Raw genomic sequence first — 126,981 nt, 5'->3', positions numbered from 1 at the left:
CAGCTCAGTGGAGTTAGTAAAATCGACTGACGAGATTGGCAAAACACTTCGTGTTGTGTATTAAATAATGAACATAATATTTCGAGAAATATTCTTGGTTAGGCATATTTTACCGATGTTTTTCTGCCGTTGTATCGAGTGATTACTATATCTTTCTGCCCTAAACTAAACGTTAAAAACAAACAAAACAAAAGGTCTGCACCAATGTGGGAATAACATAAAGTAAAAATGATGCAAAATCAGACCCTTTGGCCCGAAAAGTCATGAACAAGTATGAATTCTATGGCACCGTCTTTTGAAAGTGTGGCCACGGCGATGTTTTTTTAGGATTTCGAGGTAATCATGCTTTTCGTACCAACCTTGAAATGACCGTGAATTAGTGAAGACACAAACTTTTATATGACAAATTGTAAAGTTTGAAGCTGATACTATTATAATGAGCTCCAGCGACACATAGGTGGCTTTGAGGGAAGCCATAGTGGGTAGCTCCGAATTGATTTTGACCTCCTGGGGTGTTGCTTGACGGGGCAATGAGGGCTAATTGAAGCCTGTTTTAACTGATAGGGTACCCGCCTTCTGATCCCCATGGACCATTCTCTTTAAGAGCGGCGGTTCTGGGAGGTAGAAAACAAAAACAAAATACGAAATAGAAGTGTCGCCCTCACTGGCTGATATCTGGAGTAAATTGCATGCCTCGTGCATCATCAACGAATATGTCACAGATCCCGGAGGCTGTATGTTCCTCTGCCTTTCACTTCACAATGTGGCAATTACTCCTTCCCAGTGTGAACGTCACGTGTTTCAATCGAATGGGGCGAACAGTTATAGATTCAATTTTAGCAGCTTTAAATAATTTTCTGCTGTCCTACAAAGGCTAGCCTGAGAAGCACTCTGAATAGTCAGTGTTGTCATAGCATTAGCTTCTTAACCACTGTGTAAGCACCATTTATTCTTGCACCTTGCTTCTAAAGCTGAATCAACAAGGCCAAGGTGCTTTTCAAGCCCCGTTAAGACAACATGCAAAACGCAACATTGCTCATATGTCGCGGCATTCTCTTTCGGCGTTACAGTATGTCGCCATCTTTGTATAACATTTTCTACAGCGGAAGCTTTACTGGCCTCATGCGTAGCGTGTGCAGAAAATGTGACAACAAAACGTGATTTCTTACTAAATGTATGCTCCAATCATTTGCTGCGCCGCATTTAGGGTGGTGTCGTACCACGTTTCTTCCCATTTAGCGTTCGCATCCTAGTCAAGTCAGTCAAGTTAGTGGTTAGCTTGCGATAGAGATTTCTATCGACTGCACATGTAGAGTCAGTTCAGTTCAGTCGTTAAGTCGTGTCCGACTCTTCGTGATCCTATGGACCATGTCACGCCACGCTTTCCGGTCTCTCACTATCTTTCTAACATCACATAACTTCATCTGCAGTGCCTCGAGGATGCCATCTAACCATCGCGTTCGCTGCCTACCCCTTCTCCGGCGACCCTCAACCTTTCCCAACATCAAATTTTTTTCCAGCGACTCCTCTCTTCTCATCAGATGACCAAAGTAGCTGAGCTTTAACTTTAGAATTTGACCCTCCAATGAGCAGTCAGGGTTTATGGTCGACAATATCAACTGATTTGATCTTCTGGCAGTCCAAGGAACTCTCAAGAGTCTTTGCCAGCGCCACAATTCAAACGCGTCAATTCTTCGGCGGTCAGCCTTTTTCACAGTCCAACTCTCGCAACCATACATCACAACTGGAAAGACCATAGCACGAGTTATACGGATCGTAGTTGGCAGACTAATGTCTCTGCTCTTTACTAGGCGGTCAAGGCTAACCATTGCTCTCTTTCCCAGAAGCAGGCGTCTCCTAATTCCATGGCTGCAGTCTCCTTCCGAGGTAATCTTGGAGCCCAAGAAGAGAAAATCTGTCACCGCTTCCACTTCTTGTCCCTTGATGCTCCAGGACTTGATAAGGCAAGACGCCATGATCTTTGTCTTTTTAATGTTCAGTTTAAGCCCAAACTTCTCACTCTCTTCTTTTACGCGCATCAGAAGTCTCTTGAGTTCCACTTCACTTTCTGCCATTAAAGTGGTATCATCCGCATATCTAAGGTTGTTGATACGTTTTCCAGAAATTTTCACTCCAGCTGAAGACTCGTCCAGACCGGTCTTCGTCATGATGCACTCTGCATATAGGTTGAATAGGCAGGACGACAGTATGCAGCCTTGCCTCACTCCTTTCTCAATCGGAAACCAATCAGTAAAACCATGCCCAGTTCTGACTGTGGCCTCTTGCCCTTCATACAGGTTCCTGAGGAGACAGATGAGGTGAATTGGAACTCCCATCTCTTGGAGAGCTTGCCACAATCTGCTGTGATCTACGCAGTCAAACGCTTTCGCATAATCAATAAAGCAGAAGTAGATGGGTTTCTGGAGCTCTCTTGCTTTTTCCATGATCCAGCGAAGGTTGGCAATTTGGTCTCTAGTTCCTCTGCCCTTGCGAAACCCAGCTTGCACGTCCGGAAGTTCTCGATCCACATACTGCTGCAGCCTAACTTGGAGGATTTTCCACATCACCTTGCTAGCGTGCGAAATAAGCGCGATCGTGCGGTAGTTGGAACAATCTTTGGCACTGCCTTTCTTTGGAATGGGGATGTAAACTGACCTCCTCCAATCCTGTGGCCACTGCAGGGTTGTCCAAATCTTCTGACATAATGTATGCAGAATGTTAACAGCCTCATGGTTGACGTTTTGAAGCAACTCAGCTGGAATGCCATCAATTCCGCTAGCTTTGTTCTTAGCAAGGTTAGCTAAGGCCCATTCAACTTCACTCTTCAGGATGCCCGGCTCGAGATCAGTAATCACAACCGTTTTATGTTGGGTTTGCACATTCGGGTCCTTCTTGTACAGTTCTGTGTATTCCTGCCACCTCTTCTTTATCTCTGAGGCTTCAGTGAGGTCCTTGCCTTGTTTGTCCTTTATCACGCCCAGCTTAGCACAGAAGCTTCCTTTGATATCTTTGATTGTCTTATACAGAGCTATTGTGTTCCTTAATTGGCTGTTGTCCTCAACTGCTTGGCACTGTATGTTTAGGAAGGCATTCTTATCTCTCCTTGCTATTTTCTGAAAATCCGCATTGAGAACCTTGTATCTTTCTCTTTCCCCCATAACTTTTGCCATCCTCCTTTCCTCAGCTATTTGCAAAGCCTCTTCAGATAACCAGTTTGCTTTCTTGCATTTCTTTTGCTTTGGAACTACCTTAGTAGCAACTTCTTGTATTATATCGCGAACATCAGTCCACATGTCTTCGGGCTATTTGTCTTCTAGATCTAATTCTTGAAATCGATTCTTCACTTCCACAGCATATTCTAATGGAATTTGATCCAGATCATACCTGGAAGGCCTTGTAGTTTTCTGTGTTTTCCTCAATCGAAGCTTAATTTTGGCAACAAGAAGCTGATGATCGGTGCCACAATCGGCCCCAGGCCTTGTTTTTACTGCTTGTATAGCGCTTCTCCATCTCTGCCGGCTAACAATATAATCGATCTGATTCCTGTACAGACCATCGGGTGAAGTCCATGTGTACAGGCGCCTCTTGTGCTGTTGAAAATGAGTATTCGCTATGGTCAGGTTGTTTTCTTGACAAAACTCTACTAGCCTCTGCCCAGCTTCATTTGGCTCACCAAGACCGAACTTGCCTGTAATTCCGGATATTTCTTCACTCCCGACCTTAGCATTCCAGTCTCCTATGAGAAAAACGACGTCTGATGATGGGGTGCGGTCTAAAAGGCATTGTAGATCCGCATAAAATCTCTCAACGTCAGCTTCTTCAGCAGTAGTGGTCGGTGCATAGACTTGGATAACTGTTATGTTGAAAGGGTGACCTTGGATCCGAAGTGAAATCATTCGGTCGTTTTTGGGGTTGTACCCTGGCACTGCTTTGCCCATTCTTCTGTTTACTACGAGAGCGACCCCATTCCTTCTCTTGGATTCGTGCCCACAATAAAAGACATAACGGTCGCTGGAGTTAAATTCTCCCATTCCGGTCCACTTGAGCTCGCTGATACCCAAGATATCAATGTTCAATCTGTCCATTTCTCGCTTGACGACATCCAGTTTACCTTGCGTCATAGATCTTACATTCCATGCTGCTATGTGATATATCTCTTTGCACCATCGGACTTTCCGGTCGCTTCCCATCACATCCACAACTGAGCGTCCTTTTTAGCTTTAGCCCAGCCGCTTCATTCGTCCTGTAGCTACTAGGAATCGCCCTTTGTTCATCCCCAGTAACATGTGGGACGCCTTCCAACATGTACAGTCAGGGACAAAACTTTGCGGGAAGCGTGTTCGGGGGATAATATTTATTTCTGTGTGGTCGGGCAAATATATTGAATGAAATGTGCTGAATCACGGGGAGAAATCTAGCGCATAATGTAACACACGAGATGATACTCACCCACCTAAGCCAGACCGACTGTGGTCTCAACACATTCCAATACATCAAGCAATTTCTCACGGATCGTCAATCGTATACATTCGCATCCAAGATAATGGGCATGGTCCTTACCTACTCGGCACGCGGGGAACCCCCCAAGGCGCAGTACTTTCCCCGCTGCTCTTCAATTTGGCTATGATGCACCTGCCTGCCCAGCTCGACGGTGTCACTGGTGTGCAGCACGGCCTCTATGCCGATGACATCACCCTGTGGGCCACGCATGGCAGTGTCGGGGACATTGAAACCAGCCTGCAAACCGCGGCGACGATTGTAGACCGCTACGCCCGCCGCTGTGGTCTTCAGTGTTCCCCACAAAAATCAGAATTTGTGCATCTCCGCCCCTCGCGAAAGTGCACAACTCAAATCACTCTTTCTTTAGACAGTGGTCCCATACACGAAGCTGACGAGATACGGGTACTCGAACTCTACATACACAAACACAGACGGTCAGACACTACATTGGCCAAACTCCGTAAGGTGGGGGACCAAGTGGGCCGCATGGTCCGCCGGGTTTCAAACAAACGGGGGGGTTGCGAAGTAAGGATGCCTTGCGGCTGGCAAACGCCTTCGTGACTAGTCGGATTCTATATTCGACACCTTATCTCCACCTACGGAAACAAGAGGAGGATGGCCTTGAGGTTATCCTTCGCAAAATTGTCAAGCGTGCCCTGGACCTCCCCATCACTACTTCAAACAGCCGTCTTATGGCCCTTGGGGTGGTGAATACTTTCCGCGAGCTCCGGGAGGCGCACCTCACAAATCAGTACACGAGTTTGCCGCAAACGGAGTCGGGTCGCCGCCTTCTTGCTCCACTCCATATCCAACACACCACACTCATGGAAGGCAGGTTTCGCATCCCAGAATTGTGGAGACGCGCCCTCTGCGTGCGACCTCTGCCAGCGAATATGTCACACGGAGGTCATAATGGTCGGCGCCTGGCACGAGCGGAAGCCCTAGCCCGACATTATGGCAACAAAACAGGTGTATACTACGTGGACGCCTCCGGCCCTCACCACGGGGGATGGTACACAGCCGCTGTAGTTCACAACAGCAAAACGGTTAACGGTCTCACCTTCAGAGCCCACAGTACAACACACGCAGAAGAGGTGGCGATTGCTCTCGCGGCCTCTCATTCCGACTCAAAATACATAATTACCGACTCGCGAGGAGCCTGTCGGAACGTCAGACAAGGCTGGTCTCCCTTACTAGCCTATAAAACTTACTTAAATTGCATACGGGAAACGGACCCCGCACACCGCTACCAGGGTTTGGCAGGAAACGAGGCAGCAGACGCAGCCGCCCGCGCGCTCTCTCACCGGGCTGTTTTCTCCTCCCTACCCGATCAGGAACCCGATTTTAATCCGGCCTACACCTTCAAAGATATCACGACGTACTATCAAAATTGTCATCGCCTTTACCCCAGCCCATGTAAAGGTCTCGAAAAGGCGGATGAGCGGCTCCTTCTCCGCCTTTTCACCAATACATTGCTGTGCCCGGCAGCACTAAAACATTTTGACCCCTCCTTTAATGGCAGCTGCCCACACTGTGGAGCGGTGTCTTCTGACATCTATCACATGGTGTGGGCCTGCCCCTCCAACCCGGCTATGCCCCCCATCCCCAACCCAACCCGGGAGAACTGGGAGGCAGTCCTGCTCAGCTGCCACGACTTACAGGCCCAACAAGCCTTAGTCGGACGCGCCCGAGCGGCGGCAACCGCCACTGGGGTCCCCAACTAGGGACCTCCACCTAGTGCTTGTAAGGACCGGTCCCTTATGGGCCGATCCAAACATACCTCCTGGCCCTTGTGTAAATAAATGTTCTTACCACCACCACCGCCCCATTGAGATAAAAATTGCCTCGTTGAAAAACTAGCGAAGCAACGAAGAAACAAATGTTTTGCTGTTTTCTTCACAAATCCGCTTCCTACAAACTTTAGTCCCTGTATGTGTGTTCAATTGTATGCTTTTAGTTGTAAATGTAGGGGTCCACCAAGGAGAGAGATAACTGTAGCGAACTCTGCGCCAGTCCTTCAATGCTGAATCGCCAAGCGAAAGCATGGCAAACTATTCTTAAGGTCTTAACGGAACGCCTTAGCGCGTCTTAATTTACGGTTCAAGCACGGCTGGACCCCTGCTATTTTTTTTTTCGAATTCGAGTTTAACTTTTCGGTGTTTTAGCAATCTTCGGAAGTTGGTAAATCTTTTTCAGAAAATAATTACGTCTCTATCGCGTTGCGCCCCGCCGGGGTGGCGCAGTGGTTAGGGCGCTCGACTACTGTGCCCAAGGATGTGGGATCGAATCCTGGCCTCGGCGGCCACTTTTCGATGGAGGCGAAAAGCAATGCGTCCGCCTGCTGTGCGATGTCAGTGCACGTTGAAGAACTCCAAGTGGTCTAAATGTCTGGAACCTTCCACTACGACGTTTCTCATTGCCAGAGTCGCTTTGGGACGTTAAACCCTATACACCAATAAACCATCGATCGTGTTCCGCTCAAACGTTAACAAGTATTTTCAACCGCCTTTACTGCTAATTATTCAACAAAAAACTAGATATGGTCTGTTCCTACCCGGTCCTGAAGGTTGGTGTGGGAATGCCATTCACTGACATCATCAAAGAAGTATGCTGTATGCCACTTCAGTTATGGAAACAGTTATCTTAAAGCAGGTTGCAGTTGAACCCAGCAAAGTTTTCAGATGGTATATATAAAGCATGGCCTTTGATTGGCTTGGTTTAAAAAATTTGGTATTATTGCGTTCTATTGCCCTTTTGTAACACGTTTTAAAAGCTATTTCAGCACCCGCCTCAAATATTTAAAATAGCAGTGATGTATAACAGCGTTGAAGTTATGCTAAATTCTGGAATTTCTGTTCACTCGGTGTTATCCCCGCTCCTGCTTATTATTTAGGTGAATAATTTATCCGACAATGCTTCAAGATTCACACTGTTTAAATGCATTGTCCTTGTTTCTACTCGCTCATCCTTTAAAACAGCTGTAACCTACCTCCGATCTTAAGCTTCTTTCGTTATAAACGTACTGGTGCCCGAAAAATTTGGTCTCCATTACTAAAAAACGTTACTATCTTTCTACAACCCCCACGAAGAGATCGCTCGCTCATCATCCCTTTTCCGTAATTCTCATTACCACAATTTTTCCTCTGCCGTTCTCGGCTAATGTGAGTTATATGGGAGTAAGCTTTGACAATGGTATGGCATGGAGTAGCCGTCTAAGCTTCCTTTGTGAGTGTTAGTGAAAAACTTTATATAGCTCTAGATTGGCTTGTCTTCTGCGGTTTTCAGATGGCTTCGTCCATCTTCTAAGACAAAGGTCGGTTGCCCTTAGTCCAGGGCTCCGCTGGATGCTGCTGCCAGTTGTGCTCGCCGAATCAGACCTTTTTGGTCAACTCGGCGATCGCTGGAGAGCACTCCCTGCCATTGCTCCGCACTCGGGTTTGTTATAACGGGTACCACGCTTATTCTCTGGCATGCCCACATTATGTGGTACAGCGTGGGTGGTTCTTGGCACCAAGGACATTTGTCAGTGTACTGTGTGGGATACATTTGGTCGAGTACGTGTAGGTTCGGGTGCGAGCCCGTTTGTAGCTGCCTCCACGCGACTGAGTCTTCTCTGCTAAGGAAGTTGTGTGGTGGTGGGTACCGCTTTCTGCAGCCCTTGTAATGGTTTAGTATCGCCAAATAATATTGGGGCACAGGTTCGTTCCCCTTGAGGTCGCCTACGTTGGATGCTCGGTAATAAGTGTACCCTCGAGCTATCCTGTCCGCCTCTTGGTTCCCTGTTACTTACGCGTGTACCGGCGTCCATACTATCGTATGCTTGATTGGTTTTTCGTTTGGTTGTCGTTGTGTTATGCGGCTTCCACAGCGAAGTATGCGGAGCGCTCTGTGCCATATTCTGCCGCGAAGATAGTTGTGGCATGCTGTTTGTGAGTCTGTAAGGATTGTTAGAGACAGTTTAGATCAATAGCCCTGCGCTGCCGCTAGAGCGACGGCCGCTTCCTCAGCCTCGACTATCCTACAGTCTTGTAGTGATGCGCTGGTGATTTCGCGTAGCGTCGAGTCAATCACCGTTGTTACCACATTGCTGTTGTGCTGTCCCACTGTTCTGGTGTATGTGGCTGCGTCCACGTATACCGTTGTTTCTCTGGGTGCTAATGTCTTTTGTAGATATTCAGCCCTTGCCTCTCTGCGTGCTTTGTGTAGGTTGGGATCCATGTTCCTGGGTATGGGCGTTACTTTTAGTGTGTGGCGATATTCGTCCGGGATTGTTTGTGTCCTCTATATCTCTTGAATTTGATCGGTGCGGCCCAGTTTATTAAGCAGCTCCCTGCCAGGTGGGGTCTGCTGTAGTCTGCGCACTTGGGAGACTAGTTGTGCCTCTCTCAATTCATCTAAAGTGTTGTGTAGTCCTAGGGCTAGGAGCTTTTCGGTTGAAGTGCTGTGAGGAAGGTGGAGTGCGGTTTTGTAGGCTTTGCGTAGAATCACGTCCGCCTGTTGTACCTCACTCTTGATGGGGTTGTAGTAGGGGAGGCTGTATATCACTCGGCTGACTACCAGGATTCTAACCAGCTTGAGTGTGTCCTCCTCTCGCATGACATGACGTCTCCGTGAGATGCGCGTGATTATGCGGGTCACTTGTAGAGTGGATGCCTTGAGTAGGGCGAGGGTGTGGGTACAGCGTTGGTTTGACTGTATCCACATCCCCAAAATTCTGATGAGTGTTTTTTCTGGTATCGACTTCCCCTCGAGGTAGACGTTTAGCTTTAAGTCGTCGCTAGTCGGGACTGTGCGATTGTGTCTTCCTCTCCAAACTCTTAAGAGCTCGGATTTCTCGGTGGAGCATGCTAGCCCTCTTTCTCTGGCGTAGTTCTCTACGCAGGTGGCTGCCTTTTGCAATTTCTCTTCTTTCTCTCCGAGCGAGCCTGTGTTGACCCGGACAAACTCCGTGCTATCTCTTGTGCGCTGTTTATGCGCTCCTATTTTCTAGCCGTAAGACAATCGCTAATATTCTTGCTTACGATGTTCTTCCGTGTGACATTACCTTCTATTTACATTTTTTTTTCTTAGCATGGTGTTCCGGGGTAGATTCTATTTTAAAGTGAACCCTTCTATTTCTGTTCTGCAGTGGAAAAACTCCACAAGGTTTAGCCTCCTTCAGTTTCCTACGTTCGATGCCGTTTATCTTCTAATCAGTTGTCAGTACCTACTTCCGGTATTCGAAATTTATCGCTCCTCATATTCCATTCCTTTCATTTAGGTATAGGTTAAAACAGTCATTGATACAATAAGTAGTTAAAACCTCCGACACGCTTTAACTATCTGCCAAATGGTACCTTTTGAACTGTATTGTCAAAACGTGCCCTGAAAAAATATTTGAGGCCGAGATTTTTAATTTATGAATTATTTTGTGCATTATCGGCTGAAGAAGTCCAGCTGGTAAAACTGATGGCTTTTTCCGGCGTTGGCAGCAGTCACAAGCAGCCACGTAGCGGCGGATTGCGCGCTAGAGGCCTGGCCAAAAGAACCGACGGCGCACACTGTCGTATGTGCGAGAGACGCCTAGATGACCCGCTGTGGGAACGTCGTGAAGCTGTTCAAGGACGGCTGTGCGTAGGTGTTGAGGGACTACTAGTAGAAGGTCAGGGCCATCAGGTCGCATATTGTGCTGGTATAAGGTGCCGTCGTGGAGCACAAACAAACGAAGGGAAGGATCTTGGCGATCGGCGCTGAAGCGATTGATCATTTCGCGAAGCTGAGGGTCCTGGCGTTGCTCACGGCAAATGTTGGAAAAGTCAGAAATAGAAAGCACGCAAGCGTCATTGTCACATTCAGGTTGGCTTGGTGGATCGACTGGATGACGGGACAGGCAATTGGCGTCTCGATTAAACTGGCCAGACTTATAAACTACTGAAAAATTGCACTCCTGAAGGCGGAAGGCCCAACGTCCAAGGCGACCAGCAGGATCTTTGAGTGTAGAAAGCCAAAACAATGCGTGGTGGTCAGTGACTACTGTGAATGGCCACCCAAACAAGTAACGGCGGAACTTCGTAATGGCTCAGACTTGGGCTAAGCACTCACGTTCTTTACTGGAATAATTCTGTTCGGCCGCAGAGAGGAGTCGGCTGGCATGGGTGACTGCTTCTGCTCCATTTTATTTATTTTAATTGGTTTTTAGCCTGGAAAAGCTTTTGCTGGTCCGGGCTCCCTCTTCTTTTTTTATGTTCTTTTTTTCTCAGTTTGGGAGGACGAATAAAAAGGCATAGGCGATGACGCAAGGGGAACCGAGCTGACTTTGTACGAGAACGTCACCAATTCCATGACCACTTGCGTCGGTGCGTAGTTCTGTGGGCGCTGACGGATTGAAGTGAGCCAACACTGGCGGAGCGGTGAGGTGGGCAATAAGAGCGACGAAGGCGGCCGATTGTTCATGGCCCCAGAAAAGGAGACCTCTTTTTCAGAAGCTGCGTGCGTGGACGGGTGATTTCCGCGAAGTTTGGTACAAATCGCCGGAAATACATGGGAGCAAAGTCCAAGGAAGCTACGCATGCCGCTGCTAAATTTCGGTATAGGAAAACCACTTAAAGCGCGAATTTTGTCGTGGTCCAGCATGAATGCCATGGATGTTGACCAAATGTACCTTAAGTTCCCGGCGGCCAAAGCTACACTTCTTGGAGTTCAACTGAAGGCCAGCTCGTGGAAAGACGCCAAGAATAGCTGAAACACGATGTAGGTGACCCTCAAAGATTAAAATACGATGACGTCGTCGAGGTAGAACAGACATGTGGTCCATTTGAACCCGCGTAGTAAGGAGTCCATTATGCGCTCGAAGGTCGCAGTGGCATTACATAAACCGAAAGGCATCACCTTCAATCAGTAGAGGCCATCCGGAGTGACAAAAGCCGTCTTTTCACGATCACTTTCGTCAACAAAAATCTTGCAATATCCAGAACGGAGATCGATGAAGGAGAAGTAGTTGGTACCATGTAGGCAGTCGAGGGCGTCATCGATCCTAGGAAGAGGGTACACGTCTTTCCTTTTTATCTTGTTTAGGTGTCGATATTCTGCGCGAAACCTCCAGCTGTTGTCTTTTTTTTTTTTTTTGACGAGTACCACACGAGACGCCCAAGTGCTGCTCGATGGCTCAATAATGTTGCTGGCCAACATTTTCTCCACTTCTTCATGAATGAGCCGGCGTTCGGAAAGAGCAACTCTGTAAGGCCGCCGAAGAAAAGGGCGGGCATCTCCAATATCGATGCGATGTATGACGACGGACGTTTGGCCCAGGGATCAGCGACCGAAATCAAAAATGTCGCTGTATGACCGCAAAAGAGCGGCAAGGGCATTGGCATATTCGGGACGCAGGTCAGAGGCAACCATGGTCAAGATGCGGTCCTCCGGACTATGTGACGGGACAGGTTGGGCAGGTACCTCGGCGTGACGGTCGGACAGCATTGCATAAATAGTAAATCTGGACAAAGGTGACAGCTCGGCAAGGAAAATGCCCTCCGGGAGCACTTGCGAAGACACGCTGAAGTTGAGGACGGGAATATAGGTGAGGTTATTCTCGACATTCACAGTGTTATGAGGTAGGATGATGTTGCGCTGTAGAGTGATATCGGTGATGGGGTTGACAACGTAGTCGCCGTCAAGAAGGGAGGGAAAAAGTGACAATAGCACGTATACTTCCACCTCTGGATATAGGCGAGTAAATGTACTGGAGCGGAGGTGAGGCTGGGAATGGTCAGCACTAGGGTCGTGAACACAATGTGGCAAGGCTAGACGCAGAACAATAATAGAGTCTAATGCTGAGCTAGTTGGTCACACATCTCTTGGAAGAAGGCAGCAGAGCAGGTAACAACACAAAGCGTAAGAGGCACACACACGCACACAAGGACAACGCTGCACTGACAGCTATATTAACTAGAAACCGCGCATCTTCTTCCTTCACTTCACGTCTGCAGCCAACTTCTTTCTTGTCTTTATAATCCTGCCGGTTTGTGCAAAAATTCTACTTCCTTCTTCAACAAAACCACTGATGGCATACTGACACATTGGTCTCCACAGTCACAGATTGCATATGCTTCATATATCTCCCTTGCTAACTTGTGCTTCATCCTTTTCATAACCTTGGCATTGTGAAGGTCAGCCGGACATTTTTGTTCTCTACAACTAACGCAGTCTTTGCAGTGCACAGCGACATTAGTGCCAGACTTGTCCGACATTGCCATAGCGTGCTCTCTAATGTCAACGAGACATATATTTATTTCCACAATGCAAGGGAATCTCATAAACAACCCCCTGAATACACTTAGAGTACCTAGTCCGGTGCGAAGTTTTGCATCCAGAGTTGAAGTCCTGGTTGTTATCCTGCACACACAACCATTTAGCTCTGTTTGGTGCCGTTGGGATAATCCGAATACCATGTCTTTGTGAAATCTTCATTAGATTATGGGTGAAGCCATGCATATATGGTACCACTGACCACTTGTTTCCTTGAGTAAGATTTTCTTTTTGGAACCTCCGCTTGATCGGCAGGACAATGCTTTCTCTTATGCCACACTGCCACACAGCAAATGTTCAGGATACCCTGCCTCCAAAAGCCTCTCAGTCTGGCTTAGAAAATGTTTTTTAACACGGTGGTGGCATGATTTGTTGAGAGCCGACGTCAATGCAGCCTTCTTTTTATTGTCTTTGAATGTTGGGACGTATACGGAAGAAACTGCTTGTTCGTTCTTGGCTGCTAAGTCCAACATACGTGTTCTGGTAAGAATTCGAGACTCAAATCCAGGAAGCGCAAAACACCTTCCTTTGAAAGTTCCCAGGTGAATCTTAGATCAGGGCAACTTTCTTCAAACACATCAAGGGCTATGTCTTTTAGTTGATCAGTCGACTTTCCTTTCTCTAAATCACACAATACCAAAAAGTCGTCAAGTAACGAACGATCTTTACAATGCTTTTATCTTTAATAGCCGTCAGAATCCTTCTGTCACATGCGGATAGATACACATCGCTCAAAGCAGGTGCAATTATCGAACCTATGCATACACCGCTCCTTTGTACATACAATATTCCATCATGGGATGCAACAGTTGACTTGAGATAGGCTGCAATCAACTCCAAGAATGTATCCACAAACACCCTGGCTGAATTCTGCAAAACAATAGCCTGCTTCTCAATTGCTTCTCGTAGTTCTTTCAACAAGCCTTCTTGTTGGATAGAATAGTACATGTCTTCAATATCGAGCGAAAATCCAGAAAGTCTCTTCTTATCATATCCCTTGATCTCAGATATTATTTCCTCAGAATGTTTTATTCTAAACAGATCATCCACATGTACTTGGCCGAGATGCTTGACCAAGTATTCCGAGACTAGCATCGGCCACGTGTGTGCCTCTGACAATATTGTGTGTGCCTTTGACAACCCTGGTGAACACTTTCAAGGTTCGTATATATACAACATAAATACCCAAGCAAGTAGCAGGGGGGACAGCGGCCGATGTAGCTCAGTTGGAAGAGCACCGGACGCGATATTCGGAGGTCGTGGGTTCGGTTCCCACCATCGGCACGTTGTTTTTTCATCTACTTTGTGTTTAATTATATTTCCCCTAAACAGATTACATTACTAATTTCTGTGATTATCTAAGCAAACAATAAAAAAAGACAAAAGTATCATCCCCAACGCTTTCCTTGGCCTCGCCGACTGTTGGCTTCTTTCCTTCATGTATTATAACGAGCACCCTCATTTCCCCCTATATATATATATATATATATATATATATATATATATATATATATATATATATATATATATATATATACAAACGTAAAGGAGATTACGCACGGTAGAAAAACAGTAAGCTCTAATCCGACGTTTCGGTCGGGGTCCGGCCTTTGTCAAGGAATGTGGACAAAGACCGTGAAGAACAACAGACCGAAGCATACATAGCCAGCGGGCCAAGCTGTTTATTGGGAGTGCCCACCTCTCATCCTCGGTGTCCTAGCAGCATCCGCGCGCTCCGGCGACGTGGCGTCGTTTCTCTGGATGCAGATGCTTTCCGCCGATATGAGAGGGGAGGGGGAAGGAGGGGCCGCCCGGCGCGCTACACCAGTTCTCTCATCCCCCGCCCCCTCCGCCACAGCTCCGGAGGAAGGATGCCAGGAGAGGAAACATAAGGGCTGCAAAGCCGTTATTCGCAAAGGAGTAAGCGCCGAGATGAAAATATAGAGATGGGAGATCGGATAACTGCAGGAATGTGCACTGACAGGCCATTTCCTTAGGCTGTGCGCATGAACACAAAGGTCCCGGCAGATGTCGATGACTAGACTAAGCGATTGCGCGAGATTATGGCCAATGCCAATGGGAAGACGAACCGGAGCCGAGGTAAGAACATTGGAAGTACGATGGGTAGCTATGGTTACGCACTGAGCGACGTGAGCGGGAGATCGCGATGAGTAGTGGGCCCAGATTGGTGGGACCGTTAGAGGTTGCTGAGATTGTTTCGCGGCTGCAAATGGAAAGGACCGAGGTCGAGCGGAATCGGTGGACCCATGCCAACAGTACCTTCCAGTGAAAGTAAGTGTAGAAGAGGACGCTGCAGGTGCTGAACAGAGCTTAGGCAAGCTATCCCGAGAGCGGTCTGTGCGGGGACCGGTGCAAAACCCAAGCCAGCGCAGTCGATATAACAACGGGAAAAATGCCGCGCATGTGCAATTACGCAAGCAGGGGCTCTGTAGCACCCACAGCCAGCGAAATCACTGAAGGATTGTCAAATGCTGCGCATGTGAGAAGGTGGGCCCTGAAACTACAACCCTTCGAGTTCGAAGTGCGCTACCGAAAAGGGACGAAGCCAGCCGGGTGTGAGAAGGCATACATCACCGGCTCTCTGTGGCACTTCCCCTCCTGCCTACGCCGCGGCGGCTAGCTCCAGATCACGTGGCAGCCTCCTTCCTTCTCTCTCTTGACTGCTGTGGCGAGAGGGCGCCCGCTGTGTGTGTTGGCTGGGTGTGGTTTCGGGCAGACGGGACTGAGTGAGTGAGTGCGCGTGTTGTGTGTGCACCGAAACCAGCGCGGACCAGATGGGCGAGCAGAGCCGGAGCCCCGTGAGAACCCCCACAAAATGGCGCCCCATGTTGGGCGCCGTTTTGGGGGCGCCATTTTGTGGGGGTTCTCACGGGACTCGGGCTCCTCTCTAAGAGCCAAACGTCTCGCCGCTAGCTCTGGCCATAGCCGTGGCCGTGAAGAACGACACATCGAGGCATCATAGCCAGCGGTCCAAGTTGATTATTGGGAGGACCCAATTCTCATTATCGGTGTCGTAGCAGCATCCGCGCGCACCGGCGACGCGGCGTAGTCTCTCTCTGAATGCAAAAGTTGCTAACTTTTGCAGGCAGCGAGCTCAGGTGTCCGCCGGAAGTCTCGTCGGTTTACGTGGTCCGTGATCGTCTTTCACTGCGTTCTTCGTTCCGTGGGATTGGCTTCACGTTTGTGCCTTCGCTTTTCATCGAAATCGTGCGCCTGTCTAATTATCGGGCGTAGTTGATGAATTCAGACACTTCCTTTTCGTGGGTCATGAAATGCCGCTAACATGGGTCTCGCGTTTTCCGATCCTTGAATTACCCATCCACGATGTCGTCGTACTTGCCGCGTTTTATGCGTTGCAGTCAGCTGTACATGTAGTTGATAAGGGGTTCTTTAGGTTGTCGGGGGTTAACGTTATCGACCCACTCGCAGAACAGTGGCTGTATGACAAATTATTTTCGTAATGTCGTTATCCAGCTGGGTCCAGTCTTTGAGACCTACGCCATCCGTTCGGTTCCAAGCTGATGCTCGTCCGCGAAGTCTGGAAATTGCCGCGTTGAGCATAGCCATTTCACTCCATGAACATATTTCGCGCATGTTCTTTACAGAAGTAACCCATTCGTCTAGACGTTCGTTGTCTGTCCAGGATAACGTTGGGAGACTTGCCGCGAGATCAGGCATTGTCGTGATTTGGCTTGCAGCACTGACAGCCTATCGCGTGGCGTCGGTGCTGCTGTCTGCCGCGTTGAATGGGTTTTCAGGCGATCCCATTTGTCTTTCTAGGGAGTCGTGCCATCATATACATCGTTGTCAGGAGCATCGTGAGCTTTGTTGTGCAGTTCGAAGTTCGTGAGTTGTGGGAGTTTCGCAGAAAAACACGTTTGGTTGTGGGCCTTGATGTAGGTCCTCTTCGCTTCCGTACTCCTCGTTGATCGTAGAGTGAGGCTTCGTCGTTCTTAGCCATGCCGCTTGCTTGCTCGGTTCGTACGTTCTTAATGTTGGTAACCTGGATGTCGTTCGCTGACACCGTGGAGGCCGGGGACTTTCCAATACGTTTTCTTCCCGCGTCGTTGACCTCGTTCAGCTCTGCCCTCCAATCACCGCTGTTCGTTGCATTTTCGTGGCGCTACTGCACGTGGCATGCTTGCCGTTGACGAATAGTAGTTTCTGATTGTCCGCGTTGGTTTCCTTCATGAATGTCCTCTTCGCCATGTCAGCCTTTGCAGCTCATGATGACACGATCGATGTTCTCAAAGAGACTAAATTTAATAAAGATTGAACTGGATTACAATGGGTTAGATAATGGAGCTTCCGACGTTACGTCCGTTCGTCCCGAACGCCTCCTTTCCATTCCCCTTCTTCCCCTCTCCTGCTGATACACTACTACTACTACTAAGTACATTGGGGTATTCTTGGAGGAGGGGATACTGGACGCCGGTTATGCCGGCCTAAGTCGTGCGGCACTCCAAGGGAAGGGGAGACGGGATGTGGGGAGGGGATGGGGGGTGCTCATCTTGATGCCGCTCTTGCCGTCATCTGCTTCTTCGCCAGCGCCATGGTCCGCAGGTCCGGTGGAAGCTAGAGATGAGCAGCCAGGCCAGTCTCCTCCAGGAAGGCCAGCAAACGCCTCTGGGCTGTCAGGGGGTTCGTGGTCGGGAAGAGCACCTGGTCCTCTGTGGCAGCAGGGAGATCAAGAGTCCGGTAGCCTGCCTCCATCCGTTGACGGTGGTGGGCATGTGTTGGACACACACACAGGAGGTGTCCCAGCGTTCCCGCGTCGCCACAAAACAACAACACCTACAGGAGGGGCATGCAGGGAAGGGGGCCCGGCCACTGACATACCGCTCCATGGGTGTCCAGGAGCCTCTGGTGGTGGTGGTGGTGACTATGGTTTATTTTTTGGGGAGGGGATACTGGTCACGTCTTATGTTAGCCATCTTTGTGGCATCACTCTTGGTGACCAGGGGGGAGGGGATATTGGAATTAGGGAGAGGTAGGGGAGGGGGAAGGTTACTGACACCGCAGATGACGCCGCCGTTGCCGCACGAAGCACTATATAGGCCCATGCAGGCCTACCTAATAGAGCTGAGGCCGGTCTCCTCCAGATAAATCAGGAGGAGCCAGTGAGCAGAAAGTTGATTCCGAGCCGGGAAGGGCAAATGCCTTTCCGTATCAGCAGGGAGACCAAGAATCCGGTAGCCAGTCAGAAGGTTCTGGCGATGGCCAGTGGAGGCTGGACAGACAAGGAGCAAGTGCCCCTGTGTGCTCACCAGCGGCAATACGACGGTCAGGATGGAACGACCTTATTGACCTTCTCAAGAGGGGTCTTGAAAAGTCGAAAGGTGTGACATCCTCAGTGACTGGGGCGCCGTTGTCGTGCGCCTCTTTGGTCAGGGCATCCGCCTCCTCATTGCCCGGACTCCAGTATGTCCTGGAACCCAATGAAGGACCAGTTGATACCCCGAGTCCTGAAGGGCTAGGAGTCGGGCTCGGAGAATGTTCACCGAGGGGTTGATGCCGTGGTGGATAGTCAGCAGCTGCAGAGCGGACCTGGAGTCACACAGAACATTCACAGGTCCAGGAGGGACACTGGAAGCGATGAACTGTGCGGCTAGGTGAAGACCGGCAAACTCAGCAGCTGTTGAACTGGCCGGTAATGACAGGCGGCAGGACCTAGGCTGGTCTAGCTGCGGTGCTGTCATGGCAGCCGCTGCTTGGAAGGTAGCGGGACGAACCGAGCCATCAGTAAAGAGGAGTGTAGATCATCTACACTCCTCTAGGAGAGCTGCAGTTGTCTGCTGGAAGGCAGCTGCAGGGGTGTGACGCTTGGTGTGGCCATCCATACCCAAAAAGACTGGAATTGGGGGTCGATTGGGTGTAGGGGGTAGGGCTGAAAAACCTGGGACGGGACCAATGATTTCCCTGTATACAGTAGACAGCTTACCCATACGAGAATGGGAATTGCTGTGCAGCCGTGCTAGGAGTGAGGCACCATCTGGAGCATTGCTGAGACGATCAAAGTGGGTCAGTCCCCTCTTGGCGAGGAGAAGGTCTAGAGGGTAGATACCAGCTTCCGCGAGGGTAGCAGGAATCTGTGAAGACTGAGGGACTCCAAGGAATCTTCTAATCCATCACCTTCGAATCATGTCGAGACGGATGACTTGAGTCGACCGAAGGGAGACGAAGGGAAGAGCGTCCAGGATGACCGATGTCGCCGCTGCCTCAATGAGCTTGATTGCCCAAGTGGATGAGCGACCATTGCCATTTGCGAGGAGACGCTGGACTGCTCTTCCTACACGGTCAAGATGGGGATGAGGGCTTTGTCCGCAGGGATCCAGGTGAGACGGTCATCAATTGTGAGACCTAGGTATCTCACCTGGCATCTCCATGGAAGGGGGGGGGGTTCCTCCGATATGCTAAGTTGCAAGTCGGCGGGAACTCCTTGCTCCTCTGGGATGGTAGACAAGGGCCTCAGACTTGGTAGCCGAGAGGGTCAATCCCTTGGATGCTAGGAAGTACTGGACGCCGCCCAGTGCCCGTTGCATGGCCTCCCTAGCTGAGAGAATACGTCTCTTTGGAACTCGGATCCAAAGGGCTAAGTCATCTGCATAGATGGAGCAGGAGACCTTGCGGATTCTGATCTGCTGAACGAAGTTCGGCAGGCCAGCTAAGACGGGGTTGAACAGCCACGGGCTGAGGAATTATCCTTGGGGAACCCTAAATGTAACAGGACGAGGAGAGCTAAGTGTTTGCCCAACTTGAACTTGGAAGGAGCGATTTGAGAGGAATGCCGAGACAAAGCGACGCAGTTTCCCAGTCACTCCAAGGGAATCCAGAGCCTGCTTAGTGATGGTATGGGGCAGGTTGTCAAAAGCGGACTGGACATCGAGGAGGACCAGGAAGACGACGTCGCCCGCGTATTTGGCTTCCTCAAGGCTGGAGACCACGTCTGCTATAGTCTGCAGTACAGCGGTGCTTCCGAAATCCTGTCTGCATCTCCGGAAGGAAGTTGGTTGCTCTGGCGATCCATGTGAGTCGCTCCAGGGCAATGATCTCCATGGTCTTGCAGGCTGCAGAGGTGAGAGATACACGACGGTGGGGCGATAGTTGTTTAGCCGGCTTACGGGGCTTAAGGATGGGGACAACGATGACATTCCTCCAGTTGTCCGGTAGTATGCCGCTCTCCCATGTGTCGTTAAGACGGTGAGGAGGCGTGTCTTCTCTAGGGCATCCAGATTACGGAGCATCTGGAGTGTAAGTCCGTCAGCGCCAGGAGTTGATTTCTTCTTCGAGCGGTTGAGGGCACGGTGAAGCTAATGAGGGGCAATTGGATCATTGCAGAGGGCAGAGATGGTCTGTGCCAAAGCTGCTGGTGGTGAAGGGGTAGCCCGGAGAGGTGAAGGGGGATTTGCCACTGGAAGTCCAGCTGACGGAGAGGGCGTGACTGATTTCGCAAGGAAGTCGGCAAGTTGCTCTGCCAAGTCTTGAAAGGAAATGCCTCTTGCGATGGCTGCTCCCAGGACAGGTTGACGACTGGAGGCAACCTGCAAAAGGGATTTGAGGATGCGCCAGGCAGCAGAGGACTGTCTGGCTGACTGTATGGACCGGCAAATGCTGGCCCAGCTCTCCCGGGAACGGCGATTGGCCTGACGACGGCAGCAAGCATCGATCCTACGGTAGGCCTTCCACCTCTGGTGCGGAAGCGTAGGCGGCGACGATACACGAGGGGGAGCCACGGGCGGTTTCGAGGGAAAGAGCGCGCGCTCTCCCTCGAGACAGGCCGTTGGGGAGCGTGTATCGTCTCCTCTTGTGCGGAGGCGTAGGTGGAGACGCTCCCCAACGTCTTGTCTCGAGGAAGAGCGCACACTCTTTCCCTCGAAACCGCCCGTGGCTCCCCCTTGTCATTTCGTCCGCTCGTCGATAGATGGCGCTAGTCACTCCGATGGAAAAGAAACAGTGTAGAATTATACCGAAAGTGGAAAGGGCAGATCAGGAAGGAAGCTTTCTTCGATAACTCAAAAGGCAGTGCCCTACTTTTTGAAGCTAGATCAGGGTGTCTTAGAACACGCAGCTACAAAAAGAAATTTAACAATGAAGGTGACGTATGTGCTGTATGTGGTAATTGACCATATTATACTCGAATGTAATGGTATCCATCCGGAAGTTGATGCAGGCGCAGTCACTGTTCCTAAAGCTCTGGGGTTTAGAGATGCCACTGGCTGGATGAATAAACCGGCGGTGGAAGCTAGCAAAAAGCGACTGGAAGATTGGTGGCTTAAAAGCAGAGAAGTGAAATAATGTTAGCAATGTAGAAACAAAAATTTAATAAATAGAATGATGGTATAGTTAACCAACCTAAAACAATAATTAAGATATAGTGAGAAAAATGAGCATGATAGCTACTGCTACCACCCCGTTTCAAAGGGGACGCTCCTATATTCCATCCATCCATCCATCCATCCATCCATCCATCCATCCATCCATCCATCCATACATACATACATACATACATACATACATACATACATACATACATACATACATACATACATACATACATACATACATACATACATACATACATACATACATACATACATACATACATACATACATACATACATACATACATACATACATACATACATACATACATACATACATACATACATACATACATACATACATACATACATACATACATACATCAATTCAGTCATTCAGTCATGTCCGACTCTTCGTGACCCTATGAACCATATCACGCCGCACTTTCCGGTCTCTCATTATCTTCCTAACATCACATAACTTCATCTGCAGCGCCTCGAGAATGCCATCTAACCACCGCGTTCGCTGCCTACCCCTTCTCCGATGACCCTCAACCTTTCCTAACATCAAATCTTTCTCCCGCGACTCCTCTCTTCTCATCAGATGACCAAAGTAGCTGAGCTTTAACTTTAGAATTTGACCCTCCAATGAGCAGTCAGGGTTTATGGTCGACAATATCGACTGATTTTATCTTCTGGCAGTCCAAGGAACTCTCAAGTCTCCGCCAGCACCACAATTCATACATACATACATACATACATACATACATACATACATACATACATACATACATACATACATACATACATACATACATACATACATACATACATACATACATACATACATACATACATACATACATACATACATACATACATACATACATACATCCCTTCGTCCGTCCCACAAGCTAAAAGAGAAGTAACATAATGTTAGTAATGTAGAAACAAAAATTAAATAAATAGAATGATGGAATAGTTAACCAACAGTTAAAAATAATTAAGATATAGGGAAAACGAGCATATGATAGCAAATGCTACCACCCCGTTTCAAAGAGGACGCTCCTATATTCTATCCATCCACCCACAACACAACGTTTACTAAGAGGCTACCAACCACCTATCAACCGTTTTCCTCGCCAGTCAAGGACAATTGGAGCCAAGCACGTCGGACCTTTGAAGCTTGCAATGTTGTTCAGCGTCGCCAACAATGGTAGAATTAGATCACCCAGCAGATATAGGTGGTAGAGAAAACAAATTAGCGAAGCAATGACAACGAAAGCAAGCCAATAAAATAAAAAAGCTCCAGAAACGAGGGCATGACTCGCATTTGCTGCTAACCGGAAACGATCATGTGAACAAAGGCGTGCGAGGTGGGCTGCGGAAGCCGTCGCTCAAGCGCTCAAGCTACCGCCAAGCACCTGATGAACTAACGAACAGAAAACGTGCACAGTGCGTTGTGCAACTTTACGTGCGCCAATGCTTCTCCCACCTAAACCGCCGAATCCTTAGAGCAGATTTCGCACATAAATGGCATATCTGGTTACCAGTATTTTGTTTGGCGCACTTTCCTGACTCGATCGAAAGAAGCCAAATGTTCACATATTGCATGCGAGAATGACGAAGAGAAACAAGCCACTGCCCAACGTTGCTGCTACCTTGTTTCGAACTCAAAAATATTTATTGCGATGAAAGAAAACTTCAGTTTCAGTGCACTTTTGGTCAAAGTATAGTTCTGCGGATTATTATTATTATTGGTTTGTTTTGCTCCCCGCCACAGATGATGGCACGATGCGAATTATTCATCTTCTGATCGAATGAGGCATACGAGGAACAAGTTTGGTATAAAATGTAGTGACTGTCAAATTCTATTTCTGAGCGAAATTCAAGTTGTATAAGGGTGCAGTTGAAGAAGCTAGAATATGTTTACGGCGCCCGTAAAATCACGCAATAACCACGCAATCGCTAGACGCTTCGACTGGTCACTTACATGAAACCATTTCCTTCTGATGCGTTAGAAACACCGGTTAAATCGAAGACACCCGTGGCGTCCACGATGAGAAGCGCGCTGCCGGAGCTGATCGCAGCGGCCACTGTGCATCCCGGCAGGTCTTGAGGGAGAGCGCGCGCGTGCTTCTGCTTGTTCCGTGGGATGGCGCGCATGTTCAAAACGCTCAAAAGTTCTCAGAATTTAGTTACAGTTATGCAACTGATAATACAATGCAAAAAAAAAAAACGAATAATTTTAAGCTAGTGCATCTTTTGCAAGCACCAGTCGTGCACTGAAAGATTTTTTTTTATTTCACGTTCGTCTGTTCGCTATTGAAGTGCAGCAAAAGTAGCAGAAGGCAGGTCCTACGCGCATCTATTCGCATCAGTTCGCGCTGCTCACGAACATCGGGATTAGAAAAAAAAAAAGCGATAATAGCATTTTATGTCGTTCTAACATGGCTTTTAAGCTCCCCAGAGCTCCAGAAAGGCCTGCGACGGCAAGGGGATCGAATACTACGACTTCATCGTCCTCCCTGAACTTCAACGGCATATTCGACAGCAGCAGCGGCAGCGGGTAAGAGTTTGGCCCTTGGCGCTTTTTCTGTCGCAGTTGGATCCTACGCTTAATTAGCCTGAAGTAGTTTTACCTTTTCCTAACATAACATTGCCCCCCCCCCCCCCCCCTTCTTTTTATAGACCCCGCAGAGCCTCAAATAGGTCTGTGACAACACGGAAATCGAACCCTGTGACTTCATCATCGTCCATCAACTTCAATGGGTTATTCGACACGAGCAGCGGTAGCGGGTGAGAGTTAAAAGCCTGAGTCCATTTCGGCTTAGCTTTCCCGTCTGCGAGAATTTCACTTTACTGTGCACACACTGTAAACAGGTTTTCCTTAAAAACTGTTTTAGTGACTTGTGTTTTGCGACATTTTGTGTACAAAGTTTGAATAATCCGCTTTTGGGAACGATTCCACCTGTCTCGAAGAAAGATTAGCTAGAGCGTCATCACTTGCTCGAAAATTGTTTGTTCGCACGATATTCACTTTATTTTGTTTTTGTTTTAACTTTGAGTCTCTGTTAGCTAAATAAAAGCGAGAACGCGATATTATGAGAGGGCGCTATGCACGCACCTACTTCACTGATTAATCTGGGATCGGCTGAGCTGTGACGTATCTAGTAGTGTTGTAATGCCTCTCTCGTGTGGTGACAGTTGCATTTTAGTTTTGCGTCCCTTGTTTCGTGCTGTAAATATAGGTAAAGTTGCGAAGGGGAACATCACGAACTGGTAAACGTACCACCGTCGTCTCTGTCGGCTACCGAGTAAGGTTTTAAGCCAAACGTTATTTCAGCGAATGAGAAAGCATCGTTTGGCTGTAGGCACCATAGACGGCTTCGAACTTGCCGCGCACACCGGAGGTGAGCGCCCTTTTTCGGATTGCCACTGTGAGCAGGTTTTTTATTTCCATGCACAGCCTGAAAATGTACCGCATATCAAGTTCGTATCATCACATGCCCTGCTCCATGTTACCTCAAGTGCCTCAAGTGCGCGTGCCCAGTTACGTGCACGACTCAGCTAGGCAGGCTGTACAAATAAGCTATTAAACAATGCGACAAGCAATCACTGTATTTTTTCTTTCTTTTTTTTTTATTCATTATTCATTGCCTCGTAGTGTGCGCTTGTTCTCCCGCGCATCTGCTTTTGCGTCGGTTTATCCTATGCTATTGTGGACGTTACTTGCGGATTTGCGTTCTGATCACCACCGCTGTGTTCGCACGTTTGACTTGTTCGCCTGGTCAGGGAAGGGTGTCTGGGGAGGTGGTGAAGAGTCTGATCCTGGCCCTGATGGGGCTGGGACAGGTAGGTCACCGCCGCTTGCGGCGGGGGCTAGCCTGTCACCGAATTTTATGTTGTAGGCCGTTACATTGCACCCGCCACTGCTTCGGTGGTGGACGACGGCTGTTGTTGCGGCGCGCGTCTTTCTCTCCCTCTTCTTTTTCTTTCTTCTCTATTTTCTCTTCTGTCCGCACAAGGCAGTGGAGGTGGCTCAGCTACAGAGCCAGTAGCAGGCCCGTGCATTTTCGTTTCCTTCTTCCTGCAGCCACAACAACAAGGGTGGCTGCTCCTGGCCCTACGGGGCTGGGACATGGTAGGTCACCGCCGCTTAATTGCGGCGGGGGCTAGTCTGCCACCGGATTTTTATCTGTTGTAGGCCGTCATTGCACCCGCCACCGCTTCGGTGGTGGACGACGGCTGTTGCAACGCGCGTCTTTCTCTCCCTCTTCTTTTTCTTTCTGCTCTATTTTCCGTTCTGTCCGCACGAGACAGCGGGGGTGGCTCAACTACAGAAACAGTAGCAGGCCCTTGCATTTTCTTTTTCTTCTTCCTACAGTCGCAACAACTACTGCGTGCTGTCACTTTTTCGCCGGTTCTGCCAAGAATTAATAAGTGCGGAAAAAAAAATTAACATTAAGCTTATTGATCGAGTTTTGCCAGGGACAAGCTGCATGGTCTCTTCGATGTAATTTACCACTCCCAGAAGGTCGTCCCATTCGTTCTGCGTGTGCACCAAATGCTTTAAGGAAAGGTTACAGTTTTCAGAAAAACGTGCATATGCAGGGTGGTGACCTTGGTCTATATACTGCACTTTTCAAAATGTTCTGTTTTATTTAACATTTGTTATGTAATTCTTGAATTGTGCCTGGATTGAGGTCATTGCTTGAATGTTTCGGGAGAGGCTAAGAATTAAATTCGACCTCTGCCATTAAAAAAACAGCTACATTCATTGTCATCTTGTGCAGACACAAGTTGTGATGCATTCAAATGCTATTAATGCACCTATTTGTTCCAACTGCCTAGACTTCTACATTATTTTTAATTTTCTAACTTTTACTAGCTTTTTGTTAGAACATTAGCTGCCACATCACTGTGCACACAACAAATGCTGGTTAGTATTGGAATTTCACTCATGTGTCACCAACTGTGACAGGAATGCTACACTTACTACAAACACTAATATGCTTACTCTGTACTAAGAAATTAGAGTCCTATATATTCTTCTCTTTTTGACTGAGATGAGCTTCTGCTATGTGTATATGTGTGCTGTTGCATCATTACTTTGTAGCTTTGTTACCCTGAGCATCAGTGGCACTTGGCAGCAATTCCTATTGTTTTTTTCAATACAACGTATCCAGTATTTTATGCATCTAATGGGTGTCTTTTTGGAGTGAGTGCTTTTGATCATAATCCCAGGGAGCACAAACATTTTTTGTTTTGCTCTGTAAATGTATGTGTTGTGGCCTTGCCTCAGCAATGTTATGTAAACAACCTAATTGGCTTTTTAAAGCTGTACATTCAACATTTAGTACATGTGACACTCAAGCAAACTTCCTAGCAATTAAATTAAATCGAAATTTTATTTTCCAACAACAGCTGTCATAGCCAACTCCACCCCTGCTTTTGAGATCTCATGATGATCATGATTATGAAATGACGCAAGACATTTAAGTAATAGCCATGTGAATTGACCAAGTAGCCTATTTCACTTCCACCATTATTAGCCATATATATGAATTGACCTAGTGACCTAGGGCTTAGCCAGCCTTGCTAAGAATAAAGCTAGCGGAATTGATAGCATTTCAGCTGAGTTGCTTCAAAACCTTAACGATGACACTGTTAACGTTTTGTGTACCCTATGTCAGCAAATTTGGACAACCCTGCAGTGGCCCCAGGATTGGAGGAGGTCAATTACATCCCCATTCCAAAGAAAGGCAGTGCCAAAGATTGTTCCAACTACCGCACGATCGCACTTATTTCGCATGCTAGCAAGGTGATGTTGAAAATCCTCCAAGGTAGGCTGCAGCAGTATGTGGATCGGGAGCTTCCGGACGTGCACGCTGGGTTTCGCAAGGGAAGAGGAACTAGAGACCAGACTGCCAACCTTCGCTGGATCATGGAAAAAGCAAAAGAATTCCAGAAACCAATCTACTTCTGCTTTATTGATTATGCAAAAGCATTTGACTGCGTAGATCACAACAGATTGTGGCAAGCTCTCCAAGAGATGAGAGTTTCAATTCACCTCATCTGTCTCCTCAGGAACCTGTATGAAGGACAAGAGGCCACAATCAGAACTGAGCATGGTTTCCGATTGAGAAAGGAGTGAGACAAGGCTGCATACTGTTGCCCTGCCTATTTAACCTATATGCTGAGTGCATCATGAGGAAGGCCGGTCTGGACGAGTCTTCAGCTGGAGTGAAGATTGCTGGAAAACGTATCAACAACCTTAGATATGCGGATGATACCACTTTAATGGCAGAAAGTGAAGTGGAACTCAAGAGACTTCTGATGCGTGTACAAGAAGAAAGTGAGGAACTTGGGCTTAAACTGAACATTAAAAAGACGAAGATCATGGCGTCTTGCCCTATCAAGTCCTGGAACATCAAGGGACAAGAAGTGGAAGCCGTGACAGATTTTCTCTTCTTGGGCTCCAAGATTACCCCGGAAGGTGACTGCAGCCATAAAATGAGGAGACGCCTGCTTCTGGGAAAGAGATCCATGGCTAGCCTTGACCGCCCAGTTAAAAGCAGAGACATCAGACTGCCAACCAAGATCCATATTACTTGTGCTATGGTCTTTCCAGTTGGGATGTATGGATGCGAGAGTTTTACTGTGAAGAAGGCTGACCGCCGAAGAATTGACGTGTTTGAATTGTGGGGCTGGCGGAGACTCTTGAGAGTTCCTTGGACTGCCAGAAGATCAAGTCAGTCGATATTGTCAACCATAAACCTTGACTGATCATTGGAGGGTCAAATTCTAAAGTTAAAGCTCAGCTACTTTGGTCATCTGATGAGAAGAGAGGAGTTGCAGGAGAAAGCTTTGATGTTGGGAAAGGTTGAGAGTTACCAGAGAAGGGGTAGGCAGCAAACAGATGGTTAGATGGCATTCTCGAGGCGCTGCAGATGAAGTTATGTGATGTTAGGACGATAATGAGAGACCGGAAAGCGTGGCGTGATATGGTCCATAGGGCCACGAAGAGTTGGACACGACTGAATTGAACTGAACTGAGTGACCTATTAATTGTGACATGACTCATTTCGCTTTCGTCATTATGCTATACAGACATGAAACTGAACTCCCAAACATATTTGCATAATTGCCACGTTCATGTTTGAACAACTCCTTTACACCTTAGCATTCTGCTCACGCTGAAATTCATGGCTTATTACTCGGCACCTTTCACTTTTTCAACTATACGACCAGTGTCTATTTTGATGCGGATGAGTCTGCATGGGAATTTAGCTGCGTGCTCTTCTCCTGCGGTGTCTTTCATTTCAGCGGTTCTGGAGCAAGTCTGGTGACTCCTGCACCACCAGCCAGGAATCCACTTTACCATGGCAGGACTGCCAGCTCTTCTTCAGGGCCAAGACGCAGGACGACACCAGGCACAGGCAGTACTGATGTGCTTTCCAAATCGGTGGTTGTCGGTGAGCTCTGATGGCCATTCTTGTGTCTATCTTTGGCCACTAGTAGTGCCTCAAGAACAGTGCACAAAAGTCTTATTTTTAATGCAAAAACATTGTAGTATGTCCCTTTAGTACAAAAACTGGAAACTGCATCTGTAGCACGAAAATCACAAGCACGCCTCATGGCAGGTAGTAGTCATCAGGCGACAGGGCCGGACAACTGATTGCTTAGCCTAACTTCATGTCGATTCTTCTCCATGCGTGCAATGCATGTCATGGTCAGAGCATGTTTCTGAAGAGGATCAGACGGACAGACAGACAACAGCTTTTAGCAGAGTGTAAGCCCCAGTGGTAGTGCACTATACTTGACGTCATGTAACCACATTGACGTGTGGACATGGACATGGGCAGGACATGTAGTGCGAAGAGAGGATAACCGATGGTCGCTGAGGGTAACAAACTGGATTCCAAGGGAAGGAAAGCGTAGCAGGGGGCGGCAGAAAGTTAGGTGGGCGGATGAGATTAAGAAGTTCGCAGGGGTCAAGTGGATGCAGCTTGCACAGAACCGGGTTAAGTGGAGAAATATGGGAGAGGCCTTTGCCCTGCAGTGGGTATAATCAGGCTGATGATGATGATGATGATGATGATGATGATGAACCACATGCCAATGACCATCACAATTTAATTTAATTTAGTAGCAATTTAATCACTGTAATGTGGAAGCATTAGAGGTCCAAATATGAGGTAAGCCTGTCGTCAGTCAGAGTGCCATCATAAAACTACCTGGCAACCGTCACCTGTCACGGTCAATCGAATCAGCTAATGCAAAATCAGATTAGAGCCCCATTTGGAGAGCCTTTATTGCCACAAACTTTGGCAACATCCATGGCATGAAATTCAGATGATGTCATCATGCCAGTGTATGTGTTGGCACAATATATGTAAGAGGGTATGTATAGTCATTAATGATGAAGTCTAATATTCTATATTGTCATTACTCATATGCATTGTGCAGTGTAGCATTATTCAGCACCTTAGAAGTAACATATACTTAAGGTTCATGCTTCAGACATGCATAGTCGTAACTCATATTGGTGACTCATCACTCAGTCATCATAATTCTCATACATAAGCAGCCAAGTAGCCTTAAGTGCCTCTGCAAAACATTTTACACTCAGTGGCAGCAACAGAAGCAAGTATGGCATATAAAACAAGTTTTTGATCGTATAATTGCTTTCAAGATTCGGAAGGGCATTGAATAAAGGAGGTACAAAAAATATATACCACTAAAACTAATTATCATTCAATTCAAAGATGAATATAAAACAACTATAAGTGCTTGTTATTAGCTATATTTATTGTATTTGAAGCCTTGGTACTGATTTGACATATAGTATACCTAAATTTTAATTTACTCAAAATAATAATGTTATCACATTTTTAATAATTTTTAGAAGTAGTGTTTTATGTTAGGCACTGTGATTGTCCTTGAGGCTTGTGAAGGTTGCAGAAAGCTTTGCTTGTTAATAACATTATGAATCTCATCAGTTGTCTTGTACTGATAGTTGAACCTAGCTAGGCACTGAAATATTGTTAAACTAATCACCTTAAAGTGTTCAATATATGAGGTCGTTGTGGTTGCAAATGTTGTATTGTTCCACAGCAAGGAATGAAATTGTTTCTAAATTTTTCCACAGCTGTGGTACCCCATTATGTTTTGTATGTCATTCAGGTCAACCAATGGTTAGGTTCCTAATGGCTGGCAGCACTAATTGGTAAGGCCAGGGTAGCCGTCATGACTTAGTTTTGTTTACAATGCCTCTCCCCCACTCCCCCTGTTTTTGCAAGAGTGTTATTAAAATTACAACTCTTATGCCTTGGTTTGATCATTTTGTTTCCCCTCTCAGCCTATCCATTTTCTTGTCACTTGCAGCATGCACAGTGTGGTCTCTTTTCTCTGATAGCTGTCACCTTTGTTTATCGGCTTTGTTTAACCGACATTTCATTCTTTTTTCCCCTCTCTTGCCGCCTTATTAGGTGTAATATTTAAAGAGCTATCTCAACCACAAAGGTGTGCACAGGGTTGTGCATTAGGGGAGCCAAGTTTCACTGCAGCGCCTCCCCACCCCCTGTCCTTCCCACCAAGGCCCTTACTGCCAAAACGCAATGCAAAGATGAGAGATGGTTATAAAATGTTTATTTTGATGTGATGGAATTGGAATTTATGCAGAATACTTTGTGCTTAAAGAACAAAGCAAGCTTCTCTATTTTGACGTGATGATGCACTTCTCATAATAGTTTCTCGAGTTTCTTTCAGGATGTAAAGGTGGTAAGTGAACAGTTCTTGGAATGTGACATCATGGGTTCTCGGCCGCCAGTATCGTCAGAAAACCTGCGACAGATAAAATATGGGGAAGACTTCGCATCCACCTTAAAGGATTGGGGGGGGGGCAGCATTTTCCTCCCCCCTGCCTCCCTTGTGCACATGCCTTTGCAAAGCCACCTTGGCAGTGTAGATCTGAAAGTGTAATATTACAGCATCTTTCCATCAGGCACCAGTTTCGTGGGTGTAATGGCAAAGTTGTATGATTTTTTTTTTCTTTTGTCCTTGTCGTGCACACTTGCAGCTATTGCCGAAGGAAGAGGACTTGCCAGGGGGGAAATCGGCATGGCGTCATTCGACCTCAGGAACCCGGAGTTGGTCCTGGCACAGTTCCCAGACAACAGGATGTACACTAACACCCTCATGAAGCTGCAAGTGCTTGACCCTCATGAGGTAGTGTGCAGGACAGCTCGCATCAGCCAAACTTTATTTTGGGGCGCAAAATGATTGCAGACTGATGGAGTGTAATCATTTGATCTAGCCGTAGTTTGCTAGTTCTGTGAATTTCGTGCAGCAGATACATTGCCTCACCCAAACCTTTTTCTTTAACAGTTAAACCTACTCAGTCTCATGGCATGATATCTTTAAGTGGTACCACTGACAACTCGCTCTAGTTACTGTTTTAGCACAAATAAATTCTATTCCAGCTATAGTGTTTGGTAGCAAAGGATGCATTTACAGGTAAGAAAGTAAGACAAAGAAAGAAGGGTGGCTTACTATCACCTAGCTGGAAGGGAATTGTGGTGGATAGCACAGTCCTTGGTGTCTGCACCCAGAAACAGTGTTGATTCATGTATTTTACATTGTTGCAAAATTGGCTGGTGATGGTGACATCTGTGTTTTGATTCGTTTTTTTCAAGCTTATGAAAAATGCTTTTTTTGTGTGTATGTGAAACCAAGCTTTTTGAGATCAAAACACTGTATGTCTTTGATACAGACAAACTTCTATTTGTCCTGAGTGTCCCTTAGGTTTCCACTTAGTTTTCTCCTGCACAGTATTTTTCCAGCTATCAGGCAATGAAGTAAGAAAAATAATTTATCTCTGCTCTCGCTGGCGATGAAACTGCTGGCCTCTTTATTCTGCTTGAGGCAACACTTCTCCACCTGAACCCATCAGTTCCAGCAGGAGTTTGGAAGTGTTAATGATGGGCAGGTTGCGCTGTACGTGATTGAACAGAAAAAATTTCTTACACGCTGCAGCGAGATGGTGACAGACGTGGTGGTAGGCTTTCAGAGAAGCTTAATGATGATGAATAACAGCTCATGTGCCTGTCAGCATCTTGTTTGTACTGAATTTTCCTTTAAGCTTTTGGAGCTGCTTTAGGCTTGCTTTCTTCTTGGAGAAAAAAATACAAGAAAAAGCAAAAGTAGAAGCAGGCTGTCGAAGGCTCCTCGACAGAATTACATGAACAAAAATGCATTCTTGTGCATATAATTTTTTTTTCTTTTTTAATCAGCCCTTTTCTGGAGCAGTCCTGCTTCTGTCACTCCGCACAGTGTACGCGAGTTAAAGCATTTGATGGAACTGAGAGAAATCATCATTCTCATGCAGTTTTCATTCTATCAGAAGGTTACCATTACCTCGGGCTATCACCAAAATAATTTTACTTTCCTGCAAACGGATTTTGGCAGTTTCAAAGGACCATTTGCCGTTTGAATAACTCTGATGTTTTTTTAATCCCTTGATGCCTGCATTAATGGGATCTTGTAGTGTAGCACAACTAAAGTGTTACCACGGCATAGAAAGCATATCAACCAGGGAAATTTTAGAAGAAGCTATGTTCTTTGTCGTCTTCATCTTTGTGTGTGTTGGTATGGTCACTCTCACACCCATAGGCGTGCGCAGGGTTCTGCATTAGGGGGAACCAAGTTTCACCGCAGCACCTCCCCCCCCCTCCATTCGATCCTTATTCCCACCAAGACACAGCCAAATGGCAATGAATAGCTATAACACAGTTATTTTGATGTGATGGAATTGCAACATGTACAAACTAGTGAGAAAACTTGCATCTGGGCTATATGGTACTTAGCATTGGAGGGGGAAAAACAAGCGCACTGATAAACGCACACGGAACGAAGAAAATGACAGGACAAGAGCTAACTCGATTGTTAGCACTTGTCTTGCCATTTTCTTCATTCCGTGTGTGTTTATCAGTGCGCTTGTTTTTCCCGTTTCAATATCAAATATTGTGCACTTAAAAAACAAAGCAAGCTTAGCCATGGATGCAAAATTTAAAATGACACGACGATGCGCTTCTTACAACAGTTCCTTGAGCCCCCTGTTTTCCGGGGGCAGAGGCGGCAAGAAGTAAGCAGTTCGGGCAAAGCAATGTCGCAGGTCCTTGGCCAGCAGTATTTAAAAAAAAAAAAGCCTGCATAGCCATAACCCTGCGCTTTCATGATTGACAGCATAGGTGCGGCAGAGTAAAGGTACAGGACTACTTGTCGCCCCCTCCCCTGAGACGAATTAGGGGGGTGCCACACGCCTATGCTCACACCATTCTGATTACATTAGTCTTCCTCTCTTCTTGTGTGGTTGTCAGCTGAGGTTAAAATTCTCAGACAGGCACTAGGCTGTTTTAGGCTGGTATTATATGCTACCCTGGCTCTGGTGATTCCATCCAGAAGTGTACTGGTCCCAGTTGAAGACTAACTATACAGGTCTATTTGAATGCCAAATGGACAGCGGACTGTGCCAGTCGCAAGGCTGCACAAATTGGACTTGCCCCAGCCAGGAACTAGCTAGAAATGCAATTATTTTGGAAGTGACCAAGAATAGTCTGGTTACTTGCAAATAAGCAAAACGATAAATGGCTCAACCTCAGATCAGGTGATGGCCAAACAGGAGAGGAATCCAGATTCAGTAGCTCCCTGAAGAAGGGATCTCTGTAGGTTGATACATTGAGTAACAATTAAGTACTTGACTCTACTGAATGACAAAGCACTTTAAATTTGATTTCATACGAGTGGTGCCAATTTGTTATAAGTAAGTAGAACTCCTTTATAGTAAAGTCATTGGGAGGAGCAGAAATCTTTACTATATAAGGGTCTTTACTATGTCAGTTGGAGATGGCACTGGAGGTGCTGTCTAGTAATTAAATGGCTACTTACTGAACACATCTTGTTATTAATTGAAAAAAAAACACTCTAATATACCTTCTATCTGTGTCTTATCATCTCTTCATGCCATTTCATTTTTTCAGATGTAAGAATTTTTGTTTACATCTTGTGAAAATACCTCCTAAGCGTGAGCACATGGCTACGAATTTAACTGACTTAGATAAGAAGTGAAAACCAAAGCCTTGCATGAACATGGCATCATTCTCCACTGTTTCTGTCTTTTAAAAGAAGGCTATAGATGATATATGCGAGCTGCAGTCAAGTGCTGCAAGACCGCACACGCTGTACCTCCACTTCTTTCCGCTGATTCGTGCTCTACAGTGATGCCAATGTTCAGCCATTTCTTCTGCTTCGCTATTTCTCGCTGCACTTTTACATTCTTTTACTGTGTGAACGGACCGCGCAGCCTTCGTTCCATGTTTGGAGGCCGCTTTACTTTTCTTTTTTTTTTCTACGCGCTTCATGCTTTCCCTCATGGCTCCAAGGCTTACGGAAAGTTGGCTTCTTCTGAATGCTGTTAAGTCTGGTGGTGAAGCCATTTAAAAGGACACTTGTGTGCTATTATTTTTTTTTTTTTTTTAATGTTTGCCTCGCGGTAGCGCGGGCGGCTATGTCATTTCATGGTAAGTCGTCGCTGCGGCCAGGCGGACTTTACTACAACCTACTTTTACCAAAAATGTCTTTACTATGAAGGGGGGAAATTGTAGTCTTCTGTGTAAGATGAACTTGGACTTGAGTTTCACTTTATTTATCCGAGTTTACTATAGCAGGGTTCTACCGTAGTATAGTAGAAAGCACTTACTTTTAGGGAAAATGGATTAGGAGCCAATCTATTTGAATTTTCATCATGCAAAATAGCTAGAAAAGCCAAGTACTAAATGTGGATGTGCCTGCCAAGTATGTTTTTTTCATATGAATTGTGAGCTTTCACTTGTGTGCCTAGGTAAGCAAGTAATGTATATATCAGGATATTGTGCGCCAGACATGTTATAATTACCGGGTGTCCCAGCTAAGATGGACCAAGATTTAAAATGAAAATATAGGTGCGCTTTTGAATTGAACTTTATTGAATGGTAGGATTTATTTTAAATATCCTGAGATATTGTTTTAGTTCTTCCTACATGAATAGCTAGTTGACATTAACCAATTAACTTTTTAAATATTGCTCTGAACACTCAGGTGTAAAAGGAAAAGTTGTTGAGCACCACAAAGCACATGGGTCCATCCCATGTGCTTCTGAAGAGCTCATTGAGCCCTTAACAGAGCCCTTTTTATTCAGCAAAGATGCAAGCTCGTGAAATTTAAAAATGCCACAGGACAGCAGGCTCAGTGTGCTCGAATGCACCACAATTACAGCTTCCTAATCGCCGATTTGGTGAAACTCTACCAAAGTTGCGCATTCTGCACTGCTCATAACAGAGCTTCAGTTTGGGGCTCCCTTTAAGATAACTGCCAGCTGCTGTAGGCAACATGCTGAATTGGCGTGCTGTCAGCAGCCATTAACACTTATTTTGCAACCAGTGGCAAAGTGGAGTGCTTCTGCAGGTCGTGGATGACAGTGCTGTAATAGCGGTACACTTGATTGCATGGAGTGCACTATCGTGTGATAATTTTAAACTTCTTATGCTGTAATTTTTGCCGAATAAAAAGGGCTTGCACTAAGGCTACCTCGTGAGACGCACCTGTGTCAGATCATTACTGTGGGGCTCAATAACTTTCCTATTCGCACCTGAGTAATAAGACCAATATTTAAAAAGGTAATTATTTAATGTCAACAAGTTGTTCGTGTAGGCAAATCTAAAAAGGATACTCGAGGGTGTGTTAATAAATCCTGACAATGTTCATTTCAATTCAACTCAGAAAAATGCTTAAGCTTTTTTTTTTTTTTTTAATCGTGCTTTGCCTTAGCTGGGACACTTTGTAAGATGTACTAGATGCCGTATGGTAATTTCTATGTTGACTAATTGTCACAGGGGTACCATCCGATTGGGGCGAGCTGGAATTATCCTGGCTTTCATTTTGACTGAAGGGGAAAGAGCAGTATGCCTTTTTAACTAGTTTAACTAGGAGAAGTTTGACATTTACTTGACTGTAGCCAGTGTCATTGTTGCAGTGTTCATATTTGGTATCCTCCAGTTTACACTTTTTCTCTCGCGGAGTTCAGTAGTTGCAATGTTTTGAAGGCACACCGTGTCAATATGGTGTCTTGTACCTGCGTAACTGAGATTGTCCCCCCTCCAGATCCTCTTGCCCAAGACTGTGCTGGAAGGCAATCTGATGCCCCAGCTGGTGTGTCAGCTGAAGCAGGAGATGCCCATGGCCACCATCACCAGCCTGGCACGAAAGCTGTTCAACGAAAACCTCGGCATCCAGTATGTCAGGCAGCTATGCGTGCCCGAGTACAGTTCGGTCGAGACGGAGGTCGTTAACAAGTGAGTATATTTTGTGTGCAATACGTGGTGGCAAACACCAGCTGCAGTGGCTCAGTGGTTAGATGCGTGGCTACTGAGCCAGAGAAGACAGATTGCAACCCAGTTTTCATGCCTGCGTTTTGATGGAGGCAAAATACAGAAGGCATCCGTGTGCTGACTGATGCCTGTGCCCATTAAAAGATCCCCAGCTGGTCTAAACTAATCCAGAGCTCTCTCCTGCAACATCCTCAACCGTAATCAGAGCAGCTTCAGGACATTAAACTCCACATAACACAACACAAGAGCAGGCCGCCTCATCCATAAGTTTGTGATATTTGCTTTGCATGAATAATGCCAAATCATCATGGCAGTTAGTGACAATGAGCTATGTGTACTCCTCTTACTTGTTATTGTAGGTTTATGTAGTAGTAGTTTTGTTTTGCTTGTCTTTAAGCAACATATTTTATGGAGAGTTAGTTTTTAGTAGCTCAGTCATCAGTTTCGTATTGTTGGCATCTGCCACACATTTGCCTGGCAGGTTGGAAAGTTACGCACGCGTGCATTTAAGCACTTTTAGAGGCGAGGTGTTAATGGCTAGGCTGTCATACCAGATATGGAGGGTGGTTGGTTCAAGACCCACTGCTGGACTAGAATGGGTGCAAGCATCCAAGGCCAGGCTTTCCTAAGGGGTGCGACCTTGGAAAAGGCTGTGCCAACTTCGCTGCACCCTTGGTGGGCAAAACCCGGTTTTGAACACCACAGCATGAAAAAGTGGCTCGTATTACACGGTTTACTGCGAGGGCTCATGTTCGTAATCTCTAACCACCTTCTAAGTCTTTCGTAAGGCATTTGCTTTAGATTGTCATTACAGTCCTTAGCAAGTCTGAATTCACCGCCTGACTTTTTGAGGCAACAAAATCCTTTGCTGTCATGCCTTAGCTAATGCTGAAACATTTCCATTACACTCATGAGCATTTCTTTTTTCTAAAGTATCTAGTTTCTTGGCTCGTGCATTTCAGTCTGTCTCTGGCATGGTCTACTCTACTGTATTCATGCCGATGACAAAAGATTATTGTAGCTTTATTATTTTTTTTTTGTTTTGGTTTTTGCTTTCATCCTTGGTACGCCAACTTTGATGCCTTTATTGTCCTCTCTTTTCATTCGCTGGGTATATTGTTCATATTGCTTTTTATTTTGTGCCGCCGTCGTGGTGGCTCAGTGGGGGCTCAACTGCCGAACCCAAGGACGCAGGATCGAATTCCAGCCGGGGCAGCCGCTTTTTGATGGAGGCGAAAAGCAAAGTGCCCGTGTGCTGTGCGGTGTCGGTGGGTGTGGAAATTTTGACCGCAGGCGGTCAAAATTTCCAGAGCCTTCCACTATGGTGTCTCTCATGGTCTGAGTCAGTTTCCTTTTTTTTTTCTAAACTTTAAGGGGGTCCAAAGCTAAAGGCTGAGAAACGCCTGATGGGGCTTCAACCCCATGTGCACGTATTAAGCACAAAAAGAAATCAATGTATACAATTCGGTAAGTGGAACTGCTCTTAAAAAGCCGCATAAACCAAACCAGGCCACCTTTATTTTGTGCTAACAGAAATCGGTAGACGTTAACAGTTGAAATGCATCCTATCGTGGCCTCATTAATTCAGAGTGTTAAATTTTCACTGCCTTATTTTCATATTTTTCACAAGAAGTAGCCCATGTGCTACTAGGGCAATGTTCTCAGTAACTCGAATAATGCTGATTGCATTTAATTTGAAGCTGGGAGCTAGGTCTCATGAAAGGCTGCGCTGTGATATTTGTGTCATTATCAGTTATTCCTTATATCGTGTAGTGGGTGTGTACTGAGTGCTTGCATTTCTAGCAGTAAGCTCTCGCATGTTTTTGTTGATGTGTGCTTCACTACGTTTGGTGAGTGCCCATTTTCATTACTGCACCTGCTTTGGCTACTCCTGCATAAGTTTACTCGCTGGGATTTCGCAGATACTATGCCCTCTCGGCCACAGCTGCATTGATCCACTATGTGGAGGTGATGCAGAATGTTGCTTGCACGGCTCATTCCATCAAGGTCACCTTCAGCACCGGAGAAGGAGTTGCTCGAATTGGTGGGTGCATATAGCAGCTTCCTCATGCAGAGCGTTCTGTCAGCAGAGAAACATTCGCACCTTTTGCTTTTAACTATGAAGGTTCAACACAGGAGATAAAGAGGCTTGCTTTCAAAGAAAGGCAGAGAGGTTAGCCTGTATGCTCTGCACTGGGGAAGAAAGAAAGTCAGGGTGAGTTATGATATGGACAAATGAGAGGTACTAATAATTCTCCCTCAGTGCGAACGTGTTGTCTACATAGCAGTAGCTTAAAGAGAGAAAGAATTGAGCCATGGCAAATGGGGTAGTTAGTGTGATGAAAGGGTTAAGAGTGCAGACATCACAACAAGAGAAATTGACACAATCCAGCAGAAAAAAAAGTTAGTTGGGAGTAGTTGGACTGAGAAGAACAGCCAGTTGTACTCAAGGAACCAAATGGATGCTCAAATTGGTGTCTCTATAGTTCCAGTTGATCATTCCAGTTGATTCTTCCATTCCATTTGGATCATGCAACTGGCTTCTAAGTGTATTTGGTTTCATGACTCCCTGCTGTATCGTCCAATTGATTTTCTAAATTCCAACCTAGTGGCTAGCTGGTGGACCAAGTACTGATTGTCCAGAAGGCCATGTTCAGGACAACTAAAGAAGTTGCCAAGTCTGCACATAGAGAGCAGTCAAGCAACTCGGCTTTATTACGTTTATATAGTATAGAAACTGAACTGTTCATCTGACAGCATCTGTTCATCTTACTCATACCACATCCCCCTCTCCCTTTACGCCACCTTCTCTGCTGGCACAAAAAAGCAATACTAGTAACCTTGTTAGTTGCCTGCCCTTTTTGCCGCCAGAAAAGCCGTCCCGTTTCAAACACTAGAGAATTGTCACATGTGAGGTGGCGGTGAAGGGGAAAAGGCGGAGGGGGGGGGGGGGGGGGATTGCACACTGTGTTCAGCAATTAAAGTATACAACTCCCTTTGAGGTGGACACAATGAGATCTAGTATATAGCTTGCCTTTAATGAGCCGGGTCACGTGCAAATTTATATCTGACTATAGCCTCATGCACAATACTGGAAGTCTAGTGCACACAGGTGCAAGAGCATGCAGGCATTGTAAAGAAAATAGAATTGAGTCGGACGTTAATGAGTCAGGGTTCACAGAGTGCATTTGTTAAGTGCCCTGGAACAAAAATGCATGCAGAGATCTCAAAGAGAAACCAACTACGGTCACCCATTTAGGTTTTGTTGCTTTTATCCTTCTTTCTGTTACCAACCCCAGTTTTGTAAACAAATGCAAGATAGTAAAAAACAAAAAGAATGGAAATCACCACAATGAGAAAGGAAAAATTAACACTATCATATGAGTTCGAAACCAACAACCCAAGTCGGGTTTAAGCAAGAATATAAATAGCTTTTTTGCCATTGTGTAGGAGAAAAGAATAAATAAGTGTTTCACTAATACTCTCATTTAAAACAATAATTGGATGAAGGCAGGTAATTTGTTCCCTTTCTCAATGGATTTACTTGTATGTGGTGCACCTTATGTAAATGGGCGAACGAAAATGTGCCTGGAAGTTCCTCATTCGTGATATCTCGCAGATTCAACCACAATGCATGATCTTGAGCTGCTCACCAGCACCTTGGCTCCACGAAGCGCAGTATCACTGTTTGGTGTGCTGAACCATGCCAAGACACCCGGCGGCTCAAGGCTTCTCCGAATGAACATGCTGCAGCCGCCCCGCGAACTGGCAACCATCGTGCAGCGACAGAAAGCCGTGCAGCAGATTCTGGACAGCGAGGAGCTATTCTACAGCTTCCAGGTGCACAGTACAAGGATTAGGGAAGGGGGAGAAGGTGTTGAGTGGAGATTGCAGAATAGCCTATCTCATGAATGAAAGTGAGAACAGTGAATGCACCGTCCTCAGTAAGCAAGCAAGAATAGATCATCATTGTTAGCTCTAGCATTTTCAGGGACGTGCTTTGCACTAAAATAAGAATTCAAGCGCTATATCCCATTCGTCTGGCTCATGAGAGTGAAGTAATTTAAATGATGTAAATAATTTGACAAATACTCTGAAGTCACGAATGGCATTTTGCCAGTATTCCTCAAAAGCAAAATATGTAACATTTGTATCTTGACAGCCTTCGTCTATATGGTAAACATTTGGAGGCTAATGAGAAAACTTGAATGCAAATTGAGGACATCACAATGACCTATGTTAAGGTATATGATTAGTGTAACATTTAGAAACAGAAAAAGAGCGCAGTAGATAAAGAAACAGATGCGAGTTAATGACATTCTAGTCAAAATCGAGAAAAAAAATGAGCATGGGCTGGGCATGTAGTGTGAAGAAAAGATTACTAATCATTGATAGTTAGGGTTACAGAATGTATTCCAAGAGTGAGGTGCCCAGAAAAGATGAGATTAAGTTTGTGTGGATATAAGGCGCTGTAACTGATGCTGGACAGGATTAATGGGAGGGTTGTGGGCCTTTGGCCTGTAGGGGAAAAAAAAAAAGGCCGCCGATGATGATGATTTGATTGGTAGGAAAGTGTAGAAAAATGAAAAAAATTTGCAAATGCTATGAGCTCATCCGCTGATAGTGTTATTGACGCACAGCTTGAAAGTTTTCTAGTTTCATCTTGGCATTGTAATTGGTATGTATCACTTTAATATATTTCTTTGTGAAAACAGCAAGAAGCATGACAAATGTGGCATTGATTAGGACCAGCCACCATGTGCTATTTCTGCGTAAAATTTGAGTGCAATGGCTGTGTTGTATTAGTGTCAGGTGTGAACTGACACCTGCTTGCACCCTTTTTACAGATGTACACATGATGATTGGGTGTTTAGGTGCCTGAAACCTATTTACCTGCTCACACCTGTTACCACACCTGCACACCTGTTGTACTCACAGCACAGGGGTGGGCATGTAACAAAGGTGTGCTGTTTGTCGGTTATTGCAAGACCAGTGTGGCCTTTGGTGTCGTGCAGTTTCTGCTGGTGAAGTTTGTGGACATGGAGTCCTTGCTGGCCGCCCTGGTCCAGGTGCCACGGGTGGAGACCCTGCGCACCATGGAGGCAACGGTGCACAACTGTGTCTGCATCAAGCACATCCTGGAGCACATTGAGCCCCTGCGCATAGTGCTCGACAAGTGCCAGGGAACTCTGCTCGGCACATACGCTGACGTGAGTGCTTGGAAGCGATGGTTCTTCTTTCAGACCATTTTATTCTGCTACTGGAGGCAGGGTTCTAAGAGCACCCTATTTTACAGCAAAATCTCTTCTTGGCCAAACTCTGGTGGCCACCCTGTGCATGCATCGTCTGCGTTGTACCTCATGCAGCCTTCATCATGACTGGGTGGGACATTTGGGATGTTTTATGTCTGTACTTAGCCAAATGTGAATGCTCTGTTGGCCACTATGAATGGTCAGTCCATATGTAAATGCAATCAGTTGGACCTTATCTGAACATGATGGAGCACCAGAGCACGCGGGTTTATTAGAGTCTTATAACCACTGACTCTTCGAATTTATGCAGCTAAGAGTGGGAATCAATATTCTTTTCCATTTATCCCTCTCCTAACATAGCATATCACTGACACCCGGTATGGCCAAATGCACGAACGCATCTGCACGGTAATAAGGGATGACGCTGCCTACCAGAAGAGCACGTGGAACAGAGTCCTGCAGCTTTGCTTCAGCATAAAGGTCAGTCTAGTGTGTGCACAACCTCCCATGATTAGTCTTATAAAATCCCGGCCCTCAGTCACCAGCGGCTGCAGAGCAACTGACCACGGTGGCGGTCAGACCTGTGACGCAGTGGGGGTGCTAAGGTTCTCTGGCTCCGAGGACAGGCCGCCATAGGAAAACTGGCCCTGGCAACGTTTAATGCTAGAACCTTAGCTAGTGAGGCTAGTTTAGCAGTGCTATTAGAGGAACTAGCAGGCATGAAATGGGGTATCATACGGCTTAGCGAGGTGAGGAGGCTAAATGAGGCATGCACTGTACTGAAGGGCGGGCATGTACTGTGTTATCGAAATTTACCCGAAAGGCGAGAACTAGGAGTAGGTTGCCTTGACAATAAGTATATAGCTGGTTCAGTTCAGTTCAGTCGTGTCTGACTCTTCGTGACCCTATGGATCATATCACGCCACGCTTTCCGGTCTCTCACTATCTTGCTAACATCACATAACTTCATCTGCAGCACCTCGAGGATGCCATCTAACCATCGCGTTCGCTGCCTACCCCTTCTTCGGTGACCCTCAACCTTTCCCAACATCAATTCTTTCTCCAGCAACTCCTCTCTTCTCATCAGATAACCAAAGTAGCTGAGCTTTAACTTTAGAATTTGACCCTCCAATGAGCAGTCAGCGTTTATGGTCGACAATATTGACTGATTTGATCTTCTGGCAGTCCAAGGAACTCTCAAGAGTCTCCGCCAGCTGGTAATATAGACAAATTCTATAGCAATGAGAGGGTAGCCGGCATCGTAATTAAGCTAAATAAGCGGTATAAGCTGAAGGTTGTACAAGCATACGCACCTACATGTAGTCATGATGACTAGGCAGTGGAAAGCTTTTATGAAGGTGTAGAATTGGCAATGGGGAAAGTAAAAACCCATTATACTGTACTGATGGGCTACTTTAATGCCAAGTTAGGTAGAAAGCTAGCTGGAGACCATGCAGTGGGCAACTACTTACGAATCATGAATACGTTCTTCAGCAAACGGAAAAACCGAAAGTGGCCGTGGAGAAGCCCTAACGGGGATACTAAAAATGAAATTGGTTTCATACTGTTGTTATGTTTTAGATTTCACGCTAATGCGAAGTTGTGTTTTACTCGGTTTTTTGCACCGGGGTGCAGTACGTGCCTGGCAGGTAGCGCCTCGACAAAGTTTCCTGCGGTTCGTCTGACAGCGAAGTCACATATTCAAAGTCATGGACATGGATACGCTCTCATCGCATGTGATGGCAGTGGCGGCGCGTATGACTACGACTAGCTGGGTGGGGCTAGCTCTCGTTTTGATAGTCTGGCAGGTCTGCCCCGACTTCGTCCTGAGAGTAAGCTGCTCAGCTCTGCCTAGACGGGACGAGCGGTCCTCTTTTTAAGGGTCTCTTCAACCCTGAAGGAAAGTGTATAACAGTTGCATTCTACTGGTACTCTCCTATGGGGCTGAAACATGTCCCAAGGAATAAGAGGAAGGGGGAGAGGAAGTTAAGCTCCCTCACTGCGTGCTCTCCCCCGCCCGCTGCTTCTCGTGCCATTTAGCCTACGCGGCCCTTACTGTGTGTGTTGCTGGTACCACCACCTCTCATGCATGAGCGCAAGCCTCTCATTTTATTTTCGTAACACTGTGTTCTAAACCTGGCATTATGCAGTATATAGAGGTAATCGGAAAGGTGCGATACAGTGACCACAGGATGGTAAGGTCTCAAATTAATCTGGATTTGAAGAGGAAGTGGATCAGACTAGTGAGGAAGAAGTCCATCAACAAATTAGCGATAAAGGGAAAAGTAGAAGAATTCAGGCTCTCGAACCGAGGAAGCCGACCTTAGCCTAGAAGCAATGAACAATAATTTCAGAGATATCATTACTGGGTGCGCTGTAGAAGTAGGCGGTAGAATTGTTAGAAAGGATACTTGTCAACTGTCTAAGCAGATGAAAGACTTGATTAAGAAGCGCCAAAGTATGAAAGCCTCCAACCCAACAGACTGGATAGAACTGGCAGAGATATCAAATCTAATCAATTGACACAGCAGTATCTCTTGCTGGGCTAGTTGGTGTGACATTGTGTTTAACCAAAGAATATACAGCGCTAAATTTCTGATGAATTTTTGATGAACCATGGCTATATATGTGCACATGTATCTTTCAATAAACTTAGTTGGAGTCAGCGCCTGTCCCGTTCGTCTTTCTGTGTGGTTTGTCAGAAATGTAATGCTGTATATCCTTTGGTTAAACACAATTGACGCAAGGTGGCCGACATAAGGAAGTATAACATGGGGAAAATTGAGCATGCTCTAAAGAATGGTCGTAGCTGTAATGACCGCAGATCCGGACCACGAAAGGGAAATAACTAGGAGAATAAGATTAGGATGGAGCGCATTTGGAAGGTACTCAAACATTATGACTAGCAGCTTGCCGGCATCGCTCAAGAGGAAAGTGTATAACAGTTGCATTCTACTGGTACTCTCCTATGGGGCTGAAACATGGAGAATAATGAAAGGGGTCCTACTTAAGTTAAAGAGAACGTAGAGAACTGTGGAACGGAAAATGGTAGGTTTAACTTTTAAGAGATCGGAAGCGTTGAGAGTGGGTCAGGGAAATAAGTTACTGACATTCTAGTCGAAATTAAAAAAAAGAAATGGGCATGGGCAGGACATGTAGTTCGAAGAGAGGATGACCGATGGTCTCTAAGAGTGACCAATTGGATTCCAAGGGAAGGTAAGCGTAGCAGAGTGCGGCAGAAAATTAGGTGGGTGGATGAGATTATGAAATTCGCAGGGGTTAAGTGGATGCAGCTAGTGCAGGATCGGGTTAATTGGAAGAAAATGGGAGAGGCCTTCGCCCTGCAGTAGGTATAGTCCAGCTGATGGTGGTGATGATGATAATTATGAAATTGTGCCTGTGTTTGCAGCATGCCTAACAGCTCACACAAACTTCCTGCCCTAACAAGGTTTTGTTTTGGAGTGCTGCTTGCATTCGGTAACCTTATTCTCCAGCAAAAAAAGAACTACAAAAAAAAAAAGAAATCTAAAAAGAGTTAGAATGGTGATGAGAGCAGGAGGAAAGAGATGGTAGACTTCTATGCTTCAGTGAATGCAGCTCTGCTTGTAAACTGAATGGTAAAGGACATCTTGCTGGTTTGAAATCTCTCATAGGACATAGAGTCTGAGTAAATAAAGCAGTGAGAAGAAGCTGCACACAACTTTCTGGGAGTTGTTCAGGGGCAATGATAAGCAAACCAGTGTCGTCTTGATCTCACCAGAACTGACCCTTTTCTAATACTCAGCCCGAAGTCAACGGCCTCCTCGACATTGCTCGAAAGACCTACTCAGAAGTGCAAGATGACATTCACGGTGAGCCTGCGCTGTGCTCTCCTGCAGATTTATCCGGTGTACAGCACATGTATTCATGAATTGCTGCTGCTTCACAGTAAGTTTGTTCAAAAACCATGGCAATCTACTATTCTTCTGCCCTTGAACATTTGTGAAAGAGAAGTGGTTACTGCCAAGTTTAGTGTAATAAATGGCACCCCTAGCCAGAGCCATATATCCCCTTCGGAATAGTTTGGCGGAGGGGTAGGGCCGGCAACTACCCAAATTTAGAGGCGGCACTGTCCGCCATTTTGTGCCGAGGTACCCGAAGCTCACCTTGGTGACCTAGCTAGCGCTGGGTCTCTGGCTAGCTTTTATCGAAGAAATAAGTGCAAATAACATGTGTATTTGATCGTGTTCACGGAAAGGCACGTTTAGAGAAACAGAATCTTGCATGCGTTAAAGGCAGGCCTGCATTTGCGAGTGGAAATGCACTGTGCGAGGCGGTTCACAATAGAATTGCCGCTATGCGCTGCACCTCGCTATGTACCACATTTGCGTACTGCCAGTTTACATTAACCATATAAATCGAATAAAATCGCCTTTCAGGCACTGAGATACCTACCTTTGGCAATTTGTTATGTTGGACATTTAAATAACTGTTGGCATTAAAAGTTTTGACGAAACTTTTTATTCGCCCACTTAACTGCATGTCTTCTCATTTTTCTTGTGTCCCATTTGACAACGCCATCAAGTACGACATCGATAACGCTTTCACTGCTGGCCAGTGAGAAAGGGAAGTAGCTTTGTGCACTGACTGAAATGCAACTTGTACTTGGGCGCATGCCGTATGCATTTGAATGGATTATGTGAACTTGCCACAGGCTCAGTAAGGGCCCTAGCAAATGGGGTCATCGTGAAAATAATGTACAAAGCATAGCATGAACAAAGAAGGCAAATCAGTGACACTGTCTTTTCTATAATTTCAGTGCTGGCAAAGAATGATAATTGTGGCTTGTCTTACTGAGAGCTGCTTGATTCAGTCGTCTCTGGTCTCTGTAAAAAATATAATCAGCGGTTTGTAACAGGTGTTGTGCTACATTTTACAGTCTATCACCTGGCTATTTTTGTCACATTCATGACTTACGCATAAACGAGATTGAAATGTTTATTTGCTTATTAATTTATGTAGTAAACCTAAAGGGGCTTTCAATAGACTGCCAGATGTAGTGGGCTAATTGCAACATATAAAAAGGGGGCTATTTGATGGCTGCCTCAAAAAAAAATGAAGTAACTAAATGGCACACACAATTTCAAGTTAAAAACTGTGTGCAGTAATTGAAATGCGCGTATGTCTGTCCCTTTTATTATGAACACTACAGGCAATACTGCATTCAGTTAGCAGTGTTGATTGTCATTGGTATCTATCAAAATTTTCTCTGCTTTTTGGAAAAAAGCCTTAACAGTATTTTCTAACTTAGCTTTAATGTTGGATAACAATGCACGTTGGATAACAATATTATCCAACGTGCACGAATAGCAGCAAAGCTTCAAAAGGAGCAATGAGATAATCATGCTGCTGTTTCATTAGTTTGTTTCCTTTTTCTTTTTCTTTCTTCTTTCCCTTGTGTTGTCATACAACTGTTATTTATTATTTATTTATTTTATTTACAAAATACTGCGGACACTGAGTCCAAGCAGGGTAGGTGAACAAGTCGATCAAGGCACAAAAGAAAACGCAACACTTCAAAAAAAGACAGCACAGTATAGCAACAATTGGTTAAAACTCATGGGACAATGGATTAACTAGCTGATTCCAATCTGTTACTGTGCGTGTAAAGAACGAAAATTTGTAAGTGTCTGTTCTAGCGAATATAGGGGTTAGGGAACTGGGATGGTGTTGACGAGTTTGTCTGGTTGATGCCGGCGTTAAGTATGATGACGGATCCAAACCGAGTTTGTTATGTAATAACTGATAAATAAATTCTAATCTAAGCTTTCTTCTTCGATGTTCAAGTAGTTCAATTTTATTTGTCTCCATTAAAGTGGTTGGGGAGTCAGACCTTGCATATTTATTGAAAATAAACATTACACCTCTTCTCTGTATTCTTTCCAGATTTTTTACGTTAGATTTAGTATACGGGTCCCACACTGTGCATGCATATTCGAGTTTAGGTCTAATTAATGAAGAATAACAAAGTAGCTTAATGTTAGAAGGAGCATTTTTTAGTTTATGTCTTAAGCAGCACAATTTTCTAAATGCAGCAGAGCAGATATTGTTTATGTGCAAGTTCCACGATAGATTGCTACTTATGGTTACTCCTAGGTATTTGTAGTTGGATACTTGTTGAAGAGGGAGAGAGCCTAATTTATATGTGTAGCTATGACGTATGGTTTTTCGGGTTATCGGCATATAAACACATTTATCAGCATTCAGAATCATGCCCCATCGGTCGCACCATTCGAAAACGTTGTTCAAGGCATTGTCCAGGTCACATCGATCTTCCCTATTTGTAACTTCTCTGTATAGAATACAATCGTCAGCAAACAATCGAATATGCACTGGTGGGTTAACAACTTCAACAATATCATTGGCATACAAAAGGAAAAGCAGAGGGCCCAGAACGCTTCCTTGGGGAACACCGGATAAAACTGGGAGAGAGCCCGAACGTTGTCCCCCTACTTCAACAAACTGTTTGCAGTCTTTTAAGTGTGCATTAATCCATGTTACTAAAATATCAGGAATGCCAATTTCTTTAATTTTAAAAATTGGTTTATCATGAGGAACTTTGTCAAATGCCTTGCCAAAATCCAAAAATATTGCATCAATTTGGCCTTTATTATCTATACAGGAAGCAAATGAATTTATTACTGTAATTAGCTGTGTTACCGTCGAGAGTCCTTTTCTAAACCCGTGCTGGAAGCTAGTTAGCACGCGATTTTTTTCTAAAAATTCGTTCATACAATGTGCAACTATATGTTCTAATAGTTTACAGCATGGGGACGTCAATGATATGGGACGGTAGTTCTGCAACAGAAGACAGTCTCCTTTTTTATAAACCATATATAAGCCAGTTAAGACAATGAAAACGGTGTTAGTCAGTGCCCGTCTTTGCATCCGTGTTCTTGTTCTGTCCGTGTTGCTACTGTGCTGTAGGCCTCAGAACTCCAGTGGGTTGAAATTATTCAGGAGCCTTCCACTGGGGGGGTGGCATCAGTTTAGCCCATATGTTGTACTGTGAAAAATTGCGCCGAACTAAACACACCACAAGAAAGAAGACGAGACAAAGGCGCTGCGCTACTCACAACTGAATTTATTGAAACCCACGAGTGATCTTATATAGGCGAAGTTTCCAAAGGGAAAGAAGAATGGGGAGAAAGATAGGGGAAATCATCAAACGACCATCGAGAACACAAGGAAAAAAAAAAAAAACTGTTAATGGATAACAGAATCTAAAAACCTAATTTCGGAGGCCAGAAGAGATAATGAGGGGATGCTGATACACCTGCTGTCAAACTTCTTAATGTAGAAAGCCTCCAAACTAACACGTGCCGTTTTATCCTTACTCTTTCCAAGAATCTTCGTCTCATTCAACCTGGCCCCGCATCTGTTGCAGTTGATTACGTGCGCAACCAAATGTGCATACTTGTCTTTTAAATCTGACAAATTTCGTGCATGTTCCCCCAAACGCTCGTTGATGCATCGGCCAGTTTGGCCTACGTACAACTTTCCACACGTCAAGGGAATAGCATAGACCACTCCAACAGAACACCTTGTAAACGGAGAGTCGTGCTTTATCTGGCAACCCCCTTTTCTTGGGTTGTAAATTTGGGGGCACAACTTTTCCAACTTGTTGGGAGCCGAAAAAGCGACACTCACACCATGCCTGTTGGCCACTTTCCTCACGTTGTGCATGTGCGAGGTTTTGTGCATGTAAGGCACAACAAGCGGCTTCTGCGTCCTCCGTTGATCCTCTCCAGTACATCTTCGCGTTCCGCTCTAGATCTTTTGAAGGAGGGTCTCGCAAACTGCAACCAACACTGCATTCTCAATGGTCGTTTGATGATTTCCCCTATCTTTCTCCCCATCCTTCTTTCCCTTTGGAAACTTAGCCTATATAAGATCACTCGTGGGTTTCAATAAATTCAGTTGTGAGTAGCGCCTTTGTCTCGTCTTCTTTCTTGTGGTGTGTTTAGTTCGGCGCAGTTTTTCACAGTACAAATATGAACCAACTAGCCCAAGAAACGGTATTAATAGCCCATATGTTGTTTGGGACATTAAGCCCTGTCGTAAGCCATTAATCATAAGCTGTTACTGCATTGTAATGACGGCATTCTTTCACTCACTATGGATCTTTTGTGAGTTTAGAAAAGGCTGAAGAATGGGATGCGCCATTTTCACAAACAAACTGATATGATATCCAGAAAATGTTTTTTTATAGATGCGGATCTGTGAGCAGCCTTTTAATTTCTTATTCGGGACATCATGAGCTTGAGTCAAGCAGCAAGGAAAAACAAAATGGGTTTCTAAATCCAATCTCGTTGGCAATAAATGCATGCTTTACTAAACCCGGTCGTCTTTTATTAATAATGAGAATTGGACAGCACTGTCCTAGTGCCCCTTTAATGCACACAAAATACATCTGCTGCTGCTCAAGTATGCAAGTGCTTCCCTTCTTCCTCGATTTAGACAACAGGCTGAGCTTGTATTTGTAGTATGTGACGGGCGTCCCGCAATGCCCAGAGATGGTCGAGAAGGACCTGGCCCAGGAGTGTGCACTGCCACTGAGGGTGGCCTACTCCCAGCTGCGGGGCTTCTACATCCAGATGAACTGCACGCGACGCATCCCTGACCTGCCTGACAAGTTCATCAAAGTGTCACTCACAAAGACCACCATCTCATTCACCACCGACGGTCTGGTGAGTCACTTGAATGGCTGTCTATTACTGGTGGTCAGGGAGAGAGTTTGAACTTCTCCAGGTGTCATTCAACCTGAATGAAACGGCTTCAAATTCAGTTGCAAGCGGGGGTAAGCAGTAGAAAGGTCAATGTAGGGATAGCATTCTCACACAGGAATACTAAAGCACGATTGTTATATATTAATATACAAATGACACAACTTACTAACAACTAGTGTATTTAAGCTGGATTCAGTAGCTGGAAATGGACATGTGCAAGGGATGTAATGTACAGAACAGATGACCTTATTGGTTCCTTAAAGTTAGGAAATAGCTTTTTAGTTTTGGGGGAAAATGAGCATTCTAGGGACTAGCAGAGAGCAAGGTGGACAGGGAGAAGTTTGTAGAGATATGGTGGCTGCTACTAATGTTGGGCAGGTTTAATTAGTGATAAAGATTAGAGGAATTTGTCCTGCAATGGACATAGTTGCATTAGTGGGTAGCAGTGATTCAAATGAAGGAAAAAAAAACTTTTATATAGTCTGTGCATGTTCAAATATTTCAATAAAAGAGAACGGGCATTGATGATGCCAACCACTCTCTAGAAGGTAGTGAATTTGTACCTGAGGCCAGCTGTATTTCCTACAAGGTGCAAAAGCCTTCCTGTATGAAATTCCTCTTGTACATACTCTTATCATGATAGTCAAATATTAGTTGGTATGATAGCATGACACTGTGAAGATTAGTTAGGCTCCATCTCTCCCCTTTGCTTCTTTACGTGTGCAAATGCTGCTGAGTCTAATTCTGTTGAGGATGCATTCGTATCAGAGCAGTTATCAACAAACAAAAATTGTTTACAGTTTACTTTGAGTATTCAGAGCTAAACATTATTTTCTGCTTAGAAAGGTTGTTTTGTAGGCCAGTTTGTGATCCAGGCTTCAAGAAATTCTTCAGCATAGCAGGCAAAGACAAGATGTAGAAAGCACACCATGGAGCGCCAACTAACAACTAATTTTATTGAGACCCGCATCAACGAATGTATGTCTTGCGCTCACCAACGACAAAAAAAAAGATAAAATATAGAGAGCACTCGGCACAAAATGATTAGCAAACACGACGCGTGTGACCCAGCGAACATTGTCCGCACCAAATCTAATCTTTTTGATAGAAATTATAATTCTTTGTTTAGCAGTTTCACAGATGGATTGCTCACGCATGTGTTTGTCCCCGAACGAAGAATGATGTTGCCTCAAAGATTTTTCTTTCAAGCTGGTCTTTTCTGCAGCCTAAAATAACTGTACCGCTGAAAAGTAGGAAACAACCACATCCTTTGCAGTGCACCAGCAGGTGCTCCCCCGTGCTGTTCTAGAGAAAGTTTGAGTGTTCTCTTAGTCTGTCATTTACGCACCTGCCGGTTTGTCCAACATAAAACTGGCCGCAGTTGTACTTGATCTTGTAGATCACACCTGCTGCACATGGGATGAAAGGATTTCTGTGTTTTTTGCCGCAGACTATTCTCTTTGATTACATCCTTCCAACCATTGGGCATAGTTTTGACAGTTTACAAGGTGCTGTAAAAACCATGCTGGCACCATGTTTCATAGACACGTTTTTAAGGTTGTGTGAAGCCTTGTGGATGTATGGTACAACCTCAAATTTCTTTTCTCTTGAAGGTTCCTGTGATGTGTCCGCTCTTCCTAGGTGCATCAGATTGTTGAATAACAATTCCGCAGCTCCCACCATCAGGGACGACTTGTAACCAGCCATGCGAAGACGCTCTGTTTGAGTCTGTTTGAGTTGTGCAACTGTTGTTAACCTTGTGTTCGCAAGAATTCAGAAGAGTGGACTTGTAAAACTTGTAAGACGTGGCCTTGTGGTTTCCCTATTTAAGTCCGCCCTTCTAAAGTCTTGCGAACACAAGGTTAACAACAGTTTTACAACTCAAACAGAGCGTCTTCACATGGCCAGGAAAACAAACACTCATTTCCTGCTGGACTACGAACCGTGTACCCAAATTAAAACAATTTAGAACCGGAAATCATGTCCAGCTGGAATTTTGAGATTTCCAGCTGGAAAATTTACACCTCCAGTCAAGCTCCAGCTGGCTGGAATAACTAGCTGGAATCTCATTCCTTTCCAGCTGAAAAATGGCAATCCAGCTAGAAATTCAGCTGGAAATGTGCTTTTTCAGCTGAAGAAAGTCTACCAGGCATCTATTTCCATGGGGGGTTATTTTAGGCTGCAGGAAAGACTAGCTTGAAAGAGAAATTTTTAAAGCAACAGTCATTCTTCGTTCGGGGACAAACACCTGTGTGAGCAATCCATCTGTGACACTGCTCAAGAAAGAATTACAATTTCTATCAAAATGATTAGATTTGGTGCAGACAATGTTCGCTGGGTCACACGCGCCGCGTTTGCTAATCATTTTGTGCGGAGTGCTCTCTTCACTGCATTTCATCTTTTTTTTTTTTTTCTGTGTCTTTGGTGAGCGCAAGACATACATTCGTTGACGCGAGTTTCAATAAAATTATTTGTTAGTTGGCATTCCGTGGTGTGTTTTCTACGTCTTGTTTTTGTCTTTGCCACGCCGAAGCATTTCTTGAATTATTTTCTGGGTATTTTTCTTGTTCTAGGGGATTAACTATAAGTCACCTAATTATAACTTGAGCATAAAATGATGAGGCACAAAATAGCTCCCCTGCCAACTTAGCCATTGGTCATAAATGCTTGCACCTTTCTTTTTCCATCTGCATAATCCATGTCCTTCTTGGGCCAAGATCAAGATGAATGGTAAGGATACCGCAGGTATTTTCTGACAAGAGCACAAAAAGAAACCTCATTAAATATTCCTTTTTATGTTTTATTGTCTTAATCTGTTTGTAGATCGAGCCAGAGAAGCCATGCATGAAATTGCCCGCCTGAGCTCAAGGTACGTTGCTGCTTCTTCAGCCATGATGATCACATCTCTGAAGATAAAGAAGTATGGACACCTTATTTTTGGGTTCGAGTTTTGTTCTTTATAATGATTCATAAGACATTGATGTGCACAGATCACTATTCGCCTACGACCACTGAATAAGTTTTAACAGACTTTCTTTTCTCATCTGTTTCAGTTTCGGTTTCTACAGTCGAGCGATGGCTGTGATGTCGAAGTCAAGTCTAGGTCGTGTGAGGGATGAAAAAAAGAAGTGATTTAATCGTTTCTGTGTTGTTTGAGTTCACTACAATGCTATAGCCATCCTGCCACATGAACAGGAATCACAACAAATGAAGATTCAGCGATTGTATCGCTGTTTTTACATGCTGTGCATGACCTAGGCTTGATTATGACATAACGACCATATCTCTGCTGCCGAAACTAGGGATGAAAGAAAGTTCAATTATATATTATTTAGCTGTTCTAGATGAAACCACATAGTGATTCTTATACAGGTATGTTTTATCCATCATTAACAAGAAGCAAAAGGCCATCAAAATTTGGTGTCTAACTATTGCTCATAAGCGTCTTAGAAAACCCAGTTTCAGTGGATGTTGTTGTGGTTTTTATTGGCAAGGTAAACAAATTATCAGAGAGGAGAGAATATGAAACAAATATTTGGCACTTGTGTGTTTTGTTGTGTGTGTGTTTGTTGTCATTGTGTGTTTTGTTGTCTTCATCTGTGTTGGACTTGACTTACTAGAGTGAACCAGCCTATGAAAACATGTTGATGTAACAGATTTAGATCAGACTGGATGAAGCAGTGCAGGCCAGGTGATGTGTACGTGTATGTGTACAAGAAGAAACTCGACCTGATCTGTTAAATTTGAAACTGGGGTTTGTACGTAGAGTAGCTGCTTTTTAATGCGAAAGTAATAATTATTATGAAAATGCCTCAGGCATCTAGATTTGCTCAATTTATCATATCTATTAGACATAACTGCACCCATAAGAATTATAAATTGTCTGACTTGTTTCAGTATTCAAAACTGGACTTTCGCATGCTTGTTCTTTACAACATGTTCTTACACATGCAGTTACCAAACTTTTTTTACCCGCCGTGGTGATGCAGTGGTTACCATGCTAGACTACTTTGCCTAAGGATGCAGGATCAAATCCCGGCCACGGAGACCGCTTTTCGATGGAGGCGAAAAGCAAAGCATCTGTGTCGTGTGCGATATCAGTGCATTTTAAAAAACCCCAGGTGGTCTTTGCTTCCGCAGCCTTCCACTACTGCGTCTCTCATATCCTGAGTCACTTTAGATGTTAAACCCCACAAACCAAACCTAGCATTTTGTAGGTTATTGGATGTTTCTCAGTTCTCCAGTGACATCCTTGCCTTCTTGTAATGGACTGCCCGGTCTGCAGTGTCCTGTCCTCGGTGCTGCGTGACATTGTGCTCAACATTGGCTGCCTCTACAAGCTTGCCGAGGTTGTCGCCAACATTGACTTCCTGCTCTCTCTGGCCGAGGCCTGCACATTGTCCGACTATGGTGAGCATTCACCGCAACTTCTGTGGCAGCTGACATCCTTCCTTCAGCAAGAAAACCTGCTATACATTCAGATAGCTGTCACAGCCAGCTGATCGACGCATTGTCGTTTTTTATATTGAGCAATGAGCAGGCAAGGATGGGAAGTGAGATGCTTACAGTGGCATATGAAGGATCCCAATTGTCCCTTAAACTGAGGAAACCATAGGAGAATTTTTTTGTTGGTGTTGATCGGTGGTTATTTGTAGTTGTATCATTTTATGCTTTGAAGATATTTATCAGAACGTAAAGAAAAAAACCACTCACCACTGGTTGGATCTGAACCCACCTCTTTGTGTACCATATGGGGCTCTGCCAACTGGGCTATAACAGCCGCTGCTCTATCTTTATTTTCCGGTTTACGCAGGTCGTGCTTAATTAACCCTGAGAGTGTTCACCATTGTTACGCTCATCCAAAACAGTGGACATAGAACATGCTATATATTACTAAAAGTGCCATATGGAAAGTTATCAAACAGTCAGTATGGCGGCTGGAGAGAACCCTCTTGTGCTACCTATGACATCAAGACTGCATGAATCGATGCCCTCATATGCTATTTGTCACTCTATTTAACCAAACTTTCAAACCAGTTATCTTTTAGCCATAAAATGGTTATGTAACTAATTCCCCACTGAGCAACACCACAAAGTTAAAAAAAATCTCTTTGTGCTTTCCTTAGTTTCGGTTACTGTTGGCTTCCTTCATATGTGTTTGCTTTAGTGTAAGAATGTCCATAACAACTGCCGAGAAACGCTTGCATTGCAGTAGTTTTATCTAATGAATACTTGGCATGCGGATGTCTGCACATTGGAGATGAAAGCGAAGTGACAACGATGATATTTGGTGATCTCGTCAAGTTCTTTGCATTGCACATGCTATCGGGATTGTTACCCAGAACCATCAGTGCATGCCTCCGCGACACCTCTTAGCAAATGGCCCCTTTGCATTTTAAAGATGCTTCACCTAATGCGTGCGTAGTGAAGCATCCTCAGAACACGACGGATCAGCGTACTTGAGGCGCAGAAGAAACATGTATAGATGTAAAACCTAGAGGGAAATATGAGTGATGTTGGAATGGTAGGACGCCATCCCAACATAAAACTGAAGGACCAGTGATGTGCAAGGCAGTGTCTTAAATGGCGTGACTAGTCAATCTGGGCACCCGATGTCAGCAGCGGGACGATGTGAATTTGAGAGAAGTAAAATTGAAATTGTATACTGCTGGGCTGTATTTTCGTCCATAGATTTGTACAGACAATGGCCATGACGGCACTTCTTGTTCGAATTATTCATATTTTTGAGTTAACGGGAGTTTAAATAGCTTTTCAGAATGGCCAAAAGGCAGGCGATTCTGAGGGGTTGCAAAAAAAACTTTTTATAAATGCAGTATTTAAACAACCATGGTGTAACATATACCAAACTCTAGCTATTTGAATGCTCATTCATACATGTGAATATTATTTGCCCTAAGCATTATAAAATTTGTTGCATATTTTTGGACAAAAGAATCTACAAACAGTTTTAAAAGCATGAAACCATAATGAAAGATATTCAGTATGTGCAAAATGTGGCACAATTACTCTTTTCTTAGTTTTTAAAATATGGCTTGCATATATTTAAGTTTCTTTTTGGCATTAAATCTGTCAGGACTGTAGAATAACACAGATGACCCTGAATGGTCTTGGTAAAAAAAAAAAAGATTGTTTTAAAGGAAATATTTACATAATTTTGCTCTAATGTATACTGATATGCAGCTATTCAGGCAATCAACCGAATGCATATAATCTGTTTTGTATAACTTATACGCGGCAGAATAAAAATATCTGCAAACTTACTGAAGAAGTCACCCTAAGACTCAAAAAGGCATGAATATCAAATTAAAACTTCACAATGAATATAAATCAGATCACACAAAATGTGCTGTACTGTCTCTTTTCTTATACATATGTTAAAATATCATGGGCTTATCTGCAGATTTCCTTTCTTTTGTATGTGGTTTGAAAGCAGTGGTCGCCATTCAGTTCCTGCAGTGGTTGTTGTGTCTAACTTACCCATTCTCCCAATTGCACTAGCGAAATGCACTGAAGCCAAATTATCGTGCAACTCATATATTATGTGGTGAAGTCCATTTTTAAGGTGGACTATCCTCATAGCAACATTGCTAAATTGACAAAAACAGTTCCTCTGCACATAGCTAGCCTACAGCTTTTGGGTTTTCAAACCTTTCTCAGCCTATGGCTGCCATGCTTTGCCACATGTTTTGCTGAGGGCAGCGGAGTGTAATCTACTAGTTTGCTGTCAAGGTTGGAAATGAGCTCCAGGAGCTGTGCTGTGAAAGCTAGGCATTCGACTTCCCCCAATTCTGCTGAAAGTACTTCGCACTTGAAGTTCTAGATGAGCCACTTCACATGCCTGAGCTTTTCTCGCTGCTGAAATCCTATGATAGGTTTCTGACATATAAGTAAATGGAAATAAAGAAGCAGGTACGCAGAGGGAGGATGCGCAACTGTTTGAAGAGCAAGCTGAAATTGAAAGTATGCTTTCCTTCGGCCACCAGCTGGTTAAAGATCAAGGCGAATATTTGCCCAATTTTTTCATAGTTTATGAAGTTTTTTTTGCATACTCAATTATATAAAAAAATTCACAGCAGAAGCAGCAGAATGGTGAATGGTGTCGAATTTGTACTGCACCCTGAGAAGGGGCTGATGCCATTTTTGTTGACACTTGAGGCCAACCACCGTCTGAATAAACATTTTCTCTATGTCACCGCCAACCAAAAAAAACTAGTCCAAGTGGAACTCAATACTACCCTTGTCATACTATCTGCCTAGGTGGGGCTATGTGTTCTAACACATAGAAATTTGCGCTCAGCAGTGCATCGAAAACGGTCGTTCATGCATGAATGGTGGTCTTTGGGGAGGTCCCGAAAGAGGTAATGAGATTTTACTGTGGATTATTCACTGCCACTTTTAGCTGTTGTGTGAATCTGAAATCTCCAGCATCATGCAGCAGTGATGCTTGCGCAATGAGCTCATGTACATGTCAGCAGTTTGTGTTACGTCATGAGCCCGCATGTCCTGGCTGAATTTGCAGGAGTTGCCAACATGGGCAGCACTTTGTGATGGGAATTTAACTCAACGAGACCCATCGATCCCAAGTAAAACACTCTGGTCATTGGCCACATGCTACTTCCAGGCCATGCCAGCATGTTTGTATGACCTGGTTAAAGTGGGGCTTTACATATGTCACTTGGTCTTTCACTTAATGTGGTTAATGAGAGTATGATGTATACTGAAGTGTGGTGCACCTAATTCGCCTTTGAACTAACCACACTAAATGTGTTGTCTTTCTTTTTTTTTTAATGCAATACCTTAAAAGCCCCTTTCTCCAGAAATCCGGCACCTGTGTTGGACCCTTGCATTCACGTTACCCCTAAGCCATGCAGGCATGTTCATACGGTTTGGTTAAAGCCGAGCTTTATGTGTGGGCTGGTAATCTATGTTATTGTGCCATGCCAGTAAAGGCAGAGCTTAAGTGTCCTCTGTAATATTTCTGTACTCTATCTCTTGTTAGTCTTGCTTTTTGTATTTATTAATAATACACAACCACCGCTCATTCAGTTCCCTAAAAGGCCCAGTCAAGCTTAACAAATGAATAAGAATAATTGCTGCGAAGCGTTCTTACATGGGGCATTATAACCGTTCAGTTGACGTATGCTATGCTTCACTTCCCATACTCCACTTTCCTGGGCCAACACCTCCTGTCTGTTTGTGTGCAGTCTGTCCTGAATTCACTGACTCCCTGATCGTCATTGAGGGTCGTCATCCGGTGCTGGACAAGGCTGGAATGCGTACCTTTGTCCCAAATGACATGGTAAGGAGGATTCTCAGCCATCATCATTGTTGTTTACAGAGAGAGACACATATTGCATGATAGAGTCTCACTGAAAGATTGCCAGCGAGTAGTAATGTCTGAGTTAGCTGAGAGCATCATGGCCTCCGAAGGCACCAGTTCTAGGTCATGTGCCAAAAATTACCACGAGGACACATGCCAATGAGGTTAGAAGTGAGATGCAAAGAACCAAGTAGGTGCTTAAGATGAAAGATAAAAATCAACACCAAATAAGGCCAAGCTTGTGCCTCAGGTCTTTTACTTTTCACGTCTTATTTCGTCTTGTACACCTGTTTGGTTTTTTGCACCTCACTTCTAACCTGCTGGCACATGTGCTTGTTTTGTACCAATAGGAAAGCCTTCTTTTGTTAGTAAATGGTTGTCAATTCACATTTTGTCTTGTTTCTTCTCATAAAGAATTTAGCACGTTGAAAGCAGCACTTATTTTTGTTGCTGCTTTCGTGGTAGCCTTAGTTTGCCCCAGACTTTACTAAGTAAAACACGATTCAGACTCCTTGCCTGTCTCCAGGGCAAGAAAGTAGTTCTCACTGTGGCAGATCTGTAGCAGCTGTGTGGTTTTCGTCGCAATGTCTGCTCATTTCTCAAATTACCAAGCCTAGATGAATATACCAGAAAGCCTTAGCACGGGTTTAACCAGTGAAATTACTGTCAACTCACAGCAAGCACAAACAGCTTAGCAGGAATGTGCACATCCGAGCTGCATATATTTTTTTCTTTTGCATGTTAAACAACGTGTTCTTCAAATTTTACAGTATGCCAGCTCCTTTCACAACTGCAGCATCATCACCGGACCAAACATGGTGAGTTCCGATTCTGCAGAGAGTAACAAGCTTTGTTAAAAGTGTAATTACCAGTTGTTTTACTAGTAATGACCAGTGTGAGCTTTACAATTGCAAAATGCATTGCCACTCTAATTTTGTGCCTGCTTTGACCTAGAGCCCGAGACACACTGGTGCTAGTGACATCATCTTATTGTCTCAAAAGGGTGAAAAAACTGCATGCAAGGCCAGCTAGACCTCAGAAAGCTTGAAAACTTAGGCCTCATTTCATTCGCAAATACATTGCACATAAGGGTAGATACTTGGGCTTGTTGGTACATGATCGAAGGGAACAAAATGTAGCGCACCAAGACAAGGACAGAGAAAGAAGACACACACAGCGCTAACTTCCAACTAATGTTTATTCAAGGAAGAAAGCATGGTTTTATACCACCGCATATCACATGCACCAAAAGAACATGCACTAGCAAGTCATATCAGCCAGATACGCAATCTCCTTTGGCAACAACGCGACAGAAGGATTACTTATACAATCATCTTTCAAAAGAGTAATCCATTCAGCTTCAACTATTTCACACATTAACCGGTTTTTGTGCACTTTTAAAACCATACTTTTTTTGAGGAGAGGAATACAATTGCAATCACGGCAATGAGCCGACAAACCTTTACCACACCTGTTACTGACATCCCGGCCATGCTCACGAAGCCTATCATTGAGGCATCTGCCCGTTTGACCAATATATTGCTTGCCACAGGATAGGGGTATTTGATAGACTACATTTTGGATGCAATTAACAAATTTTTCTTTATGTTTCTTTGTGCAGACTATCACCTTCTTGGCTTCTGACGAAGTTTTAGTGCATAGCTGACTCAACTTATTCGGAGCAGAAAAAGCATTACTCTTTTGAAAGATGATTGTATAAGTAATCCTTCTGTCGCGTTGTTGCCAAAGGAGATTGCGTATCTGGCTGATATGACTTGCTAGTGCATGTTCTTTTGGCGCATGGGATACGCGGTGGTATAAAACCATGCTTTCTTCCTTGAATAAACATTAGTTGGAAGTTAGCGCTGTGTGGGACATTGCACATGTATTAAAAGGCATGCAAGGGCAGAAGGAATGGCTTATCCTAGTAGTTGTGTATTGGCGTATACACTACAGTCAGCCTGTCACAACGTACTCTGTCTGTCAATTATGCTCCCACCATGCTGGCTTAATGGTTAACAGGCTTGACTCCTTAGCCAGGGGACCTATAGTTACTTGTGATGTCAGTGCACATTAAAGAACCCCAAATGGTCAAAATTATTTGGAGCCTTCCACTACGATATCCCACATAGCCTGAGTCAATTTGAAATGGTAGACTTTATAAGCCAACATGTTGCGTAGCAGTGTCTGGAGTGACATTTTACACGTGAGCGATAAAGTGGCACAAAAGGTTTTTCAACATTTTGCCAGAAGCTACCAAAAAAAAAGTAATTGCTTGTGTAAAACAAAAAAACATGCACTTTATTCATTTATTTTTGTTTATGCATATTGCAGCTGTAGAGAACAAGTAGAGGGAACATTTGCAAATACAAAATAAAATTAACTCTTTGCATATTCCACACCATCATCCAACATTCAATGCAAAGAAGTAGGAATACGTCAATTTAGGAAATTCAGCAGCACCGAGGGAACCATAATTTAGTCCTTAACTTGTGTCTCAAGTACATGCTAGTTTTTTTAATATATCTTGCCACATGAAGCTCTGTCTGAAGGTACTCAGGGGACAAACTAAGTTGACTTGTATTGAGAGGCTGCCATGACTGAGGGGCTACGTTCACTGAAAGCAGAGCAAGGAAATAGAAAGTGAAAATGTCTAGTGCTGACACTGGCTGTTTTCACAGGCTGTTTTTCTTTCTTTCTTTAAGGCGAAAGCCTTTCTGATATGAGGGAACAAAATCCCCTAGCGCGAGATCTGTCAAGCCCCCTCCTATTAGGAAACGTTGGATCTGTGTGCGAGATTCCGCGAGATGTGTTTTCCTTGTCTAGCGTCCCTGCCATCTGCAATCTTGCACTTGAGCGTGCGCTAAAGAATGCTAAGCGGCAGGAGCGATGGTGTACTGTCCAAACTCACACTTGCTGGAGAAATGGAACAGATGCTACGCCTTTCCTTTCCTGTAAACCAATTATAATTATATGTAGTACTGCAACGAACGTCAGTAACAGGGAAACGATGAGAGACAAATGATAGAAGAGGAAGGGTAGGCTCTTGCCATTCTCCTCTCAAGAGACATCTAAGAGACCCTCTAATTTTTTTTTTTTTTTTAACCTAGATCTCGAAGGCCACATTATACCCTAATTCAGTTCTAGGTGGTGACCATTAGGGGTGTTGCAAGTTCGTTTGAAATTCCGGTTAAAAAAAAATGCCATGTTTAAGCTCAATTTTTGAATTTGTTTTCCTAGCAGCAAAGAGGCAAAACAAATCGGTTTTTACTAAGAAATAAATTATGGACGCTGTTGTCCAGAATGCAAGTGGAAACTGTGTTAGGCATTTTTCTTTTCTGTTAATATTAACAAACTTTGTTGCTCTTTTCCATGCTTTCTTTTTCTCCTGGCAGCACTGTCAAGAGCATGCTCCTTGCTCTCCTTAGTCTTGAACACTGCTTTGTATTGCAGAGCGGGAAGTCGACGTACCTGAAGCAGGTGGCCGTGCTGCAAGTGATGGCCCAGCTGGGCTCTTTCGTCCCGGCAAAGTATGCGTCGTTTCGCATTGCTGACCAGATCTTTGCACGCACGGGGCACCGGGACGACATCGAGACCAACTGCTCCACATTCCTCATGGAGGTCTGTGCAGCATCCTTCTTGTTATGCCCTCATTACAAAGGAGGACGTAACAAGTGCTGCGATAGTAATCTACACAAGCTCTACTATCGAACTTGGATATAAGGAAACCAGATACATCAAATTATTGCTTATATTGAGCAGTCTGAACATCCTGTTGGCAATGCTTTCTGAAAAGTAACCACTATTGTTTGCATTTATGGAGCTCTTTGTCAGTACAACTTTCATGCATATTGAATGATGCAGCACACCACTGCCAGTGTCTTGAAGTGCTGTCATACCACATGACAAGGAGAATGTGCTTAAAGGAGGCCTCCGGTCTGTTAAACATACTCTCCACACCACATCCCTGTCATGTAGGTTGAAGCCAAGCTAACTAACTAAAGCCTAGCGGCAGTCCTGGGTGTGTTTCACTGCTGAAGGCTCTGTGAAAACCTGCTGTAACCTAATTTTTGTGAGGTTGTTATGTTTAGTGTGTGTATTGGTAACAGGATGAGACATATTACTTTAGGGAGTGCCTAGTTCCAAACCACCATCCAGTGCTGTTTCCATGCATAGCAGGCTACACCTCTGGAAGCAGCATGTCACTATGTGTCACTAGCTGGCTCCTTCTGGATTGCAGAAAAGCATTCTCTGTATATCTAATTGCCCATGTATGAGACTATTTTTCAGGTTGGACTGTATAAGTGCAAAGGTTTGTTTGTGCATTGCAGGCAAGCTGTGCCATGAGTCAGTGCAATGGGATTCTGCTTCTTCGTGTGAGGTTACGTGCTCAGTTCTATAGCCATCGCAGGAGCGTCTGGATGAAGCTGACATGCAGGAATGTGCTTAAATGGCCTTACACAACACAGCTGATAGCTGAAATCAATCCACAGCCTGCCAGTATGGTGCCCCTTATAGCTGCGCTTCATAATTTAGTGCACTTAAAAGCATCTGCTGCCAATGGCGCAGCACAGCCAGAAATATTTTTTGGGAGTGCTAAAAAACAAAATAGTAAAATATAAAGGTCGAAAGGTGGGAGAAAAGGGGGGATGGAGCACTCAGAAAATGTCAGGGGGCGTTGTGACACAGAACCTCCTCCCCCCCCCCCCCCCCTCCCCTCAGAAAGAGTGCATCTGTTACCATTTGTTCATCAAGAGGCAGGCAGAGGTATGGCCTTTTGTGTGGTCTTTTGCATTAGTGTTTGCTCTGGAGACTTAGACAAGCTATAGCATAGGTAGAGCAATACTTGCAGCAAGCTTGATGTTCATTTGCCTACAGTTAGAAGCATTCATCTCAAAATGCTGTTGGAGCTGTGTCAACTCATCTAGCTTGATGATTCTTTACAAAGAAAACTGCTTTTTATAATAAAAAGGGGGAGAAAGCACCTTGCTGAAACAGTTCAAAGTCCAAGTCACCTTCTTTGCATAGGTTGGTGTGCTGTTATGTGAACAGCTTGTTGATCGATTCACTGGTCACTGACCATGGTCAATTTTAAAACAAATGACGTTTCGGGAGCGCTACGGCTCCCTTGTTCGGCTCATTGTGAACAAGGGAGCCGTAGCGCTCCCGAAACGTCATTTGTTTTAAAATTGACCATGGTGAGTGACCAGTGAATCGATCAACAAACCATGATTCCTGACCAGACGGTATGCCGTCGAACCCTCGACTACATGAACAGCTTGTTCGGGGATATCACTGTCGGGAAGGGTAGCCAGGTAGCAAGAGGCTCCTGCATAGCAGCCCTGCACTGCACCAGCTGCCATGCAGTTTCAAGGGTTAAAACTGAATCCTCAGACTGTGGGCACTGTGCAAAGGGGCAGAGTAGCCCACATCCTAATCGGCATTAGCAGTGTGGGTTCAAGTTTAATCTGATAAACTACCCTTTTTCCCAGAAGATATCAACTGGAGTCTGCTTACAGAGTTTGCCCGCTTTACCGCTTACACCTTGGGTGGGAGGCCATTAATTGACTTTCTGGACGGATAGATTGCTCTGCTTAAGTGGCACAAGCCTACTGCCATTTGTTGCATGCCATGGTTGTCTGCATAGGTGCGTTTTGATTTTGATGTTCACTTTGTTGCATGCCATGGTTGCCTACATAGGCACATTTTGCTTTTGATGTCACATAAATAGGATCAATACCCTACTGTTGCTTCCTCAATACAAACATGAGAGGTGATATGTATTTGTTTTTGTGCTCTCTAGATGCGGGAGGTCAACTACATCCTGCAGAACTTCACCGATGAATCTCTCATCATCATCGACGAGCTTGGAAGAGGTTAGTTTTTTATGCTTACATATATGGACCATCAGTGCAGAGCGTGAAGTATTTTTCAATGTTTTACTCTTTTCTTTGTGTGTGTGGTATGTCTCAGCACTATGAACTGTCAAGCATTCAGCAGCTTGTCTATTTCTTACTCTGTTGTCACTCTTGTTCCAAGATAATGCTAAGGATGATGGGAGGGCCTTTTCGAACTCACAATTTACAGAAAGAGAGAGAGTGCGTGTGTGCCTTCGCTCGCATGTACACTTGCAGGCAAGAAGGAAGGAAATGAGGGGCTTGTTAAATATACATGAAAAAAGCTAGCAGTCTTAAGGCAAGAATGAACACAGAAAAGGTCACTTTCTTTAGTGCTCAGGGGAAACATTGGCTGAGTAGCCACTTTTAATAGGAGCATATTTGGCAAAGTAAAAGGAAATACCTCCAGTGTAATATTTAAGGGAGAAGGAGGCAGATGTTTGAGGCAGAGGAGCCAGGTAGTCAGACAGGCACGTGCAAAGAGCCACAATCGATAATCCTTTTAGTCTAAAGCTGCAGTAAAAGAAACAGGGGACATATGACCAATTATTTTCGTATTTCATCCAACAAAGCTGGTGGTCAGAGTGAATATGGCTCTTGCACCACAATTAATCATTGTTGCTCTGCATTGTGCTGCCCCTTATTGTGAAGCAAGCAGCTTGGAGAGTGTGTCTTGCATGATGTGGTTGTTGTTCAGAGCAGCTGAGTTAGATGCTTGTCTGCAAAGCCTGCACGCTGTTCTGAATTTGCCACTTTCATTCCTTAGGAGAGTGCTTCACTGCAGTACGGGGACCCAAGCATTAATTGAAGTTTCTGAGTGGCATGCTATATGAGGGAGGCCCCCAGAAATATGAGGAAGGGGGTATAGAGATTTCAGAGAGTTACGAAGTGCACTTAGACCCACCAGAGCCTGTAGTTTGGCTACCACTGATATATATATATGCACGCACCTTTGCGTCAAATAAAAAAGGATATTGAAGCACTTGCTCTCTTCGCTGCTGTAGACTACCTAGTTTCATTGCCGCTTCCACAGCACTATCACTGAATGAGCACAACAGGTCAGCCAGCAGTGTGGCAATGTCCAGGAAGCCCTCGTTGCAGAGGTCTATATAACCAAGGTTGCCTTCTTCCAGGCCCCCTGACTGTGTCAATTGCTGATGACATTGCCTTGCTAAGCAACTCGGGGGATGAACTGCAAATAATGATTGATGACCTAGACAGAAAAAGTAGAAAGGTAGGCTTGAAAATCAATATGCAGAAGACTAAGGTAATGTTCAACAGCCTCGGGAAGGAACAGCAGTTTACATTAGGTAGCGAAATACTGGAAGTAGTAGGCGAATATGTCTACTTAGGACAGGTAGTAACCGCAGATCCGGACCATGAAAAGGAAATAACAAGAATAAGATTGGGATGGTGCGCATTTGGCAAGCACTCGCAGATTATGACTAGCAGCTTACCGGTATCGCTCAAGAGGAAAGTATACAACAGTTGCATCTTGCCTGTACTCACCTATGGGGCTGAAACGTGGAGGCTAACCAAGAGAGTTCTACTTAAGTTGAGGACAACCCAGAGGGCTATGGAACGAAAAATGGTAGGGGTAACATTAAGAGATAGAAAGCGTGCAGAGTGGGTCAGAGAAATAACTCAAGTTACCGACACTCTAGTGGAAATTAAGAAGAAGAAATGGACATGGGCAGGTCATGTAGGGCGAAGAGACGATAACCGATGGTCGCTGAGGGTAACAAACTGGATTCCAAGGGAAGGAAAGCGTAGCAGGGGGCGGCAGAAAGTTAGGTGGGCGGATGAGATTAAGAAGTTCGCAGGGGTCAAGTGGATGCAGCTAGCACAGAACCGGGTTAAGTGGAGAAATATGGGAGAGGCCTTCGCCCTGCAGTGGGTATAATCAGGCTGATGATGATGATGATGACTGTGTCAAGGCTACCTTAGGGCATGACATGCCTCTCTTCTTTCCTCGTGTAGGCACCAGTGAAGAGGAAGGCTCAGCAATGTGCATTGCCATAACCGAGAAACTCATCGATTCTGACGTAAGTTCACCCAACCTCGGTCATACGAACACTTTTGATCCTCATTGAACTTGATCTGCATTCAACTCAATGCAGATCAAGGTTGTCACACGCCAACTTTCAAGCTCGAATACCTAAACTCTAATATGCATGCATAGTGTGGGACCCGTATACTAAATCTAACGTAAAAAATCTGGAAAGAATACAGAGAAGAGCTGTCAGACTTATTTTCAATAAATATGCAAGGTCTGACTCCCCAACCACTTTAATGGAGACAAATAAAATTGAACTACTTGAACATCGAAGAAGAAAGCTTAGATTAAAATTTATTTATCAGTTTTTACATAACAAACTCGGTTTGGATCCGTCATCATACTTAACGCCAGCACCAACCAGACAAGCTCATCAACACCATCCCAGTTCCCTAACCCCTATATTCGCTAGAACAGACACTTACAAATTTTCGTTCTTTCCACGCACAGTAACAGATTGGAATCAGCTAGTTAATCCATTGTCCCATGAGTTTTAACCAATTGCTGCTATACTGTGTTGTCTTTTTTGAAGTGTTGCGTTTTCTTTTGTGCCTTGATTGACTTGTTCACCCACCCTGCTTGGACTCAGTGTCCGCAGTATTTTGTAAATAAATAAAAAAAGTGTAATGGAGTCCGAGCCTGCTTGGGTCAAAAGCCGTTTCCTCAAGCGCTGGAGTTTTCAAGCACATTCTTGAGCGGGCGTCAACACCCTCGTCGTCACTGAGATCTAAAATAAAAGCAAATGAATACAATAAAGCTTCAAATATTGATACAGAAATGTTTTAAAAGGCATGATACATAGAACATTTTTAGAACATTATGCTTGTTTATGTTACGGTATATTTTCAACGCCACTGTGATGCCACCTAGTGCACAGGAAGGAAACTGCTCAATGGCAATTCAAAACACCTGTGTGGCACCGGATGCTTCAATCGTTCTTGAAAAGCTCAATGAAGATTGAAAGTGTTTCTGGGACAGAGTTATAGACACTTAAAATAAAATCCTAATCTCAGCACATCAATTCCTGCCTATTAAGTCTTTCTTTTGTACACCAACACAATATGACTATTCTCACAGTCATCTGCTCTGTCATTTGATTGATTCCGATAAAACATGTCAATAGCTTTCCCAGTTGATGCAGTAGAGGAAAATGGACAGAGGCATAGCATGCACACGCTGAAGTCTAATCGGCACAAAGCAAATGCAGAAGGAAAGAATTGAACGCTCTCATTTCTGGCAGGTAATGTCACTCACTCTCTGTTCATTATAATCAGATTGAAATTTTGTTACAAAATTGGCAGGTTTTGAAATTCGACATATCTATGTGCAAGGCTGTCTGACGACGGTGAAGCAAGCTTCTTGGCTGCACAGCATTCCCCGTACCCTATCTTATTTTTTTTTTTTTTTAGAAAACTGGTGGGAAATGACGGAGCCATAATGATTGGTCACGGGAAACCACAATTTATTCTTTATTCTTTTACATAAAACTTGAGAAATAAAGAAAAAAGCACCTCACGCTATTCTGCAGTGCATTCTGACTACAATTTAATCTTTGGAGAAAATGCAGTAGTCTTATCATGAGCTATTCGGTTCTAACAGTTCATCAGCATAGTAGTGCAATGAGAACTGCACATATTTTTGCACATAACGTTTTCATAGCAGCCGTATTGGGGTTCCTGAAGTGTTCCAACAAGTGTATGATTCTAAAGACGGCTGAGTGGAAGCTTTTGTTTTTTATCTTTCCTTCTAGGCATTCGTGATCATCGCCACCCATTTTGACATGATGACGCAGCTGGAATCGATGTACCCGAATGTCATAAAGCAAGTGCATGCATTTTTTTTCTTTTTTCTGTAAGCACCATATGCTTCTCCAGAATTTGAAAGGCTCTGTGATACTCATGACTTCCTGTGTGTGTGAAATGCTTGAAATGACCTGCGGTGACTCTCATATGCCTGGTGAGTGTCAATACAGTAGAACCCATTTATAGTACAGTCACTGGGACCGGCAAAAATCTTTACTCTATCAGGGTCTTTACTATATGAGCTGTTGGTGATGATATGGTCCTGAAGAAGCTGACTGGTAATTAAATGGCTGTTTACTAAACACATCTTGTTGCTTTATGAAAAAAAACTCTAAAATACTTTCTACATCTCTCTTATTGTCTCTGCGTGCCATTTTCTTCTTTCAGTTATAAGATATATTGTTTACATTTTGTGGAAGTACCGTTTAGGCATAAGGGCATCAAGGCTACGGATACAAACAAGTTTGATTTCATGTGAAAACCAAAGCCTTGCATAAACACGGCGTCATCTCCCGCTGTTTCTGCCTTTTAAAAGGCAGCAGATGAGAAATGCACTTGACAGTCAAGCGCTGCAAAACCGAACACGCCGCACCTCCAGCTCTTGCCACAGCTGCCTCGTGCTTCGTGCCACACAGTGATGCAAATGTTCGGCCGTTTCTTATTTCTCACAGCACTTTTATTACTCTTCTTTACTTTCTGAATGGACTGCGCCTCCTTTTCATGTTTGTAGGCAGCTTTACATTTTTTTCGTTACGCACTTTGTGCTTTCTCTCGTGGTTCCAAGGCCTACGTAAAGTTGGCTTCTCCTTAGTGCTGCCAAGCCTAGTGGTAAGGCCATTAAAAAAAATGAACCCTATGGTGTTTGTTTTTTTTTTCTTTTTTTTTTTCTTTTTTCATAATTTGCCTCGCAATCCTGGGTAGCGCGGCTGCGACGATGTCATTTCGTGGGAAGCCGTCGCCACGACCAGGCACACTTTGTTCTAACCTAGTTTTACCAAAAATATCTTTACTTTAAAGGGGGAAAAATGTACAGTCATCTATGGAAGATGAACTGGGACTTCAGTTTCACTTTACTATATCAGAGTTTACTATAGTGGGGTCCTACTGTGTGTATATATATATATATATGTCGCTCCTGGTAACACGGGCAGCAGACATTACGGTCCAGCACACCAGATTGCCTTTCTCAGGTACTAGTCAGCCACTGATTGGTCAATACTAGACCCATTAAGTGTGTCCCTGGTACCTCCTGACAGGTGGTAGTTGCTTCTGTGACGTCACATGACCGCACATCATCACCAGATTTCCAAAAGCCACTAACTAGGGCAGCACATCTGAGCGACGGGAAGTTCATCGCGAGTCATAGCAAGTGGTTAGCTGTAAACGTGCGCGCTATGGCGAGCTAACCATCTATGTATAGTGCCAAAGCCCCTTTTGTTTCAGGAGCCGTCACTTTACTGTGAAAAGGCATGAAATATGTCAATGTGGTGCGTAGCAAATAAGCAAACGCATAAATTCGTACAATGAACTTTCATATGTGTCTGAAAAATTGCGGTCGCAAGGAATAACACTTTCGCATTTCCGCATGCTAAAGCTTAAGCAGTCCTAAGCATCTGTCGAATTTTTGACGGTTTCCATCTGCGATTCTTTTCCAATCCTTTTTTGCATACACGCATTTTGCTAATTTCCTAATTAATCACTAAACCGATAATCCATGAGTATATTTAACGTACACTCATCAGCAGCCGTAAGCTGCCAAAATATGTCAAAGACCACTGAACAAAGACAAGGACGCGCTTTAACTGCAAGAGGGCCCTATGCCACGCAGATGCCTGTGTGACCTAGTGGCAGCGTATCTGTTGCAATCCAAAGCATCCCCAAGGCTTCGATTCTCATTTCACCCTCTCATTTTAAAGGCTAACACGAGTTGTCTGGTCTCTTGCCAACTTGGTCATGTCATGTGGCCTTGTGACATCACAGCCCATCGAACAATCTATGTACCTGGCCATCTCACCTGCCCTCGACCACACTCGATTTTTTGCTTACAGCGGCGGCGCCAGGCTCTATGGAGAGCAGGGCCTCTAATGCTGAAGCGTTAAGATGCCATAACAACTGTGTAGGGATAGGACAGTGTCCTCTTACAGCCGAGACGAGCGTGCTCACAATAGGACGTCTCTGCGTGCTGCAGCTACCACATGGAGGTGGAGACGGAGGTGGAAAACAGCAGTGACGACAACAGTGGTGCTGCGGCCAGCACCACCAGGCTGCGCTACACACACACGCTGGCCAGGGGGATGTGCATGGAGCGGAACTATGGTCTGTGCGGCTACACTTTTCTCCTCTGTGCATGTATGTGTCGCGTATATACGTTTAGTGTCTGTGTAATTGTTCTAGATGCACTTATACTCCTGCTACAGGGGCGTTTCGAAACTGAATATTATTCGACTCGAATGCCAAACCTGCGCTTCTACAAGATGTGTTTCGAAAGCATTCGGCTGAAATGCCATTCGAGTTGAATAAGCTACATGAAGACATTCAAGATTTTGGAATGTCTTCGGAACGTGAACTGAGCAAGCGCCGACCACTAGCAGGTTGCCATCGCTTTGCTCCGCCCACATCCGGGCCGTGCGACTAGAGGTCTATTCGCACTTGCGAGTCGCAAAGGGCATGCGACGAGAGAGCTGCGCAGCACGACCAATGTTCACACTTGCAAATGCGACCTGCGGGTCACCTTCCACATCTCGTTTACCTTGACTGTTCACCACATAGAGTAAAGCTAACTTACGTTTACGTCAGCTGAGCTGCTGATTGGTTTAACGGTTTGCGACCAGCAGTCGTAAAGCTGGAAAATCGAGCAGTGGTCGAATAGCCTGCAACTGTTGCTTTTCGACCAATGTGACCATTTGCGACAGTCGCTTTTCGACCAAAACGGTCGCGTAACCTCGGCAAGTTGCAAGTGTGAACGAGCCTGATGGCGGTGAGGTATCGTGACCACTTCGGTTCTGTGGTGGTTGATTTCAATATCTGCTTTTTTGTGCTGCTTATTTATCGAATAGCTCATGTACTTGCTATATGAGTGCTTGAAGATAATATTGTCAAGTACACGATGACTCAGGATACCAAGGATAGCTTTTATGACAGGGGGTTAGCCCAGACACAATGGCAGCAAGCAGCTCAAGAGCGAGCGACACTTTGTCGTCCTTCTAATGTCATCATCCTTCACTCCTCAATCATGCGCCATCTGGCAATGCTAGGTGGCATTAACCCCCCCTCCTTTTTTTCGAGAAAAAGAATGGAGAAAAATGAAGACGGCGGGAAAGGATGGCATGAAAAACAAGACAGTGGTCATAGCGGCGGCCGTACATTAATGTGGGTAGTACAGCTTCAACCGCACATTGTTGGAGCTGGGCTTTCAACGTTGTGGTTGTGCGGCGCCGTCTAGAATAACTTCATAACTGAGGTCACTCACATGACGCAACACTTTGTACGGCTCGAAGTAGCGGGAAAGGAGTTTCTCTGACAAGCCTGGGTGGCGAATTGGTGTCCACATTCAGACTTGGTCACCAGGTTTGTAGTCAACCTGGCGGTGGCAGCGGTTTTAACAGCGTGCGTGAGAGGTCTGCTACTGCACGATATGCACGTGGGCAAGCTGGTGGGCTTCCTCAGTGCGGAGGGCATATTGCTGGGCATCTGGGGCAAGCTGGTCATCATCTGGACATGGAAGCATGGAATCAAGCATGCTCTGAACTTCATGTCCATACACAAGTCGAAATAGCGTAACGCGCATTGTTTCCTGTAAGGCCGTATTGTATGCAAAAGTGATGTACGCCAGCACCTCATCCCAAGTCTTGTGCTGCACATTGACATGTTCGCAATCACCTTGTTCAACCTTTTGGTAAGGCCATTACTCTGTGGATGGTACGCTGTGGTCTTGCGATGGGTCGTGCAACTCAGCTCAAATATGTGGTCGATTAGCTGCGAAGTGAAAGCTGTTCCTCTGTCGGTAATGACGTACGAAGAGGCGCCATGCTGCAAGACGATGTTGTGCATGAAAACTTCGGCTACTTTGGAAGCTGTGCAAAAGGGATTGCCTTTCTCTCAGCATATTGAGTCAAATAATCTGTAGCGGCTACTATCCATTTGTTTACTGCCTGCGTCCAAGAGAAAGAGCCGAGGGTATTCATCCCCATTTGGTCGAACGGAATACACGGAGCTCTAACGGGCTTGAGAAATCCGGCAGGCTTAAGAGCTGCTTACGCCGCTGGAATTCACAACAGCTTCTTACATAGCATTTCACAGTGGCAGAGAGTCCTGGCCAGTAAATGCTGGGCATCTGGAAATTGGAATTGCTGCACATGTTGCACACTCGAACGAGCGTCGGTAAGCTCTTTCTTGGCCCTGGGAGTCCCTTTTATATAAGACGCTTTGCCGCATACAAAGAGAACCTAGGCGCCGAGATAGTCGTCGAGGGAGGGTCGTATCATGCCTTTCCAGATAATCGATGACTGGAAAGATGTCTGGATCAGCTCTGTGGCAGTCCCTGAGCTCAGATGTGCTTAGGGCTCCTAGAAAGCCACTGTCATCATCCGCTGCAACATCGCCAGTGTCAACGGGTGCTCGTGACAGCGTGTCGGCGTCTTCATGTTTGCGACCTGACTTATGTCAAACTCCTGAAGCCGTAAACTCCAGCGTGCAAGTCATCCAGGTGGCTCTCGCAGATTTGCCAACCAGTACAAACAATAATGGTCCATGCCGACTTTAAATGGTCGTCCATAAAGATAGGGGCGAAACTTCATAGTGGCCCACACGACTGCCAGGCATTCCTTTTCCGAGTTGGAGTAATACCTTGACGACTTGCTATTCTGGCTGATTGCGTTGGCTGTTATGCTTCATTTTACATATCACTTTGTATTCCTGCTTTTCTGCTTTTATTTATTTTTTTTTAGCTTAGTATGTTGCTGGCAAGTTGTCAGTGTTGGGTCCGTTTACTTGTTCATCTTATCCGCACTTTATTGTTTCACTTCTGCGTTGAAGTCTTACCGCTCTTGATGATTGTCCTGATGACTGTGCCTTGTTTTACATGTCACTTTCTGTATTATACCCCCCTGCTGTAATGCCCTCTGGGTGCAATGTAGGTAGGTGAATAAATAAATAAAAAAGTGCGGCTAACATAAGCTATTACTCTCTCAATCGTGTCTTGATGCTGAATGAGGACCGCACCAAGACCCGTGCTACTGGGGTCAGTGGGGAACTCGGTGTCAGCCTCTTCATCGAAGTATGCCAGAACAGGGTATGTTTGAAGGCACTCGCAAAGCAAAGAGAAGGCTGTCTGCTGCTCAGAGTTCCACACAAAGGAGGTGTCCTCCCTTGTGAGGCACGTCAGGGGTTCTGCAATCTGAAAAAAGTCCACAAGGAAATAAGCACACAGACCCAGAAAGCGCTGAACAGCGTTTATGTTAGCTGGAACGGGGAACCGTGTGATGGCAGCAATCTTATCAGGATTCGGGCGTACCCCGTCAGCGCTCACAACATGACCAAGAAACTTGAGTTCTGTATACCTGAAGTAGAACGAGAGGAACGAAGACAAGTCCACTTATCAAAATGTTGATTGACCTGTGAACTGAGGCTTCCTCCCTCTACCCTTTTTCAGTGCTCTTGTACACCCAAAGTGGCATTTTTGGGGTTTCAGTGTGAGATCAGCAGAATTGAGAGCTTCCAAGGCAGCTCGAAGGCGTTCGAGGTGTTGTTCAAATGTTTCTGAAAAAATGACGATGTCCAAGTACACAAGACAGATCTGCCACTTGAGGCCAGTGAGGACGGTGCCCGTCATCCTTTGGAATGTAGCTCGGGCAGAGCACAATCCAAATGGGAGTACTTTGAATTCATATAAGCCATCTGGAGTGACAAATGTGGTTTTTTCTCAGTCTCTTTCGTCCACTTCGATTTGCCAATAGCCACTTTTCAAATTAATTGGTGAAAAATACTTAGCACATCACAACCCGTTCAATGAGTCATCGATGCGCGGCGACAGGTATACATCTTTTGTTGTCACATTGTTCAATTTCCGATAGTCAACGCAAAATTGGAGGGTGCCGTCCTTCTTCTTGACAATGATGATTGGCGAAGACAATGGACTTTGTGAAGGCTACACAGTACCATCATCAAGCATCTCCTGAACTTGCGTCTGGATCACTTCTCGTTCTTTGGCAGACACACGATAAAGATGTTGTATAGGGCAAGCGTCGTCATAAGTAATGATGCGATGTTGTGTGATGGGCTTTTGGTGAAGTTTCGAGAAAGAAGCAGAGCAGTGCTTGAAGTCCAGCAACAGTTGCGCTAAGGCCTGCCATTTCTCCTTGGACAAGTGGCAGTTAATGTCGGCATTGCCAAGAGATGGGTCTTCAGTTTCGACTGCCGGGGATGTAAAAATGACCAGATTGTGCATAGCAGGGTCGGCGAAAGTGATAGCAGTTCCTGGAAACAAGTGCCGGTACTCATTAGAAAAATTAGTGACAAGGAGTGCAGCCCAGCTGTTGCGAAGTGACAATAAACTCCGAGCAGCACAGATGCCTTGATCAAGAAGGAGCGGGTGGTTCGCCTCCACTACAGCATCGCCGGCATGGATGTCGTCGCAGGTAACTCCAACCAGAACACTGCTTCGTGGCAGCAGCGAGACGCTCTCGGCAGAAACGCGAAGTGCAGCATTGCGAGGACCGCTACTACCATGTTTGGCAGATTGTTCCATCAAAAATGTGATGAGTCTATTTCGCATGTCGATAACTGCTCCATGTTCACGCAAGAAGTCAATGCTGAGGAAAAGGTTATGGGAGCAGTCACCTAAAATGGCGCAACAACGAACATACACCCGTTAATCTGAATGAGAGTTGTGCACATCCCCTTTATAGAGCAACTATATGACAGCCAACGGTTTGAAGGTGCACACCTGTCCAATCAGTGAGCACTTTTCTCAAAACAGTTGCCATGCAGCCACTCAATATCGAATAATCGGCACCGGTGTCCACTATAGCATTGACAGTAGTATGACCGTCTAAAATAACAGGAATTTCTGAATAAACGCTTTTGGCTTCCCTAGACCAGCAGCTCTCGGTCGGATTATTACACAGCTCTCAGTTGACAATATTATACTACTTGGTGTTTACCGCGCGAGTGTGAAATTTGCACAGGAATGCGCCGATGACAACGATTGCACCCCACTACACTTGTTTACATCGTGTACAGAAATCCAGTGCTCGTTAATGACATGAAGCACAGGTTGTGCTGTACTGTTATAAAGTAATATCTTCTCTTTCAAACCATTCGTACCATTCCTTGTTTACACAGTACGACAACTCTGTAGGAAGCGCTGATAGGATCGTCTACCTTGAAAACACTTTACAGTTGGGTTAGTGATGTTGCGTACAACTGGCACTTTCGCTGATTCTCCTCGCTTTCTCCAACGTGACCATGCAATACTTGATATAGATCGCTTTAGCCAGAAGTATGTGCAGTTACTGTTAGCATTAATGGCAACAGCCCAATTTGTCATCCGCAAGTGCCGTTTACGACTTTTGCTAGCCTCCTGCTCGACAGTCAGGGTCACATCGACGCTTCCCGTTCATTGTATGCGCGTCCAGCCATGTAAGCAATAGTCGATTTCAGACCACTATTGTCAAGACTACACTCAGTGACCATTTCCATCCACTAAAACTTGTAGATTGGCTCTGGAGAGTAGCCTAAAGCTCAAGCCCTGCATACTCGATCATAGGCTATAGTCGCGATGAAGGGCGCTGCCGCGAATAAAATGCAATCATTTCGCATGCGTTTATCACTTATTGCTTATTTGCTTATTATTCAACATGTATAACGTAGATACAAGCGCTGTCGTCACGCCGTTGCCTCGTCAACCTAGAGTTTTCGTGAAACCACTGCAATCTGACGAGGACATGAAGGGCTGCCGTCCCAGTGTCGATGGCATGAAAAACATGTTGCAGTACAATAACATACAGCTGTTCGACGTGCTGGTGTTGCTATAGGTCTAGCGTGACCGTGGGAAGCACTGTCATTATGTGATTGTAATTTGTACAAACTGAAAACAAGTGAACATAAAGAAGTGAAACTCGATGCAGCAGTGCCATTGCATTACTACGAGTGAATGCTGAAGCTTTCGAATGTGCTTGGAAACTGTCGTGTAGCACCGCGGGAGCCCATTGAGTACGAATGTCATTTGAAATCTCGAATGTCAATCGACTGGAATGTAATTCAAAGATACCCATGTAGCACAGGTATTATGCCCTGGTATGGGGTAAGTTGAGGACAACGCAGAGGGCTATGGAAAGAAAAATGGTAAGGATAACATTAAGAAATAGGAAACGTGCAGAGTGGGTCAGAGAAATAACTCAAGTCACTGACATTATAATGGAAATCAAGAAGAAGTGGGCATGGGCAGGACATGTAGCATGAAGAAAGGATAACTGATGGTCGCTTAGGGCAACAAACTGGATTCCAAGGGAAGGAAAGCGTAGCAGGGGGCGGCAGAAAATTAGTTGGGCGGATGAGGTTAAGAAGTTCGCAAGGGTTAAGTGGATGCAGCTCGCACAGAACCAGGTTAATTGGAGGAATATGGGAGAGGCCTTCGCCCTCCAGTGAGTATAGTCAGGCTGAGGATGATGACGATGCGGTCAGTTTGGCTGCTAAAACAATTTTCGTTCGGCATTTTGGTCACGTACAGTCGAACCTCGATGTATCGAACACGGATATATCGAATTATTGATTATATCGAACACTTTCTATATCACGCGGAAAATCGCATGCATTTTTAATTTTTTATTTCGAACGGCGTCGGTTGCCAAATGGATAAATCGAACTCCGCCACCCCAAACTATGTGCACTCTGTTGACAGGAGGCGAGCTTTCCCTCAACGCCCTCGAAGATAGCGGCGGCGCGATGGGCGTTCCCGACTGCTGCGCACGATCGCTGTATACATCGGTCGCGCCGAGGGCGCCATTTGAATGTAGCGGCGTATGCACGCGGCGGCTTGGCCGGGCTAGGGTGGCTAGCCTGGTTTGTCAACGACTAACCGCGTCTCAGCGCCGCCATTTGTGCTGCGCCAGTCGTTGTTATCGTGTGTGGCCTAGGCAGCCTAGGTGGCCTAGGCCTGTCACAGCGTGGTCGGTGTTGTGATGGCTGCAAACGCGAAGAAGCGGACGACCCTGACATTTGCTGCGAAATTGGAAGTGATCCGCCACGTTGAAAATGGTGAAAAAAATGACGACGATTACGGTACTTTCTAATGCGAAATTTGAGCGCAGCTCATCAGCTGTTTCAGCTTTTCTATAGATTTAGGCAACTAATTCGAGCAAGACATATATGTACAATTACAGACAATTGGTTACGAGGGACAATGGCGACGGCGACGACGACGCGAAACCCAGGAACAGGCGCTAAAGAGCTTAATGCTGGAACGATGCCATTCGAGACATATTTTGAAAAGCGAAGTTTTTTTTTTTTTTCCGTGGTGAACTAGGTGTATATAAGCAAGCTACATCAAAATATGATGCTTTTCTCTGTGAGTGTGTGAATTCTCGGTTACTGCACATGTTACCCTGCAGTTCGGTGTGGGCGCTCGCATTATTCATGAATTATCTTTGCAGTGTGCACCATTTGTGGTCGCGTCTTCCACTTGAGCTGTGAAGCGTGCCTTAAAAAGTTAAATTGGTTCACAGGAAGGGAAAGGCGCAGTAACTGTCACACTTGCTCTGTGGACACCCGAACCGCGCCGTAAGGGAAGGGAGGAAGATGGGAATGAAAGTGGAAAGAGAGAAAGAGGAGCCGTAGTGGAGGGCTACGGAGTAATTTCGACCACCTGGGGATCTTTAACGTGCGCTGACATCGCACAGCACACGGACGCCACTTCGTTTCGCCTCCATCGAAACGCAGCCGCCGCGGTCGGGTTCGAACCCGGGAACTCCGGCACAGTAGTCGGGCGTCTTACCACTGCACCACCCCGGCGGGGCTGAAGCGTGCCTTTCATAATTGTTTCACACGAATGTAAAGGCGAAGTGTTGGTCACTTGTTTCTGTGGACACCTGAATCGCGCTGGAAGGGGAGGAAGGAAGGTGAGAGTGAAAGCCCACTTGAGCTCTGAAGCGTGCCTTTCAGAGTTGGTTCACATGAATGGAAAGGCGCAGTATCTGTCACACTTGTGTCTGTGGACACCTGAATCGCGCCGTAAGGGGAGGAAGGAAGGTGAGAGTGAAAGTCCACTTGAGCTGTGAAGCGTGCCTTTCATAATTAGTTCACATGAATGGAAAGGCGCAGTATCTGTCTCACTCGTTTTCTGTGGACACAGCAACCGCCCCGTAAGGGAAGGAAGGAAGGTGGGAGTGAAAGTGGAGCTGGTTACAAGGGACAACGCCGACGCCGCCGCGAAACCCAGGAACTGGCGCCAAAGAGCTGCGCTCTAAAAAGTCAAGCGTCGCCGAAGCTTTCAGCATACCGAGGAGCACTTTGAGCACTCTGCTGAAAAACAAGAGTGACATAAAGGCCAAGGCGGAACAAAACCAGCACTGAGGCGCGTGGCGGGTGCGCAAAGCTGCCTTTGAAGACGTTGAGAAGGCGCTGCACAAATGGTTCATCGACGCAAGGGCCCGGAATATTCCTGTATCGGGACCGATGATACAACAGAAGGCCAAGAACTTTGCGTTCATTCTCGGTGCCGAGAACTTCAATGCCAGCAGCGGTTGGCTGCAATGTTTTAAGGCCCGCTTTAACATTGTCGGGAAGACAGTCTCGGGGGAAAGTGAGGACGCCAATGAAGGCGAGATCAAGAAGTGGCTTGAAGAAGAGTGGCCTAAGATTCTCGTCAAGTATGAGCCCAATCAGATATTCAATGCTGACGAGACGGGCCTGTTCTGGCAAATGCTTCCGCGACAAACGCTCGACACGCGCGGAGACAAGTGCCACGGCGGCAAGCAAGGCAAGGCTCGTATTACAGTTCTGTTGGCTGCGAATATGGACGGCAGCACGAAGCTGCGGCCACTTGTCATAGGCAAGTTCTAAACCCCGAGATGCATGTGCAACTGCCCCAGTGTTCCGGTGACATACGCATGGAACAAGAAATCGTGGATGACTCGGGAGATATTCCAAAAATGGTTGAAGGCATGGGACTCGGAGCTGGCGCGTCAAGGCCGAACGGTTTGCCTCATCGTTGACAATTGCACAGCACACCACACTGATGTCCAGCTGAGCAACATTGAAATTAAGTTTTTGCCGCCGAACACGACGTCGAAGCTGCAACCATTAGACCAGGGCATTATTCGCGCTTTCAAATCCATTTATAAACGTCGGCTGATCGACATTTTGCTTCTCAAGCTGCGAATGGGCCAAGAGCTAAAGATAGACCTTTTGGGTGCCATTCAAATGCTGAAAGCCTCGTGGGACAGCGTCAAGCAGTCGACAGTAGTTCACTGCTTTCGGCATGCGGGTTTTGTAAGCCGCATTGAAGAAGCTTCCGAGCAAGCAACTGAAGAATCAGCATTGGACGACGGCACAGAGGAAGAATGCCAGCTCGAAGAAACCTGGAGCCAGTTGGAGCGCTTTGTCGGTGCTGAGCCACTCAGCATGTGCATTGATGACTTCGTTGGTGGTGATGACAGCACCGGAACAGTGGCGGAGTTGACAGATGTAGAGATTGCGGCGGAAGTTACTGCTGAGCGGCCAAACGAAGACGCTGCCGAGGTTGATCCCGTAAGCGCTGCCCCGCTCCCGACTGCAACTGAGGCTGTAGCTGCTTTGCACCTTGTACGCCGCTACTGCGGCGCAATAGAAGGCGCTGGACTATCGCTTGTGGACCGTTTAGACTACGTTGAGGACGCCGTGGTTAAGCACGCGGTTGCCAATTTGAAGCAAGCTACGCTGCTACAGTACTTTAAGCCAAAGGAATAAATACTTTGTTTGAAACTTCAAGTGAGTATTTATTGCGCCACTGTGCCACGATTGGTTCATTGATTGATTTGTACTAGTTTTTGACGCGTTTTCTACGTGATTTTGTATATCGAATTCCGGCTATATCGAACTATTTTGCAATCACCGCGCTGTTCGATACATCGAGGTTCGACTGTATAGGGGGGGTGAGGCAGTGAGAATTTGCAAGTGAAGTCAGATAAACAGTAAACCGATAGGATGGGTGCTGAGTTCAGTTCAGTCGTTCAGTCGTGTCCGACTCTTCGTGACCCTATGGACCACATCACGCCACGTTTTCCGGTCTCTCACTATCTTTCTAACATCACATAACTTCATCTGCAGCACCTCGAGGATGCCATCTAACCACCGCGTTCGCTGCCTACCCCTTCTCTGGTGACCCTCAACCTTTCCCAACATCAAATCTTTCTCCAGCGACTCCTCTCTTCTCATCAGTTGACCAAAGTAGCTGAGCTTTATCTTTAGAATTTGACCCTCCAATGAGCAGTCAGGGTTTGTGGTCGACAATATCGACTGATTTGATCTTCTAACAGTCCAAGGAACTCTCAAGAGTCTCCGCCAGCACCACAATTCAAACGCGTCAATTCTTTGGCGGTCAGCTTTCTTCACAGTCCAACTCTGACATCCATACATAACAACTGGAAAGACCATAACATGAGTTATACGGATCTTGGGTGGCAGTCTAATGTCTCGGCTCTTTACTAGGCGGTCAAGGCTAGCCATGGCTTTCTTTCCCAGAAGCAAGTGTCTCTTAATTTCATGGCTGCAGTCTCCTTCCGGGGTAATCTTGGAGCCCAAGAAGAGAAAATCTGTCACAGCTTCCACTTCTTGTCCCTTGATGCTCCAGGACTCGATAGGGCAAGACGCCATGATCTTTGTCTTTTTAATGTTCAGTTTAAGCCCAAACTTCTCACTCTCTTCTTGCATGCGCATCAGAAGTCTCTTGAGTTCCACTTCACTTTCTACCATTAAAGTGCTATCATCCGCATATCTAAGGTTGTTGATACGTTTTCCAGCAATCTTCACTCCAGCTGAAGACTCGTCCAGACCGGCCTTCCTCATGATGCACTCTGCATATAGGTTAAATAGGCAGGGCGACAGTTTGCAGCCTTGCCTCACTCCTTTCTCAATCGGAAACCAATCAGTAAGACCATGCCCAGTTCTGACTGTGGCCTCTTGTCCTTCATACAGGTTCCTGAGGAGACAGATGAGGTGAGAATTGGAATTCCCATCTCTTGGAGAGCTTGCCACAATCTGCTGTGATCTACGCAGTCAAACGCTTTCGCATAATCAATAAAGCAGAAGTAGATGGGTCTCTGGAACTCTCTTGCTTTTTCCATGATCCAGCGAAGGTTGGCAATTTGGTCTCTAGTTCCTCTGCCCTTGCGAAACCCAGCTTGCATGTCCGGAAGCTCCCGATCCACATACTGCTGCAGCCTACCTCGCAGGATTTTCAACATCACCTTGCTAGCATGCGGAATAAGCACGATCGTGCGGTAGTTGGAACAATCTTTGGCACTGCCTTTTTTTGGAATGGGGATGTAAACTGACCTCCTCCAATCCTGTGGCCACTGCAGGGTTGTCCAAATTTTCTGACAATGTATACAGAACATTAACAGCATCATGGTTGAAGTTTTGAAGCAACTCAGCTGGAATGCCATCAATTCCGCTAGCTTTGTTCTTTGCAAGGCTGGCTAAGGCCCATTCAACTTCACTCTTCAGGATGCCCGGCTCGAGATCAGTAATCACAACCGTCTTATGTTGGGTTTGCACATCCGGGTCCTTCTTGTACAGTTCTTCTGTGTATTCCTGCCACCTCTTCTTTATCTCTGAGGCTTCAGTGAGGTCCCTGCCTCATTTGTCCTTTATCACGCCCAACTTATCACAGAAGCTTTCTTTGATATCTAAAATTATCTTATACAGAGCTCTTGTGTTCCTCAATTGGCTGTTGTCCTCAACTGCTTGGCACTGTATGTTCAGGAAGGCATTCTTATCTCTCCTTGCTATTTTCTGAAAATCTGCATTGAGAACCTTGTATCTCTCTTTCTCCCATAACTTTTGCCATCCTCCTTTTCTCAGCTATTTGCAAAGCCTCTTCAAATAACCAGTTTGCTTTCTTGCATTTCTTTCGCTTTGGAACTACCTTAGTAGCAACTTCTTGTATTATATCACGAACACCAGTCCACATCTCTTCAGGCTCTCTGTCTTCTAGATCTAATTCTTGAGATCGATTCCTCACTTCCACAGCATATTCTGATAGAATTTGATCCAAATCATACCTGAAAGGCCTTCTAGCTTTCTGCGTTTTCCTCAATCTAAGCTTAAATTTGGCAACAAGAAACTGATGATCAGCCGTAGGCCTTGTTTTTACTGCTTGTATAGTGCTTCTCCATCTCTGCCAGCAAAGAATATAATCAATCTGATTCCTGTACAGACTGTCCGGTGAAGTCCATGTGTACAGGCGCCTCTTGTGCTGTTGAAAATGAGTATTCGCTATGGTCAGGTTGTTTTCTTGACAAAACTCTACTAACCTCTGCCCAGCTTCATTTGGCTCACAAAGATCGAACTTGCCTGTAATTCTGGATATTTCTTCACTCCCCACCTTAGCATTCTAATCTCCTATGAGAAAAAAAATGTCTGATGATGGAGTGCGGTCTAAAAGGCATTGCAGGTCAACATAAAATCTCTCAACGTCAGCTTCTTCAGCAGTAGTGATTGGTGCATAGACTTGGATAACTGTTATGTTGAAAGGGGGACCTTGGACCCGAAGTAAAATTATTCGGTCGTTTTTGGGGTTGTACCCTAGCACTGCTTTGCCCATTCTTCTGTTTACTATGAGAGCGACCCCATTCCTTCTCCTGGATTCGTGCCCACAATAAAAGACATAATGGTCGCCAGAATTAAATTCTCCAATTCCGGTCCACTTGAGCTTGCTGATACCCAAGATATCAATGTTCAATCTGCCCATTTCTCGCTTGACGACATCCAGTTTACCTTGCGTCATAGATCTTACATTCCATGTTGCTATGTGATATATCTCCTTGCAACATCGGACTTTCTGGTTTTCCGACACATCCACAACTGAGCGTCCTTTTGCCTTTAGGCCAGCCGCTTCATTCGTCCTGGAGCTACTAGGAATCGCCCTTTGTTCATCCCCAGTAACATGCGGGACGCCTTCCAATCTGCAGGGCTCATCTTCCGGCGCCATATTATTAATGCTATTGTGACTGGCCATAGGGTTTTCTTAGCAGGAAATACTGGAGTGGGTCGCCATTACCTTCTCCAGTGAATCACATTTTGTCAGAACTCTCTGCCGTGACCTGTCTATCTTGGGCGGCCCTACACAGCAGAGCTCACGACTTCGAGTTTCACAAGCCCCTCCGCCACGACAAGGCAGTGATCCATGAAGGGGTGCTGAACTTGCTAGCAAAATATTGCGAGGACACAGCAGCATTGTTACGTGTGACTACAAGAGGAATCAAGCGTAAACAGGGCCTTACATATATATATAGTAAGTCGGCTGTGTCAGTTTTTTACCTGTGCTTCTACATTATCACCCATGCCCTTGAGTGCTATCGTTGTGCTATTGTCCAGGAGAATACTATATTCGATAGTTTTGAATACTGAACCAAATATCCACGTGTTCGATTATTGGAACGAGTCGAAGTATAGAGCGAAGTCTCAAAAGATTTCTTCTGCACCACCGGTGTCTGTATATTTTGGAAAATGTTCGAAGTAAATTAAGTATGTTAACAATTTTTCGAACAGTCGGTACGAGTTGGCCCTTCATTTCTCCTTGACTACTGCCTGAAAAATGGCCCCCACCGACGATTCTTGCCATCCTGCAGGAATAAAAATGCTCGAGATGAACGGTTCAGCACCGCTACATGGTCCATTTCTGGAGGGGCTGACTTAATCCTCATGCATATGACTGGACGCCGTAGTAAGCCTTAGGCATGTTCAGCAACCTTGCCTCTATTCCTGATCTCAGAGTTCATCGGTCATGTGCCATCGCCCGCCTCATGTCCTGACACAATCTGCACAATGTGGCTGCAACACAAATTTCATATGCTAACTCGATGATCCCAAGCTACACGTGTTGAAAATTACCTTTTCTTGTTGATTACGAAAGAAAATAAACGAGGGCTACACCTTGGTAGGCTTGAATTGTGTGCCATTACATACAGTTGAAAAAGGGACGAGGGAGGGGAGCTTTTGCCTTAAGCATGATATGCTTTCAGCCCATTTTATTGCCAACCTTGTGGTGACTTTGAGACAAAACCGAAAGCCAACATCCGGGCACCGATTTCCCGTCATCTGGGAGCCTAATCTGCATCATCCGGGTAGCGAATGATACGAATTCGCTCTCTACACCCTCATAGAGGACCGGCATACAAACTTTAGGTACTGCCCAAATGAGATACAAAAAATCCAGTGGACATTAAAGCCTACGTGTGCCAATGCAAAATCGTTTCTCTCCTGTTGCTGGCTTGGCTGTGCGCCTGTGTCCAAACTTATAATGTTGCATTGTGTTGTACATGGAGTTCCAATAATATCTAGAGTGTTCAGGCATGTCTGAGTAAAGCGTGTTGATCTGGGCACGCAGTCACGCCATCTACATTGAGCTGCTGTTACGTCATACACTGCAACCATCACTATGACTAACCATGACTATGATTAACCTTGAATATTAGCATGACTGCTATGGCTGTCTAACTATGAATACGACTATGACTGACTAATATAATCGTAGTTATCATGATTGATTATCAGTGATTGACTACATTATTTGATCTCTGGATGATTAACCGATGCGAAGGACGTTTTCTGGTCACACGAAGCATGAGGCAAAAAAAATTTTGCCTTAAAAATCATTGTCACCAATTTTTTCTCAATCTTCCAAAGATATCACTGAAGTTAGGAATTTAAGATATGCTGAATTTTAATTTGCCATTTCTAATAACGGCATGTGAAATTCAGATACGTGACACCATAGCCTCCTTTATACTCTCTGTGCCTGTCAACGCGCTGCGCGAACAATACAGCGACGCCGTCAAATAAAATTGCGCAGCGCTGCCACTCCCGTCGCTGAGGGCGCCACTGACGTAGGTGTCAAGGCGCACGGGTACGAACGTCGGCGCGAGGACGAAGCGCTGTTTTTCGCTCGCGGGATAACTGTCCCTAAGCATGAATTGTGCATATTCAGCATATTTATTTGTAAGGCCGACATCCTCTAAGCATAACAAGTGATCATGATACTTGTTAGGCAATGGCACCAACGCTATGACACTTTTATGTGAGGCAGCTTCAAGAAATTGCGCATGGCTCGATAAACTGCACGACTACTGCGCTAGCGCCAATGGTAATAGAAAAATTACAATGCTAGTCTACGTTGCGGTAAAACAAAATTTAAGAAGAAAGGCACCAGCATTTATTTACACATTTCACAACAGCAGTTGTGCTACGAGAGTACCAGAAGTGGTGTGATGAATAGTTGCCACAAGTAGGGAAAAATATTCACGGTTACTGCTGTCACTTATAGGGCATTTCAGAAGCCAGCTTGATTTGCAGATGATTGGAACGACTGCATCGCAGTATGCCATTGAGATCTGTACGGAGAACAGTTTCTGTATCAGCTGTTACTTTCAATGATTCAGCGCGTCCTACAAACATTCTTTTTACATGAAAAGCAAGGAAGACAAATATACGCGTTGCATCTTTCTGTTTTGCTCACTCCAAAGTAATCGTCAGAATAGGTAAAGCTTGTGTTTTTAATTTATCACAGAATTGCGCAGTTAGCGGAACAAAAAAGTACTTTGCTGGAGCACATGTAACATACTACAGACGAGCCAACCAGGGAAGAAGTTAGCACATAGTCCAGAAAATACACATGCATATTGGCTTTGCACGATTAGGTTTAAATCACTTTAAAGTAGTCATCTTCACAATAGGTAAAGCTTGTGTTTCTATTTTATCACAAAATTTTGTAATTAGCGTATACTGCGAAAAAAAAAAAGACTGCGCAGGAGCACATCCAACACACTTTACAGACGAGCTAGGCAGGGAAGCAATCAGCATTTCAGTCCAGAAAGCACACGTGCACATCTAACATTATTATTGCAGTATTGACGCTTAATAAACACAGTTTTTGGTGCTGTCGCTATTTTTCAGAAGCTTCAAAGCAGCTGAACACTACGCAGCGATCGCCGGAAGGATAAAGCAAAGCTGGCACTTACCAGTTGGTGCAATACTGTATTCCTACAGCTCCCGAAGGCCGATAAAAGTAGAGGCATGACCTTGCACATTGCAAAACAGTCCACGAAACAGCGAGAGAGCGACAGCGCGTGGTTATCCGGACCGCTTTGCAACACGGTGCACCCGGCACTCACCTGACGAGGGTGACCCTACGTCGCTGTCGCCATCTCTCGACAGCCAGCGGCGTAACTTCTCAACGGAGGAGGAGTGGCGGCGACGGCCACGGAGCGCGGAGTTGCCAGGCACAGAGAGTATAAAGGAGGCTATGGTAACACCATACAATTTATTATCATCTGTTGGCTGCGCTGAACGATGGCTTCCGCACTGTCCCCAGGAATGGCACCACGGTCCCAATCACTCATACAAGAAGAAGACTGCCCGACACCGGTGGTTGAGGCAGGAGCAGTTTGAAGCACATCCGGGCATTTGGAATCAAGTCTCTCACTGTGCTGCGGTGTCAGCTCACGGAGTTTACCCATTAGGCAGGGTACAGGCATGGAGAGCACTCAAACGCGCTGCTTCTCCTACACATTTTTGTCAGGCCCGCTTATCGACGTCGTGGTGTACGCTCTTCATCGTACTGCATTTCAGTGTCGTCACCGCTGTTTAATTAATCGCAACAATGGAGCCTATTAAAAGAGGCAGGAAGTGGATTACGGAAAGCGATCACTTTGTGAATTATATGGTGCAGCTGAAGACTGCTCGCCTCCGATGGCAATGCTCACAAAGGGGACAATACCTCCATAGAACCTATAAAGGTTTCATGCTTACATCTGTTTTGGTTTACAGAAGAGGCAGTAATCTTTTCTGGGTTTTATCTAACTGCAGTTGCTTCTCTTCCTTCATCGTTTAGAAAAAAAAAAATGTTGAGGACGATTACGGCATTCCTTAATACGAAATCTGAGTGGAGGTTTTCAGCTTTTTTTTCACAATGTAAAAAGAACTCGAAGGCAGAGCATGGTAGCGGGAAGCCAGACAGGCCGAGCGTATAGGGCATTTGTTAACGCTGGCCTCGGTGAAGCCCGCAACCTACCCGGTGGACCGTTTCTGATGTGCGACATGAGCGAGCAGCGTGGAATGAATAATGAAAAAAAAAGAATTTTTTTACATACAAGGAGGGTATAGCAGTGGTCATCAAGGGGCTGAAAGGGGGTTTATTACCGGCGTAGCACATTGGACAGGGCACTAGGAAAACTGGCCACCCTGTATACGCACTGCCTGATGTCATCGACGGTACTGGAACCATGGAAAAACGCATCCATTATCTTAATTCATAAGAAAGGGGATGCTAGGGACTTGAAAAATTACAGACCAATCGGCTTACTATCTCATAGTGGATGGAACAGCGCGAAGACACGAAGCACACAAGAAGAGAAGCTCAACAGACGAGCGCTGAGTATTCAGCTTTTCTTGTGTGCTTCGTGCCTTCGCGCTGTTCCACCCACTATGCAATTGTACCAGCTCGCCGAACTGTCCATCCTACTTCAAAGCTTACTCTATGTTACGTATAAGCTATTTACTAAGGTAGTCTTTAATAGGATCGGGACAACCTTAGACTTCAATCAAGCAAAAGATCAAGCGGGGTTTGGGAAAGGGTATTCTACCATCGATCATATCCATATCATCAACCAGGTGATAGAGAAATGCTTGGAATATAACCAGCCCTTATTCATAGCATTCATTGATTATGAAAAAGCATTTGACTCAGTAGAAACCTCGGCAGTGATGCAGGAATTGCGAAATCAGTGGGAAGGCGAGCCGTATGTGAAATATACTAGAAGATATGTAGTGGCTGCACAGCAACCATAGTTCTGCATAAAGAAAGTAACAAAATTTTTATAAAGAAAGGTGTTAGACAAGGAGACACGATCTCCCCAGTACTATTCACAGCTTGCTTAGAAGAAGTATTCAGAGACTTGGAATGGGAGCAGTTAAGGATAAGAGTAGACGGAGAATACCTCAGTAATCTGCGATTTGCTGATGACATTGCCTTGCTAAGTAACTCAGGGGATGAACTGCAAACAATGATCGATGACCTAGACAGGAAAAGTAGAACAGTAGGCTTGAAAATTAATATGCAGAAGACTAAGGTAATGTTCAATAGCCTAGGGAAGGAACAGCAGTTTATGTTAGGTAGCGAAGCACTGGAAGTAGTAGGCGAATATATCTATTTAGGACGGGTAGTAACCGCAAATCCGGACCATGAAAGGGAAATAACAAAGAGAATAAGACTGGGATGGAGAGCATTTGGCAAGTACTCCCAGATTATGACTAGCAGCTTACCGGTATCTCTCAAGAGGAAAGTATACAACAGTTGCATCTTACCTGTACTTACTTACCTGTGGGGTTGAAACATGGAAGCTAACAAAGAGGGTTCTACTAAGTTGAGGACAACGCAGAGGGCTATGGAAAGAAAAATGGTAGGGATAATGTTAAAAGATAAGAAATGTGCAGAGTGGGTCAGAGAAATAACTCAAATCACTGACATCTAATAGAACTCAAGAAGAGATGGGCATGGGCAGACATGTAGCTCGAAGAAAGGATAACCAATGGTCGCTTAGGGCAACAAACTGGATTCCAAGGGAAGAAAAGCGTAGCAGGGGGTGGCAGAAAGTTAGGTGGGCGGATGAGGTTAAGAAATTCGCAGGGATGAAGTGGATGCAGCTCGCACAGGACCGGGTTAATTGGAGGAATATGGGAGAGGCCTTCGCCCTGCAGTGGGTATAGTCAGGATGATGATGATGGTCGGACTTAGCTTGTCAGGCAAGCCGAGCAAAGATTGGAGAACATCCTTTCTTCATCCATTTCAGCATTGACCCAAACGCGTTATCTTGCTCTCTTCCTCGCCAACTCAGCTTCGTGCCGCTATCTTGTAAGGATCATCCGAAGCAGCCCGGGGTCTACAATGCACCATCGACAGATGCGATCTTGTACCTGCGGTTTCGCCTCCATGGCTTTCCACAAAAACTAGGCTGCGCACGTCTTATATTCACGCCAAACGGCATTGTCACATGATTAGGCGCCGTAAGTAATCACATATCACATGGTTCAGTGCAGTTGCAGATGCGAGAACGTACTATCGCGCTCAGTATGAGCTACACCGCACGAGCTCATGTCCGAGCGCTCTCGAAACGTCAGACAAGGCCGGACTCCCTTCCTAGCCTATCAAATCTACTCAAATTGCATACACCCCGCCGGGGTGGCGCAGTGGTTACGGCGCTCGACTACTGTTCCCAAGGACGCGGGATCGAATCCCGGCCTCGGCGGCAGCTTTTCGCTGCAGGCGGAAAGCAAGGCGCCCGTGTGCTGTGTGATGTCAGTGCACGTTAAAGAACGTCAGGTGGTCGAAATTTCCGGAGTCCTCCACTACGGCGTCTCTCATAGCCTGAGTTGCTTTGGGACGTTAAACCTCACAAACCAAACCATCAAATTGCATACGGGGTACGGACCCCACACTCCATTACCTTATATGGGCCCCTGCTCATCAGGGTGTGGCAGGAAACGAGGCAGCAGACGCAGCCACCCGCGCGCTCTTTCACCGGGCTGTTTTCTCCTCCCCACCCGATCAGGAACTCATTTTTAATCCAGTTTACACCTTCAAAGATATCACAATGTACTATCAAAATTGTCAACGCCTTTACCCCAGCCTATGTAAAGGCCTCAAAAGGGTAAATGAGCGGCTCCTTCTCCGCCTTTTCACCAATACATTGCTGTGCCCTGCAGCCCTAAAACATTTTGACCCCTCCTTTAGTGGCAGCTGCCCACACTGGAGCGATGTCTTCTGACCTCTACCACATGGTGTGGGCCTGCCCCTCCAACCCGGCTATTCCCCCTATCCCCAACCCAACCCGGGAAGACTGGGAGGCGATCCTGCTCGGCTGCCACGGCTTACAGGCACAAGCCTTAGTCGGGCGCGCCCGGGCGGCGGCAACCACCACTGGGGTCCCAAACTAGGGACCTCCACCTAGTGCTTGTAAGGACTGGCCCCTTATGGGCTTATCCAAATGTACCTCCTGGCCCTTGTATAGCTAATAAAGGTTCTTACCACCACCACCGCTACCGAGTGCTCTGCAAGGTTGTACTGTGACGCCGATTTCGCCGCGTTTTCGGGTTATCTGGAGAGGGTGTAACTGTTCCAGCATGCGAGCTAAAACACCTCGGTACGCCACTGTATAACCTTTCAGAGCGCTTGGACACACGCTCGCGCGGTGCAGCTCATACTGGGCACGATAGTACATACTCGCTTTAGTCCTCCTCGAAGCAGCGAGGGGCGCATCTAGTATTCGCCGCGAGATTGACCTAGAGGTGGCGCCACTGTTGCTTCGATAGTGAGGATTGGCAGCCGGCGGTGCTCGCAGATATGCAAGCGGCGTATGTCTGCTTCCGAGTTTACGGCGGGTTTGTTGGCGATGAAAACGTGCCTTATGCAATGCATTAGCGATTTACTGTTTAGAGTATTCCAATACTGCAGAAAGCAGAAAAACATTTGTAGATTTTGCCAATTCAGAAAAAAAAAAAAAAAAAAGAAGGTGCGTGGATTTTACGAAAACAAGGCAGGCAACCACCTGTCTTTTAGATTTACTGACATCGCTTTGCATGCTTTTTGCGTTGTACGGCGCTCACAGGCCTGATACTTGGACTTGGACATGACATGTCTTATCGTCCTTTGAACAGCGTGCGTGTCTTATACGAGTGAGACAGGCAAAGTTAGTGTCAAGCCCACGGAGATCAAGGTTCGTGCTCTGACCTGCAGTACATTAGATTGAATCATTGCAGTCCGGTTCATTATATCGTTCTTGACTCGAGAATTAAGCAGGTGAAATGCAACACTTACAGCGTACTGCCCGGCGGGTTGCCGTAGACTGAGTGGACATCAACTTTGGTTAGACAACCAGGCACAGGTATTCCCCAAAAATGAGATTACGCCTACACTGTACAGGAAACCTCGGCACACAAGAAAGCTGACTGCTCACGTGTAGAGCGGTGAGTGGACGGAGTTTGCCAAGCTCACAACAAGGCGGATGCTTCTTGCGGCAGATAATCTGGTGTTGCACTGTAAAATGACTCTAAATGATTCCCTGAAACTGAGGGAAGTGTAAATAATCTCTGATGTGGTGTTATGAATATAAATGGTAAATTAGTAGTGTAATTATTTTTTTTCAGTGACAATGAATTTCACCATGTAACAACTTTTACACACTTGACAAAATTTAGGACTGTCAGCGATTAATTTTCAGTAACGTTAAAGTAAAAGCTACGAATCAGTAGCTGCGAAGTCATCGTAAAAGCTATGGTCGCTGTCATGTTCTGGCAAGAAATTTTGAAGGATGATTTCTTTATCATTGTAATTATTGTTGAGCAGTGACTTGAGGCGGCTCTGTCGTTTACTTCGAAAACAGGTGCCGGATATAAATCTATCCTGAAAGAAATGGAGTTCATCTTATCATGAGACTATAAATATGTAATTATTCCTGAACTAAACACCGATGGTTAAGCCCATATGAAGCTATTTTACTCCCCTTGTCAGAAACAACCAGTTTGCTTGAAAGACAGCACAGACGAAAAGAGGTTCTAATGATTCTAATGGGCTACCAGTGTACAGTGATCTATGTGTATTATGTAATATTTAGTGTAACAGGTGCTGCGAAGGTTTGTCTCTCAAGCATTCGAGCATTTCTCTAAAGCAAAATATGCTCATTACTACTGTTACAGATGAGCAGAATACTTCAGCGAAAAACAAAAGAAGAAATGAAATGCATATATAGATTGAATGTGCGACATCGGCTATATTACGGATGATGTAGGGGCGGGCCTTGGTGTTGTTGACCACGTGGAATTGTGAAACGTGCAGTCAAATTCCACAGCCGAAGAGCGCCTCTCAAAACGGCCGAGATCGAACTCCCCCCGTTCTCGAAATCAGCAGTCGAGTGCCCTACCACTGAGACACCGCGACAGAGATTTAACAGCAAAAATAATAATAATAATAATAATAATAAATAAAGTACTCATACAGCTCTATCGTGGATACCGAAGGCACAGAGTGGCTTGCTCAAACTAGATTTTGCTATGCAACAATCTGCGGTCGCATGCTTCAGCAGTTGCGGTATTCCAAACAAAAACTGGAATATACGATTTTGAGCGTTTGCATTAAGTTTATTGATGGCAGCAACCTGTTTTGCTTTGACATGGCGCTTAACGACAGCAGCGCTTCATTTGAGACACCCTTGTCAAAGAATCTCAAGCGCCGCAGACCGCGACTGATGATATGTCCTTTCCAGCATAACATACTCAATATAGACAAGTATTTTTTTTTTAATGGAGCATGGAATAATAGCCTGTTCATATTTCTTTTGCACGAGGCAGATAAGTAAGCAAAAGTGCACAGGAACTGCGAAACAAACAAAAAGCACTCTTGTACACGCCACACGCGCACATATAAATCCCTACAGGTTGGCATGCGACGCGAACACCCATCCACACTGGGTAGGGTTTGCCACTATGACGCTAGGTGGCGACTCTGCTCGATCTCGAGGCCAATACGGCGCGTCACCTGACGAACACTTGCACTCCTCCAATTTGAGCTCTTTGAGCTAGCTCGTTCCAAAGAACGATATAGGTCACTAGAAGAAAAGACAAACATACTACTACAGGATGTTCCACGTCTGCTGTTATGGATGAGGGTGGTGTTTGCTTATGCTTAGGGCTAACATTAACTTGCCATATATATATATATATATATATAGCTCGGTAGGTTGAGCACTTCAGTAAAACACGTTGTTGGGCTAGTTAGTGCATTGCATTTCTTTCTGTGTCGATTTTTCCTGTGTGCGTCTTCTTTGCCGGTTAATCTTACTTCATAGGTTGAGCACCATCCATAGGTAGCAGAGGTCGTAAGTTCGGATATCGCTGCCTGCATATGTTTCTCTTCTACTTTCTAATCATATCTTGAGGTAAGATTGATTAGACTCATCATCATCATCTGCCTGATTATACCCACTGCAGGGCGAAGGCCTCTCCCATATTTCTCCACTTAACCCGGTTCTGTGCTAGCTGCATCCACTTGACCCCTGCGAACTTCTTAATCTCATCCGCCCACCTAACTTTCTGCCGCCCCCTGCTACGCTTTCCTTCCCTTGGAATCCAGTTTGTTACCCTCAGCGACCATCGGTTATCCTCTCTTCGCACTACATGTCCTGCCCATGTCCATTTCTTCTTCCTAATTTCTACTAGAATGTCGGTAACTTGAATTATTTCTCTGACCCACTCTGCACGCTTTCTATCTCTTAATTACACTACTTATTTAATTACGCTACTAATTTCCTATTGCTGAAAACCACAACAAAAATTACAGGGAACACACAAGCTCCACCTTTAAAGGTATAAAGCCCGACATATAAACCACAAGGCATATAAAGCGCCGCTTTAACCAAACAGTATAAACTTGCCTGGGTAGCCTAGGAATAGCATGAGAAGCATTGACTTGGCATCCGAGAGCACCGGAAGTTTGATTTTGATACCCCCTCCCCACCTTAAAGGAGCAAATTGCCAACTCTTACTAATTATCTGGCATTATGTGGTTAATTCGCACAAACCACCAAAGAATAAGTGCCCGGTCATGCCACCTGCCTGTGCCATGCCCAGGATATTTCGCTCATGACTCCGATGGCAGATTTTCTAAGTAACAGGACCTTTAACGCTGTCTTGTTAAAATTTCTCTACTTTGTCTTGGCACCGGTGACTGTATGGCTGTATGGCAGTTGTGTGTCGTCTGTCTATCTTAACGAACTCACAGATGTCACGTGTACATTTCCTGGCCAATCTGTCACACGTGATCCAACCCTGTTAACCTTGGAATAGACATTGGAGAAAGTGAGGCGGATGCCTCAGACGATGCACGATAATTTGTGCTGCAGTAGCATACAAATTCAATATACAGCACTTTCTAACATATGCACTATACTGACATGGGCCGTGGTACACAGCAGCTGTAAACGAAATCAGTTTTTATTACCTGTTGTTGTCAAAAAAAGCTGCAGGCAGCAGCATTCTTCAGCTTATAAATTGACCTGATGGTTGGCTTTCCATTTCCTTCCTCTCATGGAGGACTATTGTGTTGCTGTTACTGCAGACTGGTTGTATCCGACTGCGATGTGAGCAAAGGTTACAGGACCCTACTCCAAGTTCCATACGGTGGCACACTGCAGGGGATGCCGCATGACGATGCACTTGTGGTGTTGAGATTACTGCACTGCACAAGTCTCGACACCATGGAGTGCGTCGTCAAGTGGCACCTCCGATCAGTGGGACAAAGATACGAACTTTGAGGGTGGATCACCAGAGGGAGGGGAAAGGGTGACTAATACTCACAATAGTACATCACTATCTATTCATGATAAATTAACAGAATGTTGTTACCTGCCCACAGAACGGAGAGGGGACGTGTTGATCATAACAGACTTGTGGGAGTTGCGGGATTCTATCCCCAAACAGTGTCACCGTCTGCCTACCAGTTATTCAGTGGGCACAAGGTTTTATCTGCCTGTTTACTTGAGTTTTGTGGGGTGCAGTGCTTTCGAAAATTGGCCATTGACCCAGCATCATGATGACGAAACTTCTTTTACATGGAACTCTTTATCGAACCTTAATCACCCTTGAACCTTAAAGTCGGTCATCATCATTTGCCTGAGGACATTGACAGTTGATTTTATCGGGAAAGATGTGACTATGTTTTCTTTCTTCATTTCGGCCGCCTGGTGCCACCAGATGGAGCCAGCTCGGACACAATCCTATGGGCCCGCCGAACACAGCCGTGTTTCCTCTCCTTGCTATTTTTGCTCCATGCTCCCAGCCCTATAATGACTGTGCACATACATGTATGATTGTGTTGTGATACTCTTGAGCAGTTGGTCGAGGCAACACCGTAATCCCCTCGTAAATATCGGCAGCGTTGTATCATTTTGTTTCATTGCCATGTATACATCGTTACAACTGCCGAAATTTAATCGCTTCATGCAATAAGCTATTGGTTTTGACTATAGTTGAGCTTCCTTTTCTGATTGATTGTGCGTTAATGCCTTTATTTACAGGACTTAGGCTGGCAGAAGTATCCCAAATACCCCGCGACGTCCTGGCGAGGGCCTACGAAGTGTCTGAACAGATATCGGCCAACCTCGGAGAGGATGAAATCGTATGGACTGCTTGACTTCATTCTTGTAAACGGATGCTGCCTTGTACGTCTGCACTGTACATGTCTATAATATATATATATGTCACATTTATCCTTGAAATGTGCTGCCCTGTGTAGGGTGCATGAAAACCTGCCTTCTAAGTAGAAAAACTGATGTAATACGCATGAACATGGACTCTGCAAATGCGATCTTCCCTGAGGCGCGGATGGCACATGGCAGATGTTTACTTGCAGCTGCCGTTCGCGTCTGTCTCCAAATGAACTGCACACCCACGGTACAGTTATGATCTAGAACACTAGTACAGTCTAGCGGTCTTCTTTCATCATAGCGGGGGAGAGGGCAGGCGCTGGTATGCGCAGAGTGGTCGTATTGTGATGTGCCCCCATGTGAACCACAGGCCTGGCCCAATAGTATGGCTGGGGGGACGTTGGCGGCGAAAGGATTGGCTGCAGTGTCATACAGCATCGGAGGTTTGAAAAAAACTGCGGGGATAGAGGGGATCTGGCTGCATCAAAGAAGTTCAAGTCCCGAACCGGGGTCAGCGGAAGGATAGTGAAATGGCTCCTTCGAGCCGTTTGGGGCTTTTTTCCGACAGCCAACGGCACTCTGCCTGCAGTTACATAGGAGCATTGGACCTGTTTCGGCCTTGACAGGGAGAACCCGCAATCCCGCTTCCGTGATGAAGACGTCGCCACCCTGGCCTACGGCCTCCCTGAAGCCCAGGGCCTGAGCCACCGCCCGTGATCATGACAGAGCACCGACACTGCCAGGATGGTGGTAGTGGTCTACCTCCTCAAGGCAACCACTTTCCTAGAATAAATTATTTTACCTGAACGGCTAGTTGTGGATGTTGATCTGTTCCTTCCTTACTCCAGCACGAACCCGAGTTTGGCAACTTAAACGGTTGAAATTTGTGACCCCCGATTAAGGATGTCACAAGTGGTGCAGCAGTGGGATTCTGCTGAGGTTTGGTACAAGCCCGTGTACCCTCGTGCTAGAGAACGAATCAGTCAACATGCTGCCACAATAGTCACCTGACTTTCAGATTGGAGCATTGGGGGCCAATGCAATGATGCTAGGAAGAATTATTCCGCCATTCATCGGGGACGTACAGGTCCGAATATCCTCCAATTTGTAGAGCAAGTCGGCGCAATGGGAGGATGGTAGGCAAAACAGCTTACTGGTATGGCACGGTGAAAAATGGTCGGTGCTGCTCAGGCATTTGCTTGGAGGGACAAGGACGTCGCTAACGCCGCCGCTTAGCATTCAAAGAGCTAGTACTTAAACGCTTCGACATGGAGCCGGCAAGTGTCGAGTTGTAAAGTTCTGAACGCCCGACAGGGGACATGCGAGGATGCGCGTGCTTTCCGACTCGTTTGCGGATGCTGGGCACGGACACGCTGGGAAGTAATGCTGCAGAGGACGCAACAAAGAAAGCAGCAAGGAGGGAAATCCTAGAAGGACAGCTCCTGTCGCGTTATCTCAATGGCCTGCCTGATTCGGTCCGGCGTTTCGCCTTTCCACGCAACCCGAAGACTTCGAAGAAGCCATGGAAGTAGCCGCAAAAGAGGAGCAGATGGAAAAGGTCACGCGTTTCCGAGGCATGGCTGTTAGACAGGTCGAAGCAGACGAAGTCAACGAACTGAAAACGCGACTCGAACGTTTTGAAAAATTGCTAGAAGAGAATTTAAAGATCGTCAAAGAATGTGCGCAAGATCAGCCGAACAACAGGTCGCAGCGCTCCGATTACGCTGGGCATTGTTACTCGTGCGGGAAGTCAAGTCACTTCGCTCGCACGTGTAACTTTCGACAGGCGCCTCCCAGAAGCTCGCGTGCAGAGGGTGGCCCGCCCGACCGTACTCCAGCTGAAGAACAGATGTATCTAAGGAATGTGGAAAATTTGAGGTGGCCTCCATCGAGAATTGCTGCGATAGGAGGCTTTCAATAGCTGCGCTGAGTTTATGCGTAGAGAGAAGTCCTATTATAGAAGGCGAAATGGCAGGCGTGAAGGTGCAGTGCATGGTGGACACAGGGTCCAGGATGAGCCTTTTCAGGCTGAACATTTTAACATGGATCTAGAAAGAGTGGGAGCAGGCGTTCAAAAAGCACGAGAGTAGTATAACACTGGTAGGCATCCCCGGAAGCCCGTTGTGCACTCGGGGCAACTTCGATTCCACTGGTGCTTGGAAAACGTGAACTCAAGGCAGGATTCTTTGTGTGCCAGGATGACCTAATGCTACCGGTTGACTGCCTGATTGGCCAGTATATTCTACAGCAAAATAGAGAAGACCTAACGCTTACGCAGGGTATATACTATACTATATACTATACTATATACTATACTATATATACAAGTATGGCTGATGACTGCATTTCGATAGTCAACCGCGGCCAAAAAGAGCACGGCATATATGGTTCATATTTATTTATTTCTTTGTTTGTTTATTTATTTATTTATTTGTACCCTCAGGGCTTACAAGAAGCGTTATAGAGGGGAGGGGCTTTTACACATCATTGTATATATGAAATACAAACAAAGTGAAGAACCTAATTGCATTGGCAAAATAGAGACAAATGAGTAAAATGGCAACTGAACAAAATAGATAAACAAAAGCAGATAGCTTACAGTACGGAAAAGAAAAGGAAGTAAAGAACAAAACCTAACAAAAAAAAACTTTTCATATAGGAATAAACTCGCTTTCTAAAATATTTGTTAGTGGTTTACGAAAGCGATTGATGTCGGTGATAGTAACTAAAGACGCAGGCAGGTGGTTCCACTCGTGACAGGTCCTTGGCAGGAATGAATATGAGTAGGTGACTGTGCACTGCGAAGGTACGTGAACTTTGAAATGATGATCCACACGTGGGGAGATATAGGACGCTGGTGTAATGAACCGTGACTAAAGTATCTGGTTATGATAGTAGATTTTGTGAAAGAAGGAAAGACGTGATAGTTTTCTATGGGAAGAAAGAAGGGGAAGGTTAACTGCAATCTTCCTATTAGTAACACTAGCAGTACGATTATAATTGTTAAGAATAAAATGGACAGAACGATTTTGTATGCTTTCAAGGATTTTTATTAGAGTGGCATATCCTGGGTCCCATATTGAACATGCATATTCGAGGATAGGCCTGACATTTGTGATGTAGAGTTGTTTTTTTAGAGGTGCTGGGGCTAGGGAAAAGTTACGTTTGAGGCAGTACTTATCCATGGGGGCGTTAATCAGAGGCAATAGTCCCCGCAATGACTGAATGTGTTTTGTGGTGTAAACCTCTACGAGATTCGCCGATCGAGGGCACTAACGTAGTAGAGGTAATCCGTCTCTAAATAAATGGCCTCGTGGGCGCGCCGATGTGGTTCAAAACGCGGAAGAACGCCAGTTTTCCCGTCAGAATTGCAAACTTAACACTGCAGGGTATTTCTCTCGGTAAGAACAAAGTTATTGGCGCTCTGGTCGACGCAGAGGCCTCAGAACCAGTTCGTGAAGTGGGCGCGGCTGCCAGCACGGTTAGCACCGAGAACTTAATTGCTTGCGATTTTCAACCTGCTTCATGTGAACGGGGAGCACAAGTCTCGCATTGAGACTTTGATCGCAACGAATCAGGCGGTATTTGTTCGTTATTCCATGACATTAGGGAGAACTCTTTTAAACAACAACAACATGAATTTTAATTATCCAAACTGCACTCACTACGGATACTGTTCGGAGAGCGGCGTCTCCATAAAACTATACACCGCACAGCTCCGAAACGTTGAGTGTCTCTTGAAGGGAACACGCGCACGAGCGTCTCTCTCTCGCGCCACCCACCGACTCAACACACGCGCACACAGCCGTACCCCGCGGTGAAGAATGGGCGATTCCAGTTCATGTACGTCCATCCCCCGTTGTCAGTGGGATGGCCCAAATGTCGTGCCGTGAAGACTACAGTAGCGGAGGCGGCACCCGGAATATTCAACATCCTCCCCGCCGAATGAGCGCTAGCTCATTAATTTCTGTCTTCCAACGGGTACAAAAGTACAACCTGGTAAACCAATCATTCAGGATCGCGTTCTTCCATCTCGCCCAGTAAACTCCTCCGTGATGCGACCATTTCTGCGCCTGTTGGATTTCGAATGCACAGAGCAGGCCCTCAAGTCCATCCTTTTTTGATCACAGTTGCGAACAAAGCGTCGCATCCAAGCTGTGACTCGCTGTAGGCGATTCAGATTGCTGAAGCGCTTAATTTCTATCACCGGAAGAGATGCTTGTGCTGTGATTGTTATTGGGCTCAGCAGACCGAGGTGATCGAAGATTCTCGCTGTGGCCTGGAGCACGAAGCGTTTAGTGTTGCTGTTGACAGTAAGAAGCTCCAGCGCCGTTTTCAGGGAATACTTCAGCTCGTCGTTTCCTCTGTCCCTCTCGAGCCCCAATACTATTGCTATGGCTGAAGTCGTCGTCGCAGTGTCAGCGCAGGCATTTCCAACGCCGTTAGCATCGAACCGTTGTTTTAGGAGTTCGTTGTTGGAACTCCACTTTCGCAGTTTCATTCCTGCTGAGCTCATTATTTGCTGTGCCTCCTCATTAAATTTCGACGCCTCTTCCGTGTAGCTGACTCCGGTTATCAAATCGTCGACGTACCGGCAGCTGCCTAAGATTTGTGCGGAGTGAGAGAGGTCCTCAAAGACGTTAGCCAGGTGATGTCGTATGGTGGCAGCCAACATAAAGGGACTACTTGTGGCGCTAAAAGGCACTCTTGTCATGCGCCAGACCTCTGTATCACCCTCTGATGAACCCTCACATGACGCAGATGAATCACAGAGTAATCGCAGTGCGTCGCTGTCCTCACTTTTGACGCCAATCTGAAGGGAGGCCTTTTCGATGTCGGCGGTCAATGCAATTTTGTGGCATCGCAAATTCAGCCTAAGCCGCAGCAGGTCGGGTTTTAGGTTCGGGCCGGTGGTGAGGGCATCGTTAAGTGACAAGCAGCCTTGTGCTTTCGAAGATGCATCGAACACTATGCGAACTTTGGTGGTAGAGCTCTCTGAACAGAAAACAGCACGATGAGACATATAATACACTCGAGACGAGGTGCTGTCGATTTCGTCGGCTGGAACCTTTTCAGCAAAACCTTTATATAGGTAGTCACGGATGGCTGCATCATAGACCATTAGTCTGCTCTTGCTGAGTCTCAGACGCGGCTTCAACCAGGCCAGGCGTTCTCTTGCTACAACTTCGTTGTCGGCTAGCCCTTGGTCAAGTGCCTTCCACGGGAAGCTCGCCTCGTATTGCCCATCGGTCAAAGTCAGAGAAAGAGTAAAGTCTTCTCTCACCTGCTGTTCCTCGCTTCCAAGTAGGCAGCTGCTTGAGGAGATACCGAGGCTCTCCAGCTCCCAGAACGCTCGAAGTTCGTCTGACAGGTTGGCGTTCTTGTCACAGACGCTGGTGCGCAGAACGGCAATGGTAGAACACGACACACCTGAAGCAGAAAGTGGTATCGGTCCTTGCAAGGTCCAGCCAAAGACAGTCTTGAGCGCAACCATGGCCCCTTGCACTTTCCGTACTTTTGCGTGCACAAAAGTCCAATAATAATCAGAGCCTATTAGAATTTCTATGCCTTGTGTGAAGAGGCGAGTTGGTGAGATGGTGACGTCCGCTAATTTCAAATCAGCCACCTGACTCATCTCAACAGCGTTTTCTGGAAGCAGCAGTTGGTCGGAGCAGATTTCTTCAATTTCGAGGGCTTCGATGCTGTGCTCCTTGCGGTCGTACTGGCTTCGTAGCCGGAGCTTCACTCGGCGTCGTTTTTTCTTTATAACGTTGGTCGAGCCGCCGAAAGGATAAATGGTCACTTCCTCTTCACCGATGACCTCAAGATCCAGTATTCGCGAGAGCTTCTCTGTTATAAACGATCGTTGACTGCCTCCGTCAAACAGACAACGAGCGAGGCGTTTTCTTTTCGGTCCGTCGACCCACACCTGCGCAGTCTGCAGCAGCACGGCGTTTTTATTGCTGTTGCTAAGAGACGCTGTTGAGTGCAACCCAGTAGCGGTCTCGCCCTCGGCGTTCGGTTCCGGTGGATCACAAAGCGAGGTGATGTGTCGTCGGCCACACTTCGCGCAACGTAGTGTCCAATTCTTACATCCTTTTGTCATGTGCCCCTTCTTCGCGCATCGGTAACACCTCCCTTCCTTTCGCAGTTTTCTTTTCTTCTCATCAATTGATATCGGAGCATTGCAATCTGCAACCTCATGCCTCTCTGAAGCGCAGAAAGGGCATCTTTCCTTGCTCAATTTGGCACCCACCTGGAGGCTGGCCGCTGAGCCTTTGCCGTAGACGCTGTTGGGACGCCGTTCACTGGCGCGTTCAGGTCGCGTTCGCTGAGGAGCGTTCGTGCTTTCTCCGTGCGCCTTTTCCCTGCTCTCCACTTCCAGGCGAACTGATTGCAGAATGGCTTGGAGACTCGAACTGTCGAGCACGTCCTTGTCTGCACTGTGGGCCTTATGGTACTCAACAGTCCATTCGGCCGGCAATACCCGAAACAAAGCCGCGCACAGCATCGCACCATAGCTGTCCGATTTGACACCTAAAGTTTCAAGTCCTGCGATGTTTCGCTGAACATGATCGTGGAGGCGTCGCAGCGCGTTCACGTCACTGAGAGCTCTAACCTGGGGAAGGTTTAACAGCTGCGTAAGGTGTTCTTGCACGAGCACATCCTGACGCCCGAAACGCTCTTGGAGTGTCTTTACAGCGTAGTCGTAATTCTTCTCCGTCGCTTGGACGCCGGTCAAAGCTGCCGCCGCCTTTCCTGTCAACGCTGTCCGCAGGTACAAGAACTTTTCTATGCTGGTCAAGCCGTTATTCTCGTGAACTGCTTGCCGGAATTGTTGCCAGAACGGTTGCCAGTCGAGCTTGTTGCCGCTGAATTTCTGAAGCTCCAGCTTAGGCAACCTCAGTTGTCCCGAACGGGCAGCAGGTAATCTGGACGCGGTTTCTTCTGCATTCAATGTGCTTGTTGCACCGTTAGAATTCGTTTCACCGCAACGCCGAAGCTTTGTCCGCATTCGTGTCATCAGAGCTTGGCACTGACGAACGCCTTTATATTCTTCCGCAAGGCCTTCGTCACGCACATGCGGCTCAATCAGGGCATCTAACTGTTTCAAATCTCTCGAAACAATGTCCAACTCATCTGATATTTCCGCGAGGAGGTCTCGTTGCTGGGGGCCGAAGTCATCCGCCGTCGTTAGTCGCTCAAGCTCCTCGTTGAGTCGGTTCAGTTCGGCTCGCGTAACTTCTCTCTTCGTTTGGAGACGCTCCATCGCTGTCGTCCGTAACAGTTGGAACGCTGGTTTCAAGTTGTCGTTGTTTTTCGCGAATATCCCGGGTTTCGGCACCAGAAAATATGTTCGTTATTCCATGACATTAGGGAGAACTCTTTTAAACAACAACAACATGAATTTTAATTATCCAAACTGCACTCACTACGGATACTGTTCGGAGAGCGGCGTCTCCATAAAACTATACACCGCACAGCTCCGAAACGTTGAGTGTCTCTTGAAGGGAACACGCGCACGAGCGTCTCTCTCTCGCGCCACCCACCGACTCAACACACGCGCACACAGCCGTACCCCGCGGTGAAGAATGGGCGATTCCAGTTCATGTACGTCCATCCCCCGTTGTCAGTGGGATGGCCCAAATGTCGTGCCGTGAAGACTACAGTAGCGGAGGCGGCACCCGGAATATTCAACAGTATTCTCTGCGCACAAAACTGATCTGGGACATGGTCAGGATATTAAGCACAAGATATACAGTCAAAACTCGATTTAACGAAACCCGATTTAACGAAGGTATCCTAATTCCCCCTCAGACGCCCATGGGGTTCAATGCCTTGACTAACCGGAAATAACGAAACCGATTCCGTGATCTGTCCCGATGTAACGAACCTTTTTTCGAGAAATAAAGGTGAAAAAGTGTTAATTTTTGGTCTATTTTGTAGACAGCACCCCAAAATTTATTGATTGCGAGTCAGTGGTAACAGCGCGGAGCATCTTCATCCCGTCGCTTTTTTCAAACTGCGCGGCGCAAAACGAGTTTTAATTTTGAGTCGAGCTCACGAGATGGCGCTAGCAGTAAAAAAGTTTCGTGCCACATTTCATAGATGGTGCTGTTGCAGTTCGCGGTTTTTTGTGTGTGTGTGTGTTTGTGTGTTGTGCTCTGTGTTCGCTCTTGTGCGGATTTCCCCGTGCCTTTGAACGCACGCCTTTGTCAAGCTCAGCTTGTTAGGCCTCCATCAGTCTAGCCATGCTATCGTTAACCGATACGACCGCGATAAGCTGGTACAGTTTATGCGGATGCAAAATGCATTATGTTCAATGGGTGCTCAGTCGGGGACTTGACTTTACTACTTTTAAAACGAAAGTACTGTTTAAGCGGGTACGTTTTATCGAGGTTTGACTGTAATCGAATGTACTGAATTATGTGCCCAAGAAATGCCTCATTCAATTTAACGAAGTTCTCGATTTAACGAAATAATTCACGGCTCCCCTCAACTTCGTTAAATCGAGTTTTAACTGTACACCGGCGATGCCGCACCTGTCTACAGTAGACCGTACCGGATCCCTTTCGCTGAGAAGAAATGGAAACCCAGGTCGGCGTAAATGCTGGCGTCATAAAACATTCAACCTCTCTCTGGGGAGCGCCAGCCTTACTAGTAGAGAACCCCGACTGCAGTTACCGGTTTGTGGTAGACTATTGAGATCTGGATAAAGCAACGCGAGTAAACCCTTACCCCCTGCCCAATATCCATGAAACCCTGTCCCAGCTCGGAGAAGCCGAGTACTTTACCATTGTAGACATAGCTAGTGGGTATTGGCAGATACCCACTAGCTAGGCAGATAGAAAGCGTACAGAGTGGGTCAGAGAAATAACTCAAGTTACCGACATTCTAGTAGAAATTAAGAAGAAATGGACATGGGCAGGACATGTAGTGCGAAGAGAGGATAACCGATGGTCGCTGAGGGTAACAAACTGGATTCCAAGGGAAGGAAAGCGTAGCAGGAGGTGGCAGAAAGTTAGGTGGGCGGATGAGATTAAGAAGTTCGCAGGGGTCAAGTGGATGCAGCTAGCACAAAACTGGGTTAAGTGGAGAAATGTGGGAGAGGCCTTCGCCCTGCAGTGGGTATAATCAGGCTGATGATGATGATGATGATTGGCAGATAGTGATGGACGCCAAAGACGGAAAAAAATGGCATTTAGCATGCCTTCGGGCCGCTACGAGTGGAACAGGATGCCAGTAGAACTTGTGAACAGCGCGGTAGTGTGACAAAGGACAGCCGATGTGATACTGGCTGGGCTTTTCAAGAAGCTTTGTCACATGTACCTTGACGACATCATTATTCACAGCGAGTCTTTCAAGGAGCATTTGCAGGATATCGAAGGAGTGTTCATGAGAGTAAGGGGAGCCGGCTTTAAACTAAAACCAGCGAAGTGTCAATTTCTGAAGTCAGAGGTGAAATACCTAGGACTTATTTTCTCCGCTAGCAGCATGCGCCTTGACCCTGAAAAAGTAAAGTGCGTAGTGGAATTCTCAACCTCAACGAGTAAAACCGAAGTCCGCCAATTCCTGGGTTTGGTCACCTACTATCGGCGCCACATCCCTGATTTTGCAGAGATAGCTAAACCGATGACGAAGCTAACAAGAAAAGCACCTTTTGAATGGACGCCAGAGGCTGAAGAGGCTTTCAAAACGCTGAATAGAAAGTTAATTGAAGCCCCCCATTACATTTTCCAGACTTTACTAAACCGTTCACCCTAGAGACCGATGCCTCGAAACACGCAGCAGGAGCGATACTTTCCCAGATTCATGACGGTGTAGAGTACCTGGTCGTTTGCACGAGTAGGCAATTGAATGCAGCCGAGAAAAACTACGGTGCAACAGAACAAGAATGTCCAGCAGTAGTGTGGGCTATGCACCATTTTTATCTGTACGGACGTCATTTCAAGATTGTGACAGACTGCCAACCTTTGAAATAACTCATGAATGTGAGCAGGATTTTTTGACGGGTTAGTTGGTACATGATCTTGATTTTTATAGCGCTGAAGAAACACCACAGGAAGAAAGACACAAAAGGACAGAAGCGCTATAAAAATCAAGATGAATGTGAGAGATCTCAGTTCGAGGGTACCCCGTTGGAACCTACTCCTGCAGAAATATGATTTTTGGTCATCCATCGAGCCCGGAAAACGAACCAAAATGTAGATGCCCTCAGCCGCGCACTGGTAGCTGGCGTGTCCGATCTATTTCCCTCACTCGATGGAGCTATCTTGCAGAATTAAGAGGAAGGACTGTTTCCTCGCTAAGAAAATGGAAGAATGTAGCAGTTTGCCAGGACGTGCTTGCGATCGCTACCACACCGAGTAGAACGGCACCCTTAGGTTTAGGAACAAGAAAAGCTCATCAATGGGTCGCGTAGTTGGTCATACCACTGGCGATGAGGGGAGAGATTTTGAGATTGCACCACGGGTTACCTTCGGCAGGGCACCTTGGTGTCCAGAAAACATGGGCTCGAGTAGCAAGGAACTATTTCTGGCATGGGATGAAGGGAGACGTAGCTCGCTACTGCCAGCAGGGCAAATCATGCGCGCTCCCTAGAGTTCCCAAAGGCAGGCCAGCGGCGCAGTTGCAGATCTTTCTAGATGTTCATGAGCCGTTTGAGCTACCGCGATGGATATTGTCAGGCCACTTCCGCACACAACCTCTGGGAAACGATACATACTAGTTTTAGTGGATCATCTGACCCGATATGCCGAAACATTTGCTTTAGAAGATCAAGCAACCAAGACGATTGCGAGAGGGTTCACTGAGGATTGGTATAACGACATGGCGCACATAAGCAGCTGCTAACCGATCAGGGAGCTAGCTTCACGGGGCGGCTTATGAGAGACATGTATGATCTCCTCAGGGTCAAGAAACTCTAGACAACCGCTTATCTAGAGTGAAGTGGTGCGGTAGAGAGGCTGAACCTGACTCCAATGCATGTTGACAATGACCAGTGCGACTGAGACCTTTGGCTGTCTTACGTGACTTCCGTCTACGACTCTACCGTCCACGAGGGAAGAGGAATGAGTCCGTTTTCCCTTTTGTACGGCAGGGATCCAGCGATCCGAAGCGTAGCATTTGAGGAACCAAACGGCCTTTATGGCGCGCTGGAAGATTACAGCGAAGCAGAGATTAAGGTGCGCCCACGCAACAGCATCGAAGGTGTTACGAAGCACGGCAGAAGCGCGTAAGAGACGGCAGGTGGTTGTCATTTGGGATGCAGGCATCCAAGTAGGTGACCAAGTTTCTTCGTCGTTCAGTCGTGTTCAACTCTTCGTGACCCTATGGACCATGTCACGCCACGCTTTCCGGTCTTTCACTATCTTCCTGACATCACATAACTTCATCTGCAGCGCCTCAAGGATGCCATCTAACCATCGCGTTCGCTGCCTACCCCTCCTCCGGTGACCCTCAAGCTTTCCCAACATCAAATCTTTCTCCAGCGACTACTCTCTTCTCATCAGATGACCAAAGTAGCTGAGCTTTAACTTTAGGATTTGACGCTCCAATGAGCAGTCAGGGTTTATGGTCGACAATATCGACTGATTTGATCTTCTGGCAGTCCAAGGAACTCTCAAGAGTCTCCGCCAGCGCAACAATTCAAGCGCGTCAATTCTTCGGCGGTGTCGTGACGCTGGGACTAAGTTGACCCGGCCTTCACTTGGTAGCGTGCAGAGACTCCGGGTTCATGAAGGATTGAATCTTCGAAGTTGGTAAAATATATACAAGCAGGTTTAATGGCACTTTGAAAAAACTTATTTACATGATTATTTACACGAAAAAGAAGGGTACATCAGCAAAAAGGCAAGCGTTAAGAATTCATAGCGAGAAGCGACTGGATGAGCCGTTTACCCAGGGCTCAGAGCGACATTTCGTGCTCTGCAGCGTCCTTAAAACCCCCTATGTCCAGCCCCTCTCTGAAGATGCTGACCAACCAAATCCAGGGCACGCCCCTCAGATATCGGCATCCAATCGAACACATCACTGCACTGATGGTCTGAAGCACTGACTGGCCCGGCATTGTTTCGTTGGGCCTGGTCACTTGTTGGCGGGAAAAGCTTGGGAACGGCGAGGAGGTACATTTCTATTCTTCAGCCAAGAATCGATAGGCTGGTTCCGGCAAGTGGATTTACTTCTCAGAAACCCAAGTGCACGTGCGCGCCACATGATGCTCCCAGCATTGTCCCTTTTCGACAATTGCAAATCTTTCCTGCATTCCCGGGAAATCATCTAATGGCCGTATGCGTCATGCTCCTTTCTTGTCCTGCAAGTCAGCGGACATGTCACTCTGTCGTCTCCTTTAGATAGTAGGCATTCCTCACTGGACGATAGCGCTTCTCGACTGGAAGGGTGAACAAAAGAAAGAAAGCACTTCCGGCTATTTCCCGCAGGGGGACATTTCTTTGTGTTTTTCTAGACGTTCTCTTGACAGGGTCAATTTGGCATTTGCAGGGTGTCCACAAAGCAAAACAGGCTTACAAAACAGGATTCCTGGAAACAGGCTCACTTAGAGCCATTGTACCAACACCACATATCCACAGCACTTATCCATGCCCACAGGCGAACAACAGAGCGCGCAAGTGCGGATGATGCACGGTCGTAACAGCGGTCAGCCTTCTTCACAATCCAACTCTCGCATCCATACATCACAACTGGAAAGACCATAGCACGAGTTGACCAAGTTTATCTTCAAATAACTGTCACACCGCGTGGCCTTTCGAGGAAGCTATATATGAAATGGACGGGTCCTTTCAAGGTCGCCAAGCAACTTTCTAACGTCACGGTTCGGCTTCGCTACACAAGAACACAAAAAGAAAAACTTGTGCATATAAATCCACTTTGCCTGGCCAATCACGGTGATATCACTGACGCGTTGCAACACACCCGTCTGTCATCGCCGCCGCCAGCACCAGGTGCATCGACAACGTCCGCAGACTCGGCCCTCAGTGCAGAGATCCCGCCAGAGGCTTTACTCGATCCCCTAATTCCGGGACAGGCAGCTATCACTGTGTTACATACGCCGAGCCACAGCTATGCCTTGCGAAGCCGCCGACGTCATCGACCCTCCCTAAGCTTATCGGCTTGGCTGACTGGCCGGAAAGTACTTTGCGACACCTCTGGGTTTGTTTATAAAATTTGTACTTCATACTTATTGCTCCAGTTCCCAGGTTTCGGCAGTGCTTACATGCCCCGGACATTCGGCACACAGCAGGTGATTGTCATCGTGATATCGATAATTACCTAAATGCAATGATTGATGTTTTATTCGCTGCAATTGGCATGCATGTTTACACTTAAACTTAGTAATAGAGGAATTCGATCATTATGCTTTGTAGAAATTTAATAATGCGCCTTTGTCCCGCGAATGGTGTTTCCTGGTCGCTAGCTTAAATCCTCCGTTGAAGTGGTTTTGTCTTTAGGAACGCGACGGTTGGCACAAGTGACTGAAGTGTGTGAAGTCGAAATCCGAACACACTCTAAAACAGACTCCAAATATGCGGTGACTGCGTCTGACGATGGGTTTTGTGCCAATGCTGTTCAACAGTGTAGAGTGTTAGGTTTAGTGTCGCTTTTGTCCAGGATTTTTTCGCTGGAAAATTCTCTGAAAGAGAAGGGATTGTGACGACTCTTCGTCGCCACCTGGAAGCAGCGCTACAAAAAGCCGGACCTCGTTTAGACGCCACGTCGGTACCAGACTGCCTAGTTCTGAGAATTACACAACACAGGTGGCAACGATTGAAAGTTCTGGAGAAACGCCTCATTTTCCAGCATCGCCAACAACGTGAAGATGCCAAAAGGCGTAATCGAGAGCGGGCCAACAACTAAGTAGGGATAGGCAGTTCGACTGCACGTCTTTGGGCCTGCGACCTTGAGACAGGAGTCCCCACGTGAACTACAGGCGACATAGGAGCCTTGGACTTGTTTCGGCCTTGTCGGAGAGAGCCCGATTCCTCTTCCATGATGACGACGTCGCCACCCCGGCATGCAGCTTTCCTGAAGCCCAGGACCCGAGCTACTGCCTGTGATCACGACAGAGCACCGACACTACCAGGATGGTGAACAAACCGTCTATCTCCTCAAGACCACCACTTTCATAGAATAAATGCTTTTAACTAAATGGCCAGTTGTAGATGTTGGTCTGTTCCATCTTCATCCCAGCACGAACCCGAACCTGAGTTTGGCAACTTAACAGGTTGCAATTCGCGAGCCCCGATAAGGGACGTCACATTGTGAAGAAAGGGTGTTTCTGTCGCGCGCGCCATGAAGAGCTGAGAGTAGCGTGACTTGGTTACAGTGACTAGGTTGCGCATGTGTCAAGCTTCGTCGCCCTTTTATGCTGGAGCAGAGGCGAGCACCGCGTCACGGGTGGGATGAGGTCATGTGGTACGCAGACCACATTGGCGCGTACACTCTGAAGACTTGCAGCACTCGACGGACGCTTACAACGGTCTCTCCCGATAAGCTGCAGCGCACCTTCTTTTTAAAAAAGCCAGGAAACAGGTGGCACTTGAACCGTCCAATCCAGGAGCATCAATTGGCTATGGCCAAAAGGTCTAATAGCGATCCCGCTAGTCTCCCGTTTTGAGTTGGCCACGACGAGAGTGGGAAAGGGGGCGCTACGGAGTCTGGCAAAAAGTGTCCAGACTGGTCAGACGGCGAGGCTTCTCAGTGCGCCGATGCGATGCGGAGAATCACCTGGGCCTGTAAAGGGGCATCAGGCACTCACCGAACCCCCTTGGCTCCAATCATCGACCCCTCTAGAAGCTGCGCAGACCGCGCAGCTAGAAGCCCGCTCATAACACGCCTCAGTAATCAGGTCTTTAGAAACAAGCGAGCTTCATGAAACACCCAGTAGCAGACTTTTGCAAGACATTTGCTTTTAAGTTTCTGCAGTCTTCAAATACCTGAGGAAAAAGACACTTTTTGGTTGCAGTATATATCACAGTGGTTGAAGTGTTTAGGTGCTGCTTCAGTTTGTTCGAATTTTGTGTTGAACTCGCTTTATCGAGCAGAATACACTGCTTTCATTTCCTCAAAATTAACTTTAATTTCGAATAGTTATACTTTTTTTCTCACTGGATTTTGAGACACGTGAGCGCCTTGCCCTCACGCCGCGGATGACTCGAAGCGGGAAACTAGCACGCTTGCTACTAGACCTTTTGACCGCTGCCAGCTGATGCCTCCGGATTGGACTGTTCAAGTATCGATAGTTACCTGGCTATAAATGAAGGCACGCTGCCGCTGGTCAGGAGAGGCTGTCTTGTCTGTCGAGTGCTGCACGTCTTCATAATGTGCACAGCAATGAATCATGCTATTCTATTATTGAATTTATACTAGTAGTGCTTAAATATGCTGTGCTGTCTATCAAAAACGAAAGCAAATTTTTACTAGTTGTATAGTTAAACACCACTACGGCGACAGTAATTTTAAAGCGTGCAAAGGCAACGTGCCGTGCCTAACATCGTGAGTAGATGCTTACATAAATCATTAATTTGAAGCTAGAGGAGTAACACACTCATCGTGCTAGAAATACCAGTCAAACAGTTTTTGGCATCTTGTAACCACTACAGACAGTACATAGCCTTCCGTTGAAATATTTCCAGGGCCCGCTGTATGAAGACAACGCCTTGCGGAAGCTGGAGCGAGCAGAAATCAAACTCGCCGGCACACTCATGGTGCTGGTGAAGCACTCCAAGCTGGAAGGTGAAGAACTGCGGTTGCGTCTTCTCGAGGAACAGCAGAAAGCCCGGGAATTGATGGATTTCCGCAGGGAATTGCAGTCTGCCCACTTGGGCACTGAGTGATGAGCAAACGATATCCGTCTTAAGACTGTAACTGGAGTTTTTTGTTATGGCCCATGGGCAAACTTGTTTATTCTGTGTTAAAATGGGGCAATGCGAAGTGTTGGATGTTATCACCTAGCTTATTTCTTATTTATCAGCATAATTAACTTGCTCTCTTTGTTCATATATTGTTCGGGAAACTGCTTCTGTCTCATTGGATATTTGAGTAAATGCTGTCTTGGTATCTGAAATTTGTTTGCTTACCGATTTTTCGTTCTATTAGGTTAGTCAGGTTTGTTTTGCACCGTTCGCCTTCGGACTCCTTGAGATTTGTTTTTTTTCCTGAACTAATAAATGCTGCATAAATTATCTTCGTATACATGGCATCATTTGGAAACATGTACGGCCGACATCCTCATGGCATGGCCGACTTCGGAGTCACAAGACCCTTATGTGCCTTCTCTTCGTTTAAATCGTACTCACCATACGATGTAATCGTGCGACTCCTAGTGCGCGGGCAAATCAATTTTATAGTTGTGTTACCGTAGTTGAAGCAAGTTCTGCGTTCGACACAGCGTTTCAAAGGAGTACTTGGTGAATGTGAACATCACAGTGCGAAGATTTATCCATCGAATGTAACGCTCTATTGGCATTGCGATTAAAGGGAACTTAACAGGAAACGATATCTGTGGCCATATTCTAATGCGGCAGATTTGTGGAAATGCTCATTGTGAGTATTCCAGCAAAATTTAAATGCTCAGCATGGACCTTATCATTTAAAATAAATTTTAAAATATTGCTTCTCGTATTCTATATGTGCGGCACGTCACCGCACTTTCTTAGCCGCCCGTTCTCGTTTATGTGAATTGGCCCGGGCTACCTAGGATGAATAAAAGTTCTCTCTCTCTCTGGCTCAACCTCACCTCTAATTTGCCAACAGCAGGAGCGAAACGGTGCGCCTTGAGTCAGGGTGCACCCTGACATATGGCGAGAGAGAAGTTTTATTTGTCCAACAGAGGGACTATCCCATGCTTCGGGAGTTGAACCCGAAGGTGGGACAGTCGCCTTAGTTGCAGGCCAAGTTTTCCACCCAAGTTTCCTCTGGCCTTCTTTGTTGTGTAGCTAGTGTTGCCTCAATTTTTTCGTATAATGCATTGTGCATTCCCAGCATCATTAGCCTTTCCATGGAGGTACTTGACGGCAGGTGTAGTGCTCTTATAATGCATTTTCTGATCATACCATTGTTTTCTGCCTTGAGGACTAAGCATGACATGGCCGAAAGAGCATATTGGCGAGCTAGTTGGTGCACATGATAGAGGTTAATAAAAACAGCGCGAAAACTAAGACGATATCGCGCTACACAGGCGCTGACTAGCAACTGATATTTACGAACAAAAGGAATTTATAGGCACAAAAAAGAGTCTGGCTGCTATCAGTCTGATACAAGGTTGAGATTCCTTAACGCAGAATAGGCGTGTACGGCAAAAGTTTAAAACTGTCAGCAAAATGTTTCTTGTCTCTTTTTTTAAAAAAAAAAAACTGGCACATCACTGTCGGCGTCAAAAGTGACGAAAATGATGGAAATGAACTGAGAAATTCAGTAAAGCTGTTTCCTGGGCTAGTTGGTAGACTGCACATTTTTGGCGAAGCCTGAACGCAAAAATGGAAGGCAGGGACGTCTGTGTCACACAAATAGGTGACACAGACGACGAATTGGGACACACATAGATGTAATAGGTGCAAAATTTGGACGTAGACTGGTACCTATCGCTAATACATTAAATGTGACGTAGGTTCACTGAAAAAAACCATATTCAAGTGACGCCATTGCACTGTTTTCAGACGTAAGAGACGCTGCTGGTCAGCTCGTTTCGGATCCTGCACCAGCGTTCTAACGCACGGACAGTGCGACAGCTCACAGTAGCCAAAATGATGTTTAATGGCAATATTCAACCACCAAAATTTTCGAAGGCTGCAGTCGACGGCGCGGCAATGGTAGGCGGACGGCGCTGTTGTCGGTCGCCGTAGCCGAGAGCGGAGTGGTCGGCGGCGGAGCAGTGAGGCAGTGTAGCACTCTCGTTTTTTACCAGAAAAGACAAATGTTCGTGCAACAGTACCATGCATGCCTGTGCAAGTGCGGAGCCTTCGGCAACGGCGCCACCCGCGAGCGCGCCGGGCGACGAACTGCGCTGCTCTCTTGCTGCTCTCTGCCTGCCCTACTCGTCGCTAAGCATATTCGGTTTCGGCGGACGACGCTCGGAACGGGTCAGCGACTCAACTCGTCTTCCGTCACCACTTTACAATAGGAAGTCTATCTCATAATAAAATAAGCTCGATAAAACGTGTGCGGCTATCCTCAATCGGCCTAATTGTTTTCTCCACAAATAGCGTCGACCACTGTTCCGGGCCGCTTGCAGCATTGCTCAGCGGACCGGGGTCACACCGGCGCTTCGTGGTGATTTTACGCGCGTCCTGCGATGTAAGCAATTGTCGATTTCAGTTCACTGTTGCCAAAACAATACTCGATGACCATTTTCATTCGCTAAAATATATGTGAATTTTCTCTAAACGATCACCAGATTCGCACACATGAAGCGGCGCTCAAAACTGCAAATGAAGCGAGTATATAGTTTGAATCAGTGCGATTCAAACTATATACTTGCGAACATTTGCGCGCGCTGCTTTTTAGTTTTTCCCAGCCGCTCGCACAGATAAAGGAATTTGGGTAATATAGCTAAGCGAGCGGTCGCAATCGGTACTGCTACGAAAAACAAGTTGACAGAGAACGAGTTGGCGACACCTGTAGCACGGCCGCTCGGTGGAGGCGCACTGGGTGCGCTTCCATCGAGCGGCCGTGCCTGTACGCAGGCGACAACGGCATGTTTCTGAATATATTGCGCTGCCGCGGCGTGACAGGATCACCAAAACGAAGCAAACATGTTTACGCATGCAGTTGACTCTAGTGAACTAGCTACAGTTGACCAACTCTTTCCGCAGTGTGGCTGCGCCACGAGAGCATATGGCAGAGTCACACTGCAAACAGTGCAGAGTGCAGACGACGCGCCTGCTCCTTGACCTCACGAGTTTTTGGCCCACGTGACATTTCAATGTTATGTGCTCTGTTTCTTGATGTCATGTAAAAACCTGGACCCCTGGACTACGAACTGATAATAAATTATTTAATGCGATTTCGGGCTTCTAACACCGTGCTCTGTGCTTACAGAATCGCTACGCACTATTTACAAACAGCGCAAAAAACAGAGCACAAAAATTTGGTGTCCCTACCCCTTTAAGATAGCCCGAAAAAAGAAGAGGAACCACAGCGCGCGACGTGCTTGCTTTGTTCGTATGCGCGAGACATCATTCTCGGCTGTCAGTAGGCTTGAAATGACTTGTCCTGACATGTACAGCAGAGTCCTTTCCCCCACTGTTTACACCGTAATAGGTCCTGAAGTGCGTAGGCTGGGAATAGTAGCGCTCCTCCTGGAGTGCTTCTTAACGCCGTGTCACGCCGACTACTTCTTAGCCCGGAGACCGACGTCCCAGTTGTCCCTCTACCCGGTGAGAACGGAAGCGCAGAACTGGGTGGTGGGAAGCATGGTGCGGCTGCCGTATGTGATACGGACCTCGGATGACGCCACCGTGACGTGTACTCGCGACGGCCAGGCGGTGAACCGATTCCGGGTTCGAGTCCCCCGTCGTCCGAACTCTGTACGCACCTTCGAACACGCCCTGGTCATTCCAAATGCAAATCCGGAGCATGCCGGCGAGTACTCTTGTAGGGCGCGCTCTGTGCGCGGAGAGAGTGGCGTGGTGTCTTGGCAGGTGACACCCATCACCCACAGCACATGCGGCTGGGCCAACTCGTGCAGGGAGACGCGGGACTCTTCCTGCGATGTCTGCCAATGTCCGCCCCAGCGCGAGTTCTATGCCAAGAACAGGCTCTACGACTGCTACAGCAGGCGGAGTGCGGGGGTAAGTCTGAGGCTGAAGGACACTCCGGGGGCGTCGTTCATCATCTTCAATAGCCGCCGCCAGGCGATCATCTTCTATGAGCTGATGACTTTCGGAGACACGCAGGTGACGTGGACTGTTAACGGCCGTCTGGTGCACTCGCACACCACGCTTTACGACAGCAAAGAGACATACGTGACCTTCTGGGAACGCATTCTCTTCCACGTTCCGAACGAGACCGACTATGACCGATACCTTAACGGATTCCTGATGGCCCAGGTGCGAGGCACTCGAAAGTCTGCCTCCCTAGCCCTGAGAGTCAAGATGAACAGAATTAGACAAGGAATGAGTTGTGGCAACGACAGCGACTGCAGACCGCTAGGCGGAACGTGCAAGATGTTCTCGATGCGGATGAGTTGCAAGTGTGAGGTGGGCGAAGCAACGAGATGGACGGGAAGCCCGACGGAGGGTCATTGCAGTAAAGTGTGCAAGAATGAGCAGGACTGCAGCTATTTGGGTGAAGCGTACTGCAGCCAGTCTCCAGAGACGCGAAACTACTGCGTTTGCAGGCAGGGCTTCTACCTGGATGGCGGCCGGTGTCTGCGCGGGGAGTGTTTTCTGTCCGACGAATGCCAGGCGCTCTACGGACCATCCGAGTGCGTCAGAGGCCACTGCGAGTGCTACGCGGGCCACGTGTACCGCGATGGCAGATGCGCGCCATTGGTGTGCCTAAGCAATCGTGACTGCGAGGACGGCGGTCGCGGGTTGCGCTGTCTGGGCGACCGCTGCATTTGTCATCACGAATTCGACGTCACACATGACAGCGTCTGCGAAAAGAGCGACGTAGGCCAATGCCACGGTGGAGGCTTGTGTCGCGTCGACCATTCCGAGTGTCAGCGGGATCAGCTGTGCTTCTGTACGAGTGGCTTCCGCGCCGTCAATCTGCCAACCGGCCGCGCCTGCCTGAATGTGTCGTGCTGGACGAACGACGACTGTCGGGGCATCACGCTGGCTACGTGCAGCAATGGCATGTGCACATGCCACGACAACGAACCGCCACGCGGCAGGGCCTGCTACGGCTCTGCAGCGCTCACATCCTCGGAGCTGCTGACGCCTGTCAGGCTGGCGACCACGGCCCTCGTACTGACATTCGTGGTGATCGCTCTGCTGTGCGTCACCTTGTCGTTCATGAAGTCCAAGGAGGACTACGTGTCCACCACCATGGAGGACGAGCAGCCGGCGGAGGACGAAGGCGCCCTGATGGCGGCCAAGCGCGCACTGGACGCGGTCCAGAGACAGGACAAGGTGGCCGTGGCAGATGTGGGGGACGAGCACTTCTGGCGCGTTCTCATCCGCTCTTTTTTTCCCAGGGTGGCTGAAAGCATGTTCGGCCCACTGGGTGAGGAAGGAAACATTTCGTTCGGGAACACGCCCGTGTCTGAGAACACGATTGACATTTGACGAATCGCAGCCCATAAGATATATTGTTGGACTTTGTATACTTTTGTTGGATTTTGTATGAACAAAATATAGCCAATTGAAAAAATCTCTACAGATGAATGTACGCATCTGGCTTATTAGATTGTATCTGACATGCTTCCTCAGTTTCGTTGCGCACAGTACATTCCTAAACACACCCTCTGCATGGTCATAGAATACTGAGCATGGGTGGCTGAAATTTCGCACATTCAGCTTGCCATATTTAGTGTTATTATTTTTTTATTCCGAAAACCAGTCAGTGCCTGTTACGTGCTCATAGGCCGAGAGGAGAACAGGCACGCGCATTGTTGTTGTGGCTGTAGGAAGGAGAAGAAAATGCACGGGCCTGCTACTGGCTCTGTAGCTGAGCCACCTCCGCTGCCTCTGATTTCTTTATAGGAAGGGAAAGGCACGGTAACTGTCTGACTTGTTTTTCTGTGGACACCTCAACCGCGCCGAAAGGGCAGGGAGGAAGGTGGGAGTGAGAGTGGAAAGAGAGAAAGAGGAGCCGTAGTGGAGGGCTACGGAGTAATTTGTAAAGCAAGCTGCTGTGTCTGTATATATATTTCATATGCCTTCTCCCACATCGTCACCCATCATGACCTTCTTTCTTCTCTCCTTCCCCTTCCCCAGTGCAGAGTAGCAGGCCAGATTTGAATTATTCGGGCCAACCTCTCTGCCTTTTCCTTTCAATAAATCCATCTATCTATCTATCGACCACCTGGGGATCTTTAACGTGCGCTGACAACGCACAGCACACAGACGCCTCTTCGTTTCGCCTCCATCGAAACGCAGCCGCCGAGGTCGGGTTCGAACCCGGGTACTCTGGCACAGTAGTCGGGCGTCTTACCACTGCACCACCCCGGCGGGGCCCTGATTTATTTATAGGAAGGGAAAGGCGCGGTAACTGTCTCACTTGTTTTTCTGCGGACACCGCAACCGCACCGTAAGGAAGGGAGGAAGATGGGAGTGAAAGTGGAAAAAGAGAAAGAGGACCCGTAGTGGAGGGCTACGGAGCAATTTCGACCACCTGGGGATCTTTAGCGTGCGCTAACAACGCACAGCACACGGACGCCTCTTCGTTTCGCCTCCATCGAAACGCAGTCGCCGAAGTCGGGTTCGAACCCGGGTACTCCGGCACAGTAGTCGGGCGTCTTACCACTGCACCACCCCGACGGGGCCCTCTGCTGCCTCGTGCGGACAGAAAATGCACGGGCCTGCTACTGGCTCTGTAGCTGAGCCACCTCCGCTGCCTCTGATTTCTTTATAGGAAGGGAAAGGCACGGTAACTGTCTCACTTGTTTTTCTGTGGACACCTCAACCGCGCCGTAAGGGAAGGGAGGAAGGTGGGAGTGAAAGTGGAAAGAGAGAAAGAGGAGCTGTAGTGGAGGGCTACGGAGTAATTTCGACCACCCGGGGATCTTTAGCGTGCGCTGACAACGCACAGCACACGGACGCCTCTTCGTTTCGCCTCCATCGAAACGCAGCCGCCGAGGTCGGGTTCGAGCCCGGGTACTCCGGCACAGTAGTCGGGCGTCTTACCACTGCACCACCCCGGCGGGGCCCTGATTTATTTATAGGAAGGGAAAGGCGCGGTAACTGTCTCACTTGTTTTTCTGCGGACACCGCAACCGCACTGTAAGGAAGGGAGGAAGATGGGAGTGAAAGTGGAAAGAGAGAAAGAGGACCCGTAGTGGAGGGCTACGGAACAATTTCGACCACCTGGGGATCTTTAACGTGCGCTGACATCGCACAGCACACGACGCCTCTTCGTTTCGTCTCCATCGAAACGCAGCAGCCGAGGTCGGGTTCGAACCCGGGTGCTCCGGCACAGTAGTCGGGTGTCTTACCACTGCACCACCCCGGCGGCGCCCTCTGCTGCCTCGTGCGGACAGAAGAGAAAAGTAGCCCTCTGCTGCCTCGTGCGGACAGAAGAAAGTAGAGAAGAAAGAAAAAGAAGAGGGAGAGAAAGACACGCGCCGCATCAGACGTCGTCCACCACCTAAGCGGTGGCGGGTGCAATGACGGCCTACACCAGATAAAAATTCGGTGGCTGGATGGCCCCCGCTGCAAGCGGCGTTTGCCTACCGTCCCAGCCCCGTAGGGCCAGGAACAGAGGCCGTTATATAGTAATGACATCTTTGGCAACCGGCTCAAAAATATTTTCACTGGACACTAATGGTGTGCACAATAAGCTTGGTTGGTTGGTTCATAGGAAGGGAAAGGCGCAGTATCTGTCACACTTGCTCTGTGGACACCTGAACCGCGCCGTAAGGGAAGGGATGAAGGTGGGAGTGAAAGTGGATAGAAAGGGGGGCCGTAGTGGAGGGCTACGGAGTAATTTCGACCACCTGGGGATCTTTAAAGTGAAAGTGGATAGAGAGAAAGGGGGGCCGTAGTGGAGGGCTACGGAGTAATTTCGACCACCTGGGGATCTTTAACGTGCGCTGACATCGCACAGCACACGGACGCCACTTCGTTTCGCCTCCATCGAAACGCTATGGGCTCCTGAGACCCGGCTATGGGAATTTGTCCAATATATTGGACACTAAGTAATCAGACAGTACTCCTATGCCAAGGCATTCATCCTCATAAAACTCTGCAGTCCAATATATTGGACACCTGCTAGCGCCATCTATGCGACATAGATGTTCGAACTCCCGCCAAACTTTTCAAAAAGGTATCATTCAGAGGCGCGACGTTTTATGGCACCTGTCGGCGAAGTACTCTTTCTCGTATTTCTACCTACTTTCAGAGCATATCTTTGATCTTATATTAAAGGTAATACAACAGCAAATGCGCAGAATAAATTTACACTGTTCAAGCGCTTGCTTTTATTCATGCGTCCTTTGATTTCGAGTGTCCACTGTGTTGGACGCTGGGACTCAACCCGGTCATTTTGACCGCGCTTTTGCCATGGCCTTGTTATGAATAGCCATAGCCTTCTTTTAGTAGCAGGCGAGTATTGTTGGTATTTAGCGGCTTGCGGACGAAATCGCCTCTCTTTGTTGTGTAGCAGACCGGCCTCGCGTGTCTGATGAGAGAGCTGACGCAATTTGTAATTTATAATTTTCATTAAAAATTAAATTTTATAAATTATAGAATCCGTGTTTGAGCAGAGCTCCTGGTGCTCGCGCTATTGTTCGATCCTCCGTCTTTCAGTGAGCTTTCCTCAACGTTTTTAGATATTGGCTTTCCTGGGCCTTCCAGGGCTTCTGGGCGGCCTCGGAGCCTCCCGTTTTCATCTCCAGGAGTTCCGGCGGCCTCCACGGGCGGACCGCAAGGTCCGCTAGCGGTTTTTGGCCGCCTTTTCAACCTGCGGACTTTGCCGGCGGCACAGCAACATCATCGCCACGGTTGTGTCAGCCCTGCAGCGGGCTGCCAGCGGGTCCTGTTCCACCAGGTAGGCGCTACCTTATCGGAACCGCGGACGCGACCGCTCGTCGGGGGCGGCCTCTGCGGGTCGCTCCCCGTTTTTCGGCCGCTTCCTGCGGTCCGCGGACTTTGACTCTGCGAGCCTCGCCTACCACTAGCGAGGCCTAGCACCGGCCGTGCCCTGTGGTGGCCGGGTAAGCGGTCCCCCGCGGCCGCGGGCATGGAGGGATCCGCCTCGCCTCCTGCGGGCTCGTCCTCAGGACCGACTTCGCGTGCGGAGACGCCGCGGCGCGATTCCCCGGACGACACTTTGGTCGCGGAGCCTTCAAGTGCCTACCGAACACCATCGACCACGTCCCCGATCACGGAGCACGGTGAAGCTACAATGCTTCAGACCACGCAGAATTTCCATTCTGGCACTTCGGCTACGGTCGCCTGCGGCCTCGAGGTTCCCGGTTCCGGCATGGAGTCCCAGGCTCCAACTGACACTCCTGCGGCGGGTTCGGTCCCGCACGAGATCTTGAACCTCGGCTTCGCGGCAATGATGCCGTTTGCCGAGGTCACTAAACATCACGAGACCTTGGTCAACTTCCTCAACGTACCTGACTACAAAATCGGAGTTCAGGCGCGCATCTTCCTGATGAACCTCTTCGGGAAAATGATCGACTGCTGCGCTCACTACGCGGACATCCTGCGTTCCATGTGGTATGCTGAGAAACGCGACTCCGCTGCGGCCAGGGCACGGGCGGAATCGGCGGAGGCTCGCCTCAGGGCTGCACCGCCTCCAAGCCATCAGCCTACCTTTGCGGACATCCTACAGGGCTCGACGGCCAACAGCGACGCCCCGGTCACAACTCAACAGCGGACGCCGGACCAACCATCTCAGCAGCGGCAAGTGAACCACGTCGCTTTTCTAACATCTACCGCGCCAGACTCCGCGACGCCAGCACAGCTTTTCCAGACGCGTGCTACAGGTCCGCGTTGTGGATCGCCGCCGTCCACATATTAGACTATGGGGCGCAGATCCAGATGTATCGGACGCCAACGTCATAGATAACATCAATGCGAAAAATCCTGGCATAAACCTAGATCCGCAGACCACAACGCGGCGATACACGTTTAAGGCGCGAGATGGAACGAAGACGCACATACTATCTATGGCGCCAGACGCATTTTCACGCGTGATTGCAAAGGGTAGGCTAACCGTTGGTTGGTCATCGGCGTTAGTTGCGGAGGATCTGCATGTACCTATGTGCACCTTCTGTGCGACCTACGGCCACTCTCGGCGCAATTGCCGCGTAAGTACAAACGCGGCGCACGCGGTGCTGGATCACACGCAGTTACAGACTGCACCGTGCGCGAGAATGAGTCCGCCGTAGCGTGTGCAGTGTGCCGTAGGGCCGGACGAGAGGGGCAACCGGTTCCCCAGATTGCCCGATCCTGGCCACACGTCTTGCGCGCTTAAGATCCAGGACGGATTATGGCCACACATAATCTGGGCTTTAAACGGGGGGGGGGGGGGGGGGGAGACGGGGGAGCCTTTTCTTTTTCTTTCATAACCGACGAGTTCTCTGGACTTATCTGTACAAGCTCGTCCAAAATTTTTCTCACTAATTTCTCTTCTGCCAAATCATATCTTAAAAGCATCACTCTTTTCTTACTGTTCTGTTCGATATTTCAATATTGCATTACGTTCCTTACTGCACCTTTCAGTAATATAATGTACATTGGTGCTTTTGGATTCTCTTCCTCTCCTGTTAAAACATATATCCTTGAGAACTGGCTCCCCTCAGTTTCTCCGCCGCGCCTTTCTGTTACTCTAAAGTTGTGTATTTCTTTTTTCCACCAAGAACGAAAGGAAGAAGATGGTTTGCACGGTATAAAAAAGAAGAACCGAACAAGGGTAAATAGGGTACGCCTCAGGTCGCAGATGAGCCAACGTTTCGACAAGTGGACTTGTCTTCGTCTGCGGTGTCCACAACATGGGCGGCGACGGCCAGGGTAACCATCTGCGCTCAGAAGACGGTGTGCGTCCTGTTCTCACCTCCGAGAAGAGGCATGGGGCATACGTCACCAACCATTCGCCTGGATGGCGTCTGTCTAAGTTCAGACAGTCTGTCCGCGTGCTCGGAGTCTTCATAGACCGCACCCTGTCGTTCATAGCTCATGGCGAATATCTCAAGGAGCGTGCTGAGTTGCTTGCTGCTCGTCTTGGAACCCTTTTGCGCATGAGTGGCACGTTGGCACCAGAACAGCTCAGAAGGCTATACCATCAGGTCATTCTGCCAACTCTAACTTACGCCTCCCCTGTGTGGTGGACTGAGTGTCCCCACTCGGGACTCCGTGCAAGACTGATAACTCTGCAGCGGGCTCCGCTAATGGCGTTGGCTGGAGCTTACTCCACAACAAGCACGAGGGCACTTCAAATTTTAATGCATGCGGATCCGTTGCAGTTTGACCTTGATAGGTTAAACGCGGAGTTTAGACTATTCATACTACGATTGGATACGACATTCGGCCAAAATTCGTATCTTGCCTCGGAGATAGTTTCCTCTTTTGATGAGGCCCTTCAACATCCGTCGGAAGTAGTTTCTTTTGGACATGTCCGTTTGGACATGGTTGCGGCGGCGGCGAAGGCGTCGCTGCCGGCGCTCCATGTCTTCACGGATGGTTCATATACTTCCACGGCTGCAGGTGCTGCGTTCGTAGCATTTACACAAACCGGCCGAATTTTGTCAGTAGGCCGGTTTAGGGCCGAATTGGCAAACACTGCGTATTGCGCCGAAAAAATAGCATTTGAAGAGGCATTGAGGTTTGTGAAACATCACAGTGGACGAACACCTGTCCACATCTACACGGACTCTCTTTCACTCCTCAATGCCCTTTCAAATTATTCCACATTAGACCCACAAATTAATGCTATTAAACTTCTAAAAACGGTCGCCTCTATTCGCACAGTAAATCTATTTCATGTCCCAGCCCATTCGGGCATCGAAGGGAATGAAATAGCGGACATAATTGCGTCCAAAGCATACAAATCAATTCGAATTCTGCTATATCCAAAAATTCCGTACGCACGACTTTCAAGCAATCAGTAAAAGCGAAATGGCAGGCCTGGTGGCGGGACAACAATGAGCATACTTTAATTTAAAATTGGATACCAAATGTATTTAACATAACCCAAAATTTCCCTCCGGCAAAGCCGTTGGTTACATAACGGGACACGGTCGTTTAGCGGTGTATTTTAACCGCTTTGGACTTGCTGCCTCGGCAGCCTGCCCATGCGGTTATGCAGACAGGGACGTCTCTCATTACCTGACATCATGTCCCATCACATCGCATTTGGTTTCACAACTACCCGTTATTCTGCCGAATGACCAACCAACGGCCAACTGGAGACGTTGGCTTGATAACAAAAGATGTTGCGCATTATTGATGCGCATTGTATCACTCGTTAGTTCAATCCTACCAGAGTACACACGTACAAGAACACGTAAATTGTAGCTGCACTTTTTCCTTTTCCGGGGAGGGTCATTCAGGCCATATGAGGTAGACATTTATGTCAGCCTTCTCCGGAATGGAGAAGTGCAGCGGTTACCATGTTAGGTTATTTATTTTTGTTGTGTTTTTTTGTTATTTTTTTTCCATTTCTTCTTTCATATCTTTTATTTATTTATTTTTTATTATATTATTCTTTCGCTTTCTCTTTCTTTTTCTTTTCCCTTGTGTTTTAACCATACGTATTACTTATATCACTGCTGTTATAAGTAATTGCTTTATTATTATTTATTTACCTCTTCTTCTACTTATTAATATTTTACCACTTCTTTTATTTATTGTAAATATTGTACATATTTTGTACAGAGCAGCTAATGTATTTATTAGTACTATTATTTCCTTTTCCTTTTCTCCCACATAATATGTACATATGATATCGATTGTATACTGTCTTGTACGTCTTGCTCTGTCTTTTTTGCCTTTTTTCTTTATTACAGATTGGACTTCACAACCCCAGCTCACACCTGCATCGCAAAAGATATTCCACTTTCTTTTTCATTCATTCATTTATTTATTACCTTTATTTTATTTATTTTACATTCTCATGTTGTAAATAAAATTGCATTATTTTTTTCCTCTTCATTATTTTATTTATTTATTTTTCCTTCATTTTTTATTATTAATTTTCTTATTTCTTTCATTTTTATTTTTTTTTTCTTTTTTTTGTGTGTCACCACTTCGGGCACTTCTATTGAAGATTAAGAAAAAAAAAGAAAAAAAATAAACAAGCTCTGCGAGGATTGCCCACCCTCTGTGCTCGCTGAACCCTTCGGACACAGATGTGTTACCGTGCCCACATTTATTTTTTCAATTGGCTTTTTTCCACCAAATTAAAGATTTTGGCCGACTGGGCCCAATTCATTTTATTTTAATTGGCTTAAGCCTGTTGATGCTCCGCAGGTGCAGGCATTTTCTCATTCCGCTTTATTTTTTAATTTACTTTCCAACATTGTCAGGAATGAGACTTTGGATTGGATTGTAATTTGGAAAATGCAACTTTGAATGTGTGTCCAAAAATGTTAGATTTTAGGGAGTCTTTAGCAATATTCCTCATGTCGGAGTTTGGAGCCTCTGCAATGTTATTATAAATTATAAATTTAAAATTTTACAATTTAATAATATTAAACAATGTTCTTTTGAACCAAATGCCGGCTCTTCTGCATCACAAAGGACAGAAGATGTTTTGAAATTGCCCACAGAAACTGAAGAAGCGAGCGAAAGTTTTTTTTTTTTTTTTTTGACCAGAGGAAGGCTCGCTTTTACGTTCTTTATCGCCACTTTATCTTTGATGTTAATAAAAAAAATTGCACTCGAGTTTGAGAGAACCTGCGGCATGTAAATACATGCGCGCTTGGTGAAAAAAGAACGGGTAGAATCCCTGAGCCGCATTGAGCCGATACTATCAGGGCTATTGAAAAAACATTTAATACTTTTCACCTTCATAACCATGCTGACTTATTCTGAAAGTTAAAGAGAAATCTGCACGCAATGCATTCCCGGTCTCAGGAGGATATAGACAGGCGGTTCTCATGTGGCGAACCGTAACGTCTATGCGTTTCGGCTCGGAGGGTGCGGGCTACCGAGCGTTGTAATATTATCTGGCAATGGAACTGTGAGGAATTCTTGCGTAAACGAGCCGTTTTACAATCGTTTCTTGCAAACTGAGACAAACCCGAAATGATAGCGTTACAAGAGTGCGATAAAAACTCTAAGCTGTCTGGATACAAATCGTACCCGGGCCTAGGGGACAAAACGCAGGTTGCCACCCTCGTCAAACGGAATGTTACCGCGCTGCAGCATGAGACAGGACACGCCCAATTAGATCACACACTCATTGAAATGCCGCGAAAGCGGGAAGATAAAAGCGTATGTTTGACTTATAGGAAGGGAAAGGCGCGGTAACTGTCTGACTTGTTTTTCTGTGGACACCGCAACCGCTCCGTAAGGGAAAGGAGGAAGGTGAGAGTGAAGGTGAAAAGAGAGAAAGAGGAGCCGTAGTGGAGGGCTACGGAGTAATTTCGACCACCTGGGGATCTTGAACGGGCGCTGAAGTCGCACAGCACACGGACGCCTCCATCGAAACGCAGCCGCCGAGGCCGGGTTCGAACCCGGGTACTCCGGCACAGTTGTTGGGCGTCTTACCACTGCACCACCCCGGCGGGGCCGTATATATTTTTAAATGTATACAGCTCTCCGAAAGAGAGAAAGAATTGCGGCTTCGACAGCCTATTCGCACAAACGAAACAGATGCGGGAGAAAATCCAATTGTCATTGCAGGGTACTTAACGCGCATCACCCCGTATGGGGGTACAAAATCACGAATATTAAGGGGAGGGAACTCTGGAAAAGCATTTTACAGAATGAGCTAACCTTAATAACTGACCCTATGAAACCATCAAGACAGGGAAATAGCGTGAGTAGGGACATCGCGGTCAGGGGGTGTAACACTGGAAGCGACAACAAAATTATTGAGATCGTGGTAGAAGCCGGACTGCCCGCGCCGAATCTCAAAACGTTCGCAGCTGTAATTAGGACCTATTCAGGCAGAACCTTCATGCCCAAGTAGTTACGGCTCCGTGTATTGACGCTATGTATGCATTGTGCAAATTGTATGTTTTGCAAAGCATTGTATGCCTGTTCCTGCCTAAAGCCTGACACTCAGGC

The 126,981-nt window shown here is 46.3% G+C and overlaps 2 protein-coding genes across 2 annotated transcripts; both read left to right on the top strand.

Moving 5' to 3' along the window:
• The first annotated feature begins 19,655 nt into the window (after positions 1-19,655).
• Positions 19,656-51,401, top strand: LOC146180200 (mutS protein homolog 4-like). The gene is made up of 11 exons (XM_084580346.1): positions 19,656-19,765; positions 23,817-23,924; positions 28,455-28,603; positions 31,210-31,358; positions 36,327-36,517; positions 38,476-38,597; positions 40,173-40,393; positions 41,569-41,763; positions 42,166-42,285; positions 45,590-45,656; positions 50,359-51,401. Exons 1-11 carry the CDS (start codon positions 19,656-19,658, stop codon positions 50,583-50,585), a joined length of 1,659 nt encoding a protein of 552 aa, XP_084436472.1. The 3' UTR covers positions 50,586-51,401.
• A 2,000-nt stretch (positions 51,402-53,401) lies between these two features.
• LOC146180199 (mutS protein homolog 4-like) lies at positions 53,402-112,637 on the top strand. Its single transcript, XM_084579433.1, has 11 exons — positions 53,402-53,442; positions 54,859-54,983; positions 58,799-58,893; positions 59,685-59,732; positions 62,368-62,535; positions 64,718-64,790; positions 66,792-66,856; positions 68,618-68,688; positions 70,858-70,985; positions 95,990-96,090; positions 111,772-112,637. Exons 1-11 carry the CDS (start codon positions 53,414-53,416, stop codon positions 111,970-111,972), a joined length of 1,104 nt encoding a protein of 367 aa, XP_084435559.1. The 5' UTR covers positions 53,402-53,413; the 3' UTR covers positions 111,973-112,637.
• Positions 112,638-126,981: the final 14,344 nt, after the last annotated feature.

This window comes from Amblyomma maculatum, chromosome 9 (genome assembly GCF_055883805.1).
Source record: "Amblyomma maculatum isolate TAMU_Amacu chromosome 9, ASM5588380v1, whole genome shotgun sequence".
NCBI classification, from domain to species: domain Eukaryota; kingdom Metazoa; phylum Arthropoda; class Arachnida; order Ixodida; family Ixodidae; genus Amblyomma; species Amblyomma maculatum.
This window is presented reverse-complemented; position numbering and strand designations above follow the sequence as displayed.

Excerpts from the sequence above, each read along its gene's own strand:
- LOC146180200 (XM_084580346.1), top strand. The coding sequence starts at position 19,656 with ATGGGGCAGGTTGTCAAAAGCGGACTGGACATCGAGGAGGACCAGGAA. Across the intron at positions 28,604-31,209 it reads TTCCAAATCGGTGGTTGTCG|CTATTGCCGAAGGAAGAGGA; the intron begins GTGAGCTCTGAT and ends GCACACTTGCAG. Across the intron at positions 42,286-45,589 it reads AGCTTTGCTTCAGCATAAAG|CCCGAAGTCAACGGCCTCCT; the intron begins GTCAGTCTAGTG and ends TCTAATACTCAG.
- LOC146180199 (XM_084579433.1), top strand. The coding sequence starts at position 53,414 with ATGCATGAAATTGCCCGCCTGAGCTCAAG. Across the intron at positions 68,689-70,857 it reads ATGTACCCGAATGTCATAAA|CTACCACATGGAGGTGGAGA; the intron begins GCAAGTGCATGC and ends TGCGTGCTGCAG. Across the intron at positions 96,091-111,771 it reads ACCTCGGAGAGGATGAAATC|GGCCCGCTGTATGAAGACAA; the intron begins GTATGGACTGCT and ends AAATATTTCCAG.